Genomic DNA, 144179 nt, shown 5'->3' with positions numbered 1-144179 from the left:
ATGGAAAATTGTACTGCAATGCAGGAGGATCTGCAACGAATTGACGCATGGTGCAGGGAATGTCAATTGAATCTCAATACAGACAAGTGTAATGTGCTGCGAATATATAGAAAGAAAGATCCTTTATCATTTAGCTACAATATAGCATGTCAGCACCTGGAAGCAGTTAATTCCATAAATTATTTGGGAGTAGGCATTAGGAGTGATTTAAAATGGAATGACCATATAAAATTAATCGTCGGTAAAGCGGATGCCAGACTGAGATTCATTAGGAAAATCCTAAGGAAATGCAATCCGAAAACAAAGTATGTAGGTTACAGTACACTTGTTCGCCCACAGCTTGAATACTGCTCACCGGTGTGGGATCCGTACCAGGTAGAGTTGATAGAAGAGAGAGAAGATCCAACGGAGAGCAGCGCACTTCGTTACAGGGTCATTTAGTAATCGCGAAAGCGTTACGGAGATGATAGATAAACTCGAGTGGAAGACTCTGCAGGAGAGACGCTCAGTAGCTCGGTACGGGGTTTTGTTGAAGTTTCGAGAACATACCTTCACCGAGGAATCAAACAGTATATTGCTGCCTCCTACGTATATCTCGCGAAGAGACCATGAGGATACAATCAGAGAGATTACAGCCCACACAGAGGCATACCGACAATCTTTCTTTACACGCCACGGTCAGGTGGATTGCGAAGTATAGATGTAGATGCAAATGTAGATCTAAAAGATCCGGGAGGTGTTATATCCACGAAGAAAACTGGACTGAGAATGAAGAAGTTTATGAAACCACACTAAATAATCACATGAGCTGAGTGCAATGGCAGAGGCAGGGTACAGACCCATATGTGACAGTTCTGTACATTCACAGCACTGTGCAGAGTAAAATGTCCCTCGACCGTCCAACCAATATCCCCCTGGCACATGTCATCTATTTCCATGTGTGCGAAAAAAAGAAGGGTGAAATGGTTCAAATGACTCTGAGCACTATGGGACTTAACTTCTGAGGTCATCAGTCCCCTAGGACGTAGAACTACTTAAACCTAACTAACCTAGGGACATCACTCACATCCATGCCCGAGGCAGGATTCGAACCTTCGACCGCAGCGGCCGCGCGGTTCCAGACTGTAGCGCCTAGAACCGGTCGGCCACTCCGGCCGGCAAGAAGGGTGAAGTCACAGAGGCACGTCGTTGTATCCTATCTAGTGGAATCATTTGGTGCAAATTCTGAATCTTGGAGGGATATCGCTTAAAATAAGCTGCCAAATCTTTTGAACCTTTGACCAGGGGAGAGACAATTCCCGTGACACAGATAGAGCACTGGCTGCAGAATATGAGGCGTGAGCTGCGCTGCCGGCTGTAGGTACAGCAGCTTCAACAACTGCCGTGGGAATGGGTCGCCTCCATCTCCGTGCTGCACCACCTAATAATTCACATGTTTCTTCAAATGTCTTGATCATATTCTGTAGCCCATTTGTTGACATGGGGCCGCTCCGCAGCTGTACCTCTCCGCGATATTCCCCTGATGCAGCGCTGCCATTTTGCTAAACCAACTTTTCCAGCAGTGCGTACGGAAAGTTTCGCCCTTATGAGCCTTTACAAAAGCAGTCACTTCGCAAAAGAAATCACACATGTCGCCAAGCCACAAACAGCTTACTATTGACGAAATATCAATCAGTTCACATTCTCATAATGTGGGTGCTCTGAACTACTGTGATATGACCTTCAAATGATGGTGCACAGCAATCAGTCCTCCTCTTCTTTCAGGTTTTATTAGGGTAATCTAGATTCTGTCACAGAAGTCCGAACAACAGGAGACTGACGTACCGGTAGTAGGACATGCATTGGTACTATGAAACAGTGCCTTGATAACGGCTGGGCACTAACCCAAATCTAGATTTGCCTAATAAAACCTGACAGAAAAGGACGACTGATTGCTGTGCTCAATCATTTGAAAGATTTCTCATTCTGACTGCTTTGAGCGCCATATTTTCAGCTGCTGGAAGGTGGTGGAAACCCTCGAGCGCACCAATTAATGAACAAACCTACGACATTGCGGCTTCCTGCGATGTACACTCCTGGAAATGGAAAAAAGAACACATTGACACCGGTGTGTCAGACCCACCATACTTGCTCCGGACACTGCGAGAGGGCTGTACAAGCAATGATCACACGCACGGCACAGCGGACACACCAGGAACCGCGGTGTTGGCCGTCGAATGGCGCTAGCTGCGCAGCATTTGTGCACCGCCGCCGTCAGTGTCAGCCAGTTTGCCGTGGCATACGGGGCTCCATCGCAGTCTTTAACACTGGTAGCATGCCGCGACAGCGTGGACGTGAACCGTATGTGCAGTTGACGGACTTTGAGCGAGGGCGTATAGTGGGCATGCGGGAGGCCGGGTGGACGTACCGCCGAATTGCTCAACACGTGGGGCGTGAGGTCTCCACAGTATATCGATGTTGTCGCCAGTGGTCGGCGGAAGGTGCACGTGCCCGTCGACCTGGGACCGGACCGCAGCGACGCACGGATGCACGACAAGACCGTAGGATCCTACGCAGTGCCGTAGGGGACCGCACCGCCACTTCCCAGCAAATTAGGGACACTGTTGCTCCTGGGGTATCGGCGAGGACCATTCGCAACCGTCTCCATGAAGCTGGGCTACGGTCCCGCACACGGTTAGGCCGTCTTCCGCTCACGCCCCAACATCGTGCAGCCCGCCTCCAGTGGTGTCGCGACAGGCGTGAATGGAGGGACGAATGGAGACGTGTCGTCTTCAGCGATGAGAGTCGCTTCTGCCTTGGTGCCAATGATGGTCGTATGCGTGTTTGGCGCCGTGCAGGTGAGCGCCACAATCAGGACTGCATACGACCGAGGCACCCAGGGACAACACACGGCATCATGGTGTGGGGAGCGATCTCCTACACTGGCCGTACGCCACTGGTGATCGTCGAGGGGACACTGAATAGTGCACGGTACATCCAAACCGTCATCGAACCCATTGTTCTACCATTCCTAGACCGGCAAGGGAACTTGCTGTTCCAACAGGACAATGCACGTCCTCATGTATCCCGTGCCACCCAACGTGCTCTAGAAGGTGTAAGTCAACTACCCTGGCCAGCAAGATCTCCGGATCTGTCCCCCATTGAGCATGTTTGGGACTGGATGAAGCGTCGTCTCACGCGGTCTACACGTCCAGCACGAACGCTGGTCCAACTGAGGCGCCAGGTGGAAATGGCACGGCAAGCCGTTCCACAGGACTACATCCAGCATCTCTACGATCGTCTCCATGGGAGAATAACTGTACTAGTGCCGACATTGTGCATGCTCTGTTGCCTGTGTCTATGGCCTGTGGTTCTGTCAGTGTGATCATGTGATGTATCTGACCCCAGGAATGTGTCAATAAAGTTTCCCCTTCCTGGGACAATGAATTCACGGTGTTCTTATTTCAGTTTCCAGGAGTGTACAAAGCCTGTACTGTGGCACTTGCCAGCAGTGCGCGGTCTTTCTTCTCAATCTTATTTTTATATCGCAACTCCGACGTTCCTGTTATGTTAAGTATTTAAATATTCATTTTATCACTGTGCATAGCGTTTGGTTGCGTTTATAAAGTCAGTTTCAGATTCACGTACGGAAAGTACATTTATTCTTGCGTGAATCAAGTAATTGTTATTAATAAATATTTGCTAACAACAGTTGCTTTTTGCCGTTCAGACATAAGGAGGAGTCTACGGATCATAAAAAAATATCTTTCAGTAATTTTACAATGCGAGGAAATGTTGATATTAATTAATAAAAGAATAATTTTGGCATAACCAAAGATGTACTTACATATTATACGGATTGTATGCTCTCATTACAGACTGTGCGCCATAGTCGACAGTAGGATGCCTTTCGATCTACTTACGTGGTAGTTATTGCTCTCCTACCATTAATACTTAGCTTACAATCAATGTGAACAAGTTCATCTTGCGGCATTTCTTAAATAAACGCATCATAATGGAATCCCACGTAAAAATTAGTTGCACAAAAAAACTTCTTCCTGCTTCATTACGTAAAACAATGACAGTTGTATTGCCCTTTCAGAATCCGACGGCACTGCAATGTTTCTGCAAGGGGATATAAAACTACTAGAGCATCTCCACATAAGAGATAGGAAGAATTCTTAGACGACATTTCACTAAGTCAATTCAAGGAGGGTCTGGATCAATTATCGCAAAACTTGGGTGGAAAATATGGCCTTTTATACTATACACACTGTATACCACCACCTACTGACTCAATGGATAAAAACTGAGGAATTTCTGATGGTTTATTACGAGGAGCGGGGGGGGGGGGGGGGCGATGGGTTGCTCCAAGCCCCTTCATTCATGCCATTGATATTGCTTCGGGAACTCGCAAGGAGAAAGTGGGATGATCTTTCGTAAACCTGTAATACCGTTTCTTACCGCCTATATTGTTTTGTTTATTGAACTGATGCGGTGGATGATATTTCTCAGCAAATTGGTAGGCAAGTTTCCTTCATTCGGAGCCGGCCGGTGTGGGCGAGCGGTTCTAGGCGCTTCAGTCTGGAACCGCGCGATCGCCACGGTGGAAGGTTCGAATCCTGCCTCGGGCATAGATGTGTGTGATGTCCTTAGGTTAGTTAGGTTTAAGTAGTTCTAAGTTCTAGGGGACTGATGACCTTAGATGTTAAGTCCCATAGTGCTCAGAGCCATTTGCACCATTTGAATCTTAATTCGGGTGTAGTTGCTCCGAAGAATCTGGACTCTGAATTAATTACATGCTGTGCTAATTCATCTTTCACCTCTGTTGTCATATCAGTAGGTCTTCCACACCTTGATATTTTATTTAAACCCTTCAAATGACGACGCAGTGTGGGTTTTGGTATATTATATCTTCTATATACATGCTTCATTAAATCCACTTTCACCATTCCTATGTTCCATATCCTCCTGCTTCCACTCATTGTAAGCTTTCTTCGTTACGTTGTTCAGCTGAAAGAAACAGTTTTTAGTTGGTATGCAATTTCCATCAACGAATTCTCCACAGGTACGACTTAGGCAGTGAGACCTTTTACGTTTCAAAACAGTACGCCAGACATAACCTCAAAGTTTTCTGCCAAGTACCACGAGTATAGACATGATACAGAAAAATTACTTTATTATCAAATCCGTTTCTGAAATTGCTTACAACTGAGTGACAGAATGTAATAAAAACAGTCAAACAAACTCATTGGTTAATTATTTTTCCGTCACGATAGCCATCGTTTTGTTCAGTTGTTTTTATCTACTCGTACGACTATTTAGCTCAATTTTAAACCACTTGACGTCGCTTTTACAAACGCGGAATCAGACATTACTGCAGTACGACTCAGGCTGTAGTACAACTAACGCAACTTTAACCTAATGCCTGAGGATTCGAAACAAAGGCAGTTCATTCAGATCTCCTGGGCGACATCTAATGGCTGATGACCGTGACAATTGAATTACTACACTACAACCCCTCAGTATGCACCATGGTGTCGCTGATGACAATTGTTGAAGGTGCTGTATTCCTTTCGGGCAATGCATTTTTGTTTTTAACTTTCGACTTATTCGTCTTCTTTGACTTTGTGTGCCAGTGTTAAGTCTATTTTAGACTATTAACTACCCGTTTCGCCACATCGCTATATCTGCATGTTTCCAATAACACTCGAAAGCCACTGGACAATGTGTAAGGGGGATTCTCAATTTCAGCAGATGTGTTAAAGTTTAGTGTGAGGAGAAATGACAGTCTCTATGCCTCTGGGCGTGCCATATTGCTAACAAAATGCCTGTTACTCTTGGACTAACCTCGACAGTCATAAGTTACTGTGCACCTTGTACTGTGAGGGCACGATGATTTAGGTGGGCACCATAGTTGGAGTCACGAACGATAGCGGTCAAGTTTAGGTTTGTTCTGCGCATTTACGTCACGCATTCACCGACAACCAATGTTGTTGTTGTTGTGGTCTTCAGTCCTGAGACTGGTTTGATGCAGCTCTCCATGCTACTCTATCCTGTGCAAGCTTCTTCATCTCCCAGTACCTACTGCAACCTACATCCTTCTGAATCTGCTCAGTGTATTGATCTCTTGGTCTCCCTCTACGATTTTTACCCTCCACGCTGCCCTCCAATGCTAAATTTGTGATCGCTTGATGCCTCAAAACATGTCCTACCAACCGATCCCTTCTTCTAGTCAAGCGATCAGTAATATTTCCAGCGCACTACTGTGAGTGTCGTAGCCACTGCGAGCATTAAACGTGATCGTAGCGTGATTTAGCTAATTTTTATTTCATTTATTGCAAGTTGTCACGGCTTATGGTGGAGGAAGCGACGAATTCTGCACAAGCAAGCGAGAGACGTAATTTGCAGTATACACGCTTTCTTGAAGCGCAGAGCAAGTGCATGCGCTTACCGCAACCGTTGCTTGTACCAGCAACAATGGAGTCCCCGCCCATGTGTCGAGCTGCACGAACCGCCATCGTTCGCGGATCGGAGTGTAGTCGATCTGGGCTGGCCGGACTACCTTGTATATGTGTGTGGAACTTCTCTGAGGAGGAGAGGGGGTTTATCTGTGGAATGGGGAGACACTGAGGGAGGAATATCGGTGGTTGTGGAGAGAGAGAACGGACGCACGGAAAGGGAAGGAACCTGATCTGGTGTGGATAGCGCAGTGCCAGCCGACTGCGTGACGCAAAGCAGACAGCAGTGTGTGTAACGTGTCTCACGTGCGCCCATACATGAAGAGTTTATGCAGCCGCTGCGTTAATGGAAAGTTTGCGAAAGGTGTAAGAGCTGACGGATGGAGCACATCTTTGGATAAGGTGTGCGTTGGAGCAGCGGTTGCGACACACCCAGAAGTTACTAAACGGGGACAATGTTTCATTTCTAATTGTATCAAAATCAATGATACTGAATGTTAAGATAATTTCTTATATGTCCTAAATAAAACTTGTGTTGTAAGGTGGACATGGCATTTTGATAATTGTGTATTTTCGATGTGCATATCAGAGAGAGAGAGAGTAAGTTACGTTACTATTAAACAATATTTGGTCTTGTCGCGGCACAGTCTTTGCCTCTGCGGAGTCTGGTCCATTAGTTAAAGTGTGGTAGGTGATGGATGTATTTAGTATGCTGTATTGACTTGTGATTGTATCTGTTAGATGAAGGAATATTTATTGTAAGTGGCAGCAATGATGAATAAGCTGTGTTTCTGGAAAGGGAAGAGAATATAAATTTTGAAAAGTGTTATTCTTTTTGAAGAGAAGAAGTTTGTGGTAAGGACTGCAGCAATGCGCTCCTAATTTGTAGAAATGATTGTTGGTAGTTGATTAACTTTGTTCACTTGCTCAAAGCTGAGGGAAAGACCTCCTTACTTCCCTGAGTCATGCATTCACATATTAAATCACTAAATCTGTTTGGTTTTTATAGAAATTCTCTGCTAATATTGTACCTTTCTTAAATCATTGTTGACTTTGTTAAGCGGTTCTAGGCGCTTCAGTCTGGAACCGCGTGACCGCTACGGTCGCAGGTTCGAATCCTGCCTCGGGCATGGATGTGTGTGATGTCCTTAGGTTAGTTAGGTTTAAGTAGTTCTTAGTTCTAGGGGACTGATGACCTACAGATGTTAAGTCCCATAGTGCTCAGAGCCATTTGAACCATTTTCTTGGAATATCATTTCATAGTAGTCAATCTCCCCATCCCACTGTTTACCATTACGGTTTACCACATTGCACCATGTGGTATCCAACAGTTTGAATATTTATTTAGATATAGAAATGTAGCTTAGTCGCTGCTTGCTTGCTGTTTGCTGTTGGGCTTTCGACAAATTTGCAACAATGTTCTCAAGACGCGAGGTGGGCGGAAATTTTGATTAGGGCCAGTAATTGTTTTGCTTCAGTATGGCATTTAATATAAAGATAAGTTGTATTGAGATCAGTTACAGTTCAGTTCAAATTAGGTTTTGTTCAGACAAAGGTTAGCACACGAGTTTAAGTTGGTTGACGGTTTATGGGTGCGTAGTTTTGGTAATATGCAGAGACTTATAGAGTGCTAGGTAAATTTTGGCTGGATTTCGTAGGGGAAAATACGCAATATGCTTCCGTAAGAGCGTGCCAAAATTTAATAGGCATAGAGAATGCTCCACTGAACTTTTTGCGGTAGGAAAACTGGGGTCGGGGAAGCGAGCTTAAGGAGATAACAGGAATGAAATCACATTATTATGTACTCTTTTATTTTCATTTTACAGTTAACTGCAAATACGATATCTGACACATTGTACGTACCTTCTGTACTGTATCTTACAAAAAGTGCTGAAAATGACGGCCATGAACCTCAATGCAAATATGACATCGGCGAACAAGATTCTGACGCAGCCTGGCAAATATTCCTGGTGTGTTTCGGATCACATCACAGACATCTCTAGTCCTGGCAACTAATTCCATCTACGTATCCAATGTTGTCTCATACACAAGTGACTTTAGATATCCAGACAGGAAATAATCAAGAGGGTTCAGGTCAGGTTGTAACGCCGGAAATGCATATCCTCCTATTTACGTCTATTCTAGTATAATTTTTTTTCCTTTATTTGTGACCTGAAGATATGACATTTCTGTGTCTTTATATATTGTAATTGTTTTACTATTTATGCATTTATGTCGATGTATAATTGGTTTGTTTTGTAAATATTATTTGTATTTTTACGCTGAGTCTGGCCTAGGGAAAACTATGCTATCGAACGATTACAACGATAGGTCGTGTGGAGAACCAAAGTGTTTAGGATCTTTCGTAGTGTTAACTCAGCCGCGTGGAGCGCGGGCAGAGCGGAGTCTGGCTGGAGTAGGGCGGTGGAGCAGGTGTGTTGTGTGACGCCTCCGCGAGTTGCCGCGCTTTCGGGCTTTGGCAGCATGTAATTGCACTCGACTTGCTATGACAGTTTCTGACACGGTGTCGCGGACGGGAAGTATTAGCTGGCGCACATCAAGAGCCTGTTTCGCCTGGTGACCGTGTCGAGAAGAAGGCGCGCCAACATCCAGCTTCTGCAACAGCGACGGCCGACAATGAGTGACTGTCGCCATGTCCTCGACCGACGACTGCAAACCTTCAATCAACCAAAAAGGAAGACTGGAAAACGTAAAGTTTTAGAACTGTATGGCACACCTCAGCTTTTCAAACTGTTAAATTTTTCTCACCAAATTACAGCAATGTAGCATGAACCTTTGTTGCTCATTGTCCCAATTGCATTACCAAGCAGGGTCCCTTCCTATTCCGGAATGAACCCGAGTGTCGTTGTAATTCAAATGCCAGCATTAAAGTAATATTATTCGATTCCACTGCTTTAATTTCAAAGTTCAGTTAAGGTATTCATAGCTGGCTACAATATTTAAATTACACGAGCACAAATTAAGAGTGCGAGTTTTGTTACCATATTTTAGCTTACCTGTGACTGCAGCTCAGCTTGGTACGTACTAAATTTTACTATTGTTAATTGTTCAGAATCATTTAATTCAAGTTCAAAGTTAAATCTCTTATTTCTAAATTGCGTAGATTCAAGTAGCTTTTGAAATGATTGTTGAGGTAGCCCAAGACTAACCTTATTTTATTGAATTTAGTAGTGCTTCAGAAACAAAGTTCACTATCAATTTCAGTCACTAAATTAACTTTCAATTTTCCGGTTTTATTAATTCTTTTGCTAAATTACGTCAGAGTGTAGCGAAATTTATTACTTCTGACAAACACTCACTTTTCACACATCACGCTTTTAGTGCTAATTATATGTGCAATAACCTTTCTTTTTCAGTTATTATGGTAGTTGTCCATAGGACTGGCGACCGTAATCTTCCCCAAATCTCAAATATCTAATTAACGCCAATTAATTGTTAACGTAACGACCGCACATTTACTTTCTTTAATAACTTTACCCCTTTTCAAAATTAATTTCCACCAATTTCATTTGGATTTTTCCTTTCATTTAGATGTAACCCTTTCCTCCCTCTTTACCGACAGATTAACTTCGGTGACGATTGCTTTCCCAAATTTCCATTAGGTACACGCGGTTCAATTTTTCACTGTCATTAAGGTCGATAAGTGAGGGGGAGGTTACAGACCCTAAATAACGAAAAGTGCGAAAAGGAACTAGACGCAACACTTGAAACTGACAATAAGTCGAAACAAGCTTGTAGTCTAAATAACTGTCACAAGCTAAATAAAAATTGTTGCATATAAATTGGACCACAAATATTCCTGAATAATGTCATACTTATAAGCTGTGGGGTCCTGTTACATTTTTGCACGCTCTTACGGAAACACCCTGTACAGTGGAGAGGTTACAGTGTACATCTACATCCATTCTCCGCAAGCCACCTGACGGTGTGTGGCGGAGGCTACTTTGAGTACCTCTATCGGTTCTCCCTTCTGTTCCAGTCTCGTATTGTTCGTGGAAAGAAAGATTGTCGGTATGCGCCTGTGTGGGCTCTAATCTCTCTGATTTTATCCTCATGGTCTCTTCGCCAGATATACGTTGGAGGGAGGAATATACTGCTTCACTCTTCGGTGAAGGTATTGTAAGTAGGCTGTTTACGTTTTTATGTTGGTAACACGACGTAGCGCTCTGTATGAAAATCACTGACTTTGTTGTCTGTGCTGCATTGTTGGAATATTTGCTATTGTAGTGTTGGGCAGTTGGATGTGAACAGTGCGTAGCGTTGTGCAGTTGGAGGTGAGCCGCCAGCAGTGGTGGGTGTGGGGAAAGAGATGGCAGAGTTTTGAGAGCGGACGATCTGGACGTGTCCGTCAGAGAAACGAAATTTGTAAGACTGGATGTCACGAACTAATATATATATATAATGACCTTTGAACACTATTAAGGTAAATACATTGTTTGTTCTCTATCAAAATCTTTCATTTGCTGACTATGCCTATCAGTAGTTAGTGCCTTTCGCAGTTAGAATCTTTTATTTAGCTGGCAGTATTGTTGGCGCACGCTGCATTGCAGAAGTGTTTGGGTAACGAAGATTTTTGTGAGGTAAGTGATTCATGAAAGGTAAAGGTTATTCTTAGTCAGGGCCATTGTTTTGTTGGGATTATTGAAAGTAAGATTGCGTTGCGCTAAAGAAAAAAGAAAAAAAATTGTGTGTCAGTTTACTGTTGATCAGAATAAGTAAAGAGAGAAATATCTGAGTACGTTCAGTTTAGCTCAGCTGTTTGAAAATCAAATAACGTAAGAGATTTACCAGCACTGACATTCTTAATTTTTCTAGGGGAACGTTTCAGTATGTTCTCGAAACTTCAACAAAAGCCCGTACCGAGCTACTGAGCGCCTCTCTTGCAGAGTCTTCCACTGGAGTTTATCTATCATCTCCGTAACGCTTTCGCGATTACTAAATGATCCTGTAACGAAGCGTGCTGCTCTCCATCAGATCTTCTCTATCTCTTCTATCAACCCTGTCTGGTACGGATCCCACACCGTTGAGGAGTTTTCCAGCAGTGGGCGACAAAATGTTTTAGGACTGCATTTCCTTAGGATTCTTCCAATTAATCTCAGTCTGGCATCTGCTTTACCGACGATTAATTTTATATGGTCATTCCATTTTAAATCACTCCTAATGCCTACTCCCAGATAATTTACGGAATTAACTTCTTCCAGTTGCTAGCCTGATCTCCGCAGCTCGTGGTCGTGCGGTAGCGTTCTCGCTTCCCACGCCCGGGTTCTCGGGTTAGATTCCTGGCGGGGTCAGGGATTTTCTCTGCCTCGTGATGACTGGGTGTTGTGTGCTGTACTTAGGTTAGTTAGGTTTAAGTAGTTCTAAGTTCTAGTGGACTGATGATCATAGATGTTAAGTCCCATAGTGCTCAGAGCCATTTGAACCACTTTTTTTTTTTTTTTTTTTTTTTTGCTAACCTGCTATACTGTACCTAAATGATAAAGTATCTTTCTTTCTATGTATTCGCAGCACATTACACTTGTCTACATTGATATTCAATTGACATTCCCTGCACCATGCGTCAATTCGTTGCAGATCCTCCTGCGTTTCAGTACAATTTTACATTGTTACAACCTCTCGATATACTACTGCATCATCCGCAAAGTCATTTATATATATTGTGAATAGCAACGGTCCTAAGACACTCACCTGCAGCACTCCTGAAATCACACTTACTTCGGAAAACTTCTCTCCATTGAGGATGACATGCTGCGTTCTGTTTTGTAGGAACTCTTTAATCCAATCACACAAATGGTCTGATAGTCAATATGCTCTTACTTTGTACATTAAACGACAGTGGGGAACTGTATAAAACGCCTTGTGGAAGTCAAGAAACACGGCGTCTACCTGGGAACCCGTGTCTATGACCTGAGTCTCGTGGACGAATAGCGCGAGCTGGGTTTCACACGATCGTCTTTTTCGAAACCCATGCTGATTCCTACAGAGTAGATTTCTAGTCTCCAGAAAAGTCATTATACTCGATCATAATTCGTGTTCCAAAATTCTACAACTGATCGACGTTAGAGATACAGGTCTATAGTTCTGCACATCTGTTCGAAGTCCCTTCTTGAAAACGGGGATGATCTGTGCCCTTTTCCAATCTTTTGGAACGCTACGCTCTTCTAGATTCCTACGGTACACCGCTGCAAGAAGGGGGGCAAGCTCCTTCTCGTATTCTGTGTAAAATCGAACTGGTTTCCCAATCAGGTCCAGCGGGCTACATGCATTTCGCTGTAAGGTTAAAGATACGGTATTTGATTTGGTTATGCTGCATCACAAGTAAGTGTGGAAACGAGGCAGTAACTGAAATTTCTAACGAAGAACAATAACTGTAAGACTTGCATAAGGACTTCAATTTTTTAGGATGTTAAATTGTAAATTTTCTTATCAGTGCTGGTATCATTGTAGTACTTTTCAATACTGTTTTCCTTAAGGAAGTAATTTCATTTGAAGTGCTTACTCTGTATTGTATAACTGTACTGAGTATTGTTCTTGGGTTATCAGTAATCAGCGTGACTGGCTGTTGTTTCTTGTTCAGCTATGTTTACGAAAACTGCAACGGTGTTCCCAAATCATCGTATATAAAATAAAAACAGAAAATATGATGAATCAGGAAAAATAAAACAACTCTCCGACACAGGAAGCAAGATCACAGAAGTTGGTTATAATAAATAAGAGAAAAGAGCTCTGCTGTTCTTTGATATTGATACGACTTCGACGAAAACGTTCCTGTGTGTGGAGCAGAACATTATATAGAAGTGTCGTGAGGAAACTGATAAGAACAGGAAAGAAACTGCGCCAACGGCGTGGCGCTGCGGGAGAATGCAAAAGAAAAAGCGATAGGGCACGCACCGTGCAATGTGAGACAGAATCTGCCGGAAGCATGCAGTTTCTTCCCAAACACTGAATTTTTTAAATCCAAACCACGTGAAAGTGCTATGCCAACAGAACTCGATTTCATATATAGCGCTCTGACTGGCTACCATTGTCGCGGAAGGTTTCACTGCGAGCAGTAAAACGGTTATGTCACAACTGTCTTTTCAGAGAACGAGAGACGATGTGATAAGTACATTCTTCTGTGTAAAAGAATCGTAGGTATCTGTGGACGTAAAAAAGTTACAGTTATTAACCATCAAGTAAGGTCTTTGTTCTTTTATGTACTATCACCTGCAAAATATTCTAAGAAAAAGGAGATATAAACGGCGATGCAGAGACCTGGAGGGATTTTGTCTAGCGACACAACGGTGTATTTTCAGGAAGAAATCTTCAGAATACAGATGTGAGTTTAGTTTACCAGGGAAGAACGACGTGTCGAGATGAAGCGCCGGTGCGGTTTGGACGCTATGGAGTGTCATAGTGGATGCGGCTTTTAACTCACTTTCCTAAGAAATGGACGAGTTAAACTGACGAAAGGTCTACGGATTTAAAAATACTGGGACACGAAATAATAATTTTCCGGAATAACAGTCTGTGGCTTGGCTTCGTATTTTCGCGACCGTGAAAATTTGAAACATTTCAAGTGTGATAATTTAATTAGCACAGGACAATCGGACTTTTTAATCATATTAAGATCATGTTCTAAACAAATTCTAAAATTCGTAGTTATCTCGGTGAGCTAACCGCAGTGGTTGCTATGCAATTTAGCTCAAGGCGGTTTTTGCGGTTTGTACACCAACACTCACCCACTTTTTTCGCGTGGTGATCTGTTAATTCAGTCCCAGAAGTTGGAAAGAAAAACATAGGTACAAAGAAGATCACTGCGAAGAAACCATGGGTAACAGTAGCTATATTTGGGCTGATCCGTGAAGGAAGGAAGTACAAAAGTGCTTAGGGAAGCTGAGGAATACAGAAATACAAGAGCACTTAGGAATGAAATAAACAACAAGTGCAGGGAAGCTAGGGCGAAATGGCTGCATGAAAACTGTGAATAAATCGAAAAAGAAGTTACTGTCGTAGAGAGTTACTCAGCATGTGGAAAAGTAAAAACAAGCTTTGGCGAAATTAAAAGCAAATGTGGTAACATTGAGAGAGCAATGGGAATTCCATCGTCAAATGCAGAGGACAGAGAAGACACTAGGAAAGAGTACACTGAAGGCCCCTACGAACGGGAAGACTTGTTTAATAACAACATAGAAGAAGAAACAAGAGTCGATATATAAGAGAAAATGCAGTATCAGAATCAGTATTTAAATGAGCTTTGGAGGATTTAAGATCGAATAACGCAGAAGGGACAGATAGCATTCCATTAAAATTTCTAAAGTTGTTAGGGGAAGTCACAACATAACGACTTTTCACGTTGGCGTGTAGAATGTATGAGTCTGGTGATGTACCATCTCACGTTCGTAAAAAATCATCCACACAATTTAGAAGATTGTAAGAGCCGGAAAGTGCGAGAACTATCGCACACTCAGCATCCAAGTTGATGACAAGAATAATACACAGAAGGAAGGAAAAGAATATTAAGGATGTGGTAGATGACTATCAGTTTTGCTTTATAAAAAGTAAAGGCACCAGAGAGGCAATTCTGACGTTGCGGTTTGTAATGGAAGCAAGACTAAAGAAAAATCAAGACACGTTCATTGCATTTATCGACCTGGAAAAAACGTTCGACAACGTAAAATGGTGCAAGATGTCTGAAATTCTGAGAAAAATGGGGCTAAGCTATAGAGAAAGATGGGTAATAGACAATGTGTGTAAGAGCCAAGACGGAACAATAAAAGTGAAAGACCAAGAACGACGTGGTCACATTAGAAAGGATGTATGACAGGGATGTAATCTTTCGCCCCTACCGCTCTGTTTATACTTCGAAAAAGCAATGAAAGAAATAAAAGAAAGATTAAAGAGTGGAATTAAAATTGAAGATGAAAGTATATCAGTGATAAGATACGCTGGTGACATTGCTATCCTCAGAGAAAATGTAAAACACTTACATGATCTGCTGAATGGAATGAACAACCTAATAAGTACAGCATATGAATTGAGAATGAATCGAAAAAAGACGAAAGTAATGAGAGGCAGAGAAAATGAGAATAGCGAGAAACGTAATATCACTTTTGGTGATCGCAAAGTAGAGGAAGTTAAGGAATTCTAGTACTTTGGAAGGAAAATTACCCATGATGGACGAAGCAAGGAGGACATAAAAACTAGCGCAGGCAAAAATGTCATTTCTGGCCAATAGCAATCTGCTTGTTTCAAACATTGTCTTTAATTTGAGGAATAAATTTCTAAGAACGTACGTTTGGAGCACAGCATTGTATGGTACTGAAACATGGGCTGTGAGAAAACCGGAACAGAAGAGAATCAAAGCATTTGAGATGCGGCGCTACAGAATGATGTTGAAAATCAGGTGAACTGCTAAGATAAGGAATAAGGAGGATCCCCACAGAATTGGCAAAGGACGGAAGATACGGAAAACAGTAACAAGAAGAAGAGACAGGATATAGAATATCTGTTAAGACAGCATGGAGTAACTTCCATGGTGCTGTTAATAACACAAGAGAGAGACTAATGTTAGGAAATAATAAAACTAAATTGTTTACTGATACAAAATACGTAATTATTCGCACCAATGCACTTACAACGTTTCATAATAAATCTTAACACACCAAGGCCAGGATGGGAAAGGTGACGAAGAAAGTGAGAGAAGAAGAAGAAAAAAAAAATTACAATCATCACTCCACAAAGTCTATACCCCTTCCTCCAGATATTGAAACACTGTGGATTTAATGACTCAGCACATAGTTACATTTGGTAAAAGTAATTTTACTAGAAGAAGAAAAACAAGAAAAAATACTGATATTTCGTTATAGAGTCCCTTTTAACTGAGCCAAGGAAATGATATTCACGTAACGATATCAAACATAAAAACATTTCATTAATTCCAGATGTCTAGGAATAATAAATATATAGTACTTTAAGTAGGCCTAGGTCAAAAGTTCATATAAGAGCATCCATAGGCAGAAATGAAGTTTTTTACTATTCGCGTTATCAAACTCCCACATTGCTCAGAAACACATAGTTAAAAGGTAAGGGTGTCTTTCATTGTGTTGGATCGTAATGTTCAACAGTTTTAAATCTCGTAAAGTGACTACAGTTAAATGATTATTAGAGAGTAATTCTTCAGTATATTTAGTTCTTCTGGTCATTTAACACATACCACTAAACCACAAATGGTTCAGTTTCGATTATAGTTCTTTCTTTAAAATTTTTAATTAAAAGGGTCTCAAGTGGAGAGTGCTGGTGACATGCGCCTGCTAGTGATGGAGCAGGTGTAGGGCTGCATACATTGTGGCGTGAAGGCCCAGAACATGTTTTTGTAGCCAGGACCCTCCAGGAAGGTTAGTCGGGATTAGTGGAGAGGGTACCTCCCAGGACAGGTTTCCATGGAGATTATGACGACGTCATCAATCGGTAGATTAAATGAAAAAGTAGACAGACACGTGTTAGGATAGTTGCGCAATTGAAATACAGCAAAAACTTACATTAGGGTACAGTTAATTTACTTTTACTTTGAAACTTCCTGGCAGATTAAAACTGTGTGCCCGACCGAGACTCGAACTCGGGACCTTTGCCTTTCGAGTTCGAGTCTCGGTCGGGCACACAGTTTTAATCTGCCAGGAAGTTTCATATCAGCGCACACTCCGCTGCAGAGTGAAAATCTCATTCTGGATGCTTTTACTTTGTCTGGTAATAATCGTTGTTACTTGCATCAGGATTTACGTGTTAGAGATTCTCGTGAGTGTAGCTTGAGGCCATAATATTACAGTGTGACCACAAAAGCTTTTGGTGCAGCACAATTAATTTACAGAATATTGTAGAGCAAACTCCAAACAGAAAAAGATTAGTTTCAGCACTAAAAGCAAACTCTAATTTCTTGCTGTCATTTGTTACCTAAACTGTCTTCTACTGGCTACATGAGATGCCACGTTACCAACCGATGCGTCCTCGCTGGCACTTAGTTGCAGATTCCAGACACAAAAAAAGAATGGTAGGTAGAAAAATAGGAGCAAACAAAAAAGTCAGAATGATGATAAGAATGACTTGGCAAAGAAATTAGAAATAAAAAAAAATGCACTTAAACTACTTACCTGAATAAAAATGATAATCAAACTCTTTTGATTAAATTTAAAAATAAAGTGTTTCACGACACTGTCCTGTGTTGCCTCACACATTGGGTGTGAAGGCTATCAAGTGCCAGCAGCTTCTCAAAGAGCTGCCGCTCGATGCCAGATTTGCGGAAATATCGCGACATGTCTGCACCTACAGCAGGGAAATGTCACAGTCGTAATCACACACAAAGCAAGCGATATGCTCCTCATACAGTACAGGCCACAGCGCATCATGACATCGGTGTCAGCATATCATTGGTGCTATGCCAGTGCAATGCCATCTGATCTGCCATCTGATCATTCAATTTTGCAATAATCTGTAATAGCAATAATAAACTGTTCAAAGGTTTCTCTCGCCGCAGAGCGCAGAACTCGAATGGTTCCTATTCAGTAAGAACAGGTTCACAGAAGAGCTTCTGGGAAGTTCGGACGGTAGGAGACGAGGTATTAGCAAAACTGAGCCTGTGAGGACGGGTTGTGAGTCGCGCTCGGGTAGCTCAGATGGTACAGCACTTGCCTACGAAAGGCAATGGTCCTGAGTTCGAGTCTCGGTCCGCCACACGCTTTTAATCTGCCAGGAACTTTCATATCAGCGTACACTCCCCTGCAGAGTGAAAATCTCATTTTTGGAACAGTACAGGGATTGGGAGAGAGAACCAGTTCCCATTGCACGACTTCTCCCTCCCCTCCCCCTTCGTTCCCTTTCCTCTCCCTTCCATGGGTGACCTTGCTCTGTGCCACCAGTGACCTTCAGTATGACATGCATAGATGCAATGGACACCAGAAAAAAATGCTGACAGATGCTGAGTCAACGATGATGGCGAGAGACTGCACTCTACTCTCCTGACGACACAATTGTCTCTGATGTGTACTGATATCTCTGCCTCATACAGAGATAGTTCCGTTTGGTGACACCTGCAAGTATAATTTTCAGCAACGCTTCATATCGCAATATGCGCCCAAGTAGTTTGCCTGTTCTGTTGAGTACTTCCTTATTAGATTATTTTTACCGTTGACTTGTTGCTGGACGTCTTTATTCCTTTCTCGATCACTTCCTCTGATGTTCAACAGTCCCTCATACTTTATAAAGTTCTCCTTTAATATTATGCATTGTATGCTAGAAGTCCAAATTTAATGCAAATAAGTGAGCAACTCTATTAATGCAAGAGCGCTGTTCATGCAATATTGAAAGAAATGTTTTAGGAGGAGAACCTTAAACTGAAGTTGAATTTGCTTAACTTGCTACGTTTCTTTGGGTGGCCATCTTCTGCAGCAGCTGTTAACACCAGTTATTGTAGGTTATCTGTCTTGAGCTGACTGCAATGTAATTAAAAGAATTACACCAGAAGCGTTTCGCTTTTATTTGCAAAGCATCTTCTGTGGCATTGGTGTTTCTTTACATATTCTTACTAGTAGTGGTTGATGTCGACAGACGTCATTTCACATCTGCAGTTTTTTTGCATTTTGCTTTATTTCCTGCGCAGCACCAGTTATAATTGACTTTCCTAACTGTTCTTCATTCGTCACTGCTACAGTGTTCATGCCTTTTCGAAAAACAGACGAACTGTAGCAGTGACGAATGAAAAACAGTTAGGAAAGTCAATTATAAATAGTGCAGCGCAGGAAATAAAGCAAAATGCAAAAAACTGCAGATGTGAAATGACGTCTGTCGACATCAACCACTGCTAGCAAGAGAGGAAGGTGCAGACTATGTAAAGAAACACCAATGCCACAGAAGATGCTTTGCAAATAAAAGCGAAACGCGTCTGGTGTAATTCTTTTAATTACATTGCAGTCAGCTAGAGACAGATAACCTATAATAACTGATACTTAACTTGCGCTTGACATTAATGTCTAGGGTTCTTGTCCAGTTGATAACCTTAATGAAAATAAAAGTTGGTCCATAGTTGTCTTTCAGCGATGACTGATGTATAATTAACTTTTTTATCGACTTTTTTTATTTGCACTTCTTTGAATTCGGTAGATATATCACATTTTCCGCAACACCCGAAGTCACAGTTTGCGTAGCAGAACTTTGTTTGTAGTGCATCTTTGTTCACACCGTTTGTAGCAAAGAGTCACGCGAACTGCACAAGAACGTAGTCGAAAAAGTAGTGACAAACCAACTGTCTCTTTAGCTCTAATTTATGCTATATACCAATCCTATAATGTTCTGGAAACTGAGAACATTCGTTGATTCAAATTGGTGCTGTATAAACTTCCGCTCTTAATATTCAACAGAAATCAAAACTAGCTCAGTATTTCAACTACAAAAATATTTTGAAAATATTATGGACCTTGCCGTTGGTGGGGAGGCTTGCGTGCCTCAGCGATACAGATGGCCGTACCGTAGGTGCAACCACAACGGAGGGGTATCTGTTGAGAGGCCAGACAAACATGTGGTTCCTGAAGGGGGGCAGCAGCCTTTTCAGTAGTTGCAGGGGCAACAGTCTTGATGATTGACTGATCTGGCCTTGTAACATTAACCAAAACGGCCTTGCTGTGCTGGTACTGCGAACGGCTGAAAGCAAGGGGAAACTACAGCCGTAATTTTTCCCGAGGACATGCAGCTTTACTGTATGATTAAATGATGATGGCGTCCTCTTGGATAAAATATTCCGGAGATAAAATAGTCCCCCATTCGGATCTCCGGGCGGGGACTACTCAAGAAGACGTCGTTATCAGGAGAAAGAAAACTGGCATTCTACGGATCGGAGAGTGGAATGTCAGATCCCTTAATCGGGAAGGTAGGTTAGAAAATTTAAAAAGGGAAATGGATAGATTAAAGTTAGATATAGTGGGAATTAGTGAAGTTCGGTGGCAGGAGGAACAAGATTTTTGGTCAGGTGACTACAGGGTTATAAATACAAAATCAAATAGGGGTAAAGCAGGAGTAGGTTTAATAATGAATAAAAAAATAGGAGTGCGGGTTAGCCACTACAAACAGCATAGTGAACGCATTATTGTGGCCAAGATAGACACAAAGCCCATGCCTACTACAGTAGTACAAGTTTATATGCCAACTAGCTCTGCAGATGATGAAGAAATTGATGAAATGTATGACGAGATAAAATAAATTATTCAGGTAGTGAAGGGAGACGAAAATTTAATAGTCATGGGTGACTGGAATTCGTCAGTAGGAAAAGGTAGAGAAGGAAACATAGTAGGTGAATATGGATTGGGGGGAAGAAATGAAAGAGGAAGCCGCCTTGTAGAATTTTGCACAGAGCATAACTTAATCATAGCTAACACTTGGTTCACGAATCATAAAAGAAGGTTGTATACCTGGAAGAATCCTGGAGATACTAAAAGGTATCAGATAGATTATATAATGGTAAGACAGAGATTTAGGAACCAGGTTTTAAATTGTAAGACATTTCCAGGGGCAGATGTGGATTCTGACCACAATCTATTGGTTATGAACTGCAGATTGAAACTGAAGAAACTGCAAAAAGGTGGGAATTTAAGGAGATGGGACCTGGATAAACTGAAAAAAACCAGAGGTTGTAGAGAGTTTCAGGGAGAGCATAAGGGAAAAATTGACAGGAATGGGGGAAAGAAATACAGTAGAAGAAGAATGGGTAGCTCTGAGGGATGAAGTAGTGAAGGCAGCAGAGGATCAAGTAGGTAAAAAGACGAGGGCTAATAGAAATCTGTGGGTAACAGAAGAAATATTGAATTAAATGAGATCGACAGGAAGTGCAAAATGGCTAAGCAGGCATGGCTAGAGGACAAATGTAAGGATGTAGAGGCTTGTCTCACTAGGGGTACTGCCTACAGGAAAATTAAAGAGACCTTTGGAGAGAGGAGAACCACTTGTATGAATATCAAGAGCTCAGATGGCAACTCAGTTCTAAGCAAAGAAGGGAAGGCAGAAAGGTGGAAGGAGTATATAGAGGGTTTATACAAGGGCGATGTACTTGAGGACAATATTATGGAAATGGAAGAGGATGTAAATGAAGATGAAATGGGAGATACAATACTGCGTGAAGAGTTTGACAGAGCACTGAAAGACCTGAGTCGAAGCAAGGCCCCGGGAGTAGACAACATTCCATTAGAACTACTGATGGCATTGGGAGAGCCAGTCATGACAAAACTCTACCATCTGGTGAGCAAGATGTATGAGACAGGCGAAATACCCACAGACTTCAAGAAGAATATAATAATTCCAATCCCAAAGAAAGCAGGTGTTGACAGATGTGAAAATTACCGAACTATCAGTTTAATAAGTCACAGCTGCAAAATACTAACGCGAATTCTTTACAGACGAATGGAAAAACTAGTAGAAGCGGACCTCGGGGAAGATCAGTTTGGATTCCGTAGAAATATTGGAACACGTGAGGCAATACTGACCTTACGACTTATCTTAGAAGAAAGATTAAGGAAAGGCAAACCTACGTTTCTAGCATTTGTAGACTTAGAGAAAGCTTTTGACAACGTTAACTGGAATACTCTCTTTCAAATTCTGAAGGTGGCAGGGGTAAAATACAGGGAGCGAAAGGCTATTTACAATTTGTACAGAAACCAGATGGCAGTTATAAGAGTCGAGAGGCATGAAAGGGAAGCAGTGGTTGGGAAAGGAGTGAGACAGGGTTGTAGCCTCTCCCCGATGTTATTCAATCTGTATATTGAGCAAGCAGTAAAGGAAACAAAAGAAAAATTCGGAGTAGGTATTAAAATTCATGCAGAAGAAGTAAAAACTTTGAGGTTCGCCGATGACATTGTAATTCTGTCAGATACAGCAAAGGACTTGGAAGAGCAGTTGAACGGAATGGATGGTGTCTTGAAGGGAGGATATAAGATGAACATCAACAAAAGCAAAACGAGGATAATGGAATGTAGTCAAATTAAATCGGGTGATGCTGAGGGGATTAGATTAGGAAATGAGACACTTAAAGTAGTAAAGGAGTTTTGCTATTTGGGGAGCAAAATAACTGATGATGGTCGAAGTAGAGAGGATATAAAATGTAGACTGGCAATGGCAAGGAAATCGTTTCTGAAGAAGAGAAATTTGTTAACATCGAGTATAGATTTAAGTGTCAGGAAGTCGTTTCTGAAAGTATTTGTATGGAGTGTAGCCATGTATGGATGTGAAACATGGACGATAACCAGTTTGGACAAGAAGAGAATAGAAACTTTCGAAATGTGGTGCTACAGAAGAATGCTTAAGATAAGGTGGGTAGATCACGTAACTAATGAGGAGGTATTGAATAGGATTGGGGAGAAGAGAAGTTTGTGGCACAACTTGACTAGAAGAAGGGATCGGTTGGTAGGACATGTTTTGAGGCATCAAGGGATCACAAATTTAGCATTGGAGGGCAGCGTGGAGGGTAAAAATCGTAGAGGGAGACCAAGAGATCAATACACTAAGCAGATTAATATATCAGAAATGAAGTATAAACGTGATTGAAAATAATGTGGTATCGCATGTTTTCTTTTGATGAAAAAGTTACATAAATTTGTTCTATTATAGCCATCATGTTGCAAAGCTTTCGAATCGTTCCAATGTTTCGAGCTGTCGCGTCCCTACGGAGCTGTACTCCACTTGTCATTAATCATATTCTGGTCTCCAGCTTTATATTTTTGAATGTTAGCAGCTGTTTTTGCAGAGAGCACTTTTGCCTAGTGCAATACTTACTACGATGACTTTCGTGCGTATTCCATCATTATATGTTTTACTTTCGGGATAGCAATCTTCGTCCACAAGTGAAAGGAAACGAACTACACTAAACCGCCACACATTCACCCCACATTTCACATATCATTTGGTTGTTATCAGCGCAGAGTGTTTCATTACAAAAAGTGACGTGTGACATGGCTGAATTCAGTTTTAAAGAAGCATCGGAAATCATTGAGAAACAAACACCGCTGGCTAAAAACCTCATCGGAAAAAGAATTCACGAAATTTAAGGAGCGAAGTAATATCCTCGACGCGTTACTTCATATCGCCCGAACGAAGAACAGAAAGACTCACAATGGATTGTATTTCCGAGAAGAAATGGCAGTGAGTGAGCACATTCGTGCGAAAAGCGATGCATAAAAGCGCCGCAGTAGCGGGGAAGGGGGACGCTCGCTATAAAAGGCGCCGCTGCGGAGCCTGGGGCAGTCGACGACCGCGTCATCATTGTCGTCGCAGCAGCCACCATGAAGCTGGCGCTCACTCTTTGCCGGCTGCTTCTCTTCGTCATACTCGTCCAGGCCAATCGGAGTGAGTACGACGGTTGGCACGTTCCTTGCGAAAGCTCTATTCAGCGACCGTTCCTGGTTGCGGCTTCCACCTTAACGCAGCTTTGTTCTGCTTGAATTACGACGCTACAGCTACGGAGGCATCTCTTACATAAGGCAGCTGTTAAGCAGAACCAGCCATTGTACGACATCCTGCTCGTGTATAAAACCTTCAGTCCTCGCCGGCAAAAATTTGCTTAGCCACAGTCCCTAGTTTCATTAAGTCGAAGCCATGCCTCCGTACATGAACTTCTACTATTCAGTGCGCAGTGCATGGCGGTGTTTACTGTGTGCTGTTGATAGTCATCCCCATTCCTGTAACCTTGTCAGACGGAAGCGAAGCTAAAATTATTGGCTGTATGCCCCCGCACGAACGCTGTTGTTTGGTCACAAGGTTGTTCTGGTGTAGATATAGACGATAGTCTGTTTTGGGAAAGGGAGCTCATTCCTGCATAATTATTGCAGTCACTAGCGGTTGGTTAGTATAGCCAATTATTGGTATTCCTGTACAATTTTTATCTCTCCATTTCACTCTCACCCCTTCACCCCCCCCCCCCCCCTCCCCCGTCAAACAGTTCTCTCCATTATCAAGCTAACTGTTCCTTAATGCTCATGGTGCGTCATGTCTACTTTTGGTGCGTTGCCTCTTTTGTTAGTAAAAAACGTTCAGCTCTGTGATTCGACTACATTCGTTCACTCTTGTACTTTCTTGACTTTCAGTTTTCAAGCCACACTATCCATACCACTCCTAGTTCATCGCCGTTCTCAACATAATCAGATTGCTACGGACGTACCTTTTAGATTCCATTTCTAGCCTTTAGTATAGGAGACATGTCCGGAAAGTAAGTACCGTTTCCGAAAAGAAACTATAAATATAATTTTTTTAAACCAAAAATTATTTTTACGAGAAAGGCCATTATTTAAACTATTGTTCCACAATTTTGTTCAGACATTTGCTTGGTGACAACTCGCGCCTCCATTCTTTTGGTGTCAATCAAAGACTTATCCAGCACTTCGGTTGGGAGCATTTCGATCATCTACTGTACTGCCGCGGCCTTTCACCTTTTAACTGCCAATTGTTCCTGAACCTGAGTCATTTGACAGCGAGAACGACGCAAAAAACTGCGTTCATCAGCGGCTGTCTTCACTGACGGTACCCTTCTAAAGAAGAGGGCATAGAAAAACTGGTTTCCCGTTAGGGTAAATATACGATAAATGGTGCCAACTACGAGGTCTGTTCAAAAAATCCCGGAACATTGTCCACAAAATATTTCTACGCTTACCTATTACTGTGCATGGTCTCCTTCTAAATACCCCATCCACAATCGATACACCGCTTCCAACGCCATTTCCACTCCGGAAGCAGGCTTGGTACGCCTCTTGATGGATCACACGAAGCGCCGTCTAGGAATTTTCTCTTATCTCGCCTGTCATTGCAAATCTTCGTCCTTTTCATCTCTGGAAATAAAGTCCGAGGGACCAGGCATGGAGACTACAGAGGATGAGGCAGCACAGTGATTTCGTATTTTTGTGCAACAGTCACACACCAATGTGCGGGTGCATGATCGTGATGCAGGAGCTATGGATTGTCTAGCTACATTTCAGGCCGTTACGTTCTCGCAGGTCTCGCAACACCTCCCGATAGTACCATCGATTAGCAGTATGTCCCTGTGGAATGAATTCATGGTGAACTAATCCTTCAGAGTCAAAGAAAACTGTCAGCATGGCTTTGACATTTGACCTGACCTGCCGAGCTTTTTTTGGCATTTGAGAACCTTTCCCGACCCACTGTGAGGACTGAACCTTCTACATCCACATCTAGATACATACTCCGCAATCCACCAATACGGTGCGTGGCCTAGGGTACCTCGTACCACAACTAGCATCTTCTCTCCACTCCCAAACATAATGAGGGAAAAATGACTGCCTATATGCCTCTGTACGAGCCCTAATCTACCTTATCTTATCTTTGTGGTCCTTCCGAGAAATGTAAGTTGGCGGCAGTAAAATTGTACTGCAGTCAGCCTCAAATGCTGGTTCTCTAAATTTCCTCAGTAACGATTCACGAAAAGAACGCCTCCTTTCCTCTAGAGACTCCCACCCGAGTTCCTGAAGCATTTCCGTAACACTGGCGTGGTGATCAAACCTACCAGTAACAAATCTAGCAGCCCGCCTCTGATTTGCTTCTATGTCCTCCATCAATCCGACCTGATAGGGATCCCAAACGCTCGAGCAGCACTCAAGAATAGGTCGTATTAGTGTTTTATAAGCGGTCTCCTTTACAGATGAACCACATCTTCCCAAAATTCTACCAACGAACCAAAGACGACTATCCGCCTTCCCCACAACTGCCATTACATGCCTGTCGCACTTCATATCGCTCTGCAATGTTACACCCAAATATTTAATCGACGTGACTGTGTCAAGCGCTACACTACTAATGGAGTATTCAAATATCACAGGATTCTTTTTCCTATTCATCTGCATTAATTTACATTTATCTATATTCAGAGTTAGCTGCCATTCTTTACACCAATCATAAATCCTGTCCAAGTCATTTTGTATCCTCCTACAGTCACTCAACGACGACACCTTCCCGTACACCACAGCATCATGGTCTCAACATCATAACCGTAGACCCACGTCTCATCACCAGTTATGATTCTCTTAAGGAACATCTCGTTCTCATTTGCGCGATCCAAAACTCTTTGCAGATTGCAAGGAAAAGGTCTTTCTGAGCCGTGGGACGAACTTCGCAGCAACAGTATGCATTCCAAGTTGCCTTGTCAGGATTTCACGATACGATCCACCTGAAATGTTACACTCTTTTCGAATCTCTCGGACATCAGTCTTCGACTGGCACGCACCATTTCGTTGACCTTCCTGACATGAGCGTCGTCGGTAGTCGCCGAAGGGCGTTCTGAACGAGGGTCATCTTTGACGACAGTCCGATCATTTTAAAACCGTGTGACCCATTCGTAACGCCGAGTGTATGGCTTAAGCACTCATACCCATAGACTTCCACATCAATTGGTGTGTCTCTGTAAAGATTTTCTTGAGTTTGACGCAACATTTACGGATGGAGGAGGAGTTGACATATTTATTAAAAACTGCCATAAATTCAAGAACATTGACATTAATAAATTATGTTTAAAGAAGCATGTGCAACAGAAGCAGAGTTGCATAACAGATCTTATATAATAGTAACTATTTACCGAGCACCTGCAGGAAATTATAATCTATTCATAAATCATCTAGAAGCTCTTTTGGGTTATTTAACAGGAAGAAACAAAGAAATTTTGATTGATGGTGACTTTAATACAGATTTTCTAATGCAATCTTCCAGTAAACATTTACTGCAGTTAGTAATGTTGTCTTTCAATCTAACTCACACTGTAAACTTTCCAACTAGGATCACTAAATCCTCAAGGACAGCCATTGATAACATTTTTATAGACAAATCAAAGGAACAAAATCATATCATAAAACCTGTAGCAAATGGACTATCAGATCATGACATGCAGCTCCTTGTTTTAGATGTAAATTCTAAGCAGATTATCAAGACTGCTAAATCTGAGTAGAGGAGAGTAGTCAATCAACCAAAAATTGAGTGTTTTAGAAAACTGCTCAAAGATATGAACTGGAAGGATGTTTATAGTGCTCATGACATGAATGAAAAATATAACACATTCATGAACAATGTCAGAATCATGTTTGAAAACTGTTTTCCTCTAAAAGTTACTCAAATTAAACAGAAGTCTATGATGAAATTACACCAGGAATAAAAATTTCCTGTAAGACAAAAAGGAAAATGTATCTGTCGACCAAGAATAGCTCCAATGCTGACGATGTAGGTAAATACAAGGATTACTGTAAAATATTTAAAAAAAAGTAATTCAGACATCTAAACAAATGCACTACGAGAAGAAGATAGCAATGTCAGGGAACAAAATAAAAACAATATGGGATATAGTGAAAGAGGAGACTGGCAGACCCAGAAAGGAAGAGGAGCAAATAGCACTAAGGTTAGATGACATATAACTGATGGGCATAGTGTGGCAAATCTATTTAACAAGTACTTTATATCCGTTACTGATAGAATGGGATTGTCAGGATCAGTAAATAATGCCCTTGAATATTTGAAACTATCCTTTACAAATTGCTTCAGGTACATGAATATGTCATTCACATCACAAAAAATAAACTTCCATAATGAAATCTTTAAAAACAAAGCATTCTAGTGATTATGATGAAATATCAACAAAGTTAATTAAGGCATGTTCTTGTGAGTTTAGTACAATTCTAAGTTACTTGTGTAACCAGTCAATGATAACTGGGACATTTCCTGCCTGGCTAAAATATGCAGATGTTAAGCCTCTATTCAAGAAAGGGGATAAAGAGATACCATCAAACTACAGACAGATTTCACTTTTGCCAGCATTCTCAAAAATTTTAGAAAAAGTAATGTACAGGCAGCTTCTCAACCATCTGACCACAAATAACATATTAACAAGAACACAGATTGGATTTCTGAAAGGTTCTGATATCGAGATGGCTATTTACACATACAGTGAAAATGTACTTAATTCATTAAATAACAAGTTACAAGCAGCAGGTATTTTCTGTGATTTGTCAAAGGCATCCGATTGTGTGAACCACAACATCCTTTTAAATCAATTAGAATTCAATGGTGTCACGGGCAGTGCTGCAAAATGGTTCAAGTCATACCTCACTAACAGGAAACAAAGGGTGTCAATGCAAGGGACTAGTGAATTAAGTCATCAGTCATCATCAGAATGGGAAAAAATTACATGTGGTGTCCCACAAGGATCCATCTTAGGGCCATTGCTTTTCCTTGTGTACATTAATGATCTCTCGTCAGTTACACTGCCAGAAGCAGAGTTCGTTTTGTTTGCAGATGACACAAGTATTGCAATAAATAGTATGTCGAGTGTAGTTCTAGAAAGATCTGCTAATGATATTTTCATGGATATTAATAAATGGTTTAAAGCCAACTCACTGACATTAAACTTCGAAAAGACTCACTATATGCAATTCAGAACCTGTAAGAGGTTTCCACCCAGCATATGCATAATGTATGAAGAAGAGCAGATAGAAGAGGTCGACGGTCTTAAATTCCTAGGATTACAACTTGATAATAAATTCAGTTGGGAGGAGCACACCACAGAACTGCAGAAACGCCTTAACAAATCTGTATTTGCAATTCGAGTGTAAGCAGACATAGACGACATATAAAATGAGAAAGCTTGCATACTTCACCTACTTTCATTCCATAATGTCATATGGTATAATATTTTGGGGTAACTCTTCAAGTCAAACAAAAGTTCTCAGAGTCCTAAAGCGTGTAATACCTATTATTTGTGGAGTAAATTCACGGACGTCCTGTAGAAACCTGTTCAAAGAACTGGGAATACTAACTACTGCCTCTCAGTATATTTACTCCTTAATGAAATTTGTCCTAAATAATATATCTGTTTTTCCAACAAACAGCTCAGTTCATACATACAATACCAGAAACAAAAATGATCTTCACAAGGATTTAAAAGCACTTACTTTAGTTCAAAAAGGGGTCCACTACTCAGGAACACTCATCTTCAATAATTTGCCAGCAAACATAAAAAATTTAGTTATAAATAAAGATCAGTTTAAAAGGAGCCTGAAAGACTGACTAGTGGCCAACTCCTCCTACTCCATTGATGAATTTTTTAATAGAAACAAATGTTGTATTGTATATACTCATGCTATTAGTATTGTTATTTCAGATTAAAAAAATGACATGTTCCACATCCACGAGGATCTCCTCAGCACGGATATATGGAAAGAAAGCTAATCTAATCTAATCTAATGTAAGACACATTGCTCTTCTAACTCTGCCACATCGAAATTCGCAAACTGTGTGACACAACGTTCTGCTCATTACAGCACTGAACAATAACTGACAGATATACAATAATGAAACTTCCAACACTTACACATTAAACACAGGCGTGTGCAGTGATGCCAACCGAATTTCGCTTCAACACGCCGTTGGTGCGAAAATACGAATGTTCCGGAATTTTCTGAATAGACCTCGTACATAGGAAAACAGTTTAAGAAATGCTCTCTCTTGAAAAAATAAATGTTGGTTAAAAAAAACAATGTTTTTATGAGTTTTTTTTCACACCGATACTTACTTTCCGGATATGCCTCGTGATTCTTTTTCCAGAAATCTCCTTTACTGCATTCTCTACGTGTAAAAGGGGCCATATGCTACAACCCTGACTCACTAATTTCTCATTTATTTCCCACATTTCATGCCCTTCGAATTAAAGATTGCAGCCTGGTTTCCGTACAAGTTTATAGATGTCCACCCGAGTTTCAAAGCGTTTGGTCCAGTGATCGTTCTCATTTGCCTTCTCTTAATGTGCAAATGCCAAAATGTAGGTTGTCGTTTTTCAATGTATCCTCTAATGTCACATATTTAGACCTTAATGATCCTTACACGGGGTGTACATTGGAGGCATTGTAGTCGTGCACAGTGTTTCATAATGCTGGTTTTCTAAACTTCCTTAACAGCATGTAGCAAAAAGACTGACTTCTTCCCTCCTAAGATCGCCATCTAAGCTCAGGGAGACTTTCCGTCACTTTCTCGTACTATTCGACCCGGCCAGAAACAGACCTCTCAGCACGCTTCTTAATTATTTCGATATCGTCCTTTAAGCAAGTGCGGATCACGAACATTAGCGCGGTAGTCAAGAATGGGTCACGTAAGTAAGTGTTCTGTATATGGTCTTCTTTCCAAACATTCTCACAGTAAATTGAATTATTAACCATGCATTGTTTGTGGTTAATCCTGTAAATAATTGATATCATTGAATAGTCGGTCTTCGTTACATCTGACCTTATGTCCTCGTTCCATGTCTTCCCGTAACCTTACACCTGGATCTTTAACCTACGTCAGTCAGTTAATAGCAGATCACTGGTAATGATTCGAAAATTTCGGAGTTTATATCCAATTCTTCCGCACTGATTTAGCTTCCTACACATTTAGAGCAGTGTGCCATCCATCGCACCAAATGGAAACTCCGTACCTGTCAACCTGTAGCCTGCTATAATCACCCAACGACGAGACAGCATCATCAGCAAACAGTTCCAGGTTGCTGTCAACTGGTTTATGTACAAAGGGAACACGAGCACACATATCACACTCCCCTGTGGCATTCCTGACTTCAGCTTTGTCGACTGAATAAGCAGTTGTGTATTCCTCAGAATACACACCCCTCAGCACCTCTCCTCGTGCATTGGATTTTGTCTCCTCACTGCAGCTGCAGTTACATCGGTCTGGCAAGGAACTCCTTCAGTGCGAGGTGGCAAAAGGCCAAAGACGTTTACGGCATTCGACGGCTCAAATATTGTCTACCATTCAACAACAATATTGGCTGCTAATTGGAACAGGTGGCGGGATTGGAGGCATCCAGTGGTGAGCACAGCATGGCTCTATGGAGCGTATACGAACTGGGTAGTCGACGAGTAACTCACAACAGTGCTAGTGGTGTTGGTACATAGCAGAGCAATTGCAAATACAAACAAAGCAGACATTGGATTATATCTACAACGGTTGCCGAAGTTGAAATTTCGTCTGAAAGGAACCCAAGAAACTTCTCAGAGTGAGAATGGAGTGGCAGATGAAATATCAGCGTTTCTGCAAGATGAGTTGGTGGAATGTGTGGTGTCGTATACGCTCGACTGTGTGGACAATGTGCCTGAGAAATACAATTATGCTGGTATGTAGTTAACACGTGGTTCATGGTGTGGGTTCCTGGTGTCATGTCCTAGATCATGAACCACGGGCAACGTATGAGTGGCCAAGTAAGTGGTCCTGACAGTCGGGATACCAGTTACTTTGGAATAAGGCTGGGCATCTCGGACGTATTCCGAGTCGAGGTCACCTTTGTGCTCAGACGGCAGAGACTACCAAATCCACCGGTTAGTCCCTCAACCGTTAGGGGTAAAACTCAATGGGACCCGGGGCAAGTAAGGCTAGCAACCTGCTTCCCTGGTACTATAAATATGATGCTGGCAACAATCAGAGCAAAATGCCTCGGACCTTTGGAGGTGACGGAGTCCCACCTCTAATTGACAAACCAGGGACTCCTAAGATACGACTGGGCAAACGAATGGTAACGAGATGGGGAGCTATTAATATCAATGGGGGCTACTCTGGGAAGAAGGTTGAGCTGGCAGAGGCTGCAAGTAAGATGGGGTTGGACGTTTTAGCTGTTAGTGACATTCAGGTAAGGGGTGAGAAAGAAGAGGAAGTGGGAGGATACAAGGTCTACCTGTCAGGAGTCAAAGCAGGAATAGCACAATGGGGTGTAGGGCTTTTCATCAGGAAGGAAATGGAACCCAGCGTAGTTGCAATAAGGTATGTAAACGAACGACTGATGTGGATAGATTTGACAGCGTCTAGCAAGAAAATTAGGATTGTGTCAGTATATTCGCATTGTGAAGGGACAGATCAAGATAAGATGGATAGTTTTTATGACGCACTCAGTGATGTAGTTGTTAGAGTAAAGGACAAGGACAGTGTTCTGCTCATGGGTGATGTTAATGCCAGGATTGGAAATCGAACAGAAGGTGTGAAAAGGTTATGGGTATATTTGGAGAGGATTTGGAGCCAACAGGAACGGGAAACAACTCTTGGATTTCTGTGCCAGTATGGGCTTAGTAACCACAAACTCCTTTTTTAAACATAAGAACATTCACCGGTATACTTGGGAAAGCAGGGGAACCAGATCTGTCATTGACTATATAATAGCAGATCAGGAATTTAGGAAGGCTGTGAGGGATACACGTTTATTCAGGGGATTCTTTGATGACACTGATCACTATTTAATCTACAGTGAAATTGGTACTGTGAGGCAGAAAGTGCAGGAGGTCAGGTCCATGTGTAGGAGGATAAGAGTGGAGAAACTTCAGGATAAGGAAATCAGGCACACGTACATAACAGTGATCTAACACGCGAAACAATACAACCGAAGGAAACGACAGTAACCAACATTCGTAAGCCAAAAGGCATTTCGTGAACTGTAATATCGCAAAAACCTACTGCTCTACATAAAAGTGAACAACTGAAGTTATATGACTGACTTCTCTTACATTAAACGAGCGAGAAACCGAAATGTTTTCGCAGGAAAACAGCGGAGGAAGCTCCCTTGTCACACGTCACTGACAAAACTAATATTGTCGATTACAGCTAGTTTGGTCGCTTCTCGGTAGGAAGCAGCACTGTTGAACACATCAAGTAAGTAGTGACCACTTTTCCGAACCTGGATACTTTACCCTTCTTTCCCCTAAAGGGCAACCGTTATCCAAGGAGCGGATGTTAAACATAATTACGTATGTGGAAGATCACCCATAGCACATTCAAAAACAATTATGAACAGAATTAGGATAAGCCCGCAGCAATATAACCGCGTAGTGCATAAGAAAAATTACGAATATTCAAGGGAGGACGAGGCGCACTTGTTACACAAACTGATGTTCGCGCATTTCAAGGACTCTCGATACTATAAACAGGATGCACATGATAGTGACTTACGGCGTTATGCACATCAGATTTCACGCGACATAGATTATACAGCTTTCGATGGAAGTATTGGATGGTTCCGTATCTTTAAACAGTGCTATAGAATTGGAAGAAGTACGATAACGAAATATGAAACAACACGTCTACTTGCCAATGCTTAACAAACTGCGGAATCGGTGCGAAAATTTGCAGCTGAGATAAGCAAACTTATCCCACCGTTCAGTAAGGAATTTGTTTTCAGCTCATACCAATAGGGATTTGAGGAGGAAATGCATTTGAAAGGAACCTTGCAAATTAAAGGTAACAAGGGAGTTGCATCATGATCAGCTAGCATAATGCCTTAACGCATTCGTATACAACGATCTCGACTATTATTCTGGGTGAAAAATTGTCTGGAGAGTTATTTATTATGTTGCGAGAACTTAGAGATGATGTGCCCCCTTCCATTCTTTCTTGTTGCATGATCTTGCAAGGGCTGTAGGGAATATTTACGTCACTGCAAGCATGAGTGGGCAAATAGGCGTAAGAGAACTACATCTACGGTACGAGCACTGCATTTGGCCAATTGATTGTCAAAATAACTCGCTTTTGCTTGATTACTGGACTGCGTACAAAAATCGTACTCCTTTGGAACAAACTATTCCTCCTGAAAAGTGAGTAACAAACTATTCCTCCTGAAAAGTGAGTGACATTGCAGTTCATACTATCTGGAAGCACTGGACAAATTCACCCTCTGGTTGACTGTTTTTTTCCGTACATATAAAACATATTATCGCATGTCCTAAAGGCCAGTTTCACAAAAGCTTCACGACAGGTTGTTCCGCATTCGGTTGCATGCAATCAAATCCATCACCCCGTTACACCAATATGATTCTACAGCATAAGCAGTCTTTAAGAGTGGATACGTAGCTGAGCGTCCTGCAGGATTTGTGGCTCAACATTTCTTGCATGTCGACGATGTCCATTTTGTGAAGTGTAATACATACGTCTCACAGATGGTTATCTCTGCACCACCTGTACCCTCATTTTCTGTCGCCTTTTTGAAGAACTTGGTGAGCCATCAGCAGCTAATATTTTTCCTGTCGTAATTGTTAACACACCACTTCCGAAAGAGCCTCAGAAAAGACAGAACTTACTACTCGCACCCAAGCAGTTCCTCATGTAACACTGGGTACACTCATTCATAACGTGAGACGTAGCCTGAATCTTTCTCCATTGCCCCTCGAACCGACAATGGTATATTTTGCATATTATCTATCATCATAGTGGGTTTAAGAAAGATGTAGTTAGTGACCACATTTGTTTTAGTAATAAAGAAACCTAACGTAACGTAATCTCATTTTGTGAGAACATGCAGTAACTAGAATATAAATTTCAGTTTTAACTGTGGCGCTGAAAAGAAGCTGCATCTCTGTTTAACTTTGGGTACAGAACATATGTCACCTGTTTTTTTAAGTAGGCGAAGTTGCAAACGTTTAGGGTGAATATTATAAGGCTGAAGAGTGAACATTGTATTCAAAATATATGATAATCAACATTTTGGTCTTATTCAGGCTGCAGGCCCGGTCAGACAAAGATGGAGGACTGCAACGTATGTACATGTCTCCCTTCACGTATCTGGGCATGTACCAACTTGAAATGTCGCGACAAAAGAGGTTTGTTCATTTATGTACTAGCTTATTAGCTGGCTTTGTTTGGTGTAAAACCAGTGTTATTTTGTATCCACATTTTTTCAAAGCACAGAATTCCAATTATAAATCTTGTCCAGTTTCACTAAAATACTAATTTAGCACAAATACTGATTACAACACTCTTCATTTTCTCCTCAGGAATAAAAATAAACTCTTCAGACTATAGTAATAGATTTTATATTGAAACCTTTTTGTTTCTCTAAACTGAATTTTCACGTATTAGAAGTTTGTTATAGCGTAAAATAATATACACTTTCATCTGGAACATTCCTTTCTTTTAAGTTTCGTCTTTCTTTCCGTATCGGTCACTTTATACACAGGGTCGTTATAATTAAAGTCTCGCTACTTGAGATGGAAAACGAGTGAGCGTAGGACAATGAATCTTTCTGGAAACACGTTTAAGGACATGCGGAAGAGAAATAACCAGAAAGCCATCGAAAGAAACACATTTTTCATTTCCACAGAAGAGTGTAGCATTCGTTAGCTGCGCAGCATGTTTACGTTACAGGTTAAAAACGTTGCTCAATGTGACGACCGTCTGCATCTGCGACAGTCTGGAACGGTACTAGTGATTGATCTGCTGTTGCTACGAGTAGAAGCGTCTCATGTGCGATGTTGGTTACCTCCACTGTTATCCTCATCTTTATCCGCAATCTGCGTCAGTGTCCCGTTGATGAACCTTTTTATTCATGTAGCCCGACAGCCAGAAACCACACGGATCCAAATCTGGCGATCTCTCCCAAGGGCAATTCCCATAGCGCCAGTTAATTCGAGCTTCCGAATCATGTTCTTCAACCCCTGTGCGAAAAGAGGACCTCACGGTATTCCTTTAATGCGTCGATACTCGTAAAGAACAGCAGCACTGTTTTAACAAAACAGCTTTACGAGTAAAGCCCTGGTCACCTTGTCCAGACCCATGTTGACTGCCAGCAACTGTAATGAGGACTGGTGCTTGTGTTTCAACCCTACGTCGCTGCACCAGTACCGGCGCCTAACATCAAGTCATGACACTAACAGTAATGACAACGCAAATCCTGCAGGGCACAGTGTGAACATCATTTCTTTGAAGTAAGGTACCCGTCAAGTAAATAGTTTTCCGTTTGGGCAGATCCAAGTACCGAAAGTTTAATACACTACTGGGCATTAAAATTGCTACACCACGAAGATGACGTGCTACAGACGCGAAATTTAACCGACAGTAGGAAGATGCTGTGATATGCAAATGATTAGCTTTTCAGAGCATTCACACAAGGTTCTCGCCGGTGGCGACACCTTCAACATGCTGATATGAGGAAAGTTTCCAACCGATTTCTCATACACAAACAGCAGTTGACCGGCGTTGCCTGTTGAAACGTTGTTGTGATGCCTCGTGTAAGGAGGAGAAATGCGTACCATCACGTTTCCGACTTTGATAAAAGTCGGATTGTAGCCTATCGCGATTGCGGTTTGTCGTATCGCGACATTGCTGCTCGTGTTGATCGAGATCCAATGACTGTTAGCAGAATATGTAATCGGTGGGTTCAGGAGGGTAATACGGAAACCCGTGCTGGATCTCAACGGCCTCGTATCACTAACAGTCGAGATGACAGGCATCTTATCCGGACGGCTGTAACGATCGTGCAGCCACGTCTCGATCCCTGAGTCAGCAGCTGGGGACCTTTGCAAGACAACAACCATCGGCACCATCAGTTCGACGACGTTTGCAGCAGCATGGACTATCAGCTCTGGGATCATGGCTGCGGTTACTGGTTCAACTGGCTCTGAGCACTATGGGACTTAACATCTATGGTCATCAGTCCCCTAGAACTTAGAACTACTTAAACATGACTAACCTAAGGACAGCACACCACACCCAGTCATCACAGAGAAAATCCCTGACCCCGCCGGGAATCGAACCCGGGAACCTGGGCGCGGGAAGCGAGAACGCTACCGCACGACCACGAGCTGCGGACAAGTGCTGCGGTTACCCTTGACGCTGCATCACAGACAGGAACGCCTGCGATGGTGTACTCAACGACGAACCTGGGTGCACGAACGGGAAAACGTCATTTTTTCGGATGAATCCAAGTTCTGTTTACAGCATCATGATGGCAGCATCCGTGTTTGGTGACATCGCGGTGAACACACACTGGAAGCGTGTATTCGTCATCGCCATACAGGCGGATCACCCGACGTGATGGTATATGGTCCCATTGCTAACTTGTCTCGGTCACCTCTTGTTCGCACTGACGGCACTTTGAACAGTGGACGTTACATTTCAGACGTGTTACGACCCGTGGCTCTACCATTCATTCGACCCCTGCGAAACCCTACATTTCAGCAGGATAATGTACGACGGCATATTGCAGGTCCTGTACGGGCCTTTCTGGATACAGAAAATGTTCGACTGCTGCCCTGGCCAGCACATTCAGCAGATCTCTCACCAATTGAAAACGTCTGGTCAATGGGGGCCGAGCAACTGGCTCGTCACAATACGCCAGTCACTACTCTCTTGATGAACTGTGGTATCGTGTTGAAGCTGCATGGGCAGCTGCACCTGTACACGCCATCCAAGCTCTGTTTGACTCAATGCTCAGGCGTATCAAGGCCGTTATTACGGGCAGGGGTGGTTGTTCCGGGTACTGATTTCTCAGGAGGTATGCACCCAAATTGCGTGAAAATGTAATGACATGTCAGTTCTAGTATAATATATTTGTCCAATGAATACCCGTTTATCATCTGCATATCTTCTTGGTGTAACAATTTTAATGGCCAGTAGTGTATTATAATCACCATATATATTTCGAGCATCCATTGTTAAAATGTGATTACAGGTTTCAACTTTGACTAACATTTTTATGGATTGCTCATAATGTTGGCAACATTTATTCCCATTGAGATTATGCATTTTGTGGGGGACACCCTTTATGAGATAATTCAACGAAGCCTGATATGAAAAAATTGTACCACTTGGTTTCTTTCAGTTTTTTGAAAGTGCCTGTTGAAGTGGCTGGACTTTCTAGAACGAAGCATGAGGTAAAAGTATCTTAATCCAGACACTCTTTACCACATGACACCATATTTTACTTACTGTGGATTAATTAACGCACCGACTGAAAGAACTTTTCGTGCAAATTCCGTAGACTAAATCTGATTCCTGATAATACGCTCCAAGTTCTATCGACTGAAATGCATAACAATGACATTTCCTTCAAGTTTCAAATTTTCGTAAAAGCAATTCGTTTTTAGATGTTTTCAGCAGCCTCATTCAATCAGTATCTCACAAACATAATTTTCATGCATACAGAATCGCGATTGTGTGTGTGCTTCTTCACTCTAAAGCAAAAAAGGATGAAAGAAAAAGAAGAAAAACCACGCACCAGAAGGAATAATCCGAATGGGACGGAAGCTGGTAGATGTGCTGTATATTAAAGTTTCAGAAAAATTGGATGAGAAAGAGGTTTATAAACTGAGAAAGTCAATAACGCGTTGTTCTACCTCTGGCCCTTATGCAAGCAGATATTCGGCTTGTCATTGAGCGATAGAGTTATTGGATTCCTCCTGCGGGGCATCGTGCCAAAATCTGTCCAATTGGCGCGTTAGGTAGCCAAAATCCCGTGCTTGTTGGGGAGCCCTGCCCGTAATGCTCCAAATGTTCTCAACTGAGGAGAAATACGGTGACCTCGCTAGTCAATGTGCCAAAAACAAGAAGCAGAAACTCGTTATGTGTACGGTTGGGCATTATCTTGTTGAAATATAAGCCCAGGAGGCTTACCATGAAGGGCAACAGAAAGGGGCGTAGCATATCGTCGACGTACCACTGTATTTTAAGGGTACCACGGATGAGAACCAAAGTGGTTCTGCTGTGAAATGAAGTGGCACCCTGGACCATAAGTCATGGCTGTCGGGCAGTACGGCGGGCGACGGTCAGTTGGTATCCCACCAATGTCTCCAGTCACGGCTCCGCTGATCATCGGAACACATTTAGAGGCGGGACTCATCGCTGAAGGCAATTCTACTTCAATCAATGAGATCCGAGGCAGAATGTGTCCGACATCGCTGCAAACTGGCTTGTTGGTGTACAGAGGTCAGCGGCAGTCGGCGCAAGGGGGGCCTTGAGCTCAGTCCCCTTTCTGCGAACCGGCTGTTAATGGTCAGGGGTGTGCTCACGGAAGCAGCAGTTGGACGTCGGATCAATGGTAGTGATGAATCCGGGTCTCTGTCGGACGACTGCTCGGCCCTCTCGTTCTGTCGTCTCTCTAGGTCGACCGCTTCCTATTGACGCTCTGTTGAGCCATAATTCACCCATTCCTCTCATCGCTCCTGTTCCATTGTCGAGCGATCCACCGATTACTGCAACCGGTTTCTCTGAGCCCAACTATACGTCCTCTCTCAAATGCTGACACCTGCGTATAGTATTGACGCATCTGTCTGTGAGCGATAGTTGCTATCTAACTAAGTAAACGGAAAGGTATTTGCAAAAACCCTATGTCCTGGTATCTACATGTCCCCTGTTTACAGTCCTAGCCAGTTGCGCGACGAAACTGCGCTGCAGCTCAACACATTCATCCATCGGCCACCAGTGTTTACAGTGTTTATAGTTCTGCATTTTCCGTCGATACCTGTACGAATACTAATTTATGAGCAGTTGGTATAAATCCTTCGTGGAGCGTCGTTTTCCTGTTTTCGAGTGTTTTAAGACTCACTAGATCATTAGGTAAACTGGATTTAAGCCTACATAAACGGTACGCTGAACATCTGTTGAATTAAAGGTGATGGCATTATGATGAAAAAATTCTTCGATGCTTTATAACTGACGTCTACTTCTACATCTACCTACATAATTCTCAAGCCAGCATACAGTGCGTGGCGGAGGGTACTCTATACCACTACTAGTCGTTTATTTTCCTGTTTCACTCACGTATAGAATGAGGCAAAGCGACTGTTTATATGCCTCCCGTGAGCAGTAATTTCTTATGTCGTATGTTGATAGTTCTTACGTGAAATGTATGTTGGTGACAGTAGGATCGTTCTGCAATCGGCTTTAAATGCCAATTCTCTAAATTTTCTCGATACTGTTCCTAGAAAAGAACTTCGCCTTCCCTCCCAGAATTCCCATCTCAGTTCCCGAAGCATCTCCGTGACACTAGCAGCCCACCTCTGAACTGCTTCAATGTCTTCCGTCAATCTGACCTGGTAAGGATCCCACACCGAGCGAGGTGGCGCAGTGGTTAGACACTGGACTCGCATTCGGGAGGACGACGGTTCAATCCCGCGTCCGGCCATCCTGATTTAGGTTTTCCGTGATTTCCCTAAATCACTCCAGGCAAATGCCGGGATGGTTCCTCTGAAAGGGCACGGCCGACTTCCTTCCCCATCCTTCCCTAATCCGATGAGACCGATGACCACGCTGTCTGGTCTCCTTCCCCAAAACCAACGAACCAAGGATCCCACACACTCCGCCGGCCGTTGGTGGCCGTGCCGTTCTAGGCGCTACAGTCTGGAACCGCGCGACCGCTACGGTCGCAGGTTCGAATCCTGCCTCGGCCATGGATGTGTGTGATGTCCTTAGGTTAGTTAGGTTTAAGTAGTTCTAGGGGACTGATGACCTGAGATGTTAAGTCGCATAGTGCTCAGAGCCATTTGAACCACACACTCCAGCAGTACTCCAGAATAGGTCTCAGTAGCGACCTATATGCGGTCACCTTTACACATAAACCACACTACCTGCAAATTCTCGCAATAGCGCATTCGGGAGGACGACGGTTCAATCGCGCGTCCGGCCATCCTGATTTAGCTTTCCGTGATTTCCCTAAATCGCTCCAGGCAAATGCCGGGATGGTTCCTTTGAAAGGGCACGGACGCCTTCCTTCCCCGTCCTTTCCTAATCGGATGAGACCGATGACCTCGTAGCTTGGTCTCTTCCCCCAAGCAACCCAACCCAAACCTCTCCCAATAAACAGAAGTCGACCATTCGCCTTCCCTACCGCAGTCCTCACATGCGTGACTGCTGACTGCAGTGCAATTTTATTGCCGCCAACTTATATTTCGCGGAAAGACCACAAAGATAAGATAAGAGAGATTAGGGCTCGTACAGAGGCATATAGGCAGTCATTTTTCCTTCGTTCTGTTAGGGAGTGGAACAGGGAGAGAAGATGTTAGTTGTGGTACGAGGTACCCTCCGCCACGCACCGTATGGTGGGTTGCGCAGTATGTATGTAGATGTAGAAGCGTGGAACTTTGATGAAAATAATTTGCTTCAGCTGGAATTTTCTTCAGCTGAAAAGGGGGCGGAGGCAGTGTGTGGCAGTTACCTGTACGTAATAGTAATATCTACCCGGCTATTGATTAACACTTCCGGCGTTTCTGAAGATGATTGCGAGAAAACTTCAAGAAATGCGGAAAAGCAAACATATCAGTGGACAGAGCACCTCTCCAATTTCGATTCGTGGTAGGGGCCGTGTCGTAGTTGTACTAGAGGCAGGCATATCAGAGCATGCAGACAAACCATCCGCATTTACAGCAAATTACCACGGACCGAGGAGCAGAGATGGTGTGGGAACAGCTGCGATCGTGCGCAAGGGCTTAGAGCGTGGGAACAGTGAGGAACTGAAGGTCGCAACCAGGGTCATGTTTACTGTTGTTTATTTAGCTCTGCTATCAATATGCAGCTCACAAAGAGACGTATTAACACACGATATCAGCTTATTATTAGATGTAGCACCACAATTCGTCGTCTTTGACGACCTGAACTCTGAAACTCTCAGCTGAAACCAAGCTCTAACACCACAAAATTCCACGGACATTATCTAGGCTGAACGTTCGCCGGACGTACCCAAGCGTAACCTATATGTTGGGCCACTCGCAGCAGACGCGTCGCCGTGAAAGACGCTGCAAGAACTCTAAGCGGCAGACAGTGACCTGGCCGCCGCTAAGCCATGAGTTATGGTGACCGAGAACGGGACGCTGCGGAACGCTGAAACGCGCTGGATACTGAACAACGAGCGCACGAACTGTACCTTGTTCAAGAAACCCAGAAAGTTACCTGCCCCCAATTCACTGAGGTGACAAAAGTCATGGTTACTGAGGTCACAAAAGTCATGGGCTAACCATGTACACATATACAGTTGGTAGTATCGCGTACACGAGGTATATAAGGGACGTGTATTGGTGAAAATGTTATCTGCAATCAGGTCATTTATCTGAAAACGTATCCATCGTGATTAAGCCCGCACGACAGCAATTAACAGACTTCGCACGCGGAATGGTAGTGGGAGCTAGACACATGGAAAATTCCATTTGGGAAATCGTTAGGGAATTCAATATTGTGTCGAGAATACTAAATTTCAGGCATTACCTCTCACCACGGACAAGGCAGTTGCTAACGGCCTACATTTAACGCCCGAGAGCAGCTGCGTTTGCATAGAGTTGTCAGTGATAACAGACAAGCAACACTGAAATGACCACAGAAATCACTGTGGGACGTTCGACCGACGTATCGGTTAGGACAGTGGTGCGAAATGTGGCGCTAAAGGACCGCCGCGAGTGCCTTTGCTACCAGTACGACATCGCCTGCAGCGGTTCTCCAGGGCTCATATTCGTATCAGTTTGACCCTAGATGATACCGTGGCCTGGTCCGATTTCAGTTGCTGAGAGCTGGTGGCAGCGTTCGAGCGCGGCGCAGATCCCGCGAAGCCGTGGACCCAACTTGTGAACAAGGCATTGTGCAAGCTGATGCTGGCTACGTAATGGCGTGGCCAGTGTTTACGTGGAGTAGACTGGGCCCTCTGGTCCACGTGTACCGATTACTGAATGGAAGTGGTTATGTTTGGCTACCTGGAGAACATCTGCTGCCATTCATGTTGCCTAACAATGGCGGAATTTTTATAGATGACAATGTGCCATGTAATCGGGCCACAATTGTTCGCGATTGGTTCGAAGAATATTCTGGACAGCTAGAGCGAATGGTTTGGCCACTCAGATGAACCGACACGAATCCCATCGAACATTTATGGAACACAATCTAGAGGTCAGATAGTGCACAAAATCGTGCACCGGTAACACTTTCGCAATAATGGACGGCTGTAGAGGACTTCCGATGACTTGTGGAGTCCGTGCCACGTCAAGTTTCTGCACTACGCCCGGCAAAAGGAGGTCTGACATGATATTAGGAGATATCCCATGACTTCCGTTACCTCATTGCAGCTTACCTTAGTGACTATTCGCTGTGCAAGACGCGGTAGCCGACACCATTCCAATTGTAACACTTCAACAACGCCCAGCGGATCAGCTGCAGGACATCCTGTGCTTCATTTCCATTTGCAAACGAATTCAGCAGTTTCTGACGTCGCACTTCGTGCCCGTTGCCCGAAAGTAAACGTCAACAGAAATCAATACGAGGAAATATATAAACATTTAGAAAATCTTCCAACTGGGCAAATGGCCCACCAGGCGTACAGAATTTCGCTTGTCACTTCATCAGATATCAACAACGGCATGATGGACACGCCAACAACGCAGAGGAAAAGGTGAAGCTAATGACTAGTAGACGGGAAGCGGCTTTCACGCCGGATCTAGCTGCATCACACCCAGTATTTTTCTGCGAAGCCACACGCCTCTCACTCAACAAGTGCAAGGCTAGATCGGAAGTATTACACACATGACAATACGTAAGCTATTGAGCACGCCACGTAATAGAGAACTCCTGCTGCAGCTGGCACTCAAAATTGTCTTCTTAAGAACTTTTCGGCTAAAGTAATAGAACAGAACTCGCATTACCATTGCCGTCACAAACACTTCCCTGTCTTTTGGAGGCTTCCAGAATTGCAGCTGTTCTGGATGCCCAGGAAAGACTGTTGTTCTCCCCAAAAAGTCCTGATGTCCTGGAAGCCAGAAGGTGACTACTGTTCCACATAAAATATCCTGATGTTCTGGAGGCCAGGAAAAACCTACTATTCCCCACAAAAGGCCCTGATTTTCTGCAGGCCAGGGACAGACGCTCTCCTCCACTAAAGCTCCTCCTCGTCTGAAAGCCAGAGAAAAACCACTGCCCCCATACAAATTCCCGACTTTCTGAAAGTCAGGAAAAGCTCACTGTCCCCTACAAGGCATCCCGAACACGCAGGTGCCGTTACTTATTATGTGCTTATCGTCCAGCACTCCAAATCATTTGGGAAAGTTTCATAGTATGTAGTAATGATCATATTTTATCTCACGGAGCCGCTGTTCGTTTCCCTTATGTAAATCGGAGAAAGACGAAGGTAATGAGAAGTAGTAGAAATGAGAACAGCGAGAAACTTAACATCAGGATTGATGGTCACGAAGTCAATGAAGTTAAGGAATTATGCTACCTAGGCAGTAAAATAACCAATGACGGACGGAGCAAGGAGGACATCAAAAGCAGACTCGCTATGGCAAAAAAGGCATTTCTGGCCAAGAGAAGTCTACTAATATCAAATACCGGCCTTAATTTGAGGAAGAAATTTCTGAGGATGTACGTCTGGAGTACAGCATTGTATGGTAGTGAAACATGGACTGTGGGAAAACCGGAACAGAAGAGAATCGAAGCATTTGAGATGTGGTGCTATAGACGAATGTTGAAAATTAGGTGGACTGATAAGGTAAGGAATGAGGAGCTTCTACGCAGAATTGGAGAGGAAAGGAACATGTGGAAAACACTGATAAGGAGAAGGGACACGATGATAGGACATCTGCTAAGACATGAGGGAATGACTTCCATGGTACTAGAGGGAGCTGTAGAGGGTAAAAACTGTAGAGGAAGACAGAGATTGGAATACGTCAAGCAAATAATTGAGCACGTAGGTTGCAAGTGCTACTCTGAGATGAAGAGGTTAGCATAGGAAAGGAATTCGTGGCGGGCCGCATCAAACCAGTCAGTAGACTGATGACCAAAAAAAAAAAAAAAAAAAATGTGAATGATGTATTTCACTTTGTCTGTCTAGACTCGCTTTTCAGACGTCCTATAAATATTCTGAAAATGGTCAGAAAACATGTTTAATGTGCTCTATTTCTTCTCAGTTTTTAACTAGAAAGTAAGCAGCTAATATGTTCTTTGCTGCTGAGCAACTACGAGTCGTAAAATATCAAGTGCATTACCGCCCGGTGCTAGGCATATTTTCTGCTATTCTGTAGCACGACGATCTCCCGACCTTCACGGCTCAATGGTCAGCATGGGTGGTTGCCGTGCAGAGGATCCGTGGTCGACGGGGTCCACTCACCCCCGTGATGCCAATTGAGGAGCTACTTCATTGAGAGGTAGCGGCTCTAAGGTCTCGAAAATCGTCACAATATCTGGGCGAGCAGTGTACTGACCACATGCCCTTCCATACCACATCCCCACAACACCGCATGACAGAGGATGACACGGCGGCCATTACCCGGACAAGGAGCTCAGTACGCCTATGAGATCAGGTAGCAGCTTCTTGATCAGCTTCGCGTTGCTCAGGTGGCAGGCGTAGAAATTCACAGTCAACACCCATAAATGCAGAATTTCAGCTACCGAAAACCCTAAAACTGTCGCGGAAGTCCTACTGCATGACGAGGAAGTCACGGCGTCGTGTGGAGTTTCCACATCAATCGTGATCGGACCCTTTTTCTTGCAGGAAACGTGGGGTGTTGGTTTTCAGACTGTCAGCATGACGGTTGATAGGTACGCCGGTATGTTACAGAATCGCATCATCCCTAGAGTGGATAATTAAACACCTGCAGGAAGGTATTGCATGGGGGCTGAATTATAAATATTAATGAATAAATGCAATAATTTTAGTGGCTGTGTGACCACTTACGAAGTCTAGTATTAGCACGCAATCTGATTGCATAAAATAAAAAATAAAGAGTGACAAGGAATTTCCATTAACACAATTGATTAATTAAGTCCCCTGCAACGATAAAAGCTACGAAACAACAAAGCACAAGTGTAACTGTTCTGTGTGTGGTAGTGTAAGGTACATGTATCTGGCTCGGTTGATTCTCAATACGACAAAATATTTTAAACACCATTTACAATGAACTAATTGAAAAACCAGAAATACTATAATTGCACATAGAAACCAGAATTACAAGTCTAATAAATGAACATGAGCCAGATGCTTTGTCGACTGTACCTGTGAGCAAGAGGCATTGTCATTAAAGAAAACTGTAATACCTTTTTACCTCATTATATATTGACGAAAATTTTCCATTACACCAGCATCATAAATCAAAAGCCTATCTCCTTTCTTAAATACACTCTGACAATTGCAACTTCTTCCATCTATACATTACACCAACCGAACAGCATCTACTCTCTCGCCCAACAGAACAACTCCCCCGACATCCTCTCAACTACTACTGCACCAGTGGAAGTGGCGGAATAATAATCTTTGGCGCAGTCTCTGGCGCTGTGACTCAGTGTAGCCACCTTTCAGTATGGCTTTTGTGCAAAATGGCGCTCCAACCCACACCTCTACACGAGTGAGAATCGCGTGCTGAGAAGCCACTTCCGTCATGCTTGGTCCGCCCCCCCCCCCCCCCCCCCCCGAGGCCCCCCAGTCTCAATTCGTATGATTATTGATTATGGGGTTACCTGAAGTGAAGTCTACCGCGATCGTTAAAGCTCATTACGGATGCTAACAGACAACATCCGACGACAATTTCTTACCATACCTATTGGTATGCTTTACAGCACTGTTCTGAACATTGAAGGTATTGTTGACAAAATACGTGCGAAACGCTGACCATTTGTTATAAAGAACATCGTCTTTGATAAAAATCAATTGATACGCTAATTATTGCCTTTGTATCATATGGAGCGGTATCTTTTGGTCATTTTGTGTGTGTTGTGTGAAATGTTATGGGACTCATTTGCTAAGGTCATCAGTCCCTATGCTTACACACGAATTAACCTAAATGATCCTAAGGATACACACACACACACACACACACACACACACACACACACACACACACACACACACACACAAGCCCGAGGGAGGACTCAAACCTCCGCCGGGACCAGCCGCACAGTCCGTGACTGCAGCGCCCTAGACCGCTCGCATAATCCCGCGCGGCGCCATTTTTGGCATATTTTTAGGGTTCCGTACATAAATCGATAAAATCGGAACATTTATAGGATCACTTCGTTTCCCGTCCGTCCGTCTGTCTGTCTGACTGTTAAGAACTGCTTTTTATCAGGAACGGGAGGACATATAAAGTTGAAATTTGCGTCACCTACTAAAGTCTATGGAGCCTTTGCAGTGCAAAACTTTTCAGTTTGTAAGTCAACAGAATCAAAAGATAAGACCATTTACGTGTCGTATTTTGATCCTCGCAAAGCCATACATTAAAACTTGTAGGGTATTTCCTAGTGACCTAGAGCCATGAAATTTGGCAAGAAGCAAGATTTCACTGTAAAAGTAAAGCAAAAAATTCGAAAATCGTTAATTTGTAATTATATCATACGAAAAGAAATTTTTTTGTCATATTAGCCGACTGTCTGTCTGTCGGTACGTTAAGACTCCTTTTCCCAGGAACGGATTGAGGTATCAAGTTGAAATGTATATCAAATAGTAAGGTCTACGGTCCCTTGGCGGTGTAAAACATTTGAAGTTCTAAGTCAATGCAATCAAAAGATACATTTGTGTCACATATTTCGACAGCCCCAAACCAATTCATCAAAATGTATAGACGAACTATTTGTATACGTAATTAAGTTTGTATGGAACCATCTGTGCCAGAATTCTGCTTGCACTTATCCACATATTTATTTTGGTTTCAATAAAACCCTATGTCATGCCAAGCAATTGAGTAAATTTTTACCTCTCTACCTATATTTTCAATTGTTAAAGGACTTTTGGGTCACTCTGCATTACATTTCATAGGAATTTGATGGCTGTTCCATGTCCTTTTTCATGGCGTTGTTCTTTCAGTGGCCACCAGTGTAGTTACAAAGAGGTTCACCCAAGGAATAGCTCATGTTCTTTTCCTATCTTGTAGTATAATATCAGTCGTACGGGAAGTTTTGTTCCAGTGGTGCACACTGCACGCTGATACAGGTCCCACGATAAACCAGCCACAACACGCTTCGGCAGAACCGTCTCATGACACTTACTGACGTCGCACGCAGCCCCAGCCTGGCAATCCGCATCTCCAGCATATCTGCGTCTCTTGAAGTTCACAAATAACAAGGCCTTACGAATCATAATCAGTGCTCCGCGACACAATTGCGCCGTAGTCATGTAAAGTGAAACCTGTCTTAAACCCCACACGGAGATGCCAAGAAACTCACCGCACAACTGTACACGAATTGAAGATATTCGAACAACCCCGAGTCTCCGAAACTTAAGATCAAAAACGTAGGAGGAACCATAACCGGCTAAAAGCGCTTTTCTTAGGCGAATCACAGCACCTATGGCAAGTTCAGACACTGTGCACCAGCAAATGGGACTAAATGTGTCAGCTAGGATTAGGTTCCCAAGCAACTGGCTTCACCAGGGAAGATGATAAAACGCGCACGAAACACACGGATAAAGTCCAGTTTTTTAGGACGATTTTTATAACAAAATTTCACGTGTCTCTGATCTATGATGACTTCGTCATGTTACAGGAATGCAGGTGGCGCAGAAGGAAGTGCCTCAGTTGGTGCAGAAGAAACCGCCGCCGACCGAAGACGGTAATCACTCATTTTCTAATTCTTGCACATTTGCATGAACTGTCACAGCCGGCAAGCACAATGCTCCTGTTGTCCTAATTACGGTCTACAGTACCGATTAGACATTGCTTCGACCTTTGCCCGAGCAGTGACTGGCAGTGTTCAATGCTGTCGTTGTACAGCCAGCCACATCTCTGTACTCGCCCACAGAACGGACAATAGAGTGAGAACGTGGCGCACAGATGGCTCGCGGCTGTCCCCTACGAATGAAATCCCTGCATTGTCAATTCCGGAACTATTTTAATCGCAGTAGAGATGGGATTACACACTGAAGAAATTAAATGGCACTGGAAAGTGAAACTACAGAATTACACATTTGATTTTAACCAATAAGATTAGCAACTGAGCTGACAAAAGCCATGGGATAGCGATATGCTCACTCCAGGTAAAAAACTGCAGTGCATCGGCGGACCTGTGATTTGCACTCAGGTGATTCACGTGGAAAACTTTCCGAGTCGTTTGTGGCCGTACGACGAGAATTAACAGATTTTAAACGCGGGCTGGTAGTTGGAGCTAGGTGCATGAGACTTCCATTTTGGAAATCGATTGGAATTCAATATTCCGAGATCCACAGCGTCAAGAGGGCGCCGGAAATACCAAAATTCAGGAATTACCTCTCAACGCGAACAACGCAGTGGTCGACGATCTTCACTTAAACGACCGAGCCGGCCGGAGTGGCCGAGCGGTTCTAGGCGCTACAGTCTGGAACCACGCGAGCACTACGGTCGCAGGTTCGAATCCTGGCTCGGGCATGGATGTGTGTGATGTCCTTAGGTTAGTTACGTTTAAGTAGTTCTAAGTTCTAGGGGACTGATGACCTCAGACGTTAAGTCCCATAGTGCTCAGAACTATTTAAACGATCGAGAGCAGCAGCGTTTGCGTCGAACTGTCAGTGCTAAAAGACATGAAACACTGCATGAAATAACCGGAGGAATCAAAAGGGGACGTACGTACCACAAACTTACGCACTAAGACCGTGCGGTGAAATTTGGTTTAATGGGCTATGGCAGCAGAAGGCCGACGGGAGTGCATTTGCTAACAGCACATCACCTGCATCGTCTCTCCTCGGCTCATGACCATATCGGTTGGGCCCTAAGCGAGTGGAAAACCGTGGCCTGGTCACATGAGTCCTGATTTCAGTTGGCCAGGGTGTGGGGCAGACAGCCATGGACATATGTTGTCAGCAAGGGACTGTGTAAGATAGTGGTGGCTCCACAATGCGTGGGTTGCGTTTGCATGGAATGGACTGGATCCTCGGTTATGTTCGGCTGGTTGGAGACGATTTGCAGGCATTCATGAACTTCATGCTCACAAACAACGATGCAGTTTTTATGGCTTTCGTTGCGCCATGTCACCGGGCCACAATTGTTCGCGATTAGTTTCAAGTGCGTTCTGGACAATTAGAGTGAATGATTGGGGTACCCAAATCGCCTGACGCGCATCCCATCGAGCATCTATGGGAAATAATCCAGAGGTCAGTTTGTGCTCAGAATCCAGCATTGGCACCAGTTTAGTAATTATGGACGGCTACAGATGGCTATGGATGGCTGAATATTTCTGCAGGTGATTGCCAACGACTTGCTGAGTACTGCCACGTCTAGTTGCTGCAGTACACCATATGAAAGGACGTCCGGAACGATATTAGGAGGTATCCCAGACTACTGTCACCTCACTGTATAGTGGTAGCTCTGCCTGAAGAAGATCTTTTTTTTTTTTTTTTTGTATTGGGCAGTGAAGATGTTACAATGAGCTGCCTACGAACTACACAAAATATGTCTGCTATACAACATTTCTAAATGAATACAAAAAGAAAAAGCCATGGCTTTCTGTGGAAAACACCCAGTGAGGACAAAAATAGTAATAGAAAACGAGATCATAGAGCAAGTAAATAGACTTAAATGTTTTTGACCACGCTAACTTACAGAGGAGACCCGGATAAAAAAGACGAAATTAAGAAGTTTAGTTACTTAAACGGTATCATTCGAGGATCGCTCCAAAATAAGGAACCGAAACCTATCCTAAAAATTTTATAACATCGCTCTAAGGGACTGAATCTTAGGAAGTGAGAAATAAAAAGAAAAAATAAGACTATAGGGCAGCAAAAGGAAATTCCTCAAGAGCATAGCAGAATACACAAAGTTTGGTTATAAAAGAAATCTAGTTGTTAGGATGGAGTTGAAAATAATTGACAAACGAAAAGATTGAAGCAAATAGGTAAAAGTAGATATCCCATCTGTTGCGGTCCGCCTCTATAGATGAGTGATGCGCATGTTCGGCTGTTTTGCCGAGGGCCCAGGTTCGATTCCAGGTTTTGCTAAACATTTTCCCTTCGTGGAGACAGTGATACGGGGTGTCCTCAATCTTGTGATGCCAACTGAAGAACTACTCGAATGAGAAGTAGAGCTTCCAATATCAAGAAAGCCTACAGCTGACGGGAGGGCTGTGTGCTGATCCCATATCATATGGCTCTCCATAACGCATCCTATTGACTCCATTGGCAGAGCGTGACACAGAGTTCAGTCAGCCCCAGTTCGCCCTTCTGCACCAGAGCTCTGCTTCGCTTTGCATCTGTTGTGAATGGAGGAGTCAAGATTACCGCTACATTTTTTGAAATACACTCCTGGAAATGGAAAAAAGAACACATTGACACCGGTGTGTCAGACCCACCATACTTGCTCCGGACACTGCGAGAGGGCTGTACAAGCAATGATCACACGCACGGCACAGCGGACACACCAGGAACCGCGGTGTTGGCCGTCGAATGGCGCTAGCTGCGCAGCATTTGTGCACCGCCGCCGTCAGTGTCAGCCAGTTTGCCGTGGCATACGGAGCTCCATCGCAGTCTTTAACACTGGTAGCATGCCGCGACAGCGTGGACGTGAACCGTATGTGCAGTTGACGGACTTTGAGCGAGGGCGTATAGTGAGCATGCGGGAGGCCGGGTGGACGTACCGCCGAAGTGCTCAACACGTGGGGCGTGAGGTCTCCACAGTACATCGATGTTGTCGTCAGTGGTCGGCGGAAGGTGCACGTGCTCGTCGACCTGGGACCGGACCGCAGCGACGCACGGATGCACGCCAAGACCGTAGGATCCTACGCAGTGCCGTAGGGGACCGCACCGCCACTTCCCAGCAAATTAGGGACACTGTTGCTCCTGGGGTATCGGTGAGGACCATTCGCAACCGTCTCCATGAAGCTGGGCTACGGTCCCGCACACCGTTAGGCCGTCTTCCGCTCACGCCCCAACATCGTGCAGCCCGCCTCCAGTGGTATCGCGACAGGCGTGAATGGAGGGACGAATGGAGACGTGTCGTCTTCAGCGATGAGAGTCGCTTCTGCCTTGGTGCCAATGATGGTCGTATGCGTGTTTGGCGCCGTGCAGGTGAGCGCCACAATCAGGACTGCATACGACCGAGGCACACAGGGCCAACACCCGGCATCATGGTGTGGGGAGCGATCTCCTACACTGGCCGTACACCACTGGTGATCGTCGAGGGGACACTGAATAGTGCACGGTACATCCAAACCGTCATCGAACCCATCGTTCTACCATTCCTAGACCGGCAAGGGAACTTGCTGTTCCAACAGGACAATGCACGTCCGCATGTATCCCGTGCCACCCAACGTGCTCTAGAAGGTGTAAGTCAACTACCCTGGCCAGCAAGATCTCCGGATCTGTCCCCCATTGAGCATGTTTGGGACTGGATGAAGCGTCGTCTCACGCGGTCTGCACGTCCAGCACGAACGCTGGTCCAACTGAGGCGCCAGGTGGAAATGGCATGGCAAGCCGTTCCACAGGACTACATCCAGCATCTCTACGATCGTCTCCATGGGAGAATAGCAGCCTGCATTGCTGCGAAAGGTGGATATACACTGTACTAGTGCCGACATTGTGCATGCTCTGTTGCCTGTGTCTATGTGCCTGTGGTTCTGTGAGTGTGATCATGTGATGTATCTGACCCCAGGAATGTGTCAATAAAGTTTCCCCTTCCTGGGACAATGAATTCACGGTGTTCTTATTTCAATTTCCAGTAGTGTATATTCTGCAAAGTAAAAGACTCACTGGAAGACCAGAAAAAGGTGGACCAATTGAAACCAACCCTTTCACAGAAGTGAATGGGGAAGTAACATGCCCTCCATGTCAGGGTGAAGGTGTAGGTGTCCTTCATTCAAAACAATGAAATAAATAAATAATTCAAAAATCAAAATGAAATCAAGAGAACAAGCAAAAGGCCCTGATCGAAATTCTCATAGATTTTCTACTGGAATACGTTGCTTATACTTGTCGAAAATCTTGTAACGAAGAAAAATCCTGTGACCGGAGAACTGTGCAGATCATCCTTGTTTAGAAAAAGGGAGGAAGAACGAATGCACTGAACTGAAGGATATACTTCTGACTTGCGTCTGTTACAGTACCCTAGACCTAATATTACACTCGAACTTATTGAAGAAAATAGGTCTCTATCAAGGATGGAAAATCTTTTGAAAGTAAAATCAGTTGTGTGAAACATGACTTGCTTTACGCGAACGTCATACGTAGAAAGCAGTAGATACGGTTTGCCCAAGTAGATTCCGTCTCCCTGAATTTAAGTGAGAAGCGCGATGCTGTACGACATAGGTGACGAGTGACTAAGATACGGCCATACGATGGATCCAGCAACCGTAAGAAAAGGCAGGAAGCCTTGGACAAAGTTTCCATTGCAAGTACTGATTTTGAGTTCTCACTGAACAAGTATAGATGCAACACGATGTGTCTAACACGGATAAATCAAATAGTGACCTATTAAAACAGGGGCGGCTTCGGCGTGCAACATTGCTGGCGAGCACGGTGTGGTTGACAGTTGTTGGCCGAGCTTCGACCTGTCTCGGCTTTTCTCGGTCCATCCTGGAATTACTTGGTACAGTGCGACATTTTATTTAGTACTGCGGTACGGCAGTTTCGTGGGGCACTACATTCTTCAGTACGGGCGAAATCGTGATGTCAGCGCTATTTACCCTTAGCTGTTTGTTCGTGGTATAAGGAAAGTTCAGAGGCCCAGTGGCTGTTTTGCACAAAAAGATGCTGTCTATTGATCGTCACAAGCCTTTAAAAATGAATGGGAACTGCGGGAGGATTCTCACTGTCTACACTCCTGGAAATTGAAATAAGAACACCGTGAATTCATTGTCCCAGGAAGGGGAAACTTTATTGACACATTCCTAGGGTCAGATACATCACATGATCACACTCACGGAACCACAGGCACATAGACACAGGCAAGAGAGCATGCACAATGTCGGCACTAGTACAGTGTATATCCACCTTTCGCAGCAATGCAGGCTGCTATTCTCCCATGGAGACGATCGTAGAGATGCTGGATGTAGTCCTGTGGAACGGCTTGCCATGCCATTTCCACCTGGCGCCTCAGTTGGACCAGCGTTCGTGCTGGACGTGCAGACCGCGTGAGACGGCGCTTCATCCAGTCCCAAACATGCTCAATGGGGGACAGATCCGGAGATCTTGCTGGCCAGGGTAGTTGACTTACACCTTCTAGAGCACGTTGGGTGGCACGGGATACATGCGGACGTGCATTGTCCTGTTGGAACAGCAAGTTCCCTTGCCGGTCTAGGAATGGTAGAACGATGGGTTCGATGACGGTTTGGATGTACCGTGCACTATTCAGTGTCCCCTCGACGATCGCCAGTGGTGTACGGCCAGTGTAGGAGATCGCTCCCCACACCATGATGCCGGGTGTTGGCCCTGTGTGCCTCGGTCGTATGCAGTCCTGATTGTGGCGCTCACCTGCACGGCGCCAAACACGCATACGACCATCATTGGCACCAAGGCAGAAGCGACTCTCATCGCTGAAGACGACACGTCTCCATTCGTCCCTCCATTCACGCCTGTCGCGACACCACTGGAGGCGGGCTGCACGATGTTGGGGCATGAGCGGAAGACGGCCTAACGGTGTGCGGGACCGTAGCCCAGCTTCATGGAGACGGTTGCGAATGGTCCTCGCCGATACCCCAGGAGCAACAGTGTCCCTAATTTGCTGGGAAGTGGCGGTGCGGTCCCCTACGGCACTGCGTAAGATCCTACGGTCTTGGCGTGCATCCGTGCGTCGCTGCGGTCCGGTCCCAGGTCGACGGGCACGTGCACCTTCCGCCGACCACTGGCGACAACATCGATGTACTGTGGAGACCTCACGCCCCACGTGTTGAGCAATTCGGCGGTACGTCCACCCGGCCTCCCGCATGCCCACTATACGCCCTCGCTCAAAGTCCGTCAACTGCACATACGGTTCACGTCCACGCTGTCGCGGCATGCTACCAGTGTTAAAGACTGCGATGGAGCTCCGTATGCCACGGCAAACTGGCTGACACTGACGGCGGCGGTGCACAAATGCTGCGCAGCTAGCGCCATTCGACGGCCAACACCGCGGTTCTTGGTGTGTCCGCTGTGCTGTGCGTGTGATCATTGCTTGTACAGCCCTCTCGCAGTGTCCGGAGCAAGTATGCTGGGTCTGACACACCGGTGTCAATGTGTTCTTTTTTCCATTTCCAGCAGTGTATTATGCAGTCGCCTAATCGACAGGTACCAGAAATTTGCTATTGAACGAAATACAATACTGTGCCCAAGGAATTTAAAGCTTTGGTGATGACTACAGATAAAAATTTACAACAGTTGACAGGCAGGGTTAATTATTCTGTACATCAGGAAGCACTTTGCGCTAAATTTACAGGCATGGCGCGTGTGATGAAATTGGCGGGTCAGAACTGAATGCATTATTGCTATGTCAGGTGCAAAATGTTTTCGGCAGAACAGAACGAATAGTATTGGGACTATTACTGCTAAGTACGTTGGTCAAGTCAAGGGTCATGCCTGGAGCAATTTTTCAATTTGAATCCCATTATTCTCGAATTTATGTTCAAATGTGTGTGAAATCTTATGGGAATCAACTGCTAAGGTCATCAGTCCCTAAGCTTACACACTACTTAACCTAAATTATCCTAAGGAGAAACACACACACCCACGCCCGAGGGAGGACTCGAACCTCCGCCGGGATCAGCCGCATAGTCCATGACTGCAGCGCCTGAGACCGCTTGGCTAATCCCGCGCGGCTTCGAATTGATGAACGAGGAAGTAACGAAAATTAGTACATGGAACGTAGAGCTTGCATTTCAAGTGGACTTGACTGCCCACTTCCCACAGTAAGCCACTGAAAGACGAAAAACAATTTATTTCTGTTTTTATGGAGATGCGTTTAAAAATGAAAATCGCATTCTCGAAGGAACAAATTCTGTCATAAGATACTGCCATTTCCATAAGGTTACTAGCATAAAGGAAATGCGGCTTTTGGAGAATTCCTTGTGGTCTTCAAAGAATTACAATGATAGTTTTCTAAGCGTTTTGAGGACACTGCTCATCTTACATTTGTTTTCGAGTTGGTTCGAGACCGTTTGTCATTTCAGTTGAAAGCGTGTCTGCGCAAGTGCAGATGAAACTGACTGACATACGCAGTGTAATTCCCATTTAAAAGACAAATTCTCTGATATTAGAACTACGTTGTTTTCTTCAAGAAGAGTTTCCATGTCTCCATATTGATTCTGCAAATGCGATAAAATGTTTGGATCAACTTATGTGTGTGAAAGCGTCTTTCTGTTATGGCAATAAATAAGTCACGATTATGTGGCAACATGAGTGCAAAATCTGTAAAATTGTCTGCGTCTGTCCGTATGCCGACACTTTGTACCAGATAAAAATTAAATTACGTATTCAGCATGCCAAAAATAATTTAATACTACTGAAAATTTGTTTAATTTGGGTTCTGTGTCGTTTAGAAGTATGAAATATGAAACCAAGTTGTACATAGTGTGACTGCATTTCATCTGAAAATGGGCGTTGACAGATTCACACTCTTTTTCCCTCCTCACGCTCAGACAGCGGGGCGTGGTGGTGGGGGCAATGTGCAGCCGGGTGGGAGAAACAAGCACGTGGCGAATTCTTAGTCGTCCTTCTATTAGAAGATTAACAACAAGCTCCTTACGCCCGTGCTACCGTCGTTTAGCACAAAAATACGTGCTTACCGAGTGTCGATCTAGATTGGGTTCATGACTTCCAAACAGATGTAGGTCAACAGGCTGTTTGTAACTGGACGAAATCAGCTGACGTACCCAATTCAGCTCCCACCGTTGGCAACTGTGGAACCCAGTAGCGTCAATGGGACGTACCACGTACCACGAGCATACAGATCAGCGTTTTAAGCTCTGGGCTCCAATCATTTCGAAGCCTTTATCAACTAACGTGGCAAGATATTCATAACAGGCGACCTAAGCACCAAGCAAGTTGCACGACACTCAAGAATTACAAATGCCAGCTTACTATTTGTCCTGTACGTTGCAGAGGCCCTAGAGAGGGCCGCACGAATGGCTCTAAGCACTATGGACGTAACTTCTGAGGTCATCAGTGCCCTAGACTTAGAACTACTTAAACCTAACTAACCTAAGGACATCACACACATCCATGCTCGAGGCGGGATTAGAACCTGCGACCGTAGCAGCAGCGCGGTTCCGGACTGAAGCGCCTAGAACCGCTCGGCCACAGCGGCTGGCTGATGGCCGCACGACCCCGCCATGTTGGCGAAGAATGGAGAACAACCTCATGTTACCGATGTCGTCATCTTTAAAGGCACACCACAGAAAAATTTTCGCCTCAAATCGCGATGTGTTGTCATCGATCTCCCTACCGTTCCTGACGCCTAGTACTGCCTTCCACCTCGTCGATTCCTCATTGACTATCTTCAGCTTGTTCCATGCTACTCGCTTTCATTTTTGTTTCTGCCTGCTCATTTGACTTTTATGGACACTGTATGACCGTATTAAATTCATCAGTTTGGGGTACTGTTGGGTGCGATGACTTTACTATTTGTATTTCGATTGTTTTCATTGTGTCATTACCGAGCGAGGTGGCGCAGTGGTTAGACACTGGACTCGCATTCGGGAGGACGACGGTTCAATCCCACCTCCGGCCATCCTGATTTAGGTTTTCCGTGATTTCCCTAAAATCACTCCAGGCAAATGCCGGGATGGTTCCTCTGAAAGGGCACGGCCGACTTCCTTCCCCATCCTTCCCTAATCCGACGAGACCGATGACCACGCTGTCTGGTCTCCTTCCCCAAACCAACCAACCAACCAACCATTGTGTCATTCGTGTCTCATACGCGCTCCACTTGATTCTCTTGACAGGACTGCGAAGCAATGACTCCATTTCGCCTTGACAAAACGGTTGTGTACGTACTCAACTACTGATAGCCCGTGTCACCAGGAAATTGTACAGACCATCTGAGACCACAATAATCCGTCAAATGCTCCGTTGAGTTGTAGTTTCAACAAACTACGGAGATGATTACCATATCGAATGTCACGAATATAGCAAGTATTGTGTCTTATTGCAGCGGAAAGAATAGCTTTGGAATTATGTTTGTTATTTTCTTCATTTCATTATCTGAATTTGTAACAATTGAACTGGTACCATTTGTACACAAAGCATCACTGGAGTTCAAGGCTGGTCATTATTGCGGATCAGTTAAAGAATGGGCCCTATGATAGAACTCTGAGGTAGACCAAAACTTACAGTACTGTAAAGGACAGTGTAGAGCATCTTCCTTCTTGCTAGTGGTTGAAAGAGACTTAGATCAATTGGATCATTACCTGTAACTCAGCAACACTTATCACATTTATCACTCTACATTCGAGAACTTATCACTCTACATTCGAGAACCTTTGCTATGTTACGAAGTGTACCAAAGGGACACAGGTTTTCATCAGCATCGCCTAGTTACGTTTGTAATTTTACTTAAGTTACTTGTAATTTCTGTAAACGGATTTCCCGTTAACTTAGAAAAAGCACTTAGTTCATTTGATAACGTAAATTACAGAAGTAACTTATCGTCTACAGTGGGGGGGATTTCGTAGAAGCGAATGACTGAAACAGAACATCCAAACTTTCTGGATCCTAATATGAATAGAGGAACAAGAATTTAAGTATCATGAATATGCTCTTCAGGAGATCAGCAGATCCTAGTCTGGACGATGACAATCTGTAAAATTACTAACTGTGTTGCTCTTCCGTAGACTACGTGCAGGCAAGTCATACCCAAGTAATTCAAATGGTTTACCTGCTCTTGTTTTTTATTTTGCAAAACAGCTTCAAAAGCAAATGTACTTGGTTGTATGTCACTCCACTGTACAGCAGAGTTTATGTAAGTGTGCAGCCGTGTGTGTGTGTGTGTGTGTGTGTGTGCGTGTGCGTGCGTGCGTGCGTATTGGCCTATATTTCAGTTAATAATTTTAAACAGAAATGAAACATATGTGTAAACTACTAAGTAAATTATCACTATGTAGCCATATATCCTCTGAGGAAATTAAAAATTTTTAGTACATCAGTTGACACTTTCCAGATCGTAAGTACCTAAGAGGAGCATGATCCATGGAACATGAAAATAGCAGACAATAAAATCATACCGTAATATCTTCTAGGGCATAAACTCCTGTATTGTTATGTGCGCCGCTTTCAAGGTACTAGGCTGTTTAGAAACTTATCGTTCTCAGAATTCTCGCTCTGTCCTAAAAAGTAGCTGCGTTGGCTGGTTGTATTCTGTTACAGGGAAATGCTGTGTCCCCAACACAACGTACATGGAGGAATGTAACGTGTGTTTATGTGACGAAGACGGGATAGGAGCAAGTTGTACTCTCGCTGGCTGTATTGGAGATTGGTAACTACGTTTTACTAACCATTTAGTAATATATTCACAATAATTCCTTAACGTTGTCACATTTGGCATGATGCTACAGTTTCCTGACCACTAAATTCATACTGTGGCTTTAGGTGACAGTAATACTACGTACAACTAAGCGTTAAGGTGTGTCCAACAATAATAGTTTTTCAGTAAACAAAAGTCTGTGTCCCACACGACCCTCAAAACAACACACTTTGATTACTACGAAAAATCACATTAGTATCACACCAGCCTCTCTTACTGAGCAAGTTGTCGCAGTGGTGGGCACACTGGGCTCTTATTCGTGAGGATGACGGTTCAAACCCCCGTCGGGCCATCCTGATCTAGGTTTTTCGTGATTTCCCTAAATCGCTTCACGTAAATGCCGGAATGGTTCCTTTGAAAGGGCACGGCCGATTTCTTTCCCCATCCTTCCAGAACCCGAGCTTGTGCTCCGTCTCTAATGACCTCGCTATCGACGGGACGTTAAACACTAATCTCCTCTTCCTCCGCCCGCCTCTCATTAGAGAAATAGGATGACATGGCAAACAAAATCTGTGGGTGGAGAGTCATCGACAGAAGTGGAAGTAATTGGAGGCTTGTTCCCCAGAAAAGTTTTCTGGGATCCTTACTCTTCGTGTTGTACATTATTGGCCTAGCAGAGAATATTAATGCAAAGCTGAGACTTTTTGCAGATGATGTAATCATATGCAGAATACATTATAACGGATGTTGGGTGTAGTAGTTAGCTGGGGGATGAAAAGATTAGTCCAACATGGGTAAAGATGGAGGACGGCATGAAACCAGTTGAAAAAACTAGTAGAAATATTGATGACATGGAAAAAATTTCCGTAACTTATGGACTTGTTTTCGTTGCAGGGGGTCTGTCCGAAAAGAGCCTACTGGTGAATAACATCTGGACGTCTTAAAACTTTCCTTGAGTGCCACAATGAAGTCGTGCAACTGTTTGCAGGTACATCAAGAGGAGCGACATCTTGCGCCGAAGGTTGTGTCTCGTATTTATATTTCTTATGTTACAGTTTGTAAATAATAAATCGGTAGTATCTCTCGTCTCTTTGTGTGCTTACTGAAAGACTTCCTGTACACAACCAATGAAAATATGTATTTTATTTTTGACTTGAGATAAAAGTCAACTCAAGTGTCTCACTTGAAGTTTATCTCTCCTTGGAGACCGAATTTCACCAATTTACGATAATTTCAGGCATTTTAAACAGACTAGCGCGTATTCCTTAGAGAGTGTTTCTAGAAAGCAGTCGTCAGATTATTATGGCTACTATTTTAACTTCGCTCACAAGCGATAAAATGTAATGCAGTTCTGAATACGAATTAATCATAAGCTGAACTGTTTTGTGTGTGAAATTCAGTATGGCCAAAGATTAACAACAGAAAAATGCAATAAAGTTAAATTATCTGATTTTTCACACAAAGGCGTTATTGAAATGTTACATGGCGTAAGTATACTAACAAGGGAACCTCCCCATCGCACCCCCCTCAGATTTAGTTATAAGTTGGCACAGTGGATAGGCCTTGAAAAATTGGACACAGATCAATTGGGAAAACAGGAAGAAGTAGTGTGGAACTATGAGAAAAATTAGTAAAATATACAAACTGAGTAGTCCATGCGTAACATATGCAATATTAAGGAGACTGTAGCATAAGGAGCGCCGTGGTCACGTGGTTTGCGTGAGTAGCTGCGGAATGAGAGGTCCTTGGTTCAAGTCCCGCCTCGACTGAAAATTTTACTTTCTTTATTTTCGCAAAGTTATGATCTGTCCGTTTGTTCATTGACGTCTCTGTTCACTGTACGAAGTTTAGTGTCTGTGTTTTGCGACCGCACCGCAAAACCGTGCGATTAGTAGACGAAAGGACGTGCCTCTCCAATGGGAACCGAAAACGTTTGATCGCAAGGTCATAGTTCAACCGATTCCTCCACAGAAAAACATCTGATATACAGTATATTATACGACACTGGTGACGGCATGTGCGTCACATGGCAGGAATATGTTGTCGACCCACCTAACTTGTACACTTAGCGAATGGGTAAAAAGATTCTTCTACCTTGCCCGATTTAGGTTTTCTTGTGGATGTGATAATCACTCCGAAAAAAGTGATGAAAACATAAGAGTTTGTCACATAAACTGAAAATAAAAATTTAAACTTTTCACTCGAGGGTAGACTTGAACCTAGGACCTCTCGTTTTGTAGCTGCTCTCACTAACCACGAAACCAGGGCGCTCCTGAGCTCACATTGTCCTTGATGTTGCCTATCTTCGCATGGACTACTCAGTCTGTGTATTTTACTAATTTTTTTCATAGTTCCACACAACTTCTTCCGGTTTTCTCGATTCATCTGTGTTCAGTTTTTCAAGGCCTATCCACTGTGCCAGCTTATAACTAAATCTGAGGGGGGTGCGATGGGGAGGTTCCCTTGTAAGATCAATGACACTACAAGGAAAGCATTGTATACAAGATGTAACAGGTATAAGTGGAGACATTTCTATTGGTGACAGAGAACAGTGTAGTGAACAAGATTACATCAGTATTTATGTTATTTACAGACTAGTAATTATAGCTATTACGAGCCATATGGTTTTAGGGTGGGTAATCTCGCCAAGCACAGGGTGACAGTTATCGAACTATATGAAGATTAACATATATTAGTAACAAACTACGGCATGCACACCCTTTATTCAATATGTAAACGTCGCTACAGATATTCGGATTGGTGTTGTGACATGTTCGATATGCCTGCCATGATTGGTGATGATGTGGCGCAGACGAATAGCGAAATTCTGCATGACCCGCTGAAGATTTGAAACATCGATGCTGTCGATAACCTCCTGAATGGCTGTTTACAGATCGGCAATGGTTTTGAGGTTATTGCTGTACATCTTATCTTTAATATAGGAGTCGCAAGTGTCCAAATCCGGACAGCCAATCGAGGCCCATGCCAGTGACCTTCGAGTACCCCAGAGCCAGAGTGCGGTCCCCAAACGGCTCCTACAGGACATCAAACACCCTTCTACTTCGATGGAGTCGAGATCCGTGTTGCGTGAACCACATCTCGTCGAAATCATGGTCACTTTGGATAATGGAGACGGAATCATACCCCCAAAGCTTCATGTGCCGTTCGGTAGTCACCGTGCCATCAAGGAATATCGCACCGACTATTACGTGACTGTACATTGCACACCACAGTCACCCGTTGACGATGAATGACTTCTCGATCGCGAAATGTGAATTCTCAGTCCCCCGAATGCGCCAATTTTGCTTATTCACGAACCTATCCAAATGAAAGTGAGCTTCGTCTCTAAACCAAGCCAGCATGCATATACTAATTCCCATCACGTCCTGCTGCCAACCGTGCAGTTTGATGATCCCAACGCAAACCGTCCAGAAGTTACGACGATTTTATTTCACATAGTTCAGTGACTGTCACGCTGTACATGTGGTAAGTGCAAGCTGTTAACGCTTGTTTTCCCCTGCACAGCAGGTCAGCAGTTGTAGTGTGGGCACATGGAACCAAAATGGTTAGTCTATACTGACAGTGGTAGTCCACATGGAAGGAGAAGTCCCCAGCGATGAGGTGATCATTTTGAAACAGTCTGTACGGTGGAGTAGGTTAGTGTTCAAGGAAACAAGCTGGAGCCATACACCATGGTTGGATCTCGTCTGCGAGTAGTCGACAAATAAGAGTTTCGGAATTTCGCATTATGCTTTACAGCTTATAACATGGTATTAATTTACACACTGGTTGCAAAAGAATGTGTGTTCGAATATCGTCCGGGTCAGTGAAATTTTTTTGGTTTACATGCAATTTTTTTAATTTGTATTCCTCAGTCACGTCATTTTAATCAACTTATTACATTCCTCAAGTACTCTAACTTTTTCTTCCTAAAATTCTTTTTCTACTTGAAGACTTTGTGCATGTAGATTTAATTATTTTTAGTTATCTGTCACGATATTTAAACATTTGTCGGTTAAAACACAAAAGACGAAATAATATATTTACATTGACTGTGCAACTGTCTCAAGAACATATTTTTCCTTCCAAAATGTACATCTTTTTGCGTAGCAATCCTCACACAGACATTTAAAACAAATTCTTATTGCTTTGTGTACTAAATAAAGTGCATGACGATTTAAACGAAATCAGGGATTATAAGTAAAACGAAATTCAAGCAAAAGGAGAAATATAAATAATGAATGCAATAACATGCACAAAAATGTAACATGACAAAATGGAAGTTAACACACAACAATAATGAAAATCACGTGAACAATGATTCCAAGTGGAAAATTCTAATACGAACAAAAATGAGAGCAAATGTATTTCGTATGATGACTAATATGACGTGACAAAGGACACAAAAAAATTACACTTAAACCAATTAATTGAATAAAAACAATGCTTCAGGCAATCTGAGTAAAGATTACGCAAAATCCTGAAATGTTTTTTCTGTCGACTGCTCGCAAATGTGGGCTGGCCAGGGTGAATGGTTGCAGGGTGTGATACCTTGGACATTAACCTATGTCAACGTATAGATTGTTGCATGAAGTCTATCCCCCTGCGGGGGATCTCTCCTTGTTAGGAGCAGCAGTCACACCGTGCAGAAAATATCAGGTCGTAAAGTTTGTACGTGTTTGTGAGAACACTGTTCGACACGGAGAAAAAAAGAAAAACCACAAACAATATACAGCGTGAGTCACTAACTATTGCCACCTAGAATAACTCCGAAACTATGATAGCAGCTGACAAGTTTGTGGGACAAACATTGCATGGGACAACAGGGGCCATAATATGACGTTGGTGTTTTGTTGCTAGGCGGGGTCGTGTCAGAGATATGAAGGTCAACTTTATTTTTTTATTTTTTTTATAGGATCCTATAGTTTGGTACTTATTTTCTGATACCGGCCACCGAGGCGAATTCATTGAAGTGTAACAGTAAGGTCTTTGAAGATCAATGAAGGTAAAAAAGGTGGCATGAACGTCTATTCACAGAATTTGTTGGTATAAATGCAGTGCTGAAATCTTCTTATCATAGACTGAGTGGTATTCCTTACCACTTCAGCACCCACCGAAGCACATGATCTGACATTTCTCTCTCGTATATCGTGCAAATACGAGGGTAATCCCACAAGTAAGGTCTCCTATTTTTTTATAGGGACAGAACCCTGTTTGTGTGGCAGTTGGTCACACTGTTATGGAGAGTGCTTCACGCGCTGTGTGTGAACATGCGCACGCCGCGCTGAGGCGCTCAGTCTTGACTTGGCACCCGTTGAGAATGGAGCTCCCGTTGGATGTTACCGCCAAGTGCGAATTGCGCGCAGGTATTCGGTTTTTGAACGCAAAGGGCACTGCGCCGATTGAAATCCATCGCCAATTGACGGAAGTGTATGGTGAGTCGTGCATGGATGTCAAAAACGTTCGTAAGTGGTTTAGAGAGTTTACAGCTGGTCGGACCGAAATTCACGACGAAGAAAGGAGCGGGAGACCGTCAATTTCTGAGGAGACAGTGTTGAAGGTTGGGCAAAGCATGCGTGAAGATCGGCGGATCACCCTGGATGATCTCTGCACGTTGGTTCCTGAGGTTTCCCGAAGCACCGCTCACAGAATTTTAAACAGTGAACTACCGAAAGGTGTGCGCAAGATGGGTGCCACGCATGCTGACTGAGGACGACATGCGGCAACGAGTAGATGCTTCCCGCTAATTTCTTCACCACCTTGCAGCCGAACAGCACAACTTTCTGGACTCAATTGTCACGGGTGACGAAACCTGGGCATACCACTTTACACCTGAGACCAAGCAACAATCACGCCGGTGGCGGCATCTTTCTTCGCCAAAGACGCGAAAATTCAAACAAACACAGTCTGCCGCTAAGGTCATGACATAGGTTTTTTGGGATCGGAAAGGGGTATTTTGGTCGACTTTATGCCCACTGGGACCACAATTAACGCTGAGAGGTACTGTGAAAAAACTCAAACAGGCAATTCAGAACCGGAGAAGAGGAATGTTGAGCAAGGGCGTACACATTCTCCATGACAACGCTCGCCCGCACATCGCTCGGCAAGCCGTTGCTCTCCTGCAACAGTTTCAGTGGAACATAATCACCCACCAACCCTATAGTCCTGACTTGGCGCCCGGTGACTATCACCTGTTCACTAGGTTAAAAGAACATTTGGCCGGAAAGCGATTCAGCTCCGACGACGAGGTGAAAGAATATGTTCATAACTTTCTGAACAGCATGGCGGCAATCTGGTATGACATAGGCATACAGAAACTGCGACAGAGTTTACAAAAATGCATCCACAGAAATAGTGATTATGTCGAAACATAGCTAAATGTTCAACCTGTAAAATGATGTAAGCCATTGTAGAAATAAATTGGTCTATCTACTTATAAAAAAATAGGGGCCCTTAATTTTGGGATTATCCTCGAATGAAGATCCGCCGAATACGACGTATCCATTTAACGTGCCATTGGAAAGTAAACAACATTCGACGATTTCGCAGTACAACACTAACAGGAACGGTAAGACTAATATCGTAGAATCAAGCGAATGTGAATGATGTGTTCCTTTGAAGAACAAGGCGATATGCTTTTAATTTACGGAGAATGCCAACAAAATTCAGTGAGAGCTAGAGACTAATACGCTGTAAGATATCCTCAACGTACTCATCCTACACGTACATTTAAATGTATGTATGAAATTGAGAACAACTGGATCTTTAACGCATCGGAAAAATATCCGGCAAAGAAATGTTACTAACGAGGAAACGGAAATTGGTATTCTTGTCACTGTTGGTCGAGATCCTTGCGTAAGTTTGAGTCAGTTCGCAAGGGAATCTGGCTTGAGTCAGAGTAGTGTTGTTCTTGTTCTGCATCGCCATAAATATCATCCTTACCATATCAGTCTCCACCAAGAATTAACTGGTACGCCTTGTATGCGTCACAATGAATTCTGCCGATGGGCTCTACTTCAGATTCAGAGCGATGACACATTTATTAATTTGATTTTATTTACTGACGTGGCTACTTCACGAACCATGGAAATGTTAATTTGCGCAACATGCATTATTGGGCAACTGAAAATCCATAATCGCTGCGGCAAGTTTCACACCGAAAACCGTAGTCGGTGAATGTATGGTGTGGCATTCTGGAGGACAGATTTATAGGCCCCTATTTCATCGAAGGAAATCTTAATGGTAGGAAGTACACCACACTGCTGCAAGAAACATTAGGTCTGTTACTGGAAGAAATACCTTTAGGAATAAGGAACAGAATGTCGTATCAACACGATGGGTGTCCGGCACATTTTTCACTGACGGCTAGAAATGATTACAGAGACAATTCCCACATCGTTGGATTGGACGCGCAGGAGATGTGTCGTGGCCGGCTCGCTCGCCAGACTTGACGCCTCTGGGTTTTTTTCTTGTGAGGGATTCGTAAAAGACATTGTTTACAAAGACATTCCAACTACACCTGAAGATAAGCCAGAGAGAATTGCTTCGATAAATTCCGATGTGATAAGGAATACCACTCAATCCATGATAAGAAGATTGCAGCACTGCATGGTCATCACTTCGAACACCTTGTGTAAATTGACGTTCATGCCACCTTTGTGACCTTTGTTGACCTGAAATGGGCTTTCACGGTTTGTTAATACCACCCAAGGGTGAATGACGGAAGGTGTGGACCAGAGGGATTTTAGGCACTTCATTCACTGTTTATTTTTTTACAACACACTTCTTTATTAATAACATTGATAATACTTTTAAAAGGAAGCAACCCAACAGGCCTTGTAAATCGCCTAACTGCATAAGTGAACTACTAAAAATAATCGTTAATATGTTGAACACAAACTTCAACTCACAAATAGCATTCAGTTGTTTACAAATTAATTAAATGTCTGTTCAAGGCAATTTCCCCACATAATCAACACAACTTGAAACCAGAATTCAATACATTTCCTTGCTATTAAATGTCTGCATAAGTTAATGGCCACACATAGTAACCTCTGAACAACAATTCAATTGACTTAAAAAAAAAAACACAACCAACTAAACATGTTTACAGAATTATGGGAAAGAAATGCATATACACCTTCTGTTTAGCGAATGAACCACTTTCGGCCTGAGCCACCAACAACATAAGTCGTTCTCATTACCCACATAGAGCCACTCCGAGGTACTGGAAGCAAAACGTAAGTCTTCCACGTGTACACCAAAGGCACGGTTTCCCAGACTGCAAGCTGTAAGAAACCAGTCAACATGCTTGCGCCACCAAGTACAGGAAGGCGTCGGGCTAGTAAACAACGCCCGCTATGGTGGGCGGGCGCGACTGCGTAACTGCTTGCCCCAGTGGGTCGGTTCCTCCCGCAGCCTCTGCGAAGACCGGTGGCGAAATAAATGAGATTAGCACCACCTGTGACACAAAGGGCAAGCAACTCACCAACGTAATAAGGACATAAATTACTTACATATACAACGTGTCCAAAACAGCTGCCTATCCACTACTTGCAAGCACCTCAGAGGACCCCTCTTAACACAGTGAATTCATCTAAACATACCGCGCAATCTGCGCAAAACCACATAAACGTCCTGCATGAGCACGCTACGCTTAAAATAAGGAGTATTAACTTAACACAACATACAACTTCTAAATCTCCGGGTGACTGGCCTGGACTCGTGGCCAATAAACCGCCTCCGCTCTTCACTTGCGAGGCACAAATAGGATATTCCCTGCAACACACTGATTAAAATATCTAAAACAGTGTTGGTTACACGATTAACACTCAATGTCACAGGGAAACATTAATCAGAAACAGGAGCCGGCCGCGGTGGTGTAGCGGTTCTAGGCGCTGCAGTTCGGAAGCGCGGGACTGCTACGGTCGCAGGTTCGAATCCTGCCTCGGGCATGGATGTGTGTGATGTCCTTAGGTTAGTCAGGTTTGAGTAGTTCTAAGTTCTAGGGGACTGATGACCTAAGATGTTAAGTCCCATAGTGCTCCGAGCCATTTCATTTTCAGAAACAGGCATCGGTTCGTTACAATAAACGCACAAATTACGTGGCTGAAAAACACAACCAAGCCAGTGGCACACAAGGTCAGTAATAGTAAGGCGCTTTATCATTTTCCCATTCAGAGGGGCGTAAAACAATAACACTTAAGCAGAGAAGTATGAGCGCATTTGAGCAATTCAGAGACTGACAACAACTAAGTTTTTAAATGCAGAACACAAGTCCTCACAGGATAAACGCGGCCTTACGCAATGGACTCCTAATGGTAAGGTCTAGCGTCCAAAGCACACTGCTCAATAAATACACCACAAGGGCAAGCACACTCAGTAATCGCCAGAACGATGGACACTGAGAACAAAATGCTGCTTGTATCCAAACCAACTGTGCTCGCAATGGCATCACATCAGTCACGGAGCCATAGGGACGAGAACGTAGTCACTAGAAGCAAACGGTAAATCCATCATAACCAAGGAAGCAGCATGTTCCCGACAGCATCGGCGACTCTACCCACCAAGTCCGCCGCAAAACGCCCAAACACAATCAGGCAACGTGGCAAACTGTCCTCTTGCGACCACACACGGCGTCGGCAGACACGGCTACACGCTCCGCGCACTACTGCCTCTCTCACTGTTTCCGCTCGGCCTCCAAAATCCAACCACTCGACTGTCCCAGGTGCCTCGCCGACTTCCCCCCACGAGGGGGCGCCACTTCTCTCTTTCGTCCGCGATACAGCGATAATATTATACGCGGTACGTTCGATAGATCAAACCCGAGCCGCCAAGGCTCACTTCAAAGACCTTACTGTTACACATCACTGGATTCGTCTCGATAGCCGCTACCAGAAAATAAGTACCAAACTATAGCATCCCATAAAAAAAGTTGACCATATCTCTGAAGCGACCCCACCTAGAAACAAAAAACCAACGTCATATTATGGACACCGTTGTCCCATGCAACATTTGTCCCACAAATTTTTCAGCTTCTATCATACTTCCGGAGTTATTCTAGGTGACAATAGTTAGTAACTCACCCTGACAAAAAAGTGCAACATCCACAAGCGGAGATGGAAACAACATGAAAATTCACGCGTTGAGAGGGCATATGATGTTACTATAACAATTACGAGTCAAATTTACAAAGAACTAGGCACTAACTGGTCATTGGTGTCCTAGATACGACATAGGCGCCGTTATCAACGCCTCACTGAGATTGAGCGAGGTCGTGTAATAGGGTTCCAAGAAGCTGTATGTCCCTCCTTTGACACTGCAGAAAGACTTGCCAGGAATGTAGCCACTGTATATGACTTCTGGTAGCCGTGGTCACGGGAATGTATGGGCGCAAGAAGACCGGACTCCGGACGGCCATGTGCCACTACCGAGACGAAAGACCATCGTGTTCGACGTGTGGCTCTGGCACATCGTACTCCATCTGCAGCTGCTGTATGAATGGCAGTTGCCACCATGATGACACAACGAACTGCTATAAATCCGTTACTTCAACGACAGCCCCCAGCCAGACGCCCTGTAGCGTGCGTTCCATTGACCCCAAACCACCACCATTTGCGACATCAATGGTGTCACGCGAGAGCTCTTTTTAGGGATGGATGGAGGTCTCTTTTGTTCTAATGAAAGCCGTTTCTGCCTCGATGCTAGTGATGGCTGTGTTTTGGTTAGGAGGAGGCCTGTCTGCACTATGGACGTACACCTGGAGTTATGGTCTGGGGTGTCGTTTTCATATGATAGCAGGAGCACTCACGTGGCTATCCCACGCACCCTGACGGCAAATTTGTACGTCAGTCTGGTGATTCGACCTACTGTGCTACCATACATGAAGAGCCTGCTAGGGTGTTTTACAACAGGACAATGCTCGCCCACATACCGCTGTTGTAACCCAACATGCTCTACGGGTGTCGACACGTTGCCTTGGCCTCCTCTATCACGGGATCTGTCTCCAATCTGAACAAGTGGGGCATCATCAGACGACAATTCCAGCGACATCCACAAACAGCATTGACCGTGCCTATATTGATCGACCAAGTGCAAAAGGCACGGAACTTCATCCCACAAATTGATAATCGGCACCTGTAAAATACAGTGCAAGTATGTTTGTATGCTTGCATTCAATTTTCTGGTTTTCACATGGGTTATTAATGCACCGGCATTTCACATTTGTAATGGCTTATCTGGCTGTTTCATTAACCTATGATCTTGCACTACTTGAGTATGTTACCTGGGCTCATGTATTTGCGTAATTTCATTACTATACAGTAATGAATTTTTGTGTTGCAATTTTTTTGCATCAGTGTAATATAACTAAAGATTAATTATGTCACCAAGCCAGATTCCCCTCAGTTCATTTGTTTCAAGTTTTTTTTTTCCAAACGGTTATCTTTTTAAAAAATCATGCCATATTATCGTGATTTCTCTTGCAATTGGTTACAAGGAATAACAATTTTATGCAAACAGCCTACTGCACAGTCACTATCTTCTACACTACCTGTTGCATTCTCTGTTGTACTAATGAAAGAACAGAAGGTTTATAAAACAGTTCTGTACGCTAAACTATGTCCAGTAGCTGATCAGTTACAGCATTACTACCCTTACTACAAATGCATTTGCGCTACAGAATTGGAATGGTTTTAATAGTCGAATGTTTTAAGGTATTGGTTTAATGGCGTAAGTTAAGTCGCATCTGGTTATAGGAATTATAACCATGCAGCGGGCCTGAGAGAATTTTCTGTTCTAGTTGCATTATCGAACTGTATCCAACAATTTGAACAGTTGTGCCCACGAGCGAAGGCTAGGACTGCACTGGCTTCCCAACTGGTATGATGAAAGTATTTTATAATCGTTAAATTCAACATTGTGCGAGGATTGAAGTTAGCGTCCGGTTTTCACGAGAGCTTGGTCAAGTTGGTAGGACTTGCATAAATGACTGAAGTTCAACTTTCTTTGTAAATATTTATGAAGTTCACTCAGTTAAAATTTGAAATAAAGGTTTGTGAATTTTTTATATCATTACAGTTTTCTGTGGCCTGGTACCTTCCTCTCACCCAAGTCCTTGTCACCAGTTTTTATGAAATGCTGACGGAAGAACAATATCCTCGACTCCACAGACTAGCGTCTAACTTTATTTCAACTATGAAATGAAGCCCCATCAACGTTGGACTTTACCAGATTTTAATTTGTGTAAATACATCCGTCTGGCTGTATCACGAACCATAGTTTTCGAAAACTTCTTGACCAATGTACTTGATGTTTTTACATAATATTCTAACAAATGTTCGTATACACATAAGCTACATATTATTTTTTTTATAAATCTCGAATAGTTCTGGACCGATTTACTTCATATTTTTACACGTTTCTCTAATGAACCTATGGGCAGAACTAGGCTACAGATTTACGGTATTTAAGGTATATAGTTATATATTTAAGATCTATTCTTATAAATGAAGACCAGTTGTAGTTTAAGCTTCTAGACCGATTTACTTCAAGCTTTTTCTCGATACTCAAATAAGCGTGCGGACGGACATAACATGTTTTTTAATTACTATATATTTGTATACAGGCAACATTGTTGGCAAAAATCTCGAAAATTTCAAAACCGATTTACTTCAGATTTTCAGACGGTACTCTAATAATCGTTCTGACGGACATAATTTACATCTTTCTGAGATTGTTAGCAAATATTTCGATAACTTATTGACCGACTTACTTCAGATTTTTACACTATATTGTAACAAAAATATTTAAATACATTCAGTATATAAATATACATCTAAAAATACAATGGGGAAACGTCGTTACCAACACTATCGTAAAATTCTTTGCCAATTTACTTCAAATTTGTACACGATTTTGTGACAGACATTCGGTCGCACACGGGCCACATATTTTTTTAACGACAGATAAAAAAAACTCTTATGATGTGCCCTGCTTTGAAAATGTACAGTTTTGGTTTCTTTATCATGGTCAGACAAATTGTTTTTCCCGTATATATTCTTTCTCATTATATATACACATATCAAAAAAAGTTTAGCATCGCCTCGGTTCCGAGAGTTCCGGAACCTGTAGAGAAGACTGGAATAGAGATCAACATAAACATCATTTCTGCCCATTTTATTGCTCATGAAAACCACACATTGCATGTTGCACCACCATGCAGCGAGAGCTTCAGAGATTGCTGTACACACCGGTACCTCTAATACCCAGTACCATGCCCTCTTGCATTGATGCACGCCTGTGTTCGTCGTGGCACACTAACCACTAGTTCATCAAGACACTGTTGGTCATCCTTAACGGCGATTCGGCGTAGATCTGAGTGGTTGGTGGGTCACGTCGCCCATAAAAAGCCCTTTTCAATCTATCCGAGGCATGTTTGATAGGGTTCATGTCTGGAGAACATGCTCTCGTTATCCTGAAGGATGTCATTCACAAGACGTGCACGTTGGGGGTGCGAGTTATTGTGCATGAAGACAAATGCCTCGCCAATATGATACCGATCGGAGGATGGCATTGACGTATTGTACAGCCGTACGGCGCGTTCCATGACCACCAGCGGCGTACTTCGGCCCCACAAAATCCCACCCCAAAACATCAGGGAAACCACCTTGCTGCATCCGCTGGCCAATATGTCTAAGGCATTCAGCCTGACTGAGTTGCCTCCAAACACTTCTCCGACGATTGTGTGGTTGAAGGCATATGCGACACTCATCGATGAAGAGAACGTGATGCCAATTCTGAGCGGTCCATTCGGCATGTTATTGGGCCCATCTGTACCGTGCTGCATGGTGTCATGGTTGCAAAGGAGGTTCTCGCCATGGACGTCGGGAGTGAAGTTGCGCATCATGCAGCCTATTGCGCACCGTTTGAGTCGTAACACGATGTCCACTGGCTGCACGAAAAGCAAAGTTCAACATGGTGGCCTTGCTGACAGGGTTTCTCCGAGCCATAATCCGTAGGTAGCGGTCATCCACTGCAGTAGTAACCATTGGACGGCCTGAGCGAGGCATGTCATCGACAGTTCTTGTCCCTCCATGTCCGAACAACATCGCTGTGGTTCACTCTGATACGCGTGGACACTTCCCTTGTTGAGAGCCCTTCCTGGCACAAAGTAACAATGCGGACGCGAGGTATCCGCGGTATTGACCGTCTAGGCATGGTTGAACTACAGACAACACGAGCCGTGTACCTCCTTCCTCGCGAAATGACTGGAAATGATCGTCTGTCGGACCCCCTCCGTCTAGTAGGTGCTGTTCGCCGGCCGGAGTGGCCGTGCGGTTCTCGGCGCTACAGTCTGGAACCGAGCGACCGCTACGGTCACAGGTTCGAATCCTGCCTCGGGCATGGATGTGTGTGATGTCCTTAGGTTAGTTAGGTTTAATTAGTTATAAGTTCTAGGCTACTGATGACCTCAGAAGTTAAGTCGCATAGTGCTCAGAGCCATTTGAACCATTTTGAGGTGCTGTTCAAGCATGGTTGTTTAGATCTTTAGGCGGGTTTAGTGACATCTCTGAACAGTCAAAGGGACTGTGTCCGTGGCACAATATCCACCGTCAACGCCTATCTTCAGGAATTCTGGGAATCGGGTTGATGCAAAAGGTTTTTTGATGTGTGTATATTTACAATACATTGTGCACATGACAATGCGTAATTTTGTCTTCTTCCTAGGAAGCGGTTTTGACATAAAACAGGAAAATTGTGTATATGACTTTCGGCTTATGATCAGCATACGTTAGTACTACAGAATAAGAATCAGCAATAACGATAAACCAGACTCGAGATCAAAGAGACGGAGAAAGAGGCGATGGATAGACAAGTGAGGGAGGGGGGTGGAGGGGAGGAAATAGAGAGATGGAAGAAGGAGATGGGAAAAGAGAGGTGGGAGATGGAGTGGCGATGGAGAGATGTAGTGGCAGGAGGAGATAGAGAGAGGGTGGACGAAGTGATTGTCAGAGGTGGGAGAGAGGAGGTGGACAGAGAGAGGGAGGGAAGAAGGAGTTCAGGATGTATATCGATTTTCCATATAGATATTTATCAACTGCGAAACATTTCCGGGTTCGCTAGTTAATCAAAACAGTTATTGCTTTGGCAGAAAAACAAAAAAGTTGCCCGCATCTCGTGGTCGTGCGGTAGCGTTCTCGCTTCCCACGCCCGGGTTCCCGGGTTCGATTCCCGGCGGGGTCAGGGATTTTCTCTGCCTCGTGATGGCTGGGTGTTGTGTGCTGTCCTTAGGTTAGTTAGGTTTAAGTAGTTCTAAGTTCTAGGGGACTTATGACCACAGCAGTTGAGTCCCATAGTGCTCAGAGCCATTTGAACCATTTTGAACAAAAAAGTTGAAAATAAAAGCTAATGACAAAACCCTGCTCATAAAAGTATACTGCGATATTGGCCTCTTAGAAGTAGTCGCACTGTGTTGTGAAAACGTCTTACTAAGTTTCTTGCGCATACAGCCAGCGTCATACAGCTGTTTTATTAACGCACCGTCCCGGAACAGAAGAGCTGAGGTAAAAGACGGGGGTGCTGAGCAGACTCGAGACCGCAAATATTTGCCAGGCCTATACTACGTACGGTTTCTGACGTCACAACCTCCCTACACGAAAAAGCATCTTTTGCTAACAGCTTAATGGAAGTTCCGAAGTTATGCACCAGTTCATTAGTATCTGCTGTAAAGAGCAACGGCCCGTGGGATACTCCCGAGATCATCTTTACATCAACCATTTTCTTCACATTAAGAAAGACGTGTTTAGTTCTACACGCTACGAAGTCAGCAACATTTTCACAACTCTGGTCTGATATTCTCTGTTCTGGACCGAGCAGATGAAGTGATCGTAAGCGCTGTATTTAAAAGTTCTCCATCAGAACTCGCAGACTCTAAAAGCACGCTTTTTCTAGTGGTCGGCGTTAAAGATAAATCACAAACACACCCCTTTAGGTGCGGTATGAAAAACGCCAAGAAACGTTAAGTACCTATAAGCGCAAACGTGTAGATGGGAATAGTATCCTTTACCAGTTTAGTCAACCAAAATGTCACTTCATCTCCTTCATAAGAGGAAAGAGAAAAATTTTAGATCAACTTCGGAGATGTGGTACCAGATACCAGGGCGTTCAATAAGTACTGTGACATCTTCTCGGTCAATTTCACTTGAAAAAATGAGGCATATATTGTAGAAAATCTTGAAATACTCCCGCTTCAGCCCCTATAGTTTCGTGAAGTTCCAATAGGTAGCAGCGCTATACGCAGCCATGAACTGGTGTCTGTAACTACGCTATGTGATCAAAAGTACTCGGACACCTCCAAAAACATACCTTTTTCAAATTACGTGCATTGTGCTGCCACCTATTGCCAGGTACTCCATATCAGCAACCTCAGTAGTCATTAGACAACGCGAGAGAGCAGAATGGGACGCTCCGCGGAACTCATGGACTTCGAACGTGGTCAGGTGATTGGGTGTCACTGGTGTTATACGTATGTAAGCGAGATTTCCACTCTTCTAAGCATCCCTAGGTGGACAGTTTCCGATTCGATAGTGAAGTGGAAACGTGAAGTGACATGTACAGCACAGAAGCGTACAGGCCGATTTCGTCTGTTGACTGACAGAGACCGCCGACAGTTGAAGTGGGTCGTAATGTGTAATAGGCAGACTTCTATCCAGACAATCACACAGGCATTCTAAACTGCAAGTACGATGACAGTTAGGCGGGGGGGATGAGAAAACTTGGATTTCATGCTCATCAGCCACACATCACGCCGGTAAATGCCAAACGACACCTAGGTTGGTGTAAGGAGCGTAAACATTGGACGATTGGACAGTGAAAAAACGTTGTGTGGAGTGACGAATCACGGTACAGCATGTGGCGATCCGATGGCAGGGTGTGGGTATGGCGAATGCCCGGTGAACGTCATCTGCCAGCGTGTGTAGTGCCAAAAGTGAAATTTGGAGGCGGTGGTGTTAAGGTATGGGCGTGTTTTTCAGTAGGGGTTTTGCATCCCTTGTTGTTTTGCGTGGCACTATTACAGCACAGGCCTACACTGATGTTTTAAGCACCTTTTTGATTGCAACAGGTTACGAGCAATTCGGGGATGGTGATTGCATCTTTCAACACGATCGATCACATATTCATAATTCACGGCCTGTGGTGGAGTGGTTACACGAGAATAACATCCCTGTAATGATCTGTCCTGCACAGAGTCCTGGCCTGAATCCTATAGAACACCTTTGGTACGTTTTGGATCGCCGATTTCGTGCCAGGCCTCACCGACCGACGTCTATACCTCTCCTCAGTGCAGCACTCCGTGACGAATGGGCTGCCATTCCCCAAGAAACCTTCCAGCACCTGCGAGAGTGGAAGCTGTCATCAAGGCTAAGGGTGGGTCATCACCATATTGAATTCCAGCATTACCGATCGGCCGCATACAGCTGTGACCCTTGCAGTGTTGGAAAATACGGACACTCTCATTCGAGGTGATCGACAGATCACAACTGCTGCACAACTGGAGATCTCTGTTGTTCGATACGCATGTCCAAATGAATTTGCATGGGGGCTTAATTAATAGGAAAAGGACTAATATTAATGAATAAATGCAATAATTTTAGTCGCTGTGTGACCGGTTACGAAGTCTCGTAACCGGTTGGCCCTGATTAGTATTAGCACGCAATCTGACTGCATAAAATAAAAATAAAGAATGACAAGGAATTTACGTTAACACAATTGATTAATTAAGTCAGCTGCAACTATAAAAGCTACGAAACAACAAAGCACAAGTGTAACTGTTCTGTGTGTGGTAGTGTGACTCAACCTACATGTATCTGGTTCGGTTCTTTCTCAGTACGACAAAATATTTTAAACACCATTTACAATGAACTAATTGAAAAACCAGAAATACAATAATTGCACATAGAAACCAGAATTACAAGTCTAATAAATGAACACGAGCCAGATGCTTTGTTGACTGTACCTGTGAGCAAGAGGGATTGTCATTAAAGAAAACTGTTATACCTTTTTACCTCATTATATATTGACGAAAATATTCCATTACACCAGCATCATAAATCAAAAGCCCATCTCCTTTCTCAAATATATTCTGACAATTGCAACATCTTTCATCTATACATTACACCAACCGAACAGCGTCTACTCTCTCGCCCAACAGAACAACAACTGCCCTCGACATCCTCTGAACTACTAATGCCCAGTGGAGGCGGCGGAATAATAACCTTCGGTGCAATCTCTGGCGCTGTGACTCTGTGTAGCCACCTTTCAAATTTTGCGTCGTAAAATACAGGCACAGCAATATCGTATTTATCTGCCGGTACTGGGCAACCGAATCTCAAGTACAACGTCTGATCGGTACGGGAATATAAACAATCTATGTTCGAGTACAGGTCGTTGACGCATTGTTGACGACATATGGAGGTTTGGGTCTGGCTGTCAGTCGTGCAGCCGGCCGCGGGGACCGAGCGTTTCTAGACGCTTCAGTCCGGAACCGCGCGACCGCAACGGTCGCAGGTTCGAATCGTGCCTCGGGCATGGATGTGTGTGATGTTCTTAGGTTAGTTAGGTGTAAGTAGTTCTAAGTTCTAGGGGACTGCTGACCTCAGATGTTAAGTCCCATAGAGCTCAGAACTACACTCCTGGAAATTGAAATAAGAACACCGTGAATTCATTGTCCCAGGACGGGGAAACTTTATTGACACATTCCTGGGGTCAGATACATCACATGATCACACTGACAGAACCACAGGCACATAGACACAGGCAACAGAGCATGCACAATGTCGGCACTAGTACAGTGTATATCCACCTTTCGCAGCAATGCAGGCTGCTATTCTCCCATGGAGACGATCGTAGAGATGCTGGATGTAGTCCTGTGGAACGGCTTGCCATGCCATTTCCACCTGGCGCCTCAGTTGGACCAGCGTTCGTGCTGGACGTGCAGACCGCGTGAGACGACGCTTCATCCAGTCCCAAACATGCTCAATGGGGGACAGATCCGGAGATCTTGCTGGCCAGGGTAGTTGACTTACACCTTCTAGAGCACGTTGGGTGGTATGGGATTCATGCGGACGTGCACTGTCCTGTTGGAACAGCAAGTTCCCTTGCCGGTCTAGGAATGGTAGAACGATGGGTTCGATGACGGTTTGGATGTACCGTGCACTATTCAGTGTCCCCTCGACGATCACCAGTGGTGTACGGCCAGTGTAGGAGATCGCTCCCCACACCATGATGCCGGGTGTTGGCCCTGTGTGCCTCGGTCGTATGCAGTCCTGATTGTGGCGCTCACCTGCACGGCGCCAAACACGCATACGACCATCATTGGCACCAAGGCAGAAGCGACTCTCATCGCTGAAGACGACACGTCTCCATTCGTCCCTCCATTCACGCCTGTCGCGACACCACTGGAGGCGGGCTGCACGATGTTGGGGCGTGAGCGGAAGACGGCCTAACGGTGTGCGGGACCGTAGCCCAGCTTCATTGAGACGGTTGCGAATGGTCCTCGCCGATACCCCAGGAGCAACAGTGTCCCTAATTTGCTGGGAAGTGGCGGTGCGGTCCCCTACGGCACTGCGTAGGATCCTACGGTCTTGGCGTGCATCCGTGCGTCGCTGCGGTCCGGTCCCAGGTCGACGGGCACGTGCACCTTCCGCCGACCACTGGCGACAACATCGATGTACTGTGGAGACCTCACGCCCCACGTGTTGAGCAATTCGGCGGTACGTCCACCCGGCCTCCCGCATGCCCAGTATACGCCCTCGCTCAAAGTCCGTCAACTGCACATACGGTTCACGTCCACGCTGTCGCGGCATGCTACCAGTGTTAAAGACTGCGATGGAGCTCCGTATGCCACGGTAAACTGGCTGACACTGACGGCGGCGGTGCACAAATGCTGCGCAGCTAGCGCCATTCGACGGTCAACACCGCGGTTCCTGGTGTGTCCGCTGTGCCGTGCGTGTGATCATTGCTTGTACAGCCCTCTCGCAGTGTCCGGAGCAAGTATGGTGGGTCTGACACACCGGTGTCAATGTGTTCTTTTTTCAATTTCCAGGAGTGTATTTGAACTATTTGTCAGTCGTGCACGGATAGCCAAATGGTTTTCCGCTTCGAGGGCCGAGCGGGAGGGTTCTTCTTCATTTGACTTGCTGCAGCGTTACTTATGTGAAGTTTTCCTCGTTAGTGTTGTTCTGTCTGCAGAGTGAGGCATAGCGCCTCCGCTACGCCTTACTGTGTGTTTAATGTTCGTCTGCTTGCAGCGGCGTCGGCCATTCCGCTATGTCTACCATGGTTTCCACGTGCGTTCCACGAAAATGAACTGTGAGCTTCACTTTCCATAAAACAACGTGATACGTGCAACCCGGATCTCTAGAAATCCACGACTGGCTTGCCGATACAATTTCATGTGATCTCTGATCAGGTCCACACCGCTTATTTTGATTCAGACGAGTACGTGTTTTACGTGAAATTTGTGGATTCCCTTCACGTTGAAAGATTAGTGTCGCGACATGGTTCTCAAGTCCCGTCCAAGCATCGCGATAATTCCATTAGTATGGGGCCACTTGGATGCTGAAATAGAATATACCATTGTTCGAGTCTTCAACCTCCCGCCGGAAGTAGATGACAACTTTCTAAAGAACATACTGACTCCTTATGGTAACACGAAAAACGTCCGTCGTGAACGCTGGTCTACTCAACACAGATTACAGTGTTATACTGGAATTCGTTCCCTTGAAATGCTTGTCAAACGCAATATTCCACCACATTTACAAGTGTATGGTTACCGCGTTCGTGTCATGAATACTGGTCAAGAGGAAACCTGCTCCTATGTAATGAAAGTGGACACGTTCAGTCTCATTGCCCGCGGAGGGTTTTTGTGTTAAAGCCGTCATTAGTGCAGCGTCGCAAATTGAGGTTGCTGTTGTTGTTCCTTCCACTCCCACCATCGTACCTACATCTGCTTCGGATCATAATCAACAAAAAGTTAATTATTACAATTGTGTCAATGAATTTTCGCCTTTACCTCCGCGACAGGTCCAGAATCCAATTGCCCCCAAACAGAAACTGTTCTGTAACAGTGACAAAGAAGCGACGTCGCACTCAAGAGAGTGTGTCCCCTGCTCCTCCCGAATCTGCGATACCTCCCGTCCGTGGTACGGTTAGTGGCGAAGAAGTTATCTCCAGCACCACTCGTGCTCGCCAAGTGGCTCCTTCTGAGCTTCCTGTGTGAGGAGAGGGACCGGAGTCCCCCTCTTCGTCTATGTGTCCTCCGTTACAGTCTGAGACGATGCAATGTCCTCCTGTTCCTTCGTCTTCAGGAATTTTACGTGTGCTTTTGGCCGTTGTTGGGTGCTAACTTTACGTGTCATTTGATTGAAGTTTTACAGGGTAGAGTTTTACCGAACTCGTTCAAAGTGGGGAAAAATTGTTTTAATCCCGAAACGCCCTAGACCAGCTTCCCCTGACAGCTTTCGCCCAATTACTTTGTTAAACTTTGAATATAAGACTGTGGCGAGGGCAGCTAATAGTAGGATGTCGGCTCTGATGGAGATGATTGTTGCAAAACATCAAAGTTGCGTACTTGGCCGTACCATTCTTACCACTATAGTCGAGTGTCGTGACGTTTTTGCGGTTGCTGCTGTAACGTCCATCCCTTGTGCTTTGCTAGACTTGATACGACATTTGATCGTGTTAATCACGACTTTTGGCTTCGGATTCTGTAGGCAGTTGGTTTTACTGTTGACACACGGCAAGTTCTTTCAAATCTGTTTACGGGTGTTTTAGCATCGGTGGTTGTTAATGGACAACTTACGTCCCCAATGAATATCAGTCGGGGAATTCCTCAAGGAAGCCCGCTGTCAATCACTTGGCTTCTGTTGTCTCTGGAGCCTCTACTTCTGATTCTAGAATTCCAGCTGAAAAGCTGGACGTTTTCCCGAGGAACTATAGCTGTTCGTGCATACGCGCATGACGTGGTGGTTCTACTCCGTAACTCTGCGGAGGTACCTCGACTGAAGGCTGTAATCAATGATTATTCTCGGAGTTCAGGTGCAAAACTTAAAAGATAAATGCAAGCTTCTTTCCTTGCGAGATTTTGATGACGTCGTTGTTCCATGGGCTACTGTAGTGTCTCTCTGTATGATCATTGATCGGGGGGTGGGGTTTGTGGGCGCACGACAGCAAGGTCTTCAGCGCCATTGATCGGAGTCCGGTCAAAACACCGACGCTCAACTGGAAGTCTGTTACGGGAAAAATTCAGGGGACGATACTAGAACGTGAAAGGCGTTCTGTTACTCTGCTCCAGAAAGTCTGATACTGGATACTGCATGAAGGCTTAATTAAATAAAATGCAAATAATTTTAGTAGCTGTATGTCCGGTTACGAGGTCTCGTAACCGGTTGGCCCTGAGTAGTATTAGTACGCAATCTGACTGCAGAGAATAACAATAACGAATGAAGGGAAATTTCTGTTAACACAATTGATTAATTAAGTCCCCAGCAACTATAAAAGCTACGAAACAACAAGGCACAAGTGTAACTGTTCTGTGTGTGGAAGTGTAATTTAACGTACACATCTGGCACGGTTCTTCCTCAATACGACAAGATATTTTAAACACCATTTACAATGAAGTAATTAAAAAAACAGAAATACTATAGTTGCACATAGAAACCAGAATTACAGTCTAATAAATGAACACAAGCCAGATGCTTTGTTGACTGGACCTGTGACCAAGAGGCATTGTTATTTAGGAAATCTGAAATAAAAAAATTTTTTTGTTACCTTCATATATATTGACGAAAAATACACTGTGATCATTGCAACATTCCCAATCGAATAGCATCTGATGTCTCGCTCAACAGAACAACTGCACACGACATTCCCTCAACTAGTACTGCTATCGACATCCTCTCAACAAGCACTGCCCACGGCAACCTCTGAACTACAACTGCCCCAGTGGAGGCGGCGCAAAAATACTCTTTGGCGCAATCTCTCGCGCTGTGACTCAGTGTAGCCACCTTTCAATATACATTAACTGTGGATATTGTCTCACAGACACAGTCCCTCTGACTGTTCAGAGTTGTCACTAAATCCGCCCAAAGATGTAAACAATCATGCATGAGAAGCGCCCATTAGACAGAGGGATCCGACAGCCGATCACTTCCAGTCATTCCACCAGGTAGGTGGTACACGGGTCGTGTTGTCTGTAGTTCAACCATGCTTAGACGGTCAATACCACGGATACCTCGCGTCCGCATTGTTACTTTGCGCCAGGAAGTGCTCTCAACAAGGGAAGTGTCCACGCGTATCAGAGTGAACCACAGCGATGTTGTTCGGACATGGAGGGACAAGAACTGTCGATGACATGCCTCGCTCAGGCCGTCCAATTGTTACTACTGCAGTGGATGACCGCTACCTACGGATTATGGCTCGGAGGAACCCTGTCAGCAAGGCCACCATGTTGAACTTTGCTTTTCGTGCAGCCAGTGGACATCGTGTTACGACTCAAACGGTGCGCAATAGGCTGCATGATGCGCAACTTCACTCCCGACGTCCATGGCGAGGACCATCTTTGCAACCACAACACCATGCAGCACGGTACAGATGGGCCCAAAAACATGCCGAATGGACCACTCTGGATTGGCATCACATTCTCTTCATTGACGAGTGTCGCATATGCCTTCAACCAGACAATTGTCGGAGACGTGTTTGGAAGCAACTCGGCCAGGCTGAACGCCTTAGACTCACTGTCCAGCGAGTTAAGCAAGGTGGAGGTTTCCTGATGTTTCAGGGCGGCGTTATGTGGGGCCGACGTTCGCCGCTGGTGGCCAGGGAAGGCGCCGTAACGGCTGTAGTATACGTGAAAGCCATCCTCCGACAGGTAGTGCATCTATATCGGCAGGTTATTGGCGAGGAATTTGTCTTCAAGGACCCCCATCGTGCATGTCTTGTGAATGACTTCCTTCAGGATAACGACATCGCTCGACTAGAGTGGCCAGCATGTTCTCCAGACACGAATCCTATGGAACATGCCTGGGAGAGATTGAAAAGAGCTGTTTATGGACAATGTGAGCACGATCGACTCTGAGGGATCTACGCCGAATCGCCATTGAGGAGTGGGACAACCTGGACTAACAGTGCCTTGATGAAGTTTTGGTAGTATGCCATGACGAATACAGGCATGCATCAATGGATTTAGAGGTACCGGTGTGTACAGCAGTCTGGACCACCACCTCTGAAAGTCTCACTGTGTGGTTGTAAAACATGCAATTTGTGGTTTTCATGAGCAATAAAAAGGGCGGAAATGATGTTTATATTGATCTCTATTCCAATTTTCTGTACAGGTTCCGGAACTCTCAGAGTCAATATGATGCGGAACTTTTTTTGATGTCTGTATAAACCTCAAAAGAAATTCTAACACATATATATTCTATGATGTATGGATAAAAAGAAGGACCTTCAGTGTTCATCCCGCATGAATTTCTACCTGTACCTGATTTTATAAAACGATATTCCCAGTAACAGTGCACTACTATCACCTCAGAGTGGACACAACATCTTAAAAAAATGGCAAACAAAAAGAGCAGTATTTACATGAGGAACCAACAATATAAATATGCATGGAATAAGGAATTTGATCATACAAGAAATAAGAAAGTATAAAAGTGACATGTTTTTTCAACGTTACGCAGTTACTTCAGTGGATCCTCAAATGCAATAAAATGTAATAATCAGATGAGCAAGTATCGCCTAATTGTACTGAAAGTTTAAAATATCCTGAGAAAAGTAGTTTTAGCACACCCATACAACCAACTTCTCATTCTCATTACCCCAAAAAGGAATATTAATGACACCAGTATGTTAAACTACACTCAGAATAAGCAAAATTCTTCTGAAACTACGTCACAGTTACGAAAATACAGTATATCTCCTACCTTTGTCATCAATGCAGTAAAAATCACAGCTTACTTTTCACAAAGCAACACATCATAGTGGTCCAGTAAAAATAATAATATAGCTGTGCAGCTTCACTAAGGCACTGAGAATGTACTCATTTCACTAATCGGGGCTCCAAATACACCCCACAAAATTTATCCTGACAATTACTTTCTTTAAGATCCACTAACTTTGCTGAAGAAATATAACTAAATACATCCACAATAAACTTGATTAACTGATGAAACATTCATCTCTACGGGTATACTGCACTGCATATGATCAGCGTTCGATTTGTAGAGCTTTGCCATTCGCATTATCTTTCTTCATAGACAGGAGGATTAGTCTCAAGAAGAATAAGGCACTACTATGATTAAAACTTTTGCAGACACCGCATGTTACTTCCTGTCCAAAAGACCAAGTTCAGGTAGTGATCGTATTAAAATTCTGTACCAGGGCTGGGATTTGAACCCGCGTCCCCAGCTCATTCGGCTGGCCCGCTAACTACTACGCCACCCTGGCACTGCACAGACAACCCTAGCCTTCCTCCCTCCTTTACTCTGCATGTGTACATCATAGACGTTTAAGACCTGAAATGGTCTCTGGAACCACATAGTTCCATTTGATTAACGCACATTTGTGTTTTCAGGCAGGATCCTTCCCACCTCATTCAATGTCGTTGTGCTATTCCAAAAGAGTTGGAGAGCCTTTGTAATATTAAACAGGTTTAGCGGGAATACCAAATGAGCTGGAGCTTGAATGGGAATTTAGATTGAGGAGAGAGGCCAGCTGGTGTAGCCCGTGCACTTGTGCAAAACTACCACCAGGATCGTGTAGTGGTTAACACAATTACCTATTGAACAGAAGGCCTGGATTTGAATCCTGGCATTGTTACAAATTTTCGTTCGTCGCTTCAGTCTGCATGTACAATGATGAGCCAGAACATTATGACCACCTACGCAGAAGCCGGTATGTCTACCTTTGGCACGGATAATAGCGGCGCCGCGCCGTGGCTTGGAAGCAAGTACGCCTTGGTATGCCTCTGAATGGAGTTGGCACCACAGCCGCACACACAAGTCACCTGATTCCCGCAAATTGAAGGGGCGGGGGGGGGGGGGGGGACGATGAGCTCGGACCCCACGTGCTTACTAATAACCTAGATGTGTTCAAAAGGGTTCAGATCTGGCGAGTTTGGAGACCAGCACATGAATTGCAACTGTGTTCGTCGAACCACTCTATCACACTATCGGCCTCGTTGACAAAAGCCACTGCCTCGGGAAACATGATCGTGATGAAGGGGTGTACGTGGGCTGCAAGTGTACGATAGGCCTCGGCAGTTATGGTGCCTTGCACGAGCTCCACCCGTGAATGTTCCCCAGAGCAATGTTCCGTCGTGCAGTATAGGTGCCAAAGAGCTGTTCCCCTGGAAGACGACAGATTCGCACCCTGCCATCGGCATGATGAAAAAAGTATTGGGATTCATCAGACCATGTAACGCTCTGCCACTGTGCCAAAGTCCAGAGCCGATGGTCGCGTGTCCATCTCAGTCGTAGAAGCCGATGTCATGGTGTTAACATTGGCTCATGCATGGGTCGTCGACTGCAGAGTTTGGTGTGCTGTGTGTTCAGACACACTCTGCCTAGTATAAAGTTTGATATTGGTTCGGCCACAGTTATTCGCCTGTCCAATTTTACCAGTCTGCCCAACCTAGCGTCCGACATCTGTAATGAGGGGTGGCCGCCCACCCTCACGACGTCTGGACATGGTTTTGACCTAAGTTTCGCCACATGTTGGAGACAATTCGAACACCCGGCAAGTCGTTCACTTTCCGACATACTCTTTCTGAGCCTCTGGTCGATCACAATCTGCCCTCGGTCAAATTCAGATAGATTGCGCGTCTTCCCCATTCTACACCCGGAAGCACGCTCACTGGTACTACAAGGAACGTGCGTGTGTCTGACAAGCAGGTGACACTGCTATCGCCTGGAAGGGTTTATACCGATAATAGGTCGGTGGTCATAATGTTCTGGTTGATCAGTATATATCTCCTTTATTATGTTAGTCTGGAAACGATAATTTACATGTATTCCCTGACTGTAATAGTCAGTGACTGGAACATGAGAAGTAATTTTATGTGAAACACGCTACTCAACGGCTTGCTCTCCAACAGTCAAGACTGTTGTTGTTGTGGTCTTCAGTCCTGAGACTAGTTTGATGCAGCTCTCCATCCTGTGCAAGCTTCTTCATCTCCCAGTACTTACTGCAACCTACGTCCTTCTGAATCTGCTTACTGTATTCATCTCTTGGTCTCCCTCTATGATTTTTACCCTCCACACTGCCCTCCAATGCTAAATTGGTGATCCCTAGATGAATCAGAACAAGTCCTACCAACCGGTCCCTTCTTCTCGTCAAATTGTGCCACAAACTCCTCTTCTCCCCAATTCTATTCAATACCTCCTCATTAGTTATGTGATCTACCCATCTAATCTTCAGCATTCTTCTGTAGCACTAAATTTCAAAAGTTTCTATTCTCTTCTTGTCCAAACTAATAATCGTCCATGTTTCACTTTCATACATGTCTACACTCCATACAAATACTTTCAGAAACGACTTCCTGACACTTCAATCTATACTCGATGTTAACAAATTTCTCTTCTTCAGAAACGCTTTTCTTGCCACTGTCAGTCTACATTTTAAATCCTCTCTACTTCGACCATCATCGGTTATTTTGCTCCCCAAATAGCAAAACCCCTTTACTACTTTAAGTGTCTCATTTCCTAATCTAATTCCCTCAGCATCACCCGACTTGATTCGACTACATTCCTTTATCATCGTTTTGCTTTTGTTGATGTTCATCTTATATCCTCCTTTCAAGATACTGTCCATTCCATTCAACTGCTCTTCCAAGTCCTTTGCTGTCTCTGACAGAATTACAATGTCATCGGCGAACCTTAAGGTTTTTATTTTTTCTCCATGGATTTTAATACCTACTCCGAATTTCTCTTTTGTTTCCATTACTGCTTGCTCAATATACAGATTGAATAACATCGGGGAGAGACTGCAACCCTGTCTCACTCCCTTCCCAACCGCTGCTTCCCTTTCATGTCCCTCGACTCTTATAACTGCCGTCTGGTTTCTGTGCAAATTGTAAATAGCCTTTCGCTCCCTGTATTTTACCCCTGCCACCTTTAGAATTTGAAAGAGAGTATTCCAGTCAACATTGTCAAAAGCTTTCTCTAAGTCTACAAATGCTAGAAACGTAGGTTTGCCTTTCCTTAATATTTCTTCTACGATAAGTCGTAAGGTCAATATTGCCTCACGTGTTCCAATATCTCTACGGAATCCAAACTGATCTTCCACAAGGTTGGCTTCTACTAATTTTTCCATTCGTCTGTAAAGAATTCGCGTTAGTATTTTGCAGCTGTGGCTTATTAAACTGATTGTTCGGTAATTTTCACATCTGTCAACACCTGCTTTCTTTGGGATTGGAATTATTATATTCTTCTTGAACTCTGAGGGTATTTCGCCTGTCTCATACATCTTGCTCACCAAATGGTAGAGTTTTGTCAGGACTGGTTCTCCCAAGGCCGTCAGTAGTTCTAATGGAATGTTGTCTACTCCGGGGGCCTTGTTTCGACTCAGGTCTTTCAGTGCTCTGTCAAATTCTTCACGCAGTATTGTATCTCCCATTTCGTCATCATCTACATTCTCTTCCATTTCCAGAATATTGTCCCCAAGTACGTCACCCTTGTATAGACCCTTTATATACTCCTTCCACCTTTCTGCTATCCCTTCTTTCCTTAGAACTGGGTTTCTATCTGAGCTCTTGATATTCATACAAGTGGTTTTCTTTTCTCCAAAGGTCTCTTTAATTTTCCTGTAGGCAGTATCTATCTTACACCTAGTGAGATGTGCCTCTACACCCTTACATTTGTCCTCTAGCCATCCCTGCTTAGCCATTTTGCACTTCCTGTCGATCTCATTTTTGAGACGTTTGTATTCCTTTTTGCCTGCTTCATTTACTGCATTTTTATATTTTCTCCTTTCATCAATTAAATTCAATATTTCTTCTGTTACCCAAGGATTTATACTAGCCCTCGTCTTTTTACCTACTTGATCCTCTGCTGCCTTCACTACTTCATCCCTCAGAGCTACTCATTCTTCTTCTACTGTATTTCCTTCCCCCATTTGTGAAATTGTTCCCTGAAACTCTGTACAACCTCTGGTTTAATCAGTTTGTCCAGATCCCATCTCCTTAAATTCTCACCTGTTTGCAGTAAAGGCTCTGAATGTTTAAATGTCGTGTGTTAAATCCACAGGAAGTTACAGACACAACTTCGTAATTATATATAAAGTAATAAAGACTACTGTTCCTTAAACAAATCTCAGAATTGCTGAACTCGGCAGTAACATGGCGTATGGAACGTCTAGGGATCAGGACTTAGGAGAGGGCATTCAAGGCGGTATTTTTAAATAAGAACAGGAAGATATAAGGAATAGACAATATATACAATTGACGGTACTGGATACAAAGGACGCGCTTAGGATTGGTGGCCATGCTGCCAGTGGCTTGGAGGAGCGGGTGTGACTGCGTCATGGAGGAGTGAGCAGAGGATGCGTGCTACGGGTCAGAGGTGGCAAGAAGAGAGAGCCAATTCTGTAATCCAGGCTCGGATCATAACCTTCCACGCCTCATGCGACGTCCATTCACGCTTTCTGTTAATGGCATACTGTGTTGGTGCGAGCCGCAGTAGCACGTTTCCAACAACTAACACAGCAAGGAAAATAAAATCCTTCTATTCACAAAATTTGCAATACATTTTTTATGTGAGAAAGTGTACAATGAACATCAGACACTCTAGATTCAAATGGTTCAAATGGGTCTGAGCACTATGGGACTCAACTGCTGTGGTCATAAGTCCCCTAGAACTTAGAACTACTTAAACCTAACTAACCTAAGGACATCACACACAGCCATGCCCGAGGCAGGATTCGAACCTGCGACTGTAGCGGTCGTGCGGTTCCAGACTGTAGCGCCTTTAACCGCTCGGCCACTCCGGCCGGCAGACACTCTAGGGAAACGGGAGCTGTCCTGCAAGGAGCCCCATAGACTGAGAGGGTGCATCACACACAATGTGATCAAAAGTATCCCGACACCCTCAAAAACATACGTTTTTCATATTAGGTGCATTGTGCTGCAACCTACTGCCAGGTAGTCAATGGCAGCGACCTCCGTAGTCATGAGACATTTTGAGAGAGCAGAATGGGGCCCTCTGCGGAACCCAAGGACTTCGAACGTGGTCTGGTGATTGGATGTCACTTGTTTCATACGTCTGTACTCGAGATTTCCACACTCCTAAACATCCCTAGGTCCACTGTACCCGATGTGATAGTGAAACGGAAACGTGAAGCGACACGTACATCACGAAAGCGTACAGGCCGACCTCATCTGTTGACTGACAGAGACCGCCGACAGTTGAAGAGGGTCGTCATGTGTAATAGGCAGACATCTATCCGGACCATCACACAGTAATTCCAAACTGCATCAGGATCCACTGCAAGTACTATGACAGTTATGCGGGAGGTGAGAAAACATGGATTTCATGGTCGAGCGGCTGCTCATAAGCCACACATCAAGCCGGTAAAGGCCAAAGGACGCCTCACTTGATGTAAGGAGCGTAAACATTGGACGACTGAACAGTGTAAAAACATTGTGTGGAGTGACGAATCACGGTACACAATGTGGCGATCCGATGGCAGTGTGTGGGTGTGACGAATGCCCGGTGAACGTCATCTGCCAGCGTTTGTAGTGCCAACAGTACAACTCGGCGGCGGTTGTGTTATGGTGTGGTCGTGTTTTCCATGGTGGGGGCTTGCAACCCTCGTGGTTTTGCGTGGCGCTGTCACAGCACAGGCCTACTTTGATGTTGTAAGCGCCTTCTTGCTTTCCACTATTGAAGAGCGGTTCGGGGATGGTGACTGCATCTTTCAACGAGATGAATCCCTTGTTCAGAATGCACAGCCTGTGGCGAAGTGGTTACACTACAATAACATCCCTGTAATGAACTGGCCTGCACAGAGTCCTGACCTGAATGCTATAGAACACCTCTGGGATGTTTTGGAACGGCGACTTCATGCCAGGTCTCACCGACCGACATCGATACCTGTGATCAATGCAGCAGTCCGTGAAGAATGGGCTGCCATTGCCCAAGAAATCTTCCAGCACCTCATTGAACGTATGCCTGCCAGAGTGCAAGCTGACATCAAGGCATATTGAATTACAGCATTACCGTTGCAGGGCACCACGAAGTTGTAAGCCATTTTCAGAAAGTTGTCCGGATACTTTTGATCACATAGTGTATATATCTAAATGCTTTTGCAAAAAGTAGGGATAAATACTAGTTAATTTAAACATCTGAAATAAGAGACTTAGGTTGTCGTTATCACATCAGAGTATTTCATCCACTGACCATCATTTCACAGATGAGAATATGCACATAAATTGGCTGAAATTTCTTATTATATCCTCATGTAAAAAATAATGCATTTTGGTGACAAACATAATGAGACATAGTAATACAAAATATTAATACCCTAGTAGCTTACGAGGATCTGAATGCCAACTGGGGTTAGATTAATCATCTACTGATCAGTACTTGAACGCAATGTAAGTTAAGGTAACATAATGTTGTTATCAGCTAAGTAAAATATTCTGTTACATTTCACAATACAACTTAAATGAAAAATTAATAAAAACGACACAAAAAACTCTACAAAGTAAAAAGAAATGTTTATTTCCCCTTTAAGCTGAGTATAAGTAGTAATATCCTCAGCCAGGCTTCTTCGCATCGGGGGACCGCTAAGTAAAGTAAAAAAAAAAAAAAAAACATAAGAAGAGCAAACTGGTTCAAATGGCTCTGAGCACTTAATATCTGAGGTCATCAGTCCCCTAGAACCTAGAACTACTTAAACCTAACTAACCTAAGGACATCACACACATCCACACCCGAGGCAGTATTCGAACCTGCGATCGTAGCAGTCGTGAGGTTCCGGACTGAAGCGCCTAGAACCACTCGGCCACCGCGGCCGGCAGTTAACAGCAGCTATACTTTCTAGAACAGTACACTTCTATTACTGCTGCGTATAAGGCTCTTCTGTTTGGCGTCTTGTCTTCCAGTTCTGCGCGTCCCGCATCCACACCTCAAAGTATCTAGTGAAGCTATAGTTACTTATTAAGTAAAATATGAAAACCAATCCGTCTTTTAGTAGCCTAACATTGTTAAATGATAGAGTTACCTATTTATTTTATATCATATTTTTACGTAGTTGCGTACGAACTTAGTTCCATTAATTAATCTATCTTACGAGGCGAATGCCTTACTCTGGTCTGATGACAGCGCACTAACTGACACTCCATTAAACCGTGGTATGCCGAGCGCGGGGCTGTGACCTAATGCAGCGACCCGAACGGGCAGTCGCGTGTGGCGAGGGCAGGCGTCGTTAATGGTTGTGTCCATACTGCGAGTATTTCTGGCGAAATTAATTAAAACATAGACTCTGTAGTTTGATATTTTTGGTTTGATGTTTATCTACATTGCCAACGTATCTGAGTACTATTTAAGTTTCGTGTTTTATCATTTTTGGATGTACCTGTATTCTGTTTTTATTTTATTTACTTAGCAGTCCCCCGACGCAACGACGCTTGGATCAGAATATTACTACTTACATTAAACTTAAAGGGCAATACGTATTACTTTTTCTACTTCGTAGAGTTTTTGTGTCCTTTTTAAGTTTCTAAATTAACTTTTTTATTTCATGCTTTTTAACCTTCATATTTTACTAGCAGACACAGTACAATGCACACTCTGTCCCCACATTCACACAAATACTTTCCGGGGCGAAACACGAAACTACGACACGAGATCTTTTAATTCACACACCCCGCGTGGGATTAGCCGAGCGGTCTAAGGCGCTGCAGTCATAGACTGTGCGACTGGCCCCGAGGAGGTTCGAGTCCTCCCTCGGGCATGGGTGTGTCCTTAGGATAATTTAGGTTAAGTAGTGTGTAAGCTTAGGGACTGATGATCATAGCAGTTAAGTCCCATAAGATTTCACACACATTTGAACATTTTTTAAATTGACACACATTTTCACTGACTGTGTTTTGGTATATATTTAACTAGACCAGGTTACATAAGCAACAAGTAGTGGCGATAATTCTAAATCAAGTGGGCTGGCCTTGTGTTCTCTTGCAGTAGGCTGCCTAAACTATTAGGGCAAAATCATTTGTTTTAGTACTGGATTGTAAAACTGAAAAAGAGCTATAAAGAGTCTCTGATAGCGTATGTCTACTTTTTGCAGGTGATTCATAATCACCCTTGTCTTGCTTCGTAGGTGCTGAAACAGGCGACTTCAAAAGCCAAAAATCATCATTTTTTGGTCAACCATAATAGATAAAGATCTCCCAGACTTTTATTGAGATCTCATTGAACTCTAGAATCTGGTAGGGCATAACATGAAGTAGCGCTTATGGATCACTTAGCGAATATCATTGTACGTAATTCAGATGATGAAATTTAATTGAGTGATCTGACTTTCATGGAACATGGCTAAGAATCATACCCATTCAACCAACTATGAAATAGAAATACTCCGTATACATGGTCTGATAGTACAGTTCTGGCTACGAGAGAAATTTGTTTGCTGTGAACGTAATTTGCACCTGTGGCATAATGTTAGTTATTGTCTTAACGAGTAATTATACCATTACTGCATGTGGTACACTGTAATATGATGTTCAAATAAGGATTTCTTCTGTGGGATGCAGCAACACAAATGGCGGCGGATTGTTGAAAGCTGAGACTGAGATGTAGCGAACCTTGTGATAACTGAAACACAGGTCTAGGGTGCCGACGTTCTGCTGTCCTCCAATATTGCCAGTCTGGTGTAAGGTCCACAGTAAGGAGAGATGGACTACAGACTGGTGCAGCAGCCGTCGTTGCAGGAAAGCTGTACAGTTTGTTGTTGTTGTGGTCTTCAGTCCTGAGACTGGTTTGATGCAGCTCTCCATGCTACTCTATCCTGTGCAAGCTTCTTCATCTCCCAGTACCTACTGCAACCTACATTCTTCTGAATCTGCTTAGTGTATTCATCTCTTGGTCTCCCTCTACGATTTTTACCCTCCATGCTGCCCTCCAATACTAAATTGGTGATCCCTTGATGCCTCAGAACATGTCCTACCAACCGATCCCTTCTTCTGGTCAAGTTGTGCCACAAACTTCTCTTCTCCCCAATCCTATTCAGTACTTCCTCATTAGTTATGTGATCTACCCACCTAATCTTCAGCATTCTTCTGTAGCACCACATTTCGAAAGCTTCTATTCTCTTCTTGTCCAAACTATTTACCGTGCATCTTTCACTTCCATACATGGCTACACTCCATACAAATACTTTCAGGAATGACTTCCTGACACTTAAATCTATACTCGATGTTAACAAATTTCTCTTCTTCAGAAACGCTTTCCTTGCCATTGCCAGTCTACATTTTATATCCTCTCTACTTCGACCATCATCAGTTATTTTGCTCCCCAAATAGCAAAACTCCTTTACTACTTTAAGTGTATCATTTCCTTATCTAATTCCCTCAGCATCACCCGACTTAATTCGACTACATTCCATTATCCTCGTTTTGCTTTTGTTGATGTTCATCTTATATCCTCCTTTCAAGACACTGTCCATTCCATTCAACTGCTCTTCCAAGTCCTTTGCTGTCTCTGACAGAATTACAATGTCATCGGCGAACCTCAAAGTTTTTATTTCTTCTCCATGGATTTTAATTCCTACTCCGAATTTTTCTTTTGTTTCCTTTACTGCTCGCTCAATATACAGATCGAATAACATCGGGGAGAGGCTACAACCCTGTCTTACTCCCTTCCCAACCACTGCTTCCCTTTCATGTCCCTCGACTCTTATAACTGCCATCTGGTTTCTGTACAAATTGTAAATAGCCTTTCGCTCCCTGTATTTTACCCCTGCTACCTTTGGAATTTGAAAGAGAGTATTCCAGTCAACATTGTCAAAAGCTTTCTCTAAGTCTACAAATGCTAGAAACGTAGGTTTGCCTTTCCTTAATCTTTCTTCTAAGATAAGTCGTAAGGTCAGTATTGCCTCACGTGTTACAGTGTTTCTACGGAATCCAAACTGATCTTCGCCGAGGTTGGCTTCTATTAGTTTTTCCATTCGTCTGTAAAGAATTCGTGTTAGTGTTTTGCAGCTGTGACTTATTAAACTGATGGTTCGGTAATTTTCACATCTGTCAACACCTGCTTTCTTTGAAATTGGAATTATTATATTCTTCTTGAAGTCTGAGGGTATTTCGCCTGTCTCTTACATCTTGCTCACCAGATGGTAGAGTTTTGTCAGGACAGGCTCTCCCAAGGCCGTCAGTAGTTCCAATGGAATGTTGTCTACTCCGGGGGCCTTGTTTCGACTCAGGTCTTTCAGTGCTCTGTCAAACTCTTCACGCAGTATCGTATCTCCCATTTCATCTTCATCTACATCCTCTTCCATTTCCATAATATTGTCCTCAAGTACATCGCCCTTGTATAGACCCTCTATATACTCCTTCCACCTTTCTGCTTTCCCTTCCTTGCTTAGAACTGGGTTTCCATCTGAGCTCTTGATATTCATACAAGTCGTTCTCTTATCTCCAAAGGTCTCTTTAATTTTCCTGTAGGCAGTATCTATCTTACCCCTAGTGAGATAAGCCTCTACATCCTTACATTTGTCCTCTAGCCATCCCTGCTTAGCCACTTTGCACTTCCTGTCAATCTCATTTTTGAGACGTTTGTATTCCTTTTTGCCTGCTTCATTTACTGCATTTTTATATTTTCTCCTTTCATCAATTAAATTCAATATTTCTTCTGTTACCCAAGGATTTCTACTAGACCTCGTCTTTTTACCTACTTGATCGTCTGCTGCCTTCACTACCTCATCCCTCAAAGCTACCCATTCTTCTTCTACTGTATTTCTTTCCCCCATTCCTGTCAATTGTTCCCTTATGCTATCCCTGAAACTCTGTACAACCTCTGGTTCTTTCAGTTTATCCAGGTCCCGTCTCCTTAAATTCCCACCTTTTTGCAGTTTCTTCATTTTTAATCTACAGGTCATAACCAATAGATTGTGGTCAGAGTCCACATCTGCCCCTGGAAATGTCTTACAATTTAAAACCTGGTTCCTAAATCTCTGTCTTACCATTGTATAATCTATCTGATACCTTTTAGTATCTCCAGGGTTCTTCCATGTATACAACCTTCTTTCATGATTCTTAAACCAAGTGTTAGCTACGATTAAGTTATGGTCTGTGCAAAATTCTACCAGGCGGCTTCCTCTTTCATTTCTTAGCCCCAATCCATATTCAGTAAGAGAACTGTTTAGACACCAAACAAATAAAGTAAATAAAAGCATTACTTGACTGGTAGCTTTCTCCAAGCATACAAAGACCCATTACAAATAATGCAGCAAGGAACATAGTTCAGCTAATACAAAAGCAACAAATATGAGGTTCTCTAAACTATAGTACGAACAATGGTGTCGAAACAGCGAGTAGCTGGCATCTGCGTACTGTCACGTGGCACAGTGGCTCCGAGAGCGACTGGGCTGTGTGGTTGCTGCTGGCCATTCTGTATAGCAGCGGCAGAGGACACTCGTGGTACAGAGCTTCTGGAAAAGTGGCTCAGTGGACGTGCACCACTGGCTCTGCCGGATCCCGCACAATCGCTATTGGTGTCTGACGGAAACTTGCGTTGCCGTTGCCACCTTTGAGACTCCCATGGGGTGGTATCGATAAGTGATACCACAAATACCAATGCGGGGTGACAGGAGTAGGACGTTTTTACAGTGTTGGATATGAGTCAGTACAGACACACATCCCTGCACTTCTGCCATAGTTCACATCAAGCACAGTACTTCTCGAGTACTGCATCTGCGTCGCTAACTTAGACCATCACTCTTTGCTTTTGTATCACCTCAGTCGTGAGGATTACAGGAACAAGATCGAATATAGGAAGGAGCTTAATGAAGAAGGTACGTACACAACTACTCTCAGTTTCAGAGTGTCAGTTTTTATGCAATTTTATACAATTTTCAAATTATATTAATCAAAATTACTAAGATATTGGCTGACATAAGCTACAGATCTTGTATGTCAAATGCTGAACGTGTGACCCATGTTGAATCATGTTCCAAACCTTGAAATGTATTTCTTGAATGTTCTGTTTGCTCTAATAATTCAAAATATTCATCTTCACTAATTTTTTTTAAAAAATATTTATGAAGAATGCAAGCTGCATTTTCATTTGATAGGGCATTGTCGACGGAAAGTTCAGTTTAGTCCATAAAATATTCTCCAATTTTGAACTTAAATCTCAAGGGCATTTTCTACAACTCTCCTCGCTTCGCATAATCTTTTATTATAACATTCTTTCCTTGCATCTTGTCTCGATTGCCGATAGGGAAATGGTCTCATTAGATTCTCAACTGCAAAATCTTTAACACCTATGAGAACACAAGGAAATAAATCACATTGCCTAGGAAGGCTTATGTCTTTAGGCACATTAATTTTGAAAAATATTTTAAAATCCTACCATGTTTGAAGTTTCAAAAACACCACTGTCACTGTTTCTTCCGTAACCTCCAATGGCAACACATGAAAATCTGTAATCTGCTCCAGCGATTGCCAAAAGAATTATAGAAATTTTTTGAAGTGGAAGTGGTGATTAGAGCCACTGATGTTTGGACATTTGACAGTTACACGTTTTCCGTCAATACTTACAATGCTTTTTCCGTTTTCTGTAGTTTCTTAGTTGCTCCAAATTTCATGGCGGTATGTTTCGTCTTTGAAACTAAATGGCTCTGAGCGCTATAGGACTTAACTTCTGAGGTCATCAGTCCCCTAGAACTTAGAACTATTTAAACCTAAGGACATCACACACATCCATGCCCGAAGCAGGATTCGAACCTGCGACCGTAGCGGTCGCGCGGCTCCAGAGTGTAGCGCCTAGAACCGCTCGGCCACTTTGTCCGGTTGAAACTAAATGAAAAATTAAATGCAGTTTCTTTTTTACCATACATGTTACGCTTCTTTTATGTATGAAACCTGTTCAGTGGCCTGTAATACATGTTTGTTTATATATAATGGGGACCGAATAAACGCAACCCCAGGATCACACACAAGGACCAGCAGAAATGGAAATCATAAGTAACACCAAACGATAATTTAACTCGACAACACGTTTTCCGTCAATACTTCCAATACATTTTTTTGCGTTTTCCGTCGTTTCTTAGTTGCTTCAAATTTCAAGGAGGTATGTTTCCTCTTTGAAACTAACTGAAATGCAGTTTTTTTTTGCCGTACACGCTTCACTTCTTTTATTTATGAAGCCTCTTCAGTGCCATGTAATGCATGTTTGTTTATATACACAATGCATTATGCAATAGTTACAAGTATGTTACTATGCGAGAACTTCTTATGTTTCTCTTTTGTTTTTCACGTTAGAAACTTGTACAGCAAAAGTTGTTTCTAACAAGAGAAAAAGTGAGAAGATGTAACGCAGTAACTTACTTGTAACTATTGCATAATGCTTTTAATGCTTTATATATATATATATATATATATATATATATATATATATATATATATATATATCAAACGTCCATTACACGGCACTGAAGAGGTTCGATAAATAAAAGATGCGAAGCGTGTATGGGAAAAAAAACTTCATTTCAGTTAGTTTCAAAGACGGAATATACCTCCATGAAATTTGAAGCAACTAAAAAACGACGTAAAGGCAAAAAAAAAAAGAAAAAAAAAAGAACTGTATTGGAAACATTGGCGGAAAACGTTTTGTGAATTATCGTTTGGTGTTACTTACGATTTTCATTTCTGCTGGTCCTTGTGTGTGATCGTGGAGTTGTGTTTATTCGCTTCCCATACTCCAGATGGTCAATATCCACGTTTGTGTGTTTACAGGTATGTATTGTTTCCAACTGTCGCCGTGTGTTTATCTTTCGTCATTTGTCTGCGTTGTGTCTGTGGTTTGATATTCCTTCATTTGTTTTGTGTGTATATGCGTATTTGTGTCTGTGTGTGTGTTTTGTTATCTGCGAATGTGTCGTGTTTTGTGAGAATGCATTTTCTTCATTGTGTGTCTTTTGTTATGTGTGATTGTGTTATTCTGTATGTAAGTTTTTGTTTGTGTGTGGTTATGAGAGAGAGAGAGAGAGAGAGAGAGAGAGAGAGAGAGAGAGAGCGAGAGCGAACCACAGATCCCCATAAACAATAGAGACACTACAACACACACAGAAACGCAAAACAGTAAGACGCATGAGATGAGTAATAGAAACAAGTGGTACATGTTAACATACAAACAAGATCAACACACAGAATAGCAAATTTACTAAAGAAACAAGGATTTGACATTGCATACAGAATAAGAAACACAGTTCAGTCACATTTACAAACAACAATAGTCAAACCAGATTTATGACAGACTGGAATTCCATAACTAGGTATAAAGAAAACATGACAAGCTGGAAGAATGAAAATAGCCATTTTACCTTTGCTGAACACCTGATAAAACATGGGCATGAACCATCGGAAATGGAACATGTCACGAAAATTATTAGAGTGAAAAATTACAACAAAAGACTTCTGACGTTAAAGGAAAAGTATCATATACGAAGAGCCGTTGCAAGAATAAGAAAGTAATTAACGACCAAACCGATATAAGCAATAAGTGACCATGTTATCCACCAAAACAATAACACACAGAAGTTTGGAACATAACCAGAATCAGTAATTAATGAATCCTATCCCTCCCCCTTTCGTCTGTCTGTCTGTCTGTCTGTCTCTCTCTCTCTCTCTCTCTCTCTCTCTCTCTCTCTCACACACACACACACACACACCCATACATCCACACACATTCATATTCTGTGTTATATTGATTCCGTGCTTTTCACATGCATCCCTCATCTTTCATAGACAGGTTAATTTGAGCAACAATTTTGACTGTTAGTGTTCAAAATCTGTCAGATTCTCGATGTGGATTATTTTGATTTACGTTGTCTAACGTTATGTTTCATTAGCTGAAAGAGAAACAAAGCATAATCAGAAATGACTGTGCAACGTAACGTTACATTCTCGTTAAAAGAATAAGAAAGCGATCAATGCTTAGTGTGACAAGAACGCTGCTACGAGCACCTTTCTGCTAAAAGATGTAGGTTTTGTCTCCTGCACAGATAACACATCGCACGACACATTGATCGTTGCTAGCGTGAACTTCATATCTGCCGTTTTACGTAGGTTACTTATAAGTTAGTAGCTGTAAATGGTTTACGACATCAACATCAACTTTTTCAAGAGCCACGTCCGCTGAGGTTATTTCAGTTTATTTCCTTCGAAGTGGGAGTCATTCTCTTACGGTAAAACAGTTTCTCTGCTACCGTGGCAAAATGTACACGTGGAAAGTGCTTCCTACCACATTGCGGCAACGGCTCAAGAGAAATGAAATAACCAACTTCTGCGTGCAAGATCACACGACTTCTCCAAGCAGTCCCCACCAACGATATTCGGCCTCAAGTAATTTAGAACTTCTCCAGTTCATTTTTGCTTCTACGTTGTGAAAAAGCATGTAGTCTTTATAGACACGCAAAGAACTACATCCAACTGTGATAGTAGTTTGCCCAGTAAATTTAGTTGCTCGAAAACGTAGCATTAGGAGACATGAACTACTACTATATCCTGCTATTATACCGCAAATATGAACTTACAAGGAAACTTTCACGTAATCAAATGGCTCTAAGCACTATGGGACTTAACATCTGAGGTCATCAGTCCCCTAGACTTAGAACTACTTAAACCTAACTAACCTAAGGACATCACACACATCCATGCCCGAGGCAGGCTTCGAACCTGCGACAGTATCAGCCACGTGGTTCCGGACTGAAGCGCCCATAACCGCTCGGCCACAGCGGCCGGCTCCATGTAATCGCTGACGAAAATGACCTCCTGAATCATCTCCATATTCGATTTACATAATTCATCTAAAGCTGAGATATAGATATATTTGATACTAGTACTGCAAGAAGCAGTTACGCACATAAGAACGTGCTTATTTCTTGAACAAACTACATCTTGTAGTATTGGACCTGAAGATTTTCTGTATGTCAGATAAAGGCTTTCTTCACCGAGCCAATAGCGACTACTGTTTGGTTATACAGCATGTCTTTAGCAATGATCCGTAACATGTTCAGTTGCCTCAAAACCTCAATTCCGTTTCTAACTAGAGAATCCGAAAATTCTTGGGCACTTACTTGGATTTTATCTAAGACTGAGAAAGAAATTGTTTTACGAGTATTGCATTGTGAACTTCCCTTTATTTCAGTCTAAAGCACTTTTTATGACGCAATCTTTACCGGTTTCAGTCTTACATTTGACAACGTATCTAATGAACATTTGAGTCACCACATGCGTTCCGTTACCAGTCACATCTAATGACGGCCAATGTAGGGCTAAAACGGTTTTTACTACGTCGTGGAATGTGATTGTGGCTGAGGTAAGGGGAACTTAACGTCAGTCAAATTCTTGTACCACGAAATGTCGATTCTTTTGTAGTAAAACACCTAGAAGTAACCGTCCTGAGTCACCTAACAAGAAATGACCGCACAAATGAAACTGTGGGAATTGCAGACGTCGTGCTAAGATTCACTGGAAGAATTTTATGGAAATGTAATCCGATCACGAAAGAAGTCGCTTATAAAACACGTGTTCCTTCGATTCATGAGTACTGTTCTTCAGTCTGGGACTCTTACCTAGTGGAATTAACAGAAGAGACAGCGAATGCCCAACGAAGAGCGCCTCTTTGGTCACGGGCTCCTTAACAAAGCGCGAGAGCCTTACGGAAATGCTCGGGAACTCCTACGACAGTAGTCACAGTTGTGTGTCACGCAGAAGGTTGCTGTTTAAAACTCCGAGAGTGTACGTCGGATGAAGAGTTTGGCATCATATTCTTCCTCAAGCAACGGCCATGATGAAGGAACCAGAGCAATTATGACTGATATGAAAATTCCCCCCTCCCCCCCAATGAACCATGGACCTTGCCGTTGGTGGGGAGGCTTGCGTGCCTCAGCGATACAGATAGCCGTACCGTAGGTACAACCACAACGGAGGGGTATCTGTTGAGAGGCCAGACAAACGTGTGGTTCCTGAAGAGGGGCAGCAGCCTTTTCAGTAGTTGCAAGGGCAACAGTCTGGATGATTGACTGATCTGGCCTTGTAACAATAACCAAAACGGCCTTGCTGTGCTTGTACTGCGAACGGCTGAAAGCAAGGGGAAACTACGGCCGTAATTTTTCCCGAGGGCATGCAGCTTTACTGTATGATTAAATGATGATGGCGTCCTCTTGGGTAAAATATTCCGGAGGTAAAATAGTCCCCCATTCGGATCTCCGGGCGGGGACTACTCAAGAGGATGTCGTTATCAGGAGAAAGAAAACTGGCGTTCTACGGATCGGAGCGTGGAATGTCAGGTCCCTTAATCGGGCAGGTAGGTTAGAAAATTTGAAAAGGGAAATGGATAGGTTAAAGTTAGATATAGTGGGAATTAGTGAAGTTCGGTGGCAGGAGGAACACTTCTGGTGAGGTGACTACAGGGTTATAAACACAAAGTCAAATAGGGGTAATGCAGGAGTAGGTTTAATAATGAATAGGAAAATAGGAACGCGGGTAAGCTACTACAAACAGCTTAATGAACGCATTATTGTGGCCAAGATAGATACGAAGCCCACACCTACTACAGTAGTACAAGTTTATATGCCAACTAGCTCTGCAGATGACGAAGAAATTGAAGAAATGTATGATGAAATAAAAGAAATTATTCAGATAGTGAAGGGAGACGAAAATTTAATAGTCATGGGTGACTGGAATTCGAGTGTAGGAAAAGGGAGAGAAGGAAACATAGTAGGTGAATATGGATTGGGGCTAAGAAATGAAAGAGGAAGCCGCCTGGTAGAATTTTGCACAGAGCACAACTTAATCATAGCTAACACTTGGTTTAAGAATAATGATAGAGGGTTGTATACATGGAAGAACCCTGGAGATACTAAAAGGTATCAGATAGATTATATAATGGTAAGACAGAGATTTAGGAACCAGGTTTTAAATTGTAAGACATTTCCAGGGGCAGATGTGGACTCTGACCACAATCTATTGGTTATGACCTGTAGATTATAACTGAAGAAACTGCAAAAAGCTGGGAATTTAATGAGATGGGACCTGGATAAACTGAAAGAACCAGAGGTTGTACAGAGTTTCAGGGAGAGCATAAGGGAACAATTGACAGGAATGGGGGAAAGAAATACAGTAGAAGAAGAATGGGTAGCTTTGAGGGATGAAGTAGTGAAGGCAGCAGAGGATCAAGTAGGTAAAAAGACGAGGGCTAGTATAAATCCTTGGGTAACAGAAGAAATATTGAATTTAATTGATGAAAGGAGAAAATATAAAAATGCAGTAAATGAAGCAGGCAAAAAGGAATACAAACGTCTCAAAAATGAGATCGACAGGAAGTGCAAAATGGCTAAGCAGGGGGGCTAGAGGACAAATGTAAGGATGTAGAGGCTTATCTCACTAGGGGTAAGATAGATACTGCCTACAGGAAAATTAAAGAGACCTTTGGAGATAAGAGAACGACTTGTGTGAACATCAAGAGCTCAGATGGAAACCCAGTTCTAAGTGAAGAAGGGAAAGCAGAAAGGTGGAAGGAGTATATAGAGGGTCTATACAAGGGCGATGTACTTGAGGACAATATTATGGAAATGGAAGAGGATGTAGATGAATATGAAATGGGAGATACGATACTGCGTGAAGAGTTTGACAGAGCACTGAAAGACCTGAGTCGAAACAAGGCCCCCGGAGTAGACAACATTCCATTGGAACTACTGACGGCCTTGGGAGAGCCAGTCCTGACAAAACTCTACCATCTGGTGAGCAAGATGTATGAAACAGGCGAAATACCCTTAGACTTCAAGAAGAATATAATAATTCCAATTTCAAAGAAAGCAGGTGTTGACAGATGTGAGAATTACCGAACAATCAGTTTAATAAGCCACAGCTGCAAAATACTAACACGAATTCTTTACAGACGAATGGAAAAACTAGTAGAAGTGGACCTCGGGGAAGATCAGTTTGGATTCCGTAGAAATACTGGAACACGTGAGGCAATACTGACCTTACGACTTATCTTAGAAGAAAGATTAAGGAAAGGCAAACCTACGTTTCTAGCATTTGTAGACTTAGAGAAAGCTTTTGACAATGTTGACTGGAATACTCTCTCTCAAATTCTAAAGGTGGCAGGGGTAAAATACAGGGAGCGAAAGGCTATTTACAATTTGTACAGAAACCAGATGGCAGTTATAAGAGTCGAGGGGCATGAAAGGGAAGCAGTGGTTGGGAAGGGAGTAAGACAGGGTTGTAGCCTTTCCCCGATGTTATTCAATCTGTATATTGAGCTAGCAGTAAAGGAAACAAAAGAAAAATTCGGAGTAGGTATTAAAATCCATGGAGAAGAAATCAAAACTTTGAGGTTCGCCGATGACATTGTAATTCTGTCAGATACAGCAAAGGACTTGGAAGAGCAGTTGAACGGAATGGATGGTGTCTTGAAGGGAGGATATAAGATGAACATCAATAAAAGCAAAACGAGGATAATGGAATGTAGTCGAATTAAGTCGGGTGATGTTGAGGGTATTAGATTAGGAAATGAGACACTTAAAGTAGTAAAGGTGTTTTGCTATTTGGGGAGCAAAATAACTGCTGATGGTCGAAGTAGAGAGGATATAAAATGTAGACTGGCAATGGCTAGGAAAGCGTTTCTGAAGAAGAGAAATTTGTTAACATTGAGTATAGATTTAAGTGTCAGGAAGTAATTTCTGAAAGTATTTGTATGGAGTGTAGCCATGTATAGAAGTGAAACATGCACGGTAAATAGTTTGGACAAGAAGAGAATAGAAGCTTTCGAAATGTGGTGCTACAGAAGAATGTTGAAGATTAAATGGGTAGATCACATAACTAATGAGGTGGTACTGAAGAGGATTGGGGAGAAGAGGAGTTTGTGGCACAACTTGACCAGAAGAAGGGATCGGTTGGTAGGACATGTTCTGAGGCATCAAGGGATCACCAATTTAGTATTGGAGGGCAGCGTGGAGGGTAAAAATCGTAGGGGGAGACCAAGAGATGAATACACTAAGCAGATTCAGAAGGATGTAGGTTGCAGTAGGTACTGGGAGATGAAGAATCTTGCACAGGATAGAGTAGCATGGAGAGCTGCATCAAACCAGTCTCAGGACTGAAGACCACAACAACAACAATAACATAAAAATTTATCTGCAGTCGTTCCTTACAAGCGTCATTCGTTAATCGATCAGGTACAGGGAAAACTCTGGTGTTACCAGTGATAACCTCCGCCACACACTCTAAGATGGCTTACGGACTATAGACGCAAATGTGTAATACTATAATTGGTTTGATGTAGTTTTCCATTGCTGGCTTTTGGCAATTATCCTCTTGAGCGTAACTAATGCTGACCACCACATTGACGAACTGCCTTACACAGTGGAATATCTGTGGCTGTGAAGGCCATTCGTTTCTTCGACAGCAACTTCAAGTACGGTTTTCAGTAGTGACTCATGTCTCACTATGTTCCCATTATTCTAATGGCTCTGAGCACTATAGGACTTAACTTCTGAGGTCATCAGTCCCCCAGAACTTAGAACTGCTTAAACCTAACTAGCCTAAGAACATCACACACATCCATGCCCGAGGCAGGATTCGAACCTGCGACCGCAGCGGTCGCGCGGCTCCAGACTGTAGCGCCTAGAACCGTGGTCGGAGCTCATTTTCATCCAGAAAGGAATTTCCTTGGAAGTTGTTCGACAGAGAGTGGAAAAGTGTAAATCTGAGGGCGAAAGATCAGGTAAATAAAGTCTGATGTGGAATGGCTTTCCAACCCAGCTCCTGTGTAGTATTTTTTGTAAATCTAGCAGATTGCGAGCGGCTGTTATAGCGGAGTAGCATCACTTCACGCAGTCTTCATGGTCGTTATTCTGGGACGTCACAACGGTTGATAACAAACGTTAGCAGTGATGGTTATATCCGGGGGAAGCAATTCGTAGTACACCATACCTTCGTTGTTCCACGAGATACAGAACATTATGGTTTTGTACGAGGAGTTGCTGCTTTGTTTGGGCTCAACCATTAATTTCTTTTCCTCATGGCAGCCCTAAAGATACCATTTCTCGTCATCAGTAACGTTATAGGAAAAGAATGGTTCGTGTACTTCACGAGCCAGTTGATGACGACCAAGCAGAGATACACATATGACCACCCACCGAGTTTTGTGATTTTGGTTTAGGGGACGCGATCCCCTTGCACCCGATTTTTGAATCTTCTCCATGCAAATGTAGCACGATTGTGGTATGATCACAGTTCATCACATTTGCCGGTTCTCGATTACAATAAAGTGGATCATTGTGAATTAATGCGTCTAAACGATCTCCATCAAACATTGAACATCTTCATGAACATGGAGAGTCAGTAGTGTCAAAACGATCCTCCTTAAATCGAGAAAACCATTTTTCTGCCGTGGTCTGTGCACTGGCAATGTCCCCCTACACGGCACATATATTTCTGGCTGTTACCCCTCTGCTAAACTCGTACAGAAGAATAAGCCGGAAATGTTCCAATTTCACCACTTAGCACTCCATTTCCTAGCGTCCACAGCTCCTCTAATTATCTCCAAATGACAAAATGACAATATGTAAACTCAAATAGCAACAATGAACTATAAATGAAAAATGACAATCGATAAATAAACCCATAGCGACCGGAATACCAACATGCAAAACAAAAACTCCACGAACTTATCCACCAACCTAAACATTTTACGTGTTCTTTTCAGCATTACTAGACTATTTTTATCCTTAGCTCGTTGGAAGACGCCTTCAGTCCCTATTTGACCCCTCCATGTGGACTTAGTCTCCCTACCAAGACGCTGTGAAGGTTTCGAATCATTTCCTTTTCTCTTCCCAATTGTCCAAGTTTGGCTCCTTTCAGAGCTTTTACTTAGTAATCGCGAAAGCGTTACGGAGATGATAGATAAACTCCAGTGGAAGACTCTGCAAAACAGACGCTCAGCAGCTCGGTACGGGCTTTTGTTTAAGTTTCTAGAACATACCTTCACCCAGGACTCAAGCAGTATATTGCTCCCTCCTACGTATATCTCGCGAAGAGACCACGAGGACAAAATCAGAGAGATTTTCACGAACAATACTAGACTGGAATAGAAGGGAGAACCGATAGAGGTACTCAAGGTACCCTCCGCCACACACCGTCAGGTGGCTCGCAGAGTATGGATGTAGATGTAGACGTAGAACCTTTTTATGATCTCATGCTTTACGTTTGTGAAAGTTAGCAGCTGTTCTTTTCTTTTTGCAGGAAGCTCTTCTGCAATGTGCGATCCTTGCTACATATTCCATCACTTTTCCCTTCTACTACCGAGGCCGGAAATTTTTACCTCTAGGCAAAGGAAGCGAAACTGTACTGTGTTAGCACACTTCCGCCCCAGACAACAGTGGCGGCTTGTCCTTCTGCACCCCTACCTGCATCATCCTTATCAGTGTCCTCACCATCATTTGGCAGAGCAAGTACAAATTCACGCTCTTGACATGTATCAAATACGTCAGACAAAGTTTCATCATCTTCTTCTGTTGAGAACTGGAATCATTCATTCGCACGCTGTTGTAGCGACAGAGGCTTTCATTACAAATACTGGCGGTTGATACAGATAGATTAGATTAGATTAGATTGGATTAATACTAGTTCCATGGATCATGAGTACGATGTTCCGTAATGATGTGAAACGAGTCAAATTTTCCAATACGTGACATAATTAAGGTAATTTAACAATATAATTAAGTTAATATAACAACTTTTTAAATTTAAAAAAAATTTTAATAATTTGTTTGGTTTTTTCTTAATTTATATCTAAAAATTCCTCTGTTGAGTAGGAGGAGTTGTCATTCAGAAATTCTTTTAATTTCTTCTTAAATACTTGTTGGTTATCTGTCAGACTTTTGATACTATTTGGTAAGTGAGCAAAGACTTTAGTGGCAGTATAATTCACCCATTTCTGTGCCAAAGTTAGATTTAATCTTGAATAGTGAAGATCATCCTTTCTCCTAGTATTGTAGTTACGCACACTGCTATTACTTTTGAATTGGGTTTGGTTGTTAATAACAAATTTCATAAGAGAGTATATATACTGAGAAGCTACTGCGAATATCCCTAGATCCTTAAATAAATGTCTGCAGGATGATCTTGGTTGGACTCCAGCTATTATTCTGATTACACGCTTTTGTGCAATAAATACTTTATTCCTCAGTGATGCATTACCCCAAAATATGATGCCATATGCAAGCAATGAGTGAAAATAGGCGTAGTAAGTTAATTTACTAAGATGTTTATCACCAAAATTTGCAATGACCCTTATTGCATAAGTAGCTGAACTCAAACGTTTCAGCAGATCATCAATGTATTTCTTCCAATTTAATCTCTCATCAATGGACACACCTAAAATTTTTGAATATTCTACCTTAGCTATATGCTTCTGATTAAGGTCTATATTTATTAATGGCGTCATACCATTTACTGTACGGAACTGTATGTACTGTGTCTTATCAAAATTCAGTGAGAGTCCGTTTACAAGGAACCACTTAGTATACTAACGTTCTCAAGAACTATCGAAAATCATTATGAAATTAAGTGTTCCATTTCAAAAAAGGAAACAATCTTGTGTAAACACCTCTTTACCAAAGTCAACCAAAGCAACGAGCGCTGTCTTTGCCTCATTATTTTGTATCAGCCAAACAAAGAATAGAAATAAAGACATACAGTGGAGGGTTTTTCCGAGAAGAAATGGCAGTGTATCGATGTGAGTACATTTATGCGAAAAGCGACCGCACCACTCCCTGTGCCGTTGCAGCCATAAACGCAGCAGCAGAGGGGTGGGGACGCCCGACCGGCCGGTATATAGGGCGCCACCGCGGCGCCTGGGACAGTCGACCGCCGCGTCACCAGCGCCGACGCAGCCACCACCATGAAGCTGGCGCTCGCACTTTGCGGAGTGATCCTCTTCGTCGTATTGGTCGAGGCAGACCGGGGTGAGTTCTGAGGTTGACGTGTTCCTCGCAAAAGCGCTGTCCAGCGGCTGGTCCAGGTTAGGGCTACCATCTTAACGGCTCTTTCTTCTACTTGAGGTACTTCGCTACCGCGACGTCACTGATATTAGGCCATAAAGCAAAGCAGCCATTGTATGACACTTCTTCCTGCAGCATAAAACAGACGGTAAATGTTTCCTTAGCCACACTCCCCAGTTTTACCACGTCGGCGCCTCATATGCTGTCGTCACCAAGACTTGTACATAATTGCAGGGTAATGTACAGTGCCTGGCGGAGCTTACTCTGTGCTGTTCCTGGTCATTCCCTATCCTGCTGCACTCTCAACTGGTGTAAGCAAGATTGTCACCGTATGATTATTGCAACCACTAGAACTTGCTAACTGTAGTAAAGTCTCGGTACCCCTCCTGATGCCCTTCTTCCACACAACACCCTCAGTTACCAAATTAACTGTTCTTTAATGCCTAAAAATGCGTCCTATCAATTTGTCTACAACTTTCTGTTTCTTATTTGGTAATATAATTTCCTCAGCATCATCCGAGTTAATTCGACTACATTCCATCACTCTTGCTGTACTTTTGTTGACGTGCATCTTATAACTGCTTTTCAAGACCCACTGTTCATTCCGTTCAATTGATATCCCTAGGTTTTTGCTGTCCCTTACACTTTCATCGGTGTATCTCAAATATTTCACTTATATCCCTGAATATGGCAATTCCTTTTCCAAAATTCTTCTTTACTGCTTCCTCTAAGTACAGATTGAATCGCAGGAGAGATAGCCTATAATCCTGTCTTACTCACTTCTCATTTGTTGCCTCCGTTTCATGACCATCTTTAATTTCTGCAGCCTGGTTTCTACATTACTTCATACACTTTAAGCGAATGTATACGGTCATTTTTAGTGGACGTTAATATGGAGTGAGTCTTTCTTCTTTATGACGGTTTTGATGGGGACACATTAAATGAGGTGAAACTTCCTGGCAGATTAAAACTGTGTGCCCGACCGAGACTCGAACTCGGGACATTTGCCTTTCGCGCGCAAGTGCTCTACCATCTGAGCTAGCGAAGCACGACTCACGCCCGGTCCTCACAGCTTTACTTCTGCCAGTATCTCGTCTCCTACCTTCCAAACTTTACATAAGCTCTCCTGCGAACCTTACAGAACTAGCTCTCCTGAAAGAAGGGATACTGCGGAAACATGGCTTAGCCACAGCCTGGGGTATGTTTCCAGAATGAGAAACATTAAATGAGGTGTCTGTAGAGAAGTGACATCCCTTTCACCCTCAATAACGAAAACCAGAGATAATGCGTTATAACAGCGTGCATTGTTATACTGATGCAAACAATTATCTTCTCCAAACTATTTCACGACTGTACGAAGTACACAGTATTGTAAAATGTGTACATATCCTTCCGTCCTTAGCATTTTGATAAGCACAATTAAGAATCATACCTTAACCAAGTAAAACACTCCCATGCCGTAACACCACCTCCTCGCTGTTGGAACCACACAAGATGGCAGGTAACTTCCTGCAGGCATTAGCCAAACCCAAACCCTTCCATCGCATTGCCACAGGGTACAGCGTGATTCACCATACCAGTTCACTCGTATGCATCATAAACTACTGATTGGCGTCGCTCTCTACACCAACACTAATGTCGCTTAGCACTGACTGCAGAAATATGTGGCTCATCTGTAACTGTTGGACCACTGTCCTACATACTTTTTAACACCATACTCGCAGTCATTGCGTTAGCTGGACTTCTGGTAGCACTTTGGAAATCACGGGGCATTCGTTAGCCTGATTTCAAGTGATCATGTGATTTTTTACAACAACCCTCCATAATGCACCACTGTTCCTGCCCGTCAGTACCTTAGGTCATCAACATCTGCATTTACAAGGATACTCTGCAAATTACATTTAAGTGCTTGGCAGAGGGTTCATCGAACCGCCTTCACAATTTTCTATTATTACATTCTCGTATAGCACGCGGAAAGAACGAACACTTGTATCTTCCTGTGCGAGCTCCGATTTCCTTAACTTTATCTAGCTGATCGTTTCTCCCGATGTAGGTTTGTGTCAACATGTTTTCGCATTCGGAGGAGAAAGTTGGTGATAGGAATTTCGTGAAAAGGTTCCGGCGTAACGAAAAACGACTTTCTTTTAATGATGTCCAGCCCAAATCCTGTATCATTTCAGTGACACTCTCTCCCATATTTCGCGATAATACAAAACGTGTTGCCCTTCTTTGAACTTTCCCGATGTACTGCGTCAGTCCTATCTGGTAAGGATCCCACACCGCCCAGCAGTATTCTAAAAGAGGACGAACAAGCGTAGTGTAGGCAGTCTCCTTAGTACACCTGTTACATTTTCTAAAAGTCCTGCTAATAAAACGCAATCTTTGGTTAGCCTTCCCCACAACATTTTCTGTGTGTTCCTTCCAATTTAAGTTGTAACTGTAATTCCTACGTATTTAGTTGAATTTACGGCCTTTATATTTTACTGATTTATCGTGTAACCGAGGTTCAACGAATTCCTTTTAGCACTCATGTGGATGACATCACACGTTTCGTTATTTAGGGCCAACTGCCAATTTTCGCAGCATTCAGATATCTTTTCTAAATCGTTTATTAGTCGATAAACAACAGCGTCATCTCCAAACAACCTAAGACGGCTGCTCAGCTTGTCTCCCAAATCGTTTATATAGATAAGGAACAGCAAAGGGCCTATAACACTACCTTGGGGAACGCCAGAAATCACTTCTGTTTTACTAGATGACTTTCCGTCAGTTACTACGAACTGTGACCTCTCTGACAGGAAATCGCAAATCCAGTCACATAACTCACACGATATTCCATAAGCACGCAATTTCACTACGAGCCGATTGTGTGGTACCGTGTCAAAAGCCTTCCGGAAATCCACAAAGACGGAATCGATCTGGAAATAGCACTCAACTCTTCATGCGAATAAAGAGCTAGTTGTGTTTCACAGGAACGATGTTTCCTAAACCCATCTTGACTGTGTGTCAATAGACCGTTTTCTTTGAGGTAATTCATAATGTTCGAACACAAGATATGTTCCAAAATCCCACTCCATATCGACTTTAATGTTATGGGTCTGTAACTAAGCGTATAATTCCTACTACCTTTCTTGAATATTGGTATGACCTATGCAACTTTCCAGTCTTTGGGTACGGATCCTTCGTCGAGCGAACGGTTGTGTATGGTTGTTAAGCATGGAGCTAATGAATCATCATACTCTGAAAGGAGCCTAATTGGTATACCGTCTGGACCAGAAGACTTGCTTTCAATCAGTGATTTAAGTTGCTTCACTACTCCGAAGATATTTACTTCTACGTTGCTAATGTTGACAGCTGTTCTTGATTCGAATTCTGGAATATTTACTCCGTCTTCTTTTGTGAAGGCATTTCGGAAGGCTGTGTTTAGTAACTCGGCTTTGGCAGCACTGTCTTCACTGTCTTCGATAGTATCTCCATTGCTGTCACGCAGAGAAGGCATTGATTGTTTCCGCTAACGTACTTCAAATACGACCAGAACCTCTTTGGATTTTCTGCCAGGTTTCGAGGCAAAGTTTCGTTCTGGAAACTGTTATAAGCATCTCGCATTGAAGTTCACGGTAAATTTCGAGCTTCTGTAAAAGATCACCAATCTTGGGGATTTTGTGCCTCTTTAAACTTGGCATGTTTATTTCGTTGTTTCTGCAACAGTGTTCTGATCCGTTTTGTGTACCAAGGAGGATCAGTTCCGTCGTTTCTTTATTTATTTGGTATAAATCTCTCAATTGGAATGGAGATTGTCTCTCAGGAAGGCCTCAAGTGAATTTTTATCTGCTTGTTTGAATAGGTACATTTTTCGTTTATTTTCGGAGGATTTGGGGATTACAATAGTCAGTCTCGCTACGACAACCATGTGTTCGCTAATCCCTGTGTCCCTTTTGGTGCCAGTTATTAATTCAGGATTATTTGTTTCTAAGAGGTCAAGTGTGTTTTGACAACCGTTTACTATTCGCGTGGGCTCATCAACTAACTGCTCCAAATAATTTTCAGAGAACGCGTTTAGCACATTTTCGGATGATGTTTTATGCGTACCTCCGGAATTAAACATGTATTTTCGCCAACATATCGATGGTAAATTAATGTCACCACCAACTATAATCGTATGAGTCGGGTACGTGTTTGAAATCAAATTCAAGTTTTCTTTGAATGTTTCAGCAAGTGTATCATTGGGAGGTCGGTAAAAGGATCCAATTATTATTTTATTCCGGTTGCCAACAATGACCTCTGCCCACATTAACTCACAGGAACTATCTACTTCAATTTCGTGACAAGATAAACTATTTCTAACAGCAACAAACACGCCACCGCAAGAACCGTTAGGTTCTTCGCAAAAATTTCAGCTGAGTTTATCTCCGGCTTTAGCCAACTTTCAGTGCCTATAACGATTTAGGCATCAGTGCTTTCCATTAGCGCTTGGAGCTCTGGTACTTTTCCAATTTACAACTGTTATACCGATGGTTCCGATATCTACGTTCTTCCTGTGTTCAGCCTGCACCCTCTGTGACTGAGGCTCTTCTTGTATTTTCCCGAGAACCTCTAACCACCTAAAAAACCGCCCACCTAAGAAATCGACTGGTCTTGGTTTAACTGTGGTTGATTCTTCACGATGATACTTCACAGTCGTCTCACCATCTCCATAATTTTATCCCTAATGATATGAGACACACTGCATGCTCCAACATGTGCCTTTTGAACAAATGATGTCATTTTTCGAAGTGCTGTTATCAACATTATACACGAATATAGTTCCAGGGATTTTTCCTCTGAGCTTGACTGGCACTTTTCTCACTCCTGCTCATTTTCATTTCTGTTCCTTTCATTTGCTTTCAAAGCAGGTGATTTTCGTTTTAAAGAAGGATTGTCAAACAATCTCTGACGTCGGTATGTTGTACAAGTTAGAGCTACAATTTATGATCGAATTTTTGGAGACCTAAAATCTCCTCTGTTGAAGTTAATTTGGGTTCCGAAAATAACGATCGTGTGAAACCTAGTTCACTCCGTTCGTCTACGAGGCACAGAAAGTAGTAGGTACAGGGGTCCAGGTAAATGTCGTGTTCCTTGACTTCTGGAGGCTTTCGAGGCAGTTCCACACTGCCGCCTATACGAACGTACACAATATCAGACCAAGTGTGTTACTGGATTGAATGTATATTGTAAACAGTAACGGTCGTATGACACTTTCTTCGGGTATTCCTGTAATTACCTTCACATTTGCAGAATTTGTACCGTTAAGAGCGTTGTGGTGAGTTCCGTTCGCAATGAGGCTGTGAATCCCGAAACAAACATGATCCCGGCTGGTCCCGGCGGAGTTTCGCGAGATCTCTTTTTGTGGAAACCATGTTGATTTTTGTAGAGGAGATTTAGCGACTGTTATGACCCTGGACAAGAAATTTTGACCTTCTCGAAGTGTTGTTAGCAGTTCAGCGCACACCTAAACCCGAGGGCCTCGCTGATCGGCTTTGAGAGGCGAGGAACGAACTTCACTGCATTTCGCCTCATGTTCATTTCATCAGTTAGGTTGCTAGGTTCATGATGAAACTACAAAGGTTTCACAAGCTTCACGGAATGTCTGTCTTCTCTCCATGTGGATTACTTCACGAATTAAGTTATCGTTTCCGGCGGTGTGCATGTTGCCATTCTGCCTGAATACTTGTTATTCACTATAGAATCACTGCCACCTCTAAACCGCTCAAACTACAAAAAGATTCTTGCTTTACTCAATGAGAGGTCGCCAAGAGCCTCCATCAGTACGCAGTGGGTTTTATCTGCAGTTTTGTGGAGCTTAAAAGAAAACTTAATGCAGTTCGTTTGGTCCTTCAAGTGAGCCATTTCGAATTCAAAGACACAGCGGAAAACGTAAAGAAATCGGTAAGAATGTGCAGACGGATGCACTCGCTCAATGACGCCACTACCAGTTGAAAGCAAGGAGGTTAGAGTAAAACATTGTGACGTTACCTAAGACTAGAAGAAGCACTGACTGAAGCCATGGAATTGGGGGGGGGGGGGGGGGTTGACGTTTTCAATTATGATGTCTGTAAAATGGAATGACAACAAGAAATGGGTTATACGCTTAAACGATCATTTTATATGCAACGAAAAGTACTCCTGTGCTTCGTGAAATGAAACTTTAATTTCAATTTCACAAACAAAACAAACTCGCAGCTTATTAATCACTGTCTTTATGATAAATCTAATTGACTGTTCTTCAAGGATTATTAGTTTATTTTATCTGCATTTACTTTTGTTTCTGTGAGAAAAGGATTTCAGCATTCTTACTGCATGGGTCATACTAGACTGTATAACGAAGTGTAATTGATGTCTCGTGTAAAATAAAGTTTGGTTTAAATATTTACTCAGAATTTCACTAACCATTAAATCAACGGATTTCTACGGCCTGAAAGAAAAAAAATCGGAGCACCAGAATAAAATTAATGTAAGGTAATGAAATTTCGAGAATACTTTTGTCTTGGAAAAAAATGTATGTGATTAACACTGCCAGATCACAGTTTAATGTAAGATAAGCCATTGCAAATGTGAAATGCTGCTACGTTACGAGTAATAACTGTGGTGTCACCGCCAGACACCACACTTGCTAGGTGGTAGCTTTAAATCGGCCGCGGTCCATTACTACATGTCGGACCCGCGTGTCGCCACTGACAATGATCGCAGACCGAGCGCCACCACACGGCAGGTCTCGAGAGACTTACTAGCACTCGCCCCAGTTGTACGGACGACGTAGCTAGCGATGCACACTGACGAAGCCTCGCTCATTTGCAGAGCCGATAGTTAGAATAGCCTTCAGCTAAGTCAATGGCTACGACCTAGCAAGGCGCCATTAGCATTACATAGCTTGTATCTAAAGAGTCTCACTTGTATCGTCAAGAGCGATGTACCACAAGTATGGATTAAAGTTAAGTATTCCAGGAGCTACGTACTTTTCTTTATAGCATTCATTACGTATCCTGTTTCAGACCTATCTACTAGCCTGCGTGAGTTAACGCGTGCCTTTCGGCTACTTCCGAGTGGCGTGGCTGTCTTGTTACGCCACAACAATAACCAGCGTATCCTCCAGAATATTGCATGCAAACGTGCATGTATTGTGTTCTACGGGTGTTGTATGTCAGTTTGTGGAATGGAGTTGGATGCCTTTCCACTTGGTCGGTCAATATAAGGACGGTTAATTCTGTGTGCGGATGACGTTGGAGTTATTGTCCGATAATGTCACATATGTGCTCGATTGGAAGCAGATCTGGTGATCAAGCAGGCCAAGGCTACATCTTGACACTCTGTTGAGCAAATTGGGTTACAAAAGCGGTATGTGGGCGAGCGTTTTCCCATCTGAAAACACCCCTATAATGCTGTTCATGAACGGCAGCACAACAAGTCTAATTACCAGACATACAAATTTGCGGTCATGGGTGCATGGGATAACCACGAGAGTGATGCTGCAGTCGTCAGAAATCACACCATAGAACATCAATCAGGTGTAGGTCCAGTGTGTCTTGCACGCAGACAGGTTGGCTGTAGATACTCAAATGGAGTCCTCCTAATCAACACACGGCCCTCACTGGCGACGAGGCAGAACCAGCTTTCATCAGAAAACACAACATACCTCCACTCTGCCGTCCAATGAGCTCTCTCTCTTGAGAACATTGAAGTCGGAAATAGCGGTGGTTTGGGGTCAGTGGAATGCACGCTACAGGGTGTTTGTCTCGCAGTTGTCCTTGAAGTAACGGAGTTGTAACAGTTCGTTGTGTCACTGTGGTGCTAACTGCTGTTCAAATCGCTTCTGCAAATGCGCCACAACGACACGCCGAATGCGATGGTCTCCGCTCTTGGTAGTGCCACTTCGCGGTCCGTAACCTGGTCTTCTTGCGACCGTGTATTTCCGTGACCACCGCTACTAGCAATCAGGTACAGTGGCTACAGTCCTGCCAAGTATCTCTGCAACATCGCATAAGGAACATCCAGCTTCTCATAGTCCTATTACATGACCTCGTTCAAACCCAGTCACGTGTTGTAGCCCTGTCATGTCCGCACTATAACACAACAAATATTTCGTGATAACCAAATTTATTTGACCTTCTGTCACTCAAAACAAAACTTAAGTCCGAGTACACAACACTTCGCTGGCTGTAGCGCCAAGGAGAAATCAGAGTCACTAGTAGAGAACACAAGTCCAAACCACTGCCAACCAGTCGATACCGACGCGTCGCAAGTTTCCAGCCAAGGAGGCCACAGTACGGTTCGGTCGTCGTGAATCCAGCAGCCGGGTAGTAACACAGTCATCGGCGAAGATTGAACAGGTTAAACGGGCTCAGGGAGCTCGCTTAAATCAGCAGGTCCGGCGAATCAGAGTGTTGGCAGATAGCGCCCTTATACGGTTGCTCACTCTGGTGGCAAGGGCACCGCCGCCAGGGTAATCCGTATCGATAGTGGTGTGTACGCTGCCGCTAACCCCGCGTTCACTGGCGCCAGTTGTTGACATCGTGTGCGGCGACAGCGGTACTCGCTGTGTGCCGCGCGTGTTGTAGCACGCCGCGCCGAGTTGACGCCTGCTGTGCGGCGGCCGATACGACAGCCCTAAGGGCATTCTTCACTAACATCAACTCACAACAACCAATCTCAAAGTTAACGTGCCACAGCAATGCCTCTGCGACGTGCATGGCGTCGTCACTGGCGGCGCAGCGTTCCTGTGTATCGTAGTTTGAAGGCTATTGATATTGATTTGGCTGGACAGTTTAATAAACAACAATTGATTGGAGGTCCAAATGTTTTTCGTGGACTCCATTTGAACTTTACATGTGATGTACAAGCAGTTTTTGGAGGTAGTACATGGCTGACGCTTGCTGTTGTATGGGGCAATCATGCAGATTATGGTGGCCTTGAAGCATTTCCAGATGCTAACATTTTGACTTGGAAGACATGGAGTATAGCTGAGACAACAGGACTCTTGGCTAAACAGCCTTATGGTACACTTGTTCCAAGTATGCCATTTGTGTTGAGTACTAGAAAGAAGAAGAAATTAAATGATACAGAGAAGTTGCAGCATTAGAAAATTGTAGCGAAATGCAGGAAGATCTGCAGCGGATAGGCACTTGGTGCAGGGAGTGGCAACTGTCCCTTAACATAGACAAATGTAATGAATTGCGAATACATAGAAAGAAGGATCCTTTATTGTATGATTATATGATAGCGGAACAAACACTGGTAGCAGTTACTTCTGTAAAATATCTGGGAGTTTGCGTGCGGAACGATTTGAAGTGGAATGATAATATAAAATTAATTGTTGGTAAGGCGGGTACCAGGTTGAGATTCATTGGGAGAGTGCTTAGAAAATGTAGTCCATCAACTAAGGAGGTGGCTTACAAAACACTCGTTCGACCTATACTTGAGTATTGCTCATCAGTGTGGGATCCGTACCAGATCGGGTTGACGGAGGAGGTAGAGAAGATCCAAAGAAGAGCGGCGCGTTTCGTCACAGGGTTATTTGGTAACCGTGATAGCATTACGGAGATGTTTAATAAACTCAAGTGACAGACTCTGCAAGAGAGGTGCTCTGCATCGCGGTGTAGCTTGCTCGCCAGGTTTCGAGAGGGTGCGTTTCTGGATGAGGTATCGAATATATTGCTTCCCCCTACTTATACCTCCCGAGGAGATCACGAATGTAAAATTAGAGAGATTAGAGCGCGCACGGAGGCTTTCAGACAGTCGTTCTTCCCGCGAACCATACGCGACTGGAACAGGAAAGGGAGGTAATGACAGTGGCACGTAAAGTGCCCTCCGCCACAGACCGTTGGGTGGCTTGCGGAGTATAAATGTAGATGTAGATGTAGATGTATTTAAAGCGAACTTGATTTGCATCCTCATAGTGGCGCTACTAACGCGAAATTGGGATACACATCATCTTTCAGACGTTGAAACACGCCTACCAACGATCGTTTGTGTCGCACAAATACTACTTGGTGTTTCGATTTTTTTTCCGTCAGTGTATTTCATCACGTGTCAAACTAGGTGCAACAGCAGCACTTGGCTACTATTCACTTATTATTTTAGGATATGGCAGCAAGTATCAGATATACCTCGTATGCTGTTGTAGAATAATGGTTGATTGTTGATTCAAAGGACCTCAAAGCTGAGATACATTTTGTAAGAATGACCGAATCTGTTGTCTTGGCAAACTGGCTTGACAACTCTTCATTTACACCAGATACACTGTGAAGCACTGAAAATCTCTTTTCCTGTACATAGCTCTTCTTCTGTAAGGCAACAGTTTGGTTGCAGAAGAAACTTGATTTTCTTTTTGTATTGCATATTTACGTCACATACAGTGTACAACTTTCTCTTTATATGAACAACAGTGCCACGAGTTTGAGCGTCCAGATTGAGGGAATATCATCTGGCAACATAAAAGAAAAGCAAAAAGGAATAAAACAAGCAATAAATATTGATTCCTGCTGTGTCCAGAAGTTATTATTACTTTCTGGATAAGAAGTTCCCAAAATCTTCCAATCTAACAATTAGCGAAATGCAGAATAACCATTCGCACACAAGAAAGAATTAATGTGCTGCAAATTTGAAATGAATAATTTGTTGTGTAGTCACAACATTCACTCGCTGGATTGTTTCAAATGGAAACATTGAAGTAAAATATTTAATGCATGCATGGCTTGTGTACATCGGCATAGAACAAGCTTGACATCGGCATCCGTCAAATAAATAGCTATTGCCCATTGAAACATTACAGTGAATTCCACAAAATGTAGCGGAACATACACCTTGCATGTATGAGAGAAACGATGAAAAAAAGCAAAGCTATGATGTGAGTGCATAACTTTGTAGTTCGAGCGAACTGAACTTTGCGAAAACATCAGAACGTGTTGTGCCATATTTAGCTGGTTTAGGGCTACTACATTTCCTTGAAATACCTTGATCCACAAGCTTTTCCTTGCACTGCCCATAGTGAATCTACAAATTATAAACATAAAACTTGGAAACATAGTGAGTGAAAACATGGAAATGAACATCAATATTTCAAGTAAAAGCAATAGTTTAGCTAAAGTATTTATCTGTGGCAAATAACAGCAGGCTTTCCACTTATGTTTGTGCATCCGTAGGTGAGATTTTTATGCAAATCTGCGTTTGTATTTTGATAGATAATCGTATTATACACACCTGCTGCTCACAGTGATTGATTTCCGCAAATGGCACACGGCGTAAGTATCTAGCTTCACGTTTCCAACATCGTTGGTTGAAACAAAGAACTTGAGGCCTCTGGCAGCGTAAGTTTGTTTGGACCCAATGCGCTATGCAAATTAGTCTACTCAATGAATACCCGGAAGAGAAGTGTGTAGTGCATGAAATATGCCAGAATTTTTGAATTCAGGGCTTTGTTCGTGATAGGAGGCGAATATACTGAAGGTCTCCGCCTCTGGGGGGTGAGCTAACGGCCGGAGGGGGTGGAAAGGTCTCATTTTTTAGTTTTACGCTTATATCTCGGGAACGCAGAACTGTAGAAAAAAATGTTCCCAATAAAACGAAAGCCAGTTAATTTCCTATAAAACGGTCTCTTTACGTATTATTAATATTCCCACCGGTTTTCCGTATGAACTTGATTGAAAATCGATTCTTTCCGAAAAAAATCATTTTTACCTCACACTTTCTGTCAAACATTTGCTTCTAGTGTCTCCCACGATCGTTTCACAGAAAAATTGTCAGAAGCGAAGGGACAGAGAATTAAATTTCCTTCAATATCATGTATACTTTTGCCACTTTATCTCCATCCAATCAAAAGCTACAGAGTTTCTAAGGTGTTCGCTGAATTTCGATGTTCCTCTAGAAATGACTGTTTTCAGAGCCTGTTGTGTTTTAACTGCTGAAACGTGCTATCATTATTAACAACGCTTTAACAATGGAAATAACGTAACTGCAATTGAAACACAACATTTCTTTATGATTATAGCTTTTATTATATTATTACGATTCATATAATGGAGGTATTTGCATGGACTCATAGAAATTTAAAAATGAAAAAACTGTGCAGTCAAGGCAACATCTTGGTTTTTTTTAGGCGGAAGCGTCAAGGCTCATTCTTCTACGTCAGCAGTGGAGACGTCGTCCAGCTAGAATGATAAATTATCGATGTCGTCGTCATCACCTTCTTCCTGAATTAACATTGCGATACCGTTGTTGCAATTGCCCTTGCAATTCGGGAATGTGATAGAGCAGTTTAACAATGCTTTTCTATAACCACACCTTGGACTGTAATACCCTTCAGTGCATTTTCAAAAAAATCATCTTCAAGATTTAGTCAGGGGGAGCGTGTAACTCTGATAGTTGGTCTTGGTATGAACTATCAACACAGAACTGTTGAAGAGGTATGAGGATCACATATTTGTGATCGCAGGATGCAACAGATGCTAGGTACGAATAATTTGTTTTAGAGGCACCGGCTACAAATTGTTAGTTGCTATGATAACAAGGAAAATAACGAGAAAGAATAGTGACTCTATCGTTCGGAAAGCTACTGAGAAAAAGAGACAAGATATTCAGAAAGAAAGCTGCCAAGAGGATACAGATTCTCTCGCCGATATCTTCAAACCTTTGAGGAGACTATGTAAAAAAAAAAAGGGGGGGAAGAAAATTTGATGAACCAAAGTTAAAATGTGTTGCTATTGGACATGCCATCGCATCCGTTGTCAGGTTTCGTACCTTCATGTCACCAATATTGAAAGGCAATCTACATTCTGCTAACAGCTATGGAAGGAGGTCTTCAGAATGTGACTGTGGCACTCACTGATGTACCAGAAGAGCCACCACATCCTGCACGACATGCCATCCTGTGGTTTGCTGACACATAGGAAGGTATTGCTGTCCCGAATTGGAAGAAAGAGGTACATGCACTATAAAACAAGAGGAAAATCAAGTGAAAACACTTCCGTTATTACCCTTCCTTTTATAAATGCTCCTCCATCAGACTATGACACAGTTCATACAGAGCTGCGCTACGTACGCAAGTTGTATGACGAAATTTATGAAAACCATGTATTCATAACTTTTGATCAACTCCTGTACTGGAAAGCTAGGGATAATCTTAGAGCTGTAACGAATACATCACACGCTGAGCTGTCCAGTTGTACGTCTCGTTGGATTTCTTCTTCTGTTGTCATTTTTGGGGTGTGTGGCGTACTTCTAGATGCTAGCTGGCTAGAAAGATGTTTTGTACTCTATGTATTCTCTGTTATCAGTGGACAAAATGCTGAATGGGTACGCCTCTGCCAGAGCAGCGCGCGGTAAGTTTACTATTGAAAATACCTTTTCAAACAAGTTATGACGAAGCCGAACTTTCGGAGGGAGAGCTGACATGCATCAGCATCCTTACCTGCCTCACTGAATTCTTAGAACCAAAACATATTACTCGAATCATTGGATAACAGATTTGCAGAAGCGATGGTCAGGATCAGCAACAATGGACCCGTTGCAATGCTATGGATCAAGTAGTTCATAATGGTGAACTGGACGTAAAGGGGTACATCCATCCACATAGGTCTGGCGATTCCCTTTCTCACCTGAACTGCTGTAAGCGAATGTTATCCTCTTTTCTTTTTGCTGGACACTTCCCGTATGCCAAATCTTGCTGCTTATAAGTACAGGACATGAGAAGCCTCTATTGACACCAGAGAAGTACGAGAAGTTCGTGAACAAAGCCTACTTCACTGTGAGAAGACATGACCGGTTCTGGCGCGTCATGTGGTCAGACATTACCGTTGATACAACCTTGATGTGGTCATTCTCAAGCCGAGGTGCTCCAGCTCGTGGTAGAGGTATGACAGATAGTGCTCTCACTAAATGGGTAATTGGGATGATTGCAGCTTAACTCGAAGAATATTGTGGTGTCTTCATCAAGTAAGCAGCACAAGGATTTTGGCGAAGCTCGCCAAAGGAGAGACACAAATACCATTGGCAAGCTTACACAAATGTTTGATAATCACCCTCCCTTCCTGAGGACCGAGAGAAACACGTCGATAGCGACAGGAATCGTGGGAGATGATTCAATCTTATGTCATGATTTAGTTCCAAATGGCAAACAGACAATGGTAAAAATGGAAAACTTGCCCTTCACAATTACCACTCTTCCTCTATCCTCAATCGACAATCAAGATGACAATGAAAAAGTTGTCGTGGACCCATTCTTGCCTTTTCTGCCAGTTTTTACTACCAACAAGTCGGAAGAGGAATTGAAGAATTATGTGCAATATGAACTGGCTCCTTATCCCCTGGCATTCTGCAACGAAAGTGTAATGAAAAATTGCAGAAAACCAGCACTATGATCATTGTTGAACAAACTGATGAGGACGTTGATTTAACTATCTTGGAATTTGTTGTTGGTGGGGGATTCTCAGACCACAGAGGTCTGAATAGCACAGATATATGACGTTGTCGAGGGTGTGGAATGTGGTAGGTTGATATGTTGCAGTAACAGTTTAGCTGAAATTTTCTTCTGAGCCCTCTGCAATACTGCAGAAATGCTGACTAGTTTCTTGGACAGAGCGCTTTTGTGACATAAATTATTTCTATGATGTTCAGGTTCATAACTTCAGAAGCGTTGTATTGTTGGACTCCTAGGGAATTACAGAAAAGTGTTTTAAGGTTTCTTAATTCCCAGTCCCAAATATAGAGTTGTAAGCGTTTTTTCTTCATCGCTCTAAGTTCTAAGTTTCTGGTGTCCTCTGCGGGCTGAAAACACTTTGTAATATCATATCGTCAGTAAGCTCGTCTTCGATAGTTAATTTCTGTCATTGTCGTTCCATTCGTCAACTTCTTCTGCTGAAAATGCACTCAGTTCGTTAGTGGACGCTGAATTTATAACCCATACGATTTCAGAGCAGTCAGTTGTGGATTTTTCATTGTTTACATCTATCAACGATTTTTGGTGGTTACGTTATATTTCTGAAGAGCCATTAAAGTGGGAAAGGTTGTAGAGTGGTTTTGGATGGGTACACTGCCACACCACAGACCAAAAAAACAGCTAAACAAAGTCGGCGATATCGACTTGGCAGGTAGGTCAAGAGGAGTGTATGTTTCTCACAACCGCTGCAGCAGGAGTAGAAGTTGAACATGAAGAACAACACCCATTTGTTACTCTTACATGCATTCACAGGCTATGACACAACATCCGAAGCATATCGCGAGCCTGAAGAGGGTTTTGTCAAAATGTACCAGAAGTCCGAAATCACACAACGTGCAGCTTAGATATCTGCAATTCTTCTTTCCCTGACTCCATTGAGACAGCCGGGATGATGGTTACTCTCTCGGTACGGCGCTCCAGTCACAGAAAAATCACTCGACGAAATTCGCTACAAATCATTTATCGAATAGCTGGAAACATGAAGCCTGATCTCTCAATTCTCTTTCCAACTGAGGGAGTTGTTAGGCAGCATGCATTCCGGTCGTACACCGAGTACATCTGTAGTTAGGGGAGGTATCTAATGGTGGGGTGCTGAATTGTTGTTAGGAGAGAAAGAATGACCAACTATTTCCGGAACTGGATGCTGCCCCTGACGAAAACTTGAAGATGATTTTTTGCCGATTCACGAAATGATGTGACAGTGGCAAGTGTGGTTTTAGAAAAGCGTGGTTAAACTGCTCTGTCACATGCTCTAATTGCAAGGGCAATTGCAACCGTGGAGTCGCAACGTAAATTCAGGAAGAAGGTGACGGCGATGACATCGATACTTACCGATTTCATTGAACTACGGCTCCACTGATGACGTAGATTAATGAGCCTGGACCCTCCTGCAAAAAAAAAAAAAAAAAAAAAAAAACTATTAGACAATTATATGAATGGTAAATATAATGAAAGCTGTAGCCATAAAGATGTGTTGTCCTTCAATTGCAATTACCTAAAGTGTTGTTAATGACGATTGAAAGTTACAGGAGTTAGACAACAGGCTCTCAGCACAGTCATTTCTAGAGGAACATCGAAATTCAGTGAACATATTGGAAATCCTGTTGGCTTTTGAAGATAAAGTAGCAAAATTATTTATAAAGTTAAAAAGAGGAACGATCGTTGGAGACACTAGAAGCAAATGTTTGACAGAAGAGGGAGGTAAATTTACGTCTACCTCGAAAACCGATTGGAATTCGACAAATATGTACGAGACAGTTTTACAGGAAATTTAATTTACCTTCATATTCATTCGGAACATTTTTTTCTACGGTGCAAAGTTCCCGAGATATAAGCGTATAGTTTAATGAAGTTTCGGTAGGTGGCGGCGCTATAGGCAGCCTTGAAAATAGCGTCTATAACGTGCACTCCAAGAAATCCACCAGGATACCCGAGAGCGCTAATGTTTTGCTCCTTGGACTCGGGTAGGCAAGCGGGCCCCGTAGCGAATCCGCAAGCGCATTAACGACGAGGGCCAGTATGGTGGCCAGCCTGGATGTGCTTTTTAGGCGGTTTTCCACATCCCACTAGGTAAATACCGGGCTGATCCTCACGTTCCGCTTCAGTTACAAGACTCACAGACATTTGAAACGAGTTCGCACTATTTTATGGCTTACACTAGACGCAGACAGCTTGGGTACACTACGTATGTCCGGGGGGGGGGGGGGGGGTTCGGGGTGGCGGCAGGAAGGACATCAGGCCACCCTCTGCAGCTAACATTGCCAAATCCGTAATAACACAACTGACCCATCTTTGAAGTGGGACAAGGCCCAAAGAATGAAGGAAAACGTGCGCTCCAAGCAGACAACTGCCGTAATGTTATTTTTGGGGGAAAACCAGAAATTCTCCAGACAGTCATAGGCTCTTGCAGAATGTCTGCGGTGAGAAAAAGGATAATGAATCGTTGGGCGAGGCATCTGTCATCGCCACAAGGTCTCGCAAATCTGTCCGGTCTCTCTTGTGCCAGTTGTTCGCCCACAGCTGTGACTCCTGCAGTTCTGGAATGTGCGTCACCCTCACTCGAGGTGATCGACGGATCACAGTCAGACACCCCACTGCACAACTGGATGTCTCTATTGGTATTGCTAACACATTCCTCCACCATTTGGGGTACTCAAAGCTGCATGCCCGCAGGGTTCCTCGCCGCCTAACAGAAGACCACAAACAGCAACGGAGGGCCATGTGTGCGGAAATGCTTGCGAGTTAAGGGGCTGATCGTGACTGTTTCTTTTTTTATCAAACATTGTCACAGGCGATGGCAAATGGGAAACAAACATGCAATCCATGCAATGGCACCACACCACCTCTTCTCTGAAGAAAACCCTCAAACCCGCACCCTCAGCCGGTGAAGTCATGGCGACGGTGTTTTGGGACTCTGGAGGGCCTCCTTTATGGTGCCGTAAGAACTTGGCTCCAAAGTCGACCGGTAGAAGGGTACCATGCGGACATGTAGGTTCTCCCAGTAAGGTTGAGTAAGACCGTCGCATTCAACGGAGATTATGTTGAAAAGTTGGGTTTTGTAGCCAAAAGAGTGGGGAATAATGAGGCATATTGGACTCCTGAATAACGCCAATAGACCTTAAGAAAAAAATGTTTGCTTTACATACTGAACGCCCCTTGTTAACCCATCAAGTCTATGCATGGCTTCTAATCTGCATTGTACGCAATATTGGATCACTTAACCACAAAGATGTAGCCGTCGGCAGCTCAAGTACAATGCAGAAGCCTCTTTCTCCATCTCCACTGGAATCGCCGTCCTCTGGCAGACAACAATCACTCCACTGGGTTGTTTGTGTTCACACAGCGGTCCCGGGCGGGACGACCGTTACAGCGTGCAGTAGACAGCTCCTTGACGTGCGAGTTGCAACAAGGCTCCCCGTTCTTGGGCATGCACCAACTGCCGTGCACGCCGTCCGTCGCTTCTCCACCTCGACTCCAGCGGCGCACTGTCTCGATTCCGGAACAGCATTATACCAAACATAAGTCTCTGCCCACGGAAAAGACATACATGCCATTCGACACTGAACAATTATATGTAAAACTGCATTTTATTTTATAGCTTCGTGGCTGTTTTAGAAATAGTGTCGAAGTAGAGTACTTTGTAAATTAATTATCTCGTTCAGTGATGATTTACACACAACAAAAAAAGTTTTGCTTCACCCTGGTTCCCAGAATTCCTTAAGATAGACGTTGACTGTAGATATTGTATCACAGACACAGTCCCTTAGACTGTTCAAAGATGTCACTTAACGCACCCACAGATGTAAAAACCATGCATGAGAAGCGCCTATTACACGGAGGGACTCCGGCAGCCGATCAGTTCCAGTCAGTCCACCTGGAAGGAGGTACACGGCTCGTGTTGTGTTTAGTTCAACCATGCCTAGACGGTCAATACCGCGGATTGATCGCGTCCGCGTTGTTAGTTTGTGCCAGGCGTCTCGGAGTGAACCAAAGCGTTGTTGTTCAGACATGAAGGAGATAGAGACAGAAACTGTGGGTGACATGCCTCGCTCAGGCCGCCCAAGGGCTACCCACGGATTATGGCTCGGAGGAACCCTGACAGCAACGCCACCATGTTAAATAATGCTTTTCGTGCAGCCACAGCACGTCGTGTTACGGATCAAAATGTGCGCAATAGGCTGCAAGATGCCCAAATTCACTCCTGACGTCCATGGCGAGGACCATCATTGCAACCACGACACCATCAGCGTGGAACAGATGAGTCCAACAACATGCCGATTGGACCGCTCAGGATTGGCATCACGTACTCTTCACCGATGACTGTCGCATGTGCCTTCACACAGACAATCGTCGGAGACGTATTTAGAGGCAACCCGGTAAGGCTGAACGCCTTGGATACCCTGTCCAGCGAGTGAAGCAAGGTGGAGGTTCACTGCTGTTTTCGGGTGGCATTATGTGCGGCCGACGTACACCCCTGGTGGTCATGGAAGGCTCCATAACGACTGTAAGATACGTGAATTCTATCCTCCGACCGATAGTGCAACCATATCGGCACCTTATTGGCGAGGCTTCGTCTTGAAAGACGACAAATCGCACCTCCATCGTGCACATCTTGTGAATGGCTCCCTTCAGGATAACATCGATCGACTAGAGTGGCCAGCATGTTTTCCAGACATGAATCCTGTGGAACATGCCATCGTGGCCGTTGTCACCGAAGTTAAAATCCTCTGGGTTATTAGGCCGCGTCGTGTTTCTTCTAAAATGATCAACGTTTCGAACCCTCTGCTGGGATCTTCCTCAGGATCTTCTCGTGTCCACTTCTGCTAGAACTCGTCTCTGACAGTGTTCTAGCAGTAGTGGACAACAGCGATGCCTGTGATAGATTGGAAAAGGGCTGTTTATAGACGACGTGACCCACGAACCACTCTGAGGGATTTATGCCGAAACACCGTTGAGGAGTGGGACAATCTTGACCAACAGTGCCTTGATGAAGTTGTGGATAGCACGCTACGGCGAATACAGGCATGCATTAGTGCAGGAGGAAGTGCTTCTGTGTATTAGAGGTAGCGGTGTGTACAGCAATCTCTGAAGGTCTCGATGTATGGTGGTAGAACATGCAATGTGAGGTTTTCATAAGCAAAGAAAATGGCGGAAATGATGTTTATGCTGTTTTCTATTCCAGTTTTATGTACAGGTTCCGTAACTCTTGGAACCGAGGTGATGGAAAACTTTTTTAGGTTTTTGTGTATTCTGTTTTGTTAAGGATGAGCAGTGTACCATAATGTGAAGTAATTGTATCTGTCCTAAAGCAATTTTGTGTAGAAAGCTTACCAACTACAGACAGGGACCGATGTTACAATAAAATTCATGTGTCTGTAATGACTTGGGCATGTTACAGGGGCGAGACCGCCGAAGCCGGCCCAGAAGAAACCGCCGCCGACCGATGATGGTAATTATGCATTTACCAAAATAATCTTGCACTTATGCGTGAACTCAATTTATTCGATGCTACTCACTTCCATTTTTCTTTACATCTACTCATTCGAATTTCTTGACGCTGTTGCCCATATTAAGTTCGTCAGTTTGTGGTACAACTCGACCTAGTGTGCTCGCTATTTCCACTTCATTTGTTTTCGTTTCTCCTTCTCATTCCACTTGATGCTCTTGACTCGACTGCAAAACGATGACTTGATTTCACCTTGACGAGATATTTGCGCCTGCACGTATCAGCTGGTATCCCGTATCACTAGGAAGCTGCAGAGGCCTTCTGCGGTAGCAAGAATCCCTCTGATGCTCCGTTGAGTTGCAGAGTGAACATGCAAGCGGCTGATTTTCGCATAGAGTAACCGCATTAGTCTGACTGTAGGAAAAACCGTCGCTTGACTGAGGTTTATTAAATTTTGAGAAAGTGTTATTCATCCACGGAAAAAGGGACTTGCAAAGCCCATAAAACTGATTCTTGCTTACTGTTCGTCATTATGGGACAATTAACAGGTAGAATTAATAGAAAAGATAGAGACGATCCAAAGACGACCGTCGTGTTTCGTTATGCATTCGTCTTAGTAAGCGATAAACAGTCAACAAACATAGCGGCAGTCGCTACAGAAGCGTTGTGTACAACAGAGATGTTGACTTTCAGAAAAGCGCACGATCCGTGAAAAGTCGGGCAACTCATTGTTCCCTCCCAATACGTCTCGTGAAACGGTCACGGTGGGAAAAATCAGGAAAATTAGCCCGTATGTTGAGGTTTCACGACAAACGTTTTTCCCACACACCATTCGTGATTGGAACAGGGATAGTGCCAGAAGTACCCTTCGCCACGCACTGTACGGTGCAATTTGCGGAGTATGGATCTATGTAGGTCCAGCGAAGTGTAGGCGATCTGTCAAAGAAATCGCATAGAAGACGCTGTTGAGGCCTTTTCAATCATGACAACAGACATCTGCTGATGTGGTAGTTGAAGGCACCTTCTGAATTAAAGAATGCTCTGCTAAGATCTTAACTGGTTGGTGTTGCCGATACGAAGGTTATCAGTGATGCTCCGTGATCTTAAAATGCGAATATTATGAACGAAGGCGGCGTTGTCTGATGATATCTTATTGGGTAAATTTAAATAACTGGTGTTCAAGGAAACCTGCTGGGTCTGTAGCACAAGGTGCGCCTGAAACGTTAGGTGAATGGTTTCAGAAAATAAACAAAAGTTACGTACAAAAATCTGTATTGCCCTTCAAAGTAATCAACGTTAGCTACAACACACTTATGACACCCCGGATGTAAAGTTTTTGGAACCGTTCCAGGCACCGTGGCCATGCGCAGCGTCTGCGAAGCAGGGAAATAAAAATAAGTCTGCAGGCGCCAAATCTGGAGACTGAGGAGGCTCAACAGCCATCTGGCGTTGGAACAGAGCGTTGAGGACACAGACATCGTGGATTCCGAACAATGCTTGACAACGGAGCTTCGAGTGATTCCAAAAGAAGAGTTTCCTGACAAGTTCTAACGGTTTTACAACCAATTTCAAAATTGTCTTGTAGCTTTGCTCTGACGTCCAGTAAAAGTATTTTGATTGTAACTCTTGTTTCCTTTATTCTCTGAGACTATTCCCCGAACTTTTCAAAGGCACCTTGCATATATTCGAAGAGATCATGAGAATAAAAGATATTGCGTGAAGTTCTATTGCGTACCCCGATACACTCTTTATAGTTATTCTCAGTTCATTGTTAGATCACTTCAGTAATGGAAGAGATAGAAAGATTTTCAATATTCATACGAAGCACCTTCCGTCCGGCACTCCTGAGTTGCTTACGGAACATACACACAAATTATATGGACATCAGAAGTATTATATTTCATGCAGTTGAGAGTCAGTCTACTTACCATGAACAAGAATGGCTTTAGAATGTTGTTTGTTCTCTTCTTCAGTTCATGATCTGAATTTTTAACAACTGCGGTTATAAAATTGTAAAGAAAGCATCTCTGGAGTTCGAGGCTTGTCATTAACTTGTGTTACTATACGAAATGACTCAACTGGCTCTATGATAGAACACCGAGAAACACCGCAACTTACAGTACTGTTAAGCGACACTGCAAAGGATCTTTCTTCTTGCTACCGGTACCGATTAAATACGACACGAATCAGTTAGATCATAACCTATAATTCGGCAATATTCAAGACATTTATTAGTACAGAGACGAGAAACTTTGCTGTATTTCTTTTCTTTATCATAACTGTACAGTTACATTTGTGATTTTTACTCCAGTTATTTATGTCCTCAGGAAATGAATTTCCACTTTCATTAGAAAAAGCACTCAGTTTATTTGTTAATGTACACGGAAGACGTAACCGCATCGTCAATAGGAGGGCTTGCTGGAAAGCTAACTATGAAAGCAAACATACATGTTTCTGGATTCTGATAATGAACAGTGAACAAAAAGTTAGGTATTGTAAATGCGCTCTGCCGACGATCTGTAGATCCTAGTCCAGGTAATGAAAATCTCTAAAATAAATATTGTTGACATGCAAAGGCAATTCACAACCAAATAATTAAAATAGGTTACCTGATCTTATTTTTTGTTTTGGAAAATCTTACAATGGCACTAAAAACAAATGTCCACATTTCTATGTTATAGCAACGTACAGCTGAGTTTATGAATTCATGTGTGTGTGTGTGTGTGTGTGTGTGTGTGTGTGCGTCTGCATATGTTTATATTTCAGTTAATAATTTTAAACATAAATGCAACATAATTATAAACTACTAAGAAAAATTATTACAATGTAGAAAATATAGCCTTTTTATTACATCACGTGACTGGTTCCAAATCATAAGAACGTACGAGAAACATGTTGCAAGAAGCATGAAAATAACCAACAATAGTCTAATTTCATACCATCTTCATGGGCAGAAATCCCTGTATAGTTACGTGCTCCATCTTCAAGATAGTACTTTGTAAGAAACATATTATTCTCGTATACATACATACATAGATGGCTGATTGCATTCGCTTGCAGGGAAATGCTGTATACCCAACCAAACATACAAGGAGGACTGTAACGTGTGTTTATGTGCAGCGGATGGGATAGGAGCAACCTGTACTCTACGCGCCTGCGTTGGAGATAATTGGTAAATACTTTTACTAACCCATTTCGTAATAAATTCACAAAAATACTGCAACGAAGGCACACCTTACGCGATGTTATAGTTTGCTTACTATTAAGTTCACACTGTGGCTTTTAACTGACAGTAACACTATTCACAGCTGAAAACTGATGTTTTCCCAGAGGTACTAGTCTCTATCCTACACGGACTTCAAAATAAGCAAGCTTGAATACTTCCGAAAAGCACCTAATTTGGTACCACATTGATAACACACCGACCTTTATTAACAGAAATACGATAACGTGGCTTAGCAAACAAAATTTGTGACTGTATTCAGAATTTTTTGATAGGGAGGAGAACCACGAAGTCTTGGATGGAGAGACATCGACAGATGTAGAAATGATTTCAGGTATGCCCCAGGGAAGTTTATTGGGACACTTGATCTTGATGTTATTTATTAATGACTTGACAGACAATACTGATACTACCCTGGCAATTTTGGCGGATCATAGAGTAATATGTAATAAAGTCTGCATGTAAAAACGTCTGAACAGAGCTGCACAAAAATCCAGCAAAGTCCTGCTAGAATTTCGAAGTGGTGCAAAGATGGGCTACTTCCGTTTAATGTACAGAATGGTAAAACTGTACCCTTGAGAACACAAAGGACGGTAGTTTCTTACTAGTAACAGGTCAGTGAGGCAAAAGTGGACTCAGTTAACTCATGTAAATAGCTGGATGCTATAATTTGTGTGGATTTGGAATGGAATTATTACATAGGGTCAGTCGTAGGTGAAGAGGGTTACAGACTTTGGTTCATCAGCTGTACAACGTAAACATACAGTTAATGTACAGAGTAGACTGTTTTCAGAGCACTCATGCAACCGATCCTAGCAAGTGTGTGGGAACCAGGATGAACGTGGGATGTTGACTACGTACAGAGAAGGGCAGCACGACCTGTGAGAGAGTGTCTCTGAAATACCGAAAGGCCTGAATTGGCAGACGTTTGAAGATAGATGAAAATTATCCTACGATACCCTGCTTACTAAGTTTCAAGAGTCAACATAACGGAGAAACCTAGAAACATGTTTCAGTCATGTATGTATCGCTCCCATAAGTACTGCCGTTTACAAGCCGCGTCACTTCAAAAAAGCTCTCTGGTTTTCGATAGCTATCTCCGAAATCATCATGAGGAGTCAAAAGCACTGACTACCGGGGCTGGCAATTTTTTCCTTTAGTGTTATTTCATCCTCCCTCCCCCCCCCCCCCCACCACATGGGAGGGAATTGGGCTGTCAGCGGTACAGTCAACCTGCTCTTCAGCGAAGTGACAAGATAATCTACAGGAGATGAGAGAATAATAACCAGGAAGGTGAGACGTGTACACTGAATTTAAGACTTTTTAAATGTGAAAATAAAGTGGAAATTTTCATGTATGACCTTCTACCTGTCTGTTAAAAAACAGTTGTAGTAAAAGTTAAATAATTAGGAATAGTATAAGATGACATTTAAAAGGATCTAAAAAAATCTTTAAAAGCCTTGACGCAAAACACTGACGTTAAAAAGAAGAACTTCACAGGCACTAAAGCTATAAGGATCTGCTGTAGGTTAGGTGGTCTGCTACTGAAGGGCAACGGTTGGTAGAACGAAAATGGTATGTGAATAGGTGAGTGGAGGGGATGTATTGAGAGAGTGACTGTTAGGATACAAGAAGGGTTGGAGTGAAGAGTTATAGTGAGGTTAAAATTTGATGAGGAGAAGGTGTTACGGAAAGAAGGGTGGAAGGAAAAAATGGGGGTAGGGCAAATGTGAGGGAGGGACGGTGAGGAAGCCCAGGCGAAGTGGAACGGTTGGGGTGAGTTTAATGCTGGTGGAAGGAGTACAGAGTTCATGACCTGGGAGGGCGAGGCGGTTGAAGTCCTTTGGGAAAGTATGTGGAGCGTGTGGGGTTAGTGGGACGTGATGGTAGAGGCAGCGTACTACGGTTGGATAGAACAGCGGGAACAAAGGATTATTGGAGTCGAGTTTGCGAATGATGTAGGTTGTTCGGAGGTTTTCAATATGAGTTAGGAGAGGGAGAAATTTGATAAGTAGGTAAAGGATCCAGGTGGAGAAAATTAGACGCGCGGGGAAGGCGTGGTGTTCAGCGATCTAGAGAGACTTGCAAAACAGGGTCAGCGCTGGTACAGTTTCCCACGTATAGAGGTGCGACAGCAGCCTTTGGAACCTTCCAGACGATTAGTCCAGTGAAACATGCTTCAAAACTGCTGACCAGGACAAAACACAGAAAAACAGAAAAAAATATAGAGTGATTAATAGACGAATAACACTTTAGTTCGCGGAAGGGGAAAGGTTAAAAAAAATGGTTCAAATGGCTCTGAGCACTATGTGACTTAACTTCTGAGGTCATCAGTCCCCTAGAACTTAGAACTACTTAAACCTAAATAACCTAAGGACATCACACACATCCATTTCCGAGGCAGGATTCGAACCTGCGACTGTAGCGGTCGCGTAGTTCCAGACTGAAGCGCCTAGAACCGCTCGGCCCCTCCGGCCGCCCAAGTGGTAAGGTACCAGGGAAACAATTCAGAGACGGGTCTTGGTAACGGAATATAAATTGAAGATGGATTAGGATGTGCCCCTAGAGAAAGCTTTCATTAATTTAAAGTGGAACAATATGTACACAATCCTTGGACTATAGGAGTCAAAATCAAGAGAGAGAGACGAATAATCTACAGCATCTACAAAACCCAGGTGAGAGATATAAATGTGAAAGGCTAGCAAAGACGTGTTAGCATGGGTGTCAGAGAGGATTGCAGCTGTAAACATAGGCTTCTGCGGCCGTTGACACAGTCAATAAAATTCTTCTGAGTTTGAGGCCGCATTGTCGACTATAAAATTCCGACATTTCGGCGACTGTTGCAAGGCGCCTTCCTCGGGGTGTATTGCTAACAGTACTCCCTGAGTAAGGTGCCTTGCTACAGTTGCCGAAACATCAGAATTTTATAGCCGACAATGCGGCCTCAAACCCAGAAGAATTTCATTGGGAACTGCAGCTATTCAACATGGATGTCGAAGATGTAGTTGAGAAAGCTTGATAAAATTCCTAAAGGGGAATAAATGTTCAAGATGAACGGATATCAGTGCTAAGGTTTGTTTCTGACCATGACGGAGGCGGAGTGAGTGAGTCAGCTACCGTCACTTTTCTGCTGGTGCTCATATGGTGTGTAAACGTAGCCCCACACATGATAATGCATGCCGCTTCGCAGACTTGAGTGCTGAAGCCCTGTAACAACTATATGCTTGTTGGTCGTTGAAAAAACTAATGTTACACACGCGGAGAATCGAGTGCGTTTTGTGTTAGTAGGCCAATCAGGAAAGAAATATTACACCATTGACACAGAAGCGCAGTGGATTCCTACAATTGCACACGAAGAAGATAGCATTTCCCCAATGACACTCGCGACTATCACCAAAGCAGAAAACGGCAGAACGACCTAGACAATATCGTGAATGTAACTTATCCGACACATTTCCATTAGCACTATCCTACTGGCATTGGTTTTTGTACATTTCGAAACCCACTGATGATTTTAGCTACTGTACACTTTAGTACCGAGCACTTACAGAGGACAGGTACTAATCGTGACCCAGCGTTCATCAGAGATGTATTCACTATCATCAAGAAGAAACAGCCACGAAGTGCTAGCGCGTCGGAGACTAACTTGAAAGCTGTGGTAAGTAGCGGAGTTGCGTACCCAACTGTAACCCCGATGGTGGGCGGTACATCATCTTCTGGCATTCATCGACGACGCTGGAGCTGCCCTCTGTGTAATAGATGATAAAATAACGCAGCTGTATGGCCGCTACCCTGGAGTTTGCAAGAACCACCCACTAGTACGAAACCGCCAGAAATGTCCTAGTGTAGCGACTGAGTCCGTAGATGATGGTGTAAGGAGCATACAGAGTAACTGTCCATGCTTTCCCATTAAGCAAGTCTGTCCGTGAACTGACTCAGTGAGCCGCCGCGTGGGAATTCTTCCTACCTGTTATTTGGAGACGCTCTCGAAGTCTTACGTCCTCCTGCAGAGCAGTAGCAGCGCCGTCGGACTCTGAAAGTGCAGTACTATTGTCTATGTTTTGCGTAATGAACCGGGAAGAAGCTTTTTGTGCAAACTAACTTTTACGTGGGACGCCACTATGGTGCGTTTATTTAAAACACATCGTAAAATGAGCTTGTTTACGCTGATTATAAGCTAACTATTGTCTACCGCATGACTAGTTCGGGCAACGGCAGTGGATACACCGGTTCCCGTGAGATCACCGAAGTTAAGCGCTGTCGCGCGACTGCTACGGTCGCAGGTTCGAATCCTGCCTCGGGCATGGATGTGTGTGATGTCCTTAGGTTAGTTAGGTTTAAGTAGTTCTAAGTTCTAGGGGATTGATGACCACAGATGTTAAGTCCCATAGTGCTCAGAGCCATTTGAACCATTTTTAAGCGCTGTCGGGCGTGGCCGACACTTGGATTGGAGTCCATCCAGCCGCCATGCGCTGTTGCCATGTTTCTGGATGCACTCAGCCTCGTGATTCCAATTGAGGAGCTATTCGACCGAATAGTAGCGGCTCCGGTCAAAGAAAACCACCATAACGACCGGGAGAGCGGTGTGCTTACCACACGCCCCTCCTAACCGCATCCTGAACTTAGGATGACACGGCGGTCGGATGGTCCCGGTGGGCCACTAGTGGCCTGAAGACGGAGTGCATGACTAGTTCGAAAGGCATCCTATCAACGACTGCTGACTATGGCTCACAGTCTGTAACTTGAGCATACAATCGGTATAGTTCGTAAAAGATCGTACATCTTCGGTTACGCCAAAGTTATTCATTTATTTATTAATATCGACGTTTCCTGGTATTGTAAAATTGCTGGAAGACAGTATTTATGACCGTAGACTCCTCCTGATGTTTGAGGGGGAAAAGGCAACTTTTGTTAGCAGATATTTGTTAATAAGAGTTACGTGATTCACTCCAGAATAAATATACCTTCCCTACGTATCTCTTTGCTGATGTCATGAGCATTTCCTGCATCGGCACACCATCTCACTGGCTCTGAAAGCACCAGCTGGCCAACCGCCTCTGCTAACCAGTGCGGGGTGCTTCCGCTCGCTCCTTACTCCGTAGGCACTGCAGAGCACTGATACATTTTTTTTTTTTTTTTTTTTTGGTCATCAGTCATCAGCTTACCGACTGGTTTGATGCGGCCCGCCACGAATTCCTTTCCTGTGCTAACCTCTTCATCTCAGAGTAGCACTTGCAACCTACGTCCTCAATTATTTGCTTGACGTATTCCCGTCTCTGTCTTCCTCTACAGTTTTTGCCCTCTACAGCTCCCTCTAGTACCATCGAAGTCATTCCCTAATGTCTTAGCAGATGTCCTATCATCCTGTCCCTTCTCCTTATCAGTGTTTTCCACATATTCCTTTCCTCTCCGATTCTGCTTAGAACCTCCTCATTCCTTACCTTATCAGTCCACCTTATTTTCAACATTCGTCTATAGCACCACATCTCAAATGCTTCGATTCTCTTCTGTTCCGGTTTTCCCACAGTCCATGTTTCACTACCATACAATGCTGAACTCCAGACGTACATCCTCAGAAATTTCTTCCTCAAATTAAGGCCGGTATTTGATATTAGTAGACTTCTCTTGGCCAGAAATGCCTTTTTTGCCATAGCGAGTCTGCTTTTGATGTCCTCCTTGCTCCGTCCGTCATTGGTTATTTTGCTGCCTAGGTAGCAGAATTCCTTAACTTCATTGACTTCGTGACCATCAATCCCGATGTTAAGTTTCTCGCTGTTCTCATTTCTACTACTTCTCATTACCTTCGTCTTTCTCCGATTTACTCTCAAACCATACTGTGTACTCATTAGACTGTTCATTCCGTTCAGCAGATCATTTAATTCTTCTTCACTTTCACTCAGGATAGCAATGTCATCAGCGAATCATATCATTGATATCCTTTCACCTTGTATTTTAATTCTATTCCTGAACCTTTCTTTTATTTCCATCATTGCTTCCTCGATGTACAGATTGAAGAGTAGGGGCGAAAGGCTACAGCCTTGTCTTACACCCTTCTTAATACGAGCACTTCGTTCTTGATCGTCCACTCTTATTATTCCCTCTTGGTTGTTGTACATATTGTATATGACCCGTCTCTCCCTATAGCTTACCCCTACTTTTTTCAGAATCTCGAACAGCTTGCACCATTTTATATTGTCGAACGCTTTTTCCAGGTCGACAAATCCTATGAAAGTGTCTTGATTTTTCTTTAGCCTTGCTTCCATTATTAGCCGTAACGTCAGAATTGCCTCTCTCGTTCCTTTACTTTTCCTAAAGCCAAACTGATCGTCACCTAGCGCATTCTCAATTTTCTTTTCCATTCTTCTGTATATTATTCTTGTAAGCAGCTTCGATGCATGAGCTGTTAAGCTGATTGTACGATAATTCTCGCACTTGTCAGCTCTTGCCATCTTCGGAATTGTGTGGATGATGCTTTTCCGAAAGTCAGATGGCACGTCGCCAGACTCATATATTCTACACACCAACGTGAATAGCCGTTCCCCCAACGATTTTAGAAATTCTGATGAAATGTTATCTATCCCTTCTGCCTTATTTGACCGTAAGTCCTCCAAAGCTCTTTTAAATTCCGATTCTAATACTGGATCCCCTATCTCTTCTAAATCGACTCCTGTTTCTTCTTCTATCACATCAGACAAATCTTCACCCTCATAGAGGCTTTCAATGTATTCTTTCCACCTATCTGCTCTCTCCTCTGCATTTAACAGTGGAATTCCCGTTGCACTCTTAAAGTTACCACCGTTGCTTTTAATGTCACCAAAGGTTGTTTTGACTTTCCTGTATGCTGAGGCTATCCTTCCGACAATCATATTTTTTTCGATGTCTTCGCATTTTTCCTGCAGCCATTTCTTCTTAGCTTCCCTGCACTTCCTATTTATTTCATTCCTCAGCGACTTGTATTTCTGTATTCCTGATTTTCCCGGAACATGTTTGTACTTCCTCCTTTCATCAATCAACTGAAGTATTTCTTCTGTTACCCATGGTTTCTTCGCAGCTACCTTCTTTGTACCTATGTTTTCCTTCCCAACTTCTGTGATGGCCCTTTTTAGAGGTGTCCATTCCTCTTCAACTGTACTGCCTACTACGCTATTACTTATTGCTGTATCTATAGCGTTAGAGAACTTCAAACGTATCTCGTCATTCCTTAGTACTTCCGTATCCCACTTCTTTGCGTGTTGATTCTTCCTCACTAATGGCTTGAACTTGAGCCTACTCTTCATCACTACTATATTGTGATCTGAGTCTATATCTGCTCCTGGGTACGCCTTACAGTCCAGTAGCTGATTGCAGAATCTCTGTCTGACCATGATGTAATCTAATTGAAATCTTCTCTTATCTCCCGGCCTTTTCCAAGTATACCTCTTCCTCTTGTGATTCTTGAACAGGGTATTCGCTATTACTAGCTGAAACTTGTTACAGAACTCAATTAGTCTTTCTCCTCTTTCATTCCTTGTCCCAAGCCCATATTCTCCTGTAACCTTTTCTTCTACTCCTTCCCCTACAACTACATTCCAGTCGCCCATGACTATTAGATTTTCGTCCCCCTTTACATACTGCATTACCCTTTCAATATCCTTATACACTTTCTCTATCTGTTCATCTTCAGCTTGCGACGTCGGCATGTATACCTGAAATATCGATGTCGGTGTTGGTCTGCTGTCGATTCTGATTAGAACAACCCGGTCACTGAACTGTTCACAGTAACACACCCTCTGCCCTACCTTCCTATTCATAACGAATCCTACACCTGTTATACCATTTTCTGCTGCTGTTGATATTACCCGATACTCATCTGACCAGAAATCCTTGTCTTCCTTCCACTTCACTTCACTGACCCCTACTATATCTAGATTGAGCCTTTGCATTTACCTTTTCAGATTTTCTAGTTTCCCTACTACGTTCAAGCTTCTGACATTCCACGCCCCGACTCGTAGAACGTTATCCTTTCGTTGATTATTCAATCTTTTTCTCATGGTAACCTCCCCCTTGGCAGTCCCCTCCCGGAGATCCGAATGGGGGACTATTCCGGAATCTTTTGCCAATGGAGAGATCATCATGACACTTCTTCAATTACAGGCCACATGTCCTGTGGATACACGTTACGTGTCTTTAATGCGGTGGTTTCCATTGCCTTCTGCATCCTCATGTCGTTGATCATTGCTGATTCTTCCGCCTTTAGGGGCAATTTCCCACCCCTAGGACAAGAGAGTGCCCTGAACCTCTATCCGCTCCTCCGTCCTCTTTGACAAGGCCGTTGGCAGAATGAGGCTGACTTCTTATGCCGCCAATGCTGATTATTTATCAAAATTTAGGCAGTGGCGGGGATCGAACCCGGGACCGAAGCCGTTTTGATTATGAGTCAAAGACGCTACCCCTACCCCTAGACCACGGAAATAGCTTACAATCTCTTAAAAGCACAGACCTCGGAATATAGTTAACTGCCAACCACGTCATTCCTCTATCTATTACTTCATTCTTGCATCTAGCCATTCCTCCTATTCTAGAACCTTCAAGAGGTTCATTGTTGCACACTGCCATTTTTCCCATTCTCCAACTCTTATTAATTCATTGATGTCACTCCTCCAATTCTCCAGCCCTTGTAAGTTCACTGATGGACCTTGCCATTCCTCCCACTCTCCAACACCTAGAAGAGCGCTTTATAAATACAAGAAACGCTGCACTCTATTTCTCGTTTTTTTACCCACTCCGGTGAACGGACGGTCCCGTTCTTGCAGTGACGGAGTGCCGTTGCAGGGAACCTGGGCCGTAAACTAAGGATTCAGCGTCAAAGCGCAAATATTCGAGACGCATCGAGGCACGGGGCCCGAACTGCAGCCGTTGCCTCCATGTTGCGTCAGCCAGACCCCTCGTCACCTACAACTGGCCAGCGGGACGTATAATGGAGTTGGCTACATTGGATCTCAGTGCTTCAGTTCATACTGACTAGTTTTGTAATTCAAGCTCACAGTTTCACGTAAAATGAGTTACTTACACTTCTGGTGCTACAGAAGAATGCTGAAGGTTAGATGGGTAGATAACTAATGAGGAGGTATTGAATAGAATTGGGGAGAAGAGGAGCTTGTGGCACAACTTGACTAGAAGAAGGGATCGGTTTGTAGGACATGTTCTGAGACATCGAGGGATCACCAATTTAGTATTGGAGGGCAGCGTTGAGGGTAAAAATCGTAGAGGGAGACCAAGAGATGAATACACTAAGCAGATTCAGAAGGATGTAGGCTGCAGTAGGTAGGATGAAGAAGCTTGCACAGGATAGAGTAGCATGGAGAACTGCATCAAACCAGTCTCAGGACTGAAGACCACAACAACAACACAACACAAAATTATTCAGTAAAGATTTTCTCCTGCTTTATCAGTTACCAAAATAACCATTTGTTATCAGGTGAGTTACACAATAGTGATCATTAAGGCTAAATGAGGCGGAACGGTATGTGGAATGGAGTGGCGATTTCAGCCCAGTGTCACAAAATGTTCATATGTTTGTGAATTCATAAGCGACCAAACTACTGAGGACATCGGTCCCTATACTTACACACTACTTAACCTACCTTAAACTAACGTTTGCTGAGAACAACACACACCCATGCCCGAGGGAGGACTCGAACCTCCGGCGGGAGGGGCCGCGCAGTCCGTGACGTAGCGCCTCTAACTGCACGGCCATTCCGCGTAGGTCAGGGCCACACTATAAGCTCCTTTCCCGAAGGAGGAGCAGGTTACTGGGACACCTGTTACAGCATTAACTTGCTATTGCAAGATGATAGGAGGGACCTTTAGCGGGGCAGACAACAACTAGACATGCAGAACACATTGTGATGGACGTTTTATGTAGTAGTTACGTTGGGATGAAAATATTAGCACAACACGGGTAAAGATGGAGGATAGGAGGAAATCGGTATAAAAATTTATGACATGAAAAAACAATTGCGTAACTGACGGACTTGTTTTCCTTGCAGGGAAAGTCGCCGGAAACAGCCCGATGGTGAATAACTCCTGCACATCGTGACACCTTCGTTGGGTGCTGCAACGCAGTCTTTCACCTGTTTACGTGGCTCTTCTAAAGGATTAACATCTAATGAATATTCTACTTCCTCTCAAACTTGTATCTTGAATATACAGTTCTTATGTTACGATTTTTAAATAATAAAGCATTCGCATCTATTGTCGTGTACTTACTTAAAGACATCCTGTGATAAACTTCTCAAAAAAAAAAAAAAAAAAAAAAAAAAAAAAAAAAAAAACAAAAAAAAAAAAAACAAAAACAAAAAAAGGCACGTAACATGAATAAGATGTACTCTCCTACAAGCAATCAGTTAGAACATTGGCTATGCAAACATCTGTAAAGTCTTTAACTCAAGTCTGCCACTTAACCTTTATGCTTCGTTGTGGATGAAATTCTCCAATTTACGATGATTTGACACAGCAAGGGTTACTTAAGAGCGTTTCTAGAAAGCACTCACCGATTTATTGTGGTTATTGTATTTTTCGCTTGGAAACTATAAAATGTAATGCATTTCAGAATATAAAGTTAGTCATATCCAGATTTATGAATATATAGGGTGAATCATTTCAATCTGTAGCGGGGTATACCTCGGGATAGAGATGAGGCACAGGAAAATGTTTCAGATAAAAGTTGTAAGTGATAAAGAGCGTTAAGCATTGCTGCTAATGGCCGTGAGCTTGAAAGTGATTTTCACGATGATTTGGAGTTTAAAGTGATTTTCTAAAATGAAAACGGTAATATTTAAGATTTGAAATGATACACTATTCAAGGTCATGACAAGACATAACGGTCAAATAATCAAATATGTTTTTAGTTATAGTAGGGATTATCTCGGAGTAGAGGAGGGATACAGCAAAACACAATGTTAGAAACAAATTGGAAGGTGTGTAAGGAGTCACAGATCACTACCAGTAAAGACGATCTTAATTGTCGAAGGTCATTCGAAGGTCGAGTCTTGTTGCATGGAATCCCCTATTTGTGACGTAGTTTTTGGAAAAAACGAAGAAATATTTGAGCTTCCAGTTCTAATTTACGTCTTTATTGGCAAAAAAAAAAAAAAACATGATGACGTACAGATGTTATTTTGACAGTTGAATCACACAAAAACACAAATAAAATGTAGTTCATTGATTTAAAATCGCTGAGTGGCTCCCTTGGTCACTCACTCTTTGGGATGCCCCTTCCATCGTGTATCTAATACTGTATTTTGCTGCATCCCTTCTCTATTCCGAGTTAATCCCTACTAGAACTAAAAATATATTTGCTTATTTGACCTACATTTAACCTTGCCTTGACCTTGAATAATGAATCGTTTTGTACCTCAAATTTGACTCTCTTTTTAAATATTAAATCAAATATTATAGTTCCCATTTAAGGAAAAAATCACTTTACTCTCCAAATCACCTCGGAAATCACGCTTAGTGTCACGGCCAATAGTACCAATGCGCGGTTCTCTTTGCAACCTATAACTTTTATCTAAACCTTTTTACTGTATCTTATCTCTATCCCGAATTGTTCCCCATTACGGATAAAAATGCTCCACCTACTATACTGACAGGCTATGTCATGTTATTGCAGTAATTACAAAATTTATCTAGTCAAATTTACGAAGATCTAGGCAGTATGAGTTCATTTATCACTATGACTTTGGACCCCTTCTGGGCTGATCTATGGATATTGCTGGCAATCGGAATAATTCAACATCATGCAGTCAGTTCATAGAGACACAAAATTGTTAAGGCTTTCGTGGCCAGTTGTTGACAAACTGCCTATTGGCTTCTGTCTCGGGTTCTTCGGCCGACGTTCATCTGACGATTTTACTGACGTTTCGCCAGCACGAGTCTCTGGCATTGTCAAAGCTTCAACCTTCATTGCCGGTGGTGAACTGGTGTCGACCTCGCGGCCTCCAACATCCGAGGGCTTCTCAGTGGTCATTTCCGGTGCTACCTGCGACGGTTGTTTACTGCAGTACGGGAAGCCAGAATCCGTTTACCTTACCTGTTTCTTATTGAAGCTGTTCGCGTGTTTTTGCATTTCTACAGCTTCTCTGAACAGAGTGTGATAATGCTTCTCTACAGCCAGAACTTCCGTGTCGGCGAATTTTATTACGTGGTCGGTCTCACTCAGTGCGTGCTCTGC

The 144179-nt window shown here is 43.3% G+C and overlaps 1 protein-coding gene across 1 annotated transcript; it reads left to right on the top strand.

Annotated features, from left to right (window-relative positions):
• The first annotated feature begins 23737 nt into the window (after window positions 1-23737).
• On the top strand, window positions 23738-142089 carry LOC126204019 (uncharacterized). Its single transcript, XM_049938448.1, has 8 exons — window positions 23738-23816; window positions 48696-48761; window positions 59446-59554; window positions 60437-60462; window positions 108695-108796; window positions 128695-128745; window positions 131803-131914; window positions 141994-142089. The coding sequence occupies exons 1-8, from the start codon at window positions 23753-23755 to the stop codon at window positions 142025-142027; spliced, it is 564 nt and encodes a 187-aa protein (XP_049794405.1). The 5' UTR covers window positions 23738-23752; the 3' UTR covers window positions 142028-142089.
• The last annotated feature ends 2090 nt before the right edge of the window (window positions 142090-144179 follow it).

This window comes from Schistocerca nitens, chromosome 9, assembly GCF_023898315.1.
Source record: "Schistocerca nitens isolate TAMUIC-IGC-003100 chromosome 9, iqSchNite1.1, whole genome shotgun sequence".
NCBI lineage: Eukaryota > Metazoa > Arthropoda > Insecta > Orthoptera > Acrididae > Schistocerca > Schistocerca nitens.
This window is presented reverse-complemented; position numbering and strand designations above follow the sequence as displayed.

What these genes read in the sequence shown, in the direction of transcription:
- LOC126204019 (XM_049938448.1), top strand. Translation starts at nt 23,753, where the DNA reads ATGAAGCTGGCGCTCACTCTTTGCCGGCTGCTTCTCTTCGTCATACTC. An exon ending in GCTGGCTGTATTGGAGATTG is followed by an intron (nt 59,555 to 60,436) that starts GTAACTACGTTT and finishes TTTTCGTTGCAG; the next exon opens with GGGGTCTGTCCGAAAAGAGC. An exon ending in TGTCCGAAAAGAGCCTACTG is followed by an intron (nt 60,463 to 108,694) that starts GTGAATAACATC and finishes CGCCTGGGACAG; the next exon opens with TCGACCGCCGCGTCACCAGC.